Genomic DNA, 144179 nt, shown 5'->3' on the forward strand with positions numbered 1-144179 from the left:
TGAAGAACATGTTTATATGGGGGTTAACGCCTCCAAAATAAAACCTCGAAACATTTAGTCAAATTACGACTTGAGTTTGAAAGAAATTGGGACAGGGATTTGAAAGAATAGACTGTTCCGACTAAATTGGAATGTCTTGTAAACACGCATCAATGATTAGAAAACAAAAATTACAAGGTCAGTTTAGTTTCCCTTGGCAGATAAGGTTTAGCACAGTTCTGAAAAAAGAGGGGAGCGACTGCTCACCCCCACTTCCATTTAATTTCCACCATTGGATGGGGGCCTCGCATTCTAATCTCTTCCAGAGCTTCGCTATATGTTGCTACGCCACTGTTGAGAGAGGATTACTAAATTCAAAAATCCATATTTCGAAGCGTCATGCATGTTTTTTGCAATTGTTTTATACTTATTGTTAGTTTACTTAGTTTATTTGACGTCGCATTTCTACCACTTCTGGCTAATTGCGAGGTTGCAAGTGAATGTCAGAAATGAATGAAGGGTCTTAGCAATAGCAACCAATTTTCGCGACGTGTACCTTCACCCCTCTCTCTTGCCACTACTGTGTGCCGTGTTCTTTGACATTCTGACATTGTCCTCGGTTTTCTTATAGCTTTTCTTTCAATCAAAATATGTGCACAATGACAACGTGACTACTGCTGCATTTGCAAACTGGAAGTAACAAAATGCAAGTCAATGTATACTGCTATAATCTAATTTTGTATTGGTATAATTGTTATTTTCGCTTGTCGATCGCTACTCCTCGCAGACTCGTGTTGGTAAACATGTGAAGAATTAGCAAATTAGAATTCAGATCGAAAAGTTATTGTTCCTGGATATTAAGGTAAAGAGATAATGGATTGTTGCAAGTCTGATTTGTGAACAGATAGACTAATCGGGACTGAATGGGATCCGAACCAATATGCGTGTCTACTAGACATCGAATCCGGGACCCCTTGATTACAAAGCTTGATTGGAAATTGAGGCGTTCTTAGTCAAGCATTAATATATGTATAGAAAAATTTCAATAGTGGGAAATATACAATATAGCAGGATTTAAAAAAAAGAAGTATAAAATCACTGTAAAATTTAAGAGCGAAAAGGAGTTACGAATAATATATATCCTATATTTTCTTAATGTTTTGGGCCTAAAAGCTTAGAAGAATCAGTTAAATTGATTTAAGGTTTTATTATAAATCCACTTTATGTACAAATAGGTTAGTCATGGTGGACCTAGAGTTTAATGTTGAATTATAACACTACGTGTCTCCATCGAACACAGGACCCCTTGCTTACAAGGCACCGAGATTGCCACCATCGGGGTGGCCCTACAGACATACTGTCTGGCTACCTTAGCTGAGACCATGGACGAAAGTGCGCATTGGCAAAATAGGGCCACTTTGTTCAGGAAGCCGGTTTCGTGAAAATCGTCAGCTGTTGAAAAAACAATGAAGTTTCAAACGTAGTAACATCGCCGCCAAAATACGTATAGATGTTTACGAATTATGTAAGGGTACAGAATGAAAGAAATAACCATCCATATACTATATAGCAAACGGAACATATCAGGAAAGTATTCATTACGTCACATTAGTAGATAAACTTGTTTGTAAACATGGAACTTCATTTTCGGTCATTCAATTAAATTGGTATCCTTATTAAATCGTATAATTAGCACAAATGTACACAGCAGTAATCAGAATAGTATCAACAGTATTATTATGCAAACTATTATAAATACAGTAAAGAACATGTAGTAACTGATTGGTTTGTGGCATTGTGTATTATATCAAGGGTGTTTTGTAGAATGTGCAACAGGGACCAATACGTCTTTGTTTTCTTTGTTCCACTTCGAAACGGTTTGTTACGAATTGTAAGAGACATCACAAACACAACACAGAAAGCAGTAATAAACACAGCAAGCGGACCATACAGAGCGACCACAAGGAAAAAAACCATGGACGAAATGTCCCAGCGTTCAGCTCGTGCCATAAGGAAGCCTGGTCCACTCTCCCCCTCCTCTCCTCGCAGGAGTACGGTGCACAGGCTTTGCTGGTCTGAGCAGGTTTTTTTGCTTGTGGTTTTACTATAGCAAGCAAGAGCCACAGGGTGGTGTTCTACCTGCTTCCCTTCTCGCGTTTGGAATTGTACTTTCCAGCTAGTTTCGTTTCCCTTGGCCGGACTGTACCAGTCAAATTATAATTTAGAACTTCAAGTTACTTGGTGACAAAAAAAATACTACACTGATCCCCCAAAAAATACCTTACTTCACAGAATATACTACTTTAACACGGAATTATCATTACCTGCAAACTATATGAGTGTTTCCAAAGATCTGCTGCATATACCCTTTCCCTCATAACAAAGATCAACTAAATTTTTTTTTTTAAAAAAAACGAGCGTTTCTCTATTTGCAGTCCGTCTTTGTTTACGTATAGCGCGAAAGGTTAAAGTTTTAGTGTTTGAAACCCAGAAAAGCATGTTTTTGCACTTGTCCTTTCTTGCATCATGATAAGATGTACAAATGCCTCAGCTCGATATAATTCAACTTCAGAGCTCTTCTGCTGCTTGCAGGAGTGGATGTTATCTGCTTCAGTAATCTACACTCCCTTGTTCCACCTGCCAGGCTGCGATAGTAGTAGTGCTTTCAATTATTTTGACTGGTATGTAATTTTCGCTGCTGGCTGCAAGCAATGTGTAACAAAATTATACCTCATGTGATATAACATGGCGATTATTATTATTATTAAAGATTAATTAGTGAAATAGTTTTCTCTTTCGCTAAAATTAACATAAAGAAGATAGCAAAGAATGAACTATGAATCAACGAAATTAATAACAGCGTTTGCTTTTCTTTGACGATTTAGTTAGGAAACAGACCTGTGATCCAATATTTCGTTATTGTATATTATATTATTCTTCTTTAAATCTTGTATCTACAAGGAAAATCAAACAAAGAAACATAAGGACGTCTTATTTGAAATTCTTAACGCCGTAGCGTGAAACGAAAGGCGGGAGGGACTTCGAAATGCAACAGTTAACTTTCGTACTTGGTTCTTGGAGAGAACGTGCGTAATATTAATTTAGCGAATGGTTTGTCCAATGAATGATTAATAATTGCGACAGGGACGAAAATCCCGTGGATAGAACGAAAGTACTATTTACATTGGGAACCATCAAACGTGATTTAGTTACCTAACAACCGCTGCATACCCAACCCAAATCTCGACAAATTAAAAGTAACAGCGAGCAAATGTAGAAATATTATGCAATAGATATTGGTCCATCATTCCCAGCTGAATTGTATCCTTAAACATCTGTCACAAGTGACTTATCGAAAGTTTCATCTGCACATGATTTTGCCAAACAGTACCTCTCCAATTCTACCTCCCTCTACAGAGGTATACCATGTTAAATATCATTTTAAAACTATAGGTCCTGTCCCATTTAACCGATCTGTGCAAAAAAGTGAACTTAAAACTATACATTAAAAAAACTCCGATCTCCGCACGGACTGCTTAGCACAGTGCTTATGAAGCCAATGGTTACGGTTCGCATCTCCCCCTGGACGTGGGTGTACTTTGTAAGTGTTTCTGCATCAATTTCCTAATTTCATCCTATCATCACTCATCCTCATCGTCGCGATTAGCCAAAGTGGTATAAAAGCGATGCTAAATAACAAAATCAAATCTTTGCAGACACACGCAAACAACATACATAAATAGAAGAAACTGAACAGGAGGAAATGTTTTATCATTTCCTTTCACAAGTGTGTTTGTTTTACATTCAAGGCAACTTAAATAATGCTTTGCGATGGGCCACAAATATGTAGATTCGTCACTGACAGTCATTTGTTTTCTCCTCTCCACATCGCTTTTAGCCGAGTGCCGCCTTGTTGCCAGTTTCCTTCATTGCTACGTTGTCAAAAGCTTCAAAAAAAAAATATTACATCTCTTCTTTCGATGTCTAAGGTTCATGATGATACAAATGCTTAGCACTGAATGAAGGCGATGACCATCTGTTCAAGAATGCTTAACATTTTGACAACGCAGGGGTAGCATGACATTGTAAAGAGCTGCTTGCGTCACCCACGCTCCGACCGCTCCCTTACTGTTGGACTTATGCACGTTGTGGTTCGCATACCACTTTTAATTATAGGTCAGCACCGATTAGCCCATCTTTGCATAAAGTAGACTTAGAACTCAATTCCATTACCGAACATTTCGGTTTCTTGAAGGTAATTTGGGAGCTACGTTAAATAGAGGATAAAGATAACAGAGGCAAAGGGATTCGATGTGCTGACCACGTGTCAACTTATAAGGAAACCACTTAAGAGGCCTTTGTTATTCATGGCAGTTTCGCCACGGAGTTTTTTCATCGTAGCTGTTATGGAGATGATTAATTTTATATAAGATTGGCGAGAAAATATTAACAAAACATGATATTATTGTGTTTCACGCTAATCGGAGGTGAATTCTGTTACTGGGTGATAGATGGGTGTTATGATATGTCAGCTGTAAAGTTAAGAACAGTGGCGTATTTAGAAGGAGTTTTAGAACTAGGTAGTCTTATTTTTGCTCAACTTTCCTTAAAATAAAATAAAAATAAAATTTAGGAAAATATGGCATGATCTAGGAGTGGTAAGAAATATCTGATAACCCCTTATGATTTGATTTCATTTGATTTGTTGTTTGAAGTCCACTTTATGCACAGTAAGGCTAATCGGGACTGGACCTACAGTTTAAAGTGGAATCCGAACCACATGTGCTTCCACCGGGATTTGAACCCGGGACTCCTTTATAACCACCTTATGTTCACATCCCTTTACTGCATTTGTGAGTACGTCACTGAAAGCGTGGGGAATACTGCCCGCAAATAAAATGGAGAGGGTTCCTTAAATAACGATAACAGAAGCGGGGTGTAATGCATGGCTTTCCTGCAAGAGCCTAAATGTCAATCTCTCTTCCACGTCCTGGACTCAGGGAGGAAGGGGGTTGCCATTAGGCTATCCTAGGCTATAACCTAGGGCCAGACAAAAATGAGATGCTGAAGGGGCAGAAGTGAAAACCATGGCAAATTGAAACATGCCAAATCCTTTTACTTGCTTATTTCGTTAACGAAGGACTATCTAGCAATTAAATAAGTTATTTCACCATGGCCTATTTTCAAACGTCACCTAGATCATACAAAGAGTATGTACAACTCTATTGTTCGAATATAAGTAATTGTTCCTCGAAAAAAACTAATGTAAACATTTTGAATGCCAACAAATAAAAGTCAATTGGGGGATATTGGCGACCAAAATCAACATCATTGTTTACCGATTTACCGGTTCGCGTGCAGTGTGGCTACCATAAGGTAGTGTTGATTCGTTTTCCTTTAGTGCGTGTGCGGTATTAGTGTTGTCTGGTGAAATATATATTGAAAGTGGCTGTTTCAAAGGAAAACGAAGTTTAATGAGTAATTTTTAATCAGATGTATCAATGTTTTGAACTTCACAAGTGTTATTAGTACAGAGCATGATGCAGTTAGTGAAAATTAAGTACCATGAGAACAAATTATTAATAAAAATGTCTACAGTGCCCAAAATAAAGGATAGTCCAAATTCTATATATCCCGCTCTGGATGGGCTACATTTTACAGACAATCGGTGCTTTCGCGTCTAGACTCAGATTCAGTCTGTTTGTTGCGTACTGCCCATACATTCTTGTTATTGCCCTCGCATCAATTCCATCCTAATCTTAGCGATTGACCAAAAGAGACAAAAGCGAGAAGTAATATTAGTCGAATTAATCTCTATATAACACCAGCAAATGGCTGTGTCTTCCTCAAATTGAGGATTCCTCTCGCAGATATCCCATATAACATGAAGGTTAGGATGAATGATGAAACAGATTGTTGGAACAAAAATAATTTCATGTCCAGGTTTTCCAGGATGCGAACCTAGGACACCGAGTTTTGTTGCACGCTACGCTAACCATTCAGCCACAGAGCCGACCTGAAATACTTTGTGCTTGCAGGAGTGATTCTCGAGACGCACACGATAAAAGTGGCAAGATGAATAAGACTTGCATTGGCGCCTTCAGGTCTCCGCCGAGCATTCAACCATATCGGTATCAATACCTCAACTTGATGTGGTTTCAAGGTGAATAGTATGTATGCCCCCATACTTCAAGTTGTTGTATTTCTGCCGTCCAACTTACAGATATGTATGTGTAACACAGTGTTAATGACCAGGGACATATGAAAAATGGGATAACCGTTAAAATAAAATAAATTATAATTGCATGATTGTGGATTTAAGGTGTTGCTTTGTTAACTGACTTTCGCAGTTATAACTATCGAAAATTAAATATTTGTGGTTAAACTCGCCTAAAATCAATTGGTAAATTGTTTTACATTTTCACACAAATGTCATGTCAAGTTAATGTACTTGAAGCTAATGTATATTTTAAGTTGGGGACATCACAGAGGGCGAAGGGGTGGTTGTTGAAAGACTGCTGAATTCGCCGCATTGTTGCTTCATGGGAAGGGGGGAAACTCGTTCAAAACGTAAATACTCTCATCTAAAACTAGAAATGCTAGTAGCAACAAAGAAAGAGGGTAGAATTGTTTTCAGCACTCTGTCCTCAATATTTCGCATGCATGTAATATATGAGAAGCAGCAACTTGAACTTTAATAAAGGATAAATGAAAAATCTGCTGCTACCAGGGGCTCTAGTTTCTACACTAACTCCGTGCTATTAATTCGAGGAGACGGTTGTTTTCTCATATTGACTCACATGCTAGTCATTTATGAAAATCCGCGCTTTTGGTAGATCATTCCCAATCAGTAACATGAATAGATATTGATACTTTTTAACATTAAAATTCAAGAAGCAATTTTTTAATGAATAATTTCTTCTTTTGTTGCAAATAATTGCAAAATTATCATCATTAGTAAATAGGGAACGAATTATTTCACGAGTGTTACACACGTCATATTTTATCATTCTCTAAACCTCAAAATAATATGTTAATATTGAATCAATGCTTTTTCTTGTTCACATCACAGCACCTCCAAATTAGCCGCGATTGAGGAATGTGGGAGGCCCTACACATCGTTTTATCTAGTCTAATAGATAGTCTTGTCATTGTTGAGAGACTAAACAAAATGCAGGACTACATTTAGAATATAATCGTTATATTTGCACTTTCAATCACTGCCACAATCACTGAAGGTGCAATGCCTATAAAGTGTTTGCAACACGCTCCGAAACGTTTGCCGTAATCATTGCAATGGGTGTGATTTCGCGCAAACAATTTTCGGGGAAGTTGTTGGCTGAATATCATCCAATGGAAACAGCCGCTAAGGTTCTAATGGTGATCAAACGCCTAACCGCACCATTAAATGTGATACCGTTACCACTACGCCATTGGGGACAATTGCGATAGCAGAAAACATTCACACTTTTTCGCCATCTTTATTTGCAGTTGAAGTTAATAATACAGCGAACTTGAATCATATTGGGATTACTGTATTCCCAACTAATTGCCCCCATGCACACGCCACTGTTCCTTGTGTATATAAGTGTTCACTCACTTACAAGCGAAACCGAAACTCGAGCTCTCAGCGAGACAACTCCAGGCGCCGTGAAACAGATAACGGTTAAGCCACTGACGTTCGTTGGAACATGCATTTCTACTGTCTTGGCCTTTGAGTCACTGCTTTGGTTGCGATGAAGTATTTTGGCAGGTGTCCTATTTCGCTGCAGGATACATGCAAGCCTAAACAGAATAATGTTAATGATATGCATATCATATAAAATGGTTACTATTATTCGGAAATTCATACATGATTTCTCTTCTGTAGAGTGTAAGAATTTTTTCTTCCGATAATGAAATAGTAAAAAAAATATTTAACCAGAAATCAACAAAGTGAATAACAACGTTTGCTTTTATTTACCTTTTGATATATTATCAAAGCAATTACCGACCTTGTTTTTAATACTGCCGATGCTGTGCGTAAATGCAGTCAGTACCCCTCCCCCCAAAATTATATGTTTACTGTCTCTTTAAATACGTATATCTCTGGTTCTAATTGATTATTTATTTGCCACATAGACAGATGAAACTGACATACGAATTCGAACCCAGAATTTAGTGTGCTAATATAATGAGTTGACGGACATTTAACAATCGTGGCGTCCTTTAACTTTTCCAGGCAGTCATAGCCGAGATATATAAAGCAACGTTTCGATTACAATTTTGTTGGTTAATGTTGGATATTTTTTTTTAAGTAACGAAAACGCTTTGCTCATTTCCGAATAGCACCTTTCAGTAAACAAATTGATATATTGATCGAGTTCGTGTTTTAAGTCCATTTTACATACAGTATGGTTAATCGGGACTAGACGTACAGTTTAAACTGGGATACAAACCATTTTATGTCTCAACTGGTTATCGAACACGGGACTCCTTGATTACAAGGCGACGACGTTTACTACTACGCCAACAGGGAGTCCCAGTAACAAATATATATATATATATATATATATATATATATATATACTTTTTCGTCTATGAAACACCCGGTATTAACACACTTTCAAACAACGTCTTGTACATATGAAGCAAATTAAAATTGATATGTGAGGGCATAGGAGTGCGCACGGTGGTTGCCAGTGGTGCATGAACACCTCAAAATGCGTCCTCAAAAAATTAAGAATGTAGAAAGTACCATTATAACAATGAAAATAATGTCTCCTCTGCCGTCTCGAGATTTGAATTTTAATGGTCGGATCTTTCTAAAGTTAAAGACAGAAGAGTGAAACGACTTGCAGCCAAAGCTGGAATCCGCCTAGAAAGATGACCCTTCGTTCGGGATTCACCAGTGATAAGAGGAAATCCTTGATTGCTTAACGAGTGTCAAGCAAACTATTTTGACAAAACAATAATAATACAATGCTAACAATACCCACAATAGTTTGCAAAATGATCTACGTAATCAGTGCGATGTTTGTGGTGGTGCAACAGTCTACGTTAGAGAAAACAGGGTTTGAAGTAGAGTCCGATTGATTTGATTTTTTTGACGTCGCATTTCTTCTACTTTTGGCTAATCACGAAGATGAAGGTGAATGATAATAGGATCGGATGGATGAAGCAGTATTCGAATGAAGGGGTGAACCGGGGAATTTCCCCCCTCTATTTTTCCCATGCTCTGTTCTACATTTATATTTTCATTCCCAACCATGGGAAGAAAATGTCCCCCTCTGAACGTGTACTTTGAATGGAATGACACTGTTTGAGTCATAATTTCGAGCTTGCTCTTCAAGATGTTTTTAAGAAAGATAGTCATTGTACCCTAAATATTTTATGGATGCACTTTATTTTATTTTCAGAAAAAAAATAATAGGATCTGTTCTAGAGTGGTCAAGCAGTAGAAACAACAATGATGGAAATTAGCGAAATGTTTGACATTTGTTGGGTGCCATCAAATCAATCTGTGTGGGTAATAATAAATAATTATCTGGTTCTTGTACATTTCTCTTCGAATAGTGAACTCAGTGCAGCTATCGGTTGAAAAGAAATAGAAAGTGCCAAGGAATGCTGAAGAAAGTACCAACTTAGTTATTTGTAGAATTTTGACTTTCCCCTGTTTTATTAGATTTCCTCAAACAGTTTCCATTGCCTCCACAGAGAAGAAGTGCGCGTCAGGAATTGGCTGTGGCAATAAAATCTCTAACGTCCCGTGTTTTAGCGAAGTACAAACTTTTCAACCTCACAACATTTATAGTATTCATCACAAAGTAGGTAAAATAGATCAATATTCTCATTATTATTATTCCATTTACTAGCCATGGCATACAGTTTTTCTTGCATGTCAGTTGAGTTACTGAATTCTAATTAGATTTATTTATGTGTAAATAACGTAAATATCTTCACAAAAATAAGAAAACGTGTGCTCATGTGAAAACGCATACTCATAAACCATAAGTTAAAATTTCATCTTCACACACCTTATGGTTTCTGTGAAAGGGGAAAATTAACTTGTGACAAATAGGCTAACATTGTCCAGATAGTCAACTGAAACACCCCTTTAGGCACTCCCATATGAATTAGTCTGCACGTGCGCATGTGTAGGGGAGGAGAGAGAAAGGAGAGCGTATATTTGAAAAATTCATTAACCAAATGTATAAGTGACATTTCCAGAAGCTGAATATGTATTCCCCGGCATCATGATGCATGAATGAGACTGCGTATCGTATCGTTATCTAAATAACGACGGAGAAAAGGATGCTCGACCGGTAATGACACACTACTAATTGATTAATTGATTTGATTTTACTTAACTTTTCTTCCACTTTTGGCAAATCGTGAAGATGAAGATGAACTCTAGTTTTATCCCGATATTTTAGTCGAATTAGTCATCACGCACTGTTATTTAAAGGAAACCCTTCTTCCACAACTACATGAGTTTAAATAGAAAATAAAAGCGATAAGAAATGCAGATATCTGCTAGTAAAAGAGCGCGATGTGTGCGGTTTAAAAATGTACGAGAAACTTTTTTTTCCTCCGTGATTAACACAACTCCCAACTTTTTAGTCGCTTGCCGCCATTAGGCTTAGCTTACAAAATGTCACAGGCTCAACTACAGTGATACCCATAAAAACATATGAAGATAAAATATATGGGTTTGAAAGATCGTTTATTGCTTTAAGTGAGGTGAGAGGTTGTATAGAACTTATCCCCTTTATGTTATCACCGAAGTACGCCGTGCAATTTTATATTCTGCCGTTGTCCTAGGTCTCCTTAGCGATTTTCTTTCAATCCTTAAATTTTGTATTGCATATGGCATAGTTATAAACATAGTGAAGGACAACTTGCCTGCAAACTTAAAATAAGAGAATGCAAATAAAAGTATGCTACTACAAGCAGTGGCGTGCCCAGGAGTTTACAAAATGAGGGGTTACGTATACTTTGTCTTGGCAGTCTGCCCTCATTTTGTCATATTTTCCTACCTTTGACATTTTTCTTTTAGGAATGCTGGGCCAAACGGGGGGTTATAACCGCCACTAATCCCCCACCCCCTTGGGCACGCCACTGACTGCAAGTTTAATTTGTGGAAGCAAACGTTATCTTTCTCCTTCCTTGATTCCTACTGTTCGCCGACCCTTCTCCAGACTTCCAGGAGCCATGCACTGACACAGCTTGCAGAAGCATTCTTCCCAAACTTGTTTCTGTCCGACTCAAATGCTAAGGGGAATAAGGCATTGGATCGCATCGTTTCTCAACCTATGGGGCGCGACTCACAGCTCGGACCCGAGGGGGTGTTTGGTGGGTGGCGAAGTCGGACTTGAGAATTTATTTACTGTCTTACAAAACTATCGTTTAAAATACTAATATATATTATTTCAATATTTTAACCCGTGTTGTACGTAGTGTAAGCTATACATTTCGGTTCATCGTAACCTAACCTCTGGAATTCAAGGCGCCTTGCTGTTGGACGCGCTCTTCTTTTCTCAGTTTATTGTTTCCTGCCCTTGCGCACAGTTTCATGATGGAAATGGACAATTCCGTCTTTCATACAATACTGGTAAAATACCTTTAACCCAAATAACGTAGTTCAGAACACCACATTATTTGTTTATTTACCTAGTACCTACAGTACTGTGCGCCCATTTTACACCGATTACAAAAACGAAAACAAAGGAAGTTTGGCACAAAATATTTACACGTAGTTTGTTATTTTACAAACACAGACGAAGCATAAGGTGAGGTCAGGGCTCGAAATGGACCGTAGCCGACCGGAACGGCTTCCGGTTCGTGATTATCTGGAAGCGTTGAGTTCCGTCTCGTCAGTTCAGTTTCTTAGATATTTAGACATGGCTACACTTTAAGCATCGAAAACAATTGATTCACTTTGAAGGACGATAGTTTCGGAGTTAAGGATAACCATGTTCCAAAGCATTTTCTTCTTTCGTGAATAATATGAATAGCCGGTTTGAAGACTCAGGTATATTTTCGCATACAGTCCCATAAAATGCACATACATGGTATTTAGATAATTGTGAAGGTGTGTGAGATGTCAGGCAAACTTTGTAAGCGAAAGGATGTGTGCGTCAATAGTTAAAAATCTTCGCACCTACAAAGAAACTCCACAACACATTGCCACGTCATTCAAAGTTTATGTGAATTATATCAAAATTGTTCCAATATCTACAGCTGAATGTGAACGCTGGTTCAGAGATTATATCTTTCTTGGATCATAGAATAAGCTACATCGCTGTAAGTCAATTTCGATAATGTCCCTTTTTTTTATCAGATATGAGCTCCAAATACGATTTTAAACCATCGTTTTAAAAGTTATTGAAAGACAACAATGGTTATCGGGGATTACTTTAATGGGGGGTTCCCGACATTTCTGCTTTCATTTGTTTATTTTATAAAAATATAGGGGGCTGTAGCCCATTTAGCCCCCCCCCCCCCTTGTGCGTACGCCAGTGGCCTGAAGTGACTACACCAAACAACAGAAAAGCTTAGTCAGACTGCAGCAGATGGTACCTTATCAAACCATCTCTCAAATCGTTAAACCTCTTGCAACGGTTATTCGATTCGGACAAGACGGCGCCACGGAATCACGATGAGTAGCTTCCAGTGTTCTCTGCTCCACCCTTCTTTCTCCCTATTCTATCTGTCCTTATATTTTTCCCCCATGTGTTATATTATAGAATTAATAAATAGATTTGTAATTCCCATACATTTACAGCGTAATTGCCCTTACAATTTTGAGAAATCTTTACGTGATTCTGGGATTAGTCTTTCTGATTAGCCAAATTGGTTTCAAATTCACTTTATTCTCAAATGTCGGATTCAAATCACGGTTCAATCTGTCTCGCCAGGAATCGTACCTGGTACTCATTTTTTACAAGGCGTCCGCTTCCTTCCCGACTGGAATTAAGTTATATTGTAATAATACATAACAACCTTTTTAACAGACCCTCTGTTCGTATCTCTGTCTAGTTGAAAGGATTTGGTAACGTAAAGGTAACTTCCCCGTGCATACTGCACCGTGCCACATTCAGGGGAACTAGGTTAGGGTTCCACACATTCTCGATCTCGGCCATTTTGGAGGTATTGTGATCAGCACCAGCGCCGCCTTTAACCTGTAGGTTTGCCTCCAGGTACACACTGATTTGAAGCTGGATAGCCCCCAGAGCCGCTTAATTCGGTGACAAGGCCGGAAAAAAATCCTAATTTAGATCACCCACACCGGGAATAGAACTCTTGTATCCCGTGTGGCAGTCAGACGCCAAACCGATTAGAGCCAGTAATCGGGGTTAATTGGGACTGGATATAGAGTTGAAAATGGGGTCCGAATCACTGTACCATAGACATTCAGGGCTCAGCATAAATCGTTTAACTTGGATACGATTTCAGATATCATGGACGGAATCATTAGTGACTGGGATGGATGTCACTTCAGTTTACCTTTCTACGTATTTCTTTAGGCCATGTTTGAGGCAACAGCCGACTGGTTCCATCAGCGCTATGAGGTAGAGGTAAGGGACTCGAAAAAGCCTCTGACCAGTGGCGTCGATTAGGGGGTCGAGGGGTGTAGTTGCCCCCACCCACTTTTTCCAACTTTTGTCCCCGCACTATGCTAAATCTTATGTACCAAGGGAAAGTAAATTGTCCTTGCCCCCACCCCCACTTTTTACACCTTGTCCCCAAATTTTGGAACCCAATCGCCGCCACTGCCTCTCGCAGTCGCTTCGGTTGGTTGAGTGGTCGACTCGCGATTTCGAAATTGTAATTTAAATTGATTGATTGATTTAGTTTATTTTACTTCGCGTTTTGTGCCTCTTGGCTAATTTGCGAAGATGGGGATGAGTGATGAAATGATGAAATTGATGATGGACATTCACAAACAACCAAGCCCGACCGGGATTCGAACCCGGGACCCTTGGCGTCGCAGCGCGATGTGCTAACCACTCGGCCACAGGGTCGGGCAAAATTGTAGTTTAAAGGTTCGAGTCTTGATCAGGACATGTTGGTTCATTTGTGAGTGAACTTCATATAAAAATCATGCATCATTATCGATACAATTTCTTTTTAATAGGTAGAAAATAAAAAAAATTAATTAGAAAATAATATTAAATATATAACACAACATTAATAAGGTGAAACCGTTAATTGAATTTGATATTCAAAAGTACGTAATAACCTACTCCTGCTGACGTCACACTTCAAATCGCCGAAACAAGTATAATGGACCACCTGTATATTACTACCTAACGACGCGCTGGATTGAAAACAAAAGAACAGCGAGGGATCCACAAGAACACGGCAACCGAAAAGGGAGTCCAAGTATAGATTGTATTTGCGTTTTTCTATTTTGGCGACACGTGAAAGTACGGAGGATTGAACGGACATTCACAAATATCCATACCCAGGCCGGGATTCAAGCCCGGGTCCCCTGCCGTCGTAGCGCGATGTTCTAACCACTCCGCCACGGGGGAGGTGGGCTGCAACAAAATTAATATTACACGAAAGAAGTTTCAAATGTAAGTTGCAACAGCATATTAAAGAGGAAATATTTTGTAAAGTTTGAAAAATGTACAAAGTATGTTTCTAGTAAGCTAGGAAGAATAAAGGAATATTTGATATATTTTACTGTACACGAGTAACAACTGTCTGTCAGAACAAATACACTCGTATTTTACAATGAGATGCTGACGGGCAGAGATTCCAAAGAAAAATGTCACTGAATCAACACAGAGACGCAGAGGACACAGAAACAACATTGCTGCAATGTCACTACCTCATAACGTCACTCGAAGTTTCATAATCTTGTATATGAAAGGCTGAGAAGAGGTTGGTCTCAACCTTGCCTGCGCGGCCCCGTGGCGGAGTGGTTAGCACATCGCGCTACAACGCCAGGGTTCGCGGGTTCGAATCCTGGCCTGGGCATGGATATTTGTGAGTGTTCATTCATCAATTTCATCATATCATCACTCATCCCCATCTTCGCAAATTAGCCAGAAGTGGCACAAGAAGCGAAGTAAAATAAATCAAATCATTCATTCATTCAACCTTGCCTGCTCCCTGCGGTTGCCTATCGCAAGGATGAAGTGTTTCGAGGCAACAAGGTGGTAACAAGGGTTCTTTATTGTATCCCGCGTTTGAAACAGGGTATCGACATCCACACACGATATTTAAACGTGACTGTATGCTTGCTTTTGGCGCAGGTGGAACTCGTATTTCTCGTGCTTCACTGCAGGGACAAATCCCGAAATAAGAAAGGAGGGGAGTCCGGTAAAAAAAGGCGCAAAAACGAAAGGCTAATTTAATTGTCTATGAACTTGGACGCAAAGAAGCACCAGCAGATTTCTTGGATGACGTGGAAGTAGAGGTCAGGTGACCAACAGTTATCGTGATTGGGTGGTTACAAAGGATGAGATTTAGAAAACGTTTTCTTTTTCGCTCCACTCGCGAAACAAACATTTCTGTAAACTTCACATCAAGTTTATACTCTCTACTTTCATTAGATATTTATTAAATTATGCACTATTCAATTAATATTGAATTTGTTTGAGATGAAAGATTCTATTGAAATTTCCATTAAGAGACACGATTTTATTCTTGTAAATTTACTGTACTGGATCTCTGAGAAATTAACACTATCAAAACGTAAAGTGCTCCCCTGTGCTTAGCACCACGCCATGAAGGCGTATAGGGGGTGTGGGGGTAACGCCCCACACTTTCTTGATTCGGTCGTGAGTGCGGGTGATGTGATCAGCATCATGCCCCTGTCCCCTGTCATTCGACGCTGGATGTGCGCCAGGGCCGCTTCCAACGTTAGAAAATTTCCCGGATTTGAACCGGCCGGGGATCGAACCCGGGATCTTGAGCATGGCAGTCAGACGCGTTACCGACTGAGCCACCGCGGCCTTCTAAAATTAACACTATCGTCATTTTAAAAAGGAATGAAATAAGTGACTTTTTCCTTCGCTCTCTTTGTTGAAATATAGTATATTCGCAAAAGCCACGTGATGCGACCTCCTCCTCCCCCAAGCAAATAATTCCAACAGAGGTAAAATTTTAGTTAAGTGGGGAAGTGGTTATCACATCGCGCTGTGATGCCAAGGGTCCAGGGTTGGAATCCCACTCGGGCTTGGTTGTTTGTGAATGTCCATTCATCAATTTCATCATATCGTCACTCATCTCCATTTTTGCAAATTAGCCAAGAGGCACAAAACGCGTAGTAAAATAAACTAAATCAATCAATCAATCACATCGCGCTACGACGCCGGGGGTCTTGGGTTCTAATCCCGGCCTGGGCATGATGTTTGTGAATGTCCATTCATTAATTTCATCATGTCATCACTCATCTCCATCTTCGCAAAGTAGCCAAAAGTGGTACAAAAAGCGAAGTAAAATAAAGCAAATCAATCAATCAATCTATTGTAGTTGACTGAAGGGTATCCTAAATCTGATCACGCCCAGGGCGCAAGGATCTTAAAAGCTGTATTGTGACTGACATTTCAGAACGTTGAAAAAGGTGAAAACTTAGTTTCAGCAATATTTTTTTAGGGTCGCTTCAGTAGATTATAGTGCACACTGAGTGTGCACAGAAAATATGTAGTGAGTGGCTTTGCAAAAGTTCTGCGGATACTGCCTTTGCGTAAGCATTTTCTTCCTTTCCTTAGGTGAAGACAATACAATAATAGCTTAATGTAGCTTCGAGAGGAAAGAAACACGCGATAAGAGAAGCTGCCTGTGTCGCTTGTCGTTCGCGTATTGCTCGAATTGGGCTTTTATAATCCTGTTGTCTCAGTCCGTTGTTCGCAGTGAATGTTTAGTTTTAGAGAGATTTCACACCTTGTGACAAACGACAGACGACAAGCGACACGAGTCGCTTGGAAACGAACCCCCAGTAATCAAGTGAACCTTTCCAACAGAAGCGACAGAACAAACCGCACGTGCCGCTTGAAGCTTTTGTGTCGCTCAAACTGGCCCGTTTTCTCAATACCGTCCATGGTGTCGCTTGTCGCTTACAGCTTCTGTGTGAATTCTCCATATCGCTTGTCGCCTGTCCAGCTTCTCGCTTTGTAAGGGAAATTTCACACTGAAGCGATAAACGACACGTAACAAGCGACAAGCGATTAACCACTTTTGGTTAATCGCGGCGATGAGTGATGATCACATGAAATTGATGAAAGGGCAGTCACAAAGAATATCCATGCCCACGAGTGACTCGAACTCGGGAACTTTAATGACGGGATCCAAAATCAAACACTTAACGCACTTGACAACATTGGCCATCGAGCTGGCACGAGTTTCTTTGTAATTCATCCACAAAGGGAGGAGGAAGTTAATCTTTTATTGATGGATTACTTTTCCCACGACATTAGATTCTATCCTTTTGCAATGTCTAGAAGACATATTTCAATTTTTCAAAAATAAAATATATCTGAGTTACGGTTTTCTAAACACAAATCACTTCAGGTAGAATATTTCTACAGTTTTCCCATAGTTTGTGGACAGTGAATTACGTGGGAAATGTTGATTTGAACAAAGTGTCCACACTCATCTTGCCTACGGTCCCATCAAATTTATCATTTCATCATTCATTTTTAATGTTGCGGTTACCATAAAGACGTAGAAAGCGACGTCAAATATCAACAGCTGCATCCTACATATACTAGACATATATAAATTATTATGAACACGCCATTATAAATAACGAACATCTGTGGAAATTTGAAGGTATGAAGGATAATAAGTGTTGGTGGCGTAGCGAAATATTTCATACGTAAAATTGCATTTATTTTCCCACAAGCAACTTTAGATTTCAATGTAGCGTGATTACTTTTTGATATTTGATACTTGATGATAGTCATGATTATTTTTGCTTGATTTGTATAACGCAATTTATTGTTATTACGTGCCGTAAACTTCTTCATATTATTGCCTAGGTCTTATTCCTTGCTTTTTGCTTAATACCCTACTGTAAATGGTTGATATGTACGATTAAGACTCGCACGCCTCTTGTTCACGTCAGAGCTTGTAGCTGCTCCTGGCCAATGAGAGACCGCTGTGTATCGGAATGCTCTTTCTATAATACTCTATAATCCTTGGTCACAGTATTCCAGCTCCATCTGGCAAGGCCGCGCCCAAAACTCGTTGTCTTTTGCCGAACTTTCTGTTTAAATGTGTGCATTCAAAGTAAAAATATAAAGAAACAACATACAAATACTTACGCAGGGATATTAGCATTGATACTCGTATATGCGTATAATACATTTTCCTATATACAAGACAACAGAGAGAACAATGAATGTACCTTTGGTAATGGTCCCCACCAGGAAACTTTGGGGAAGGAAAAAACCTTGAGTTGAAGATAGCGATTTCTTTCCTTTATGACAGTGGCATAGCAGCCGCCCCCGCGATGGTGGTCTCTAAGCTCCTGAGATTTTATACAGTGTCGGTTTTTTTTAAAAAAAAATACGAAATAGACAAAATGCACGTCAACAATGACAAAATTTGAACTCGAAATTCACTAATGTGGGCACTAAATACACCCGGTCTATGTTTTTCTTGTCGGTGAACGCCGCTCGGGATCAAGTGATGATAAAATTTGCTTACTGCACCAAACTTAACACTCCTAAGCAACTAGCAGGTATATATTTTTTACAATTATAATTCTAATACTGCCTACGTTGTTAGGTTAGGAGGGCAAGTTTAAGGCTCTTAGGCCTTAGCAGCCAATTTTCGCGACGTGTGCACGTTGCATTACATTATCTTCTCCCATCTCTCTTATCACTACTGTGTGCCTGTTATTTGACATTCTGATATTGTGTTCGGTTTTCTTAGAGCTTTTCTTTCAATCCTCGTTTTTTGTTGCATACAACAATGTGCATAATATTCACAATGATGGACAACTTGCCTACTGCTGCATTTGGAAACTGGAAGTAACAAAATTAAAGTAATTGAATAAATCTAATTTTGTGTTGGTATAATTGTTAGTTATTTTCGCTTGTTCATCCCTAATCTTCGGGGAGTCTTGTCCAGACTTCGAGGTGCCAAGCGTTCTTCTCACGCCTGCTTCCCTCTGAAGCTCAAATGCTATGGAAGAATAAAGCTTTGAATTCAAAGCATTTAGAAGGAAAACTTTTAATGTTAATTTTGCATTTAATTCTAATGATGTTAATACAAATAAATACATTACATAAACGTGTGTAGAATTATTTCAGATCAACAACTTACTGCTCAGGTAAAGAGCTAAAGATTTGTTGCAAGTCCGCTTTTTAAACAGATAAACTAATCGGGACTGGATGGGATCCGGAATATGTGCCTCCACCTGACATCCAATCCGGGACCACTTGCTTACAAAGCTTGATTATATAGTGGCAGCGTTCTTAGTCCACTATTAATATATGTACAGAAAAATGTCAGCACTGGGAAAAATACTATATTACTGGATTGTAAGAACAAGTGTAAAATAATTGTAAAATTTAAGAGAAGAAGAAGTTACGAGAATTTACGAATAATACAGCTGTCCTAAATGTTGTTAATGTTTTGTGCTTAATAGGTTAGATGAATCAGGTGAGTTAAATTGACTTGAGCTTTATTTCAAACCCACTTTATATATAAATAGGCTAGTCATTGTGGACCTACAATTTAAAGTTAAATCATAACACAATGTGTCTCCATCGAACACAGGACACTTGATTACAAGGCAAGGACGTTCCTCCTACACCATCGGGGAGGCCCTACAGATATAACAGCCAAATTATAATTCATAACTCCAAGTTACTTAGGGACAAAAAAAATACTACACTAACACGAAAAAAATACCTAACTTCACAGAATTTAATACTAGCATGTTCCTTTCTTTAACACGGAATTAGCATTAGTCGCAGCCAAAGATCTGCTGCTTATACGCTCTCCTCATAACAAACTTCAATAAAAAATTAAAACAGGAATGTTTCTCTTCGTCAAATACTGGACAGTCTGAAAAACAAAAATGCTAGATCTAGATTTTACTTCTAGTCCGTCTTTGTTTTCGTGTAGAACGCAAGGGTAACGTTTCAGGGTTCGAATCCTAGAAAAGCATGCCTTTGTACTTGTCTTTTGTTGCATCATGACAAGTCACTAACAGTTCTGGGTTGTAACGATTTCATTGACTTTCAGTTGGATAATTACAACCCAGAAGTGCCAGTGACTGTACAAATGGTTTCAACGGCAGAGTTCTTCTACTGCTTGCACAAGTGAGTGTTATCTGCTGCAGTAATCGTCAAGTCGTTCCCCTTCTTCCACTCATCGGGCTGCCAGAGTAGTGCGTAAGAATTATTTTGATCGGTATCTAATTTTCGCTCCAGGCTACAAGCAAGGTCTAACAAAATAATTAGTCATGCGATATAACATGACGATTATTATTAGAGATTATTTATGAATTGCTCTTTTGCAAAGTGAAATAGTTTTCCCTTTCACTAAAGTTAACAACAATGAGATAGCAAAGTAAAGAACTATGAATCAAAACAAAGACAATAGCTACCAGACAGCGTTTGCCTTTCTTTGACGCTTTACTTATGAAACTGGCCTGTGATCGAACATTTCGTTCCCAGTTTTTTTTAAATTTATTATTATTTTACAAATATTTTTTTTAAATCTTGTATTTACAAGGACAAGCAAACAAACAAAAGTAAGAATGTCTTATTTCAAATTGTTGACCGCCCTGAGCCAAAGGTTGAGGGGGTTTGAAATGCAAAAGTTAACTTTCGTACTTGGTTATTGGAGAGAACGTGCATAGTATTAATATAACGAATGGTTTGTCCAATGAATGTATAATACTTGTAATTGTGACAGACAGGCGGAGCAAAGGACGAAAATCCCGTGGATACAACAAAACCAGAACTGCATACCCAGCCCAAAACTTGACAAATTGAAATTAAAAGTGCGCAAATGTAGAAATATTATGAACCAGTTATTGGTCCACCATTTCCAGCTGAATTGTATATTTAAACATCTGTCGTAAGTGACTTATGGAAAGTTTCATCTGCACATTATTTTGCAAAACTCTACCTTTACAATTCTACTTTCCTCTCTATAGGTATATACATACCATGTTCGATATCCGGTAAAGGGACACAGTGGTTCGGATTTTATTTTAAAATTGTAGGTCCAGTCCCGTTTAACCTATCTGTGCATAAAAGTGGACTTAAAAACTTACGTAAAAAAGATCCACAGATATGCCGACCTCCGTACGGAGTGGTTAGGAGAGTTTACGACGCCAATGGTATGTTTTCTTTGTGAGTGTTCCTGCATCAATTTCGTAATTTCATCGTATCATCACTCATCTTCATCGTTGCGATTAGCCAAAAGTGATAGCAAAGCGATGCAAAATAACAAAATCAAATCACACACAAACAACATACATACAGTGAAGAAACTTAGTAGCAGTAAAAGTTTTGCATTTCAGTTCACAATTACGTGTGTTTTACATTGAAGGCACATTAAGTAATGTTTTGCGATGGATCCAAAATATGTCTGTTACTGACAGTCAATTGTTTTTTTCCTCCCTTCCGTACAGCCTTCACCCGAGTATCGAGACGTCGCCAGTTTCCATCAATGTTTCGTCGACAAAGGCTTCAACAACGATAAATATCACATCTCTACTTTCGATGCGTAAGCTTCATGATTATACTGTTTAGTACTGAATAAAGGTGACGACCATCCGTTGAAAAATGCTGAACATTTTGGCAACGCAGAGGCAGGATTACATGGTAAAGAGCTCATTGCGTCAAGCAGGCTCTGGCAACTCCCTTACAGTTGACAATTTTGCAACAGCGCCAGTGAATTTCTCATCTTGCTCAAGCTCTAACATCAAAATCAAAATCATTATATCTACTTCTTTTAGGTGGAATTCGACGTCTAATCATACATCGGATAATTCACTTCCTTTGCTGCTGATACGTTTTTGCCTTTCAAGTAAATGCAGGATTGATTGATTTGGTGTTTTAAGTCCACTTTATGCACATTAAAGCAAATCGGGACTGGACCTAAAGTTTAAACCCGAAATACTGTGTGTCTCCATCCGGTATCGAACTCGGGGCCCCTTGATTACAAGGCGACCACGCTACCATTGCGCCATCGGAGAGGCCCAAGTAAATGCAGGAAAATCAGGCCTTCTGTAAGAAGCTGATTAAAAACGTTTCTGCTCTGTCCCTCGACCTCCTGCAAGATAGCGATAAGAAGTGCTTGCTTCTTTTTTTCTTTTCGCCGAACTACATTGAGTTAAACATGTCAAATGCAGTACAAGAAGACCTGTGACCGGTGGTTGACTGCGGACGGAGTAAATAGTCAAAATGTTACAAATGGAACATTGGACCTATCTTTCTACATTAAACTACATTACTCTTTCAATTAATATACTTTAATTTCTAACTTATCCAATTTATCTTCCAGCCGGACGCTCATTTCTTTCATGGTTCGTTTACTTTCCTCCACATTATGATACAACATGTCAAATTTTTTATTCTAATTTTGCCTATATGGTACCACATAAAAAAAAACAACTACATTCTATTGCTCCCTCATAAGAAAGTTCATTGCCGCATCACTCAAGTATTTTATTCAAGCCTATTTCAGCTGCTTCGTCCTGAGAAGGAGAGATCGACGTTCGAACAATGTTTGTGCCACTGACCTACTTATCGGTAGCTCGCTAATCCCTTAATCCCTTACAGCTGCAACGAAAGAGCCTGTTCACCCGATCAAACTATACAGCTTTTTCTCTTCACTTTCTTACGTCAACACAAATATTTTACACACAAATAATCCTATCTGAACTTATTATTAACATATATTCATATTTTCACTCACTGATTGACGCATAGACGTAACGTAATTTCCTGAGAAATATGGTGCGAAAAGATGAATTCCCCCATTTATAAAAGTTCGACTCTGTTGTTGAGTGCGTTGGGTGATCGTACACTCAAGTCGAGTCCCGTCAGCCTGGACGAGGCTGTTTTGCGAGTCTCTCTTCATCCATTTAACATAATCAAGATTCATCGTCGTGAATTGCCAAAAATTGAAGAAAAGAGACATAAAATAAATAATAAATATCAAATACAAATGACTTCTAAAAAACAGTGGCCTGGCCAACGACAAAGCTTCGTACTGTCCATAACTGCACAAATTAACCTAACAGTCCATAACTCCCCCCCCCCCACGTCCCTTTTGAACAGGGAATCATTTCGTGGGCTTATAACTGAACAAAATATAAGACATAAAAAAAGAACAAAGTAGGTTTCAGAGGTGACCAGTGGCATAGCAGCAGCTCCCTCAATGCAGGGAAGGGGGAAGCTAGGGACCTGTCTATGCAGTAAAGTACAGCTGTTCTCTGTGCATTGCGCCATGACTGAATATCACGGGAGTGTGGACTGTGGAGTTATAGGGCATAATATGATAAGATGACCTGATTACTGCAACAATTCTATGCTGCCTCTCTTCGCCCGAAAAATATACGCAGTGTTAGTGGTATAGGTGACTTCGCACACACCGCACTGCGAAAGAAGGGGACCTAAGCCTCAAGACTACATTCCGAGATCGGAAAGTGAAAGAAAGAAAATAATTATGATGATAAATTGAATTCAAGTTTCTCCGATTTGAAACACAATTTGTTAAATACTTTTTAATTTTGCGTACGTGTTATGTGTACCCATATTTCTATTATTCATTTAAATTATTAAACTAATTAGTATGTTAATATCTGCTATTTATATATCAAGTTAAAACATCATGACACTTTGCTGAATGAGTTGAAAGGCGCTAAGACTTAAAATGTGCTAAGGGGACAGAGAACTAGCGATCGGTTTACAAGCCGTTAACATGTGCTGTTCCCGAACAGCGATATCTCATTATATCTAATCATCACGATCTCTTGCACAAACACTGCGTCATAAATGAAACAATAAAGAAAGATTCCGCCGAACTACCGTCCAATTCAAAATTATGGCTACTCGAGTTTGCTCTCGAATTAAAAATTAGCCAGTTAAGTTATTGAATTGTGAATTAAGCTATAATAACTATTTTTTTCAATTATGCCTTCAATTTCTTATCCTCGTGAGAACCAAATAAAATGCCGCTTTTTTGGTGTTTTCCAAACTACACTCTCTTTGAGATTCTGTAATTAAAAAAACTTGTGGTCCAATCGTGACGAAATTTAAATACGTAGCTCTACTGGTTAATGTTTTGATTGGAGCTCAAACTCGAGTTTCCATAATGTTTAATCCGACTGTAGACAATCATTCCCTTTCAGGTCAATTGCCCTCAAATAGTACCAACACAGAGAAAACAGGAATGGCATAGTCTCCCCCCTTTCCGTACTTTCAAGCGACAACCCTGGAATCAGCCAAAAACGGCGTCACCCACTCCCTCCCCTTCCTTGACGTCCCCTAGCCCACAAGCAAGAAAAAACAGCGTCGGAGATCCAATTGCGTACATGGGTCAATGTTGAGGGTCTCAAACTATTTTAAACGTTTAATTCAAATATAAACGAAAGAAGGCAAGGAGAGGAGATTTAAAATTGTAAACAGATTTAATAAAGGATTCAAAGGTTCCTAGGTAAGCGAAGATATGTGGCCCCCGAGAAAAGTAAGTTTACACTGGATATAAAGCTTACACTGGATATAAAGCAAAGCAAACAGCCCGACTATTTATTAAAGTTCTTGAAAGAAATGGGCCAGAGGAAAAAGGCCATCCCTTTGGCTGGTCGCAAATCCGAGTTAACCAATTTTCAGGACCAAACTTGAAACCAAAGCTGAAGAAATGAAAACAGACAGTTTCTGGATCAGCGCTTCTTTCAAATATTCATTGCCGGTAATTGCGAAGATGAGGGTGAATGGTAATACGATCAGATTGATGAAGTGACAATCACAAACCTATTTGGACGACACAACCCAGGCACCAGACACTCGTTAGTCTGATAAATACAGTTCAGGGTCAGACTCCAAGACACACATTTTGGCGAAGTACAAGATAATTTCGACTGTATATTCTTCTTATTCAATTTATTCGACATAGCATGCAGCTTTTCTTGCATAACAATTGTGTAACTGAATTCTAATTAGATTTCTTTATGTGTAAATATTTAGCGTACTACAAACTGCACGAGAAATTACGCTACTGGTTTTATATATAGCCTCATTAATGAGTTCCTCAGCGAGGGGTGGTGGCGGGGGGGGGGGGTTGCAAAACTGATATAGCAGTCACCGTAATCAAGATGTCTCGGACTCGATTTTCAGTGGCGGCACATATAAATAGTATAAATACCGTCACAATAATAGCAATAATAACCTGTGCTAAGGTGATTATGCATACCCATAAACCACAAGGTAAAATGGTTTCTGTGAAAGGGGGAAATGAACGTATGACAATTAAGGTAACATTGTCCAGATAGGCTACTGAAACACTCCTTAACACTCCCAAATAAATTAGTCTGCGCTTGCATATGTGTGTGAGGGGAAGGGATAGGGGAGCGTATAGTTTTGAATTCTATCACCCACGTGTTTAAGTGACATTTCAGAAGCTGAATATCTTTTCCCCGGCACCATTAAACATGACCTTGAGACTGCGTATCGTATCGTTAACTAAATAACGAAGAAAAGGATGGTAATTGGACATTATTGATTTTTTGGTGTAGTTCACTTTTCTTTTCTGTCACTTTTGACTAATCGCGAATATGAGGATGAGCTCTGCATTTCTCCCTATATTTAAGTCGCAATTAGTCATCATGCACAGTTTTTTGCTCCACAACTACGTAAGTTTGAATAGAAAAGAATAGTTACAAGGAACACAGACATTTTCTAGTAAAAAAGCATGATCTCGGCGCTTTACAAAAGTAGGAAAAACATTTTTTCTTTGTAATTAACAAATCACCCAACTTTTAACCGCTACGGCCACTAGGCCTAACCATAACAAAGCGTATCAGGTTCAACTACAGTTTCTGCCTCGATCAATACTCTCATCACGGGAATTTTAACGTCCTTTCTACAACAATCCTTTCTCAAAAACCACGATAGTGCAGTTATGCAACGTGCGTGTATAAATTTTAGCCACAGAAGATCCTGCATGCGTAGGGGTTCGAGGAATAAAGAGTGCCTGACACATGGCAACCGTTACGGAGTAAGGGGGACGGGATGGATAAGGCCGCATTTACACCGAATGTTCCCTGCAAACGTTATGAACTCTTTGTTACCAACACGGTTAACAACAGATGTTGTCAAAATGTTGGTAGTGATAACACTACTTTCACTTTACTTTTGTTAATAACTTTTGTTAACATTTTGGCTGCCAGATGCCGACCGTGGAGGACGTTGTTCTCTCTGTGGCAGCATGTGTCATTTTGTCGAAACAGATAAGACCGAAGATTCTGGGTGAGACCTTCACTGCGGACAGGAGCTAATTGTAGGGGAAGTGCCCTTTGATCTGTAGCGACTTCTAGTGGATAACAACATTTCTGTTTCCAACACGGGAAATCTGTTGAAAACATGAGATGTTGATAAGAAATTCACAAGCGTTCTTCGAAATATTAACGACATTTGCTGGTAACATGTGTGAGCAACCCCGGTGTAAACGCGGCTTAAGAGCATGGATAAATCCTGGAAAGTTTCGATACAAAGTTTGTTTTCCAACAGTTTTGTTATCCTGAATTGGTATTGAACTACAGCTAGGATCGTAGCAGTTAGTTAACACACTATTCTGTTCATCTTTTGAAACTTTTCAGGTACTACAAATCGACAATAACACCCGAAATAGACGATTACGTTACATTTACATGTAAATGTAATGTAATTGTTTGAGCAATGTTAATTTGTTCGAGCAATAAAATATAAATAAGAATTTAAGAACTAAGAATATGATTTACATTTATTGATTTTACAGTATATTGATTGATTTGGTGTTTTAAAGTCTGTTTTATGCACAGTAAAGCCAATCGAGACTCGACCTACAGTTCAAAGTGGTATCCCAACAACTATGTGCCTCCACCTGGTATCGAACCCGTCGAACCTGGGACCCCTAATTTACAAAGCAACGACGCACAATATATTTCTTTCTGTACTGAAAACTTCCGTTTCACTTTACGGAAAGAATATAGAAACTTAGGAAAATATACTGGCTCTAAATTAAGAATCATAACATTGTGTAAGATGACATGAACTTTCGCTTGCTATTCATAAGTAAATATTGAACAGTATTTATTGATTTCATTAAACAAGGGAACAAATGAAAAAGTGTGAGCAAAATAATTAGTTGCAAGTCTAGATTCAATGGTGACAGTTGTTGCTTGATATGTTGAAAATCTCGCCGTAACTGCCGACCTGAAGGCACCATGCAGTGCATATCAGCTCCCTCTCTCACTCTGTGTGGGAGTATGTAAATAGGAGTCCTAAACCAGCCTCAAATATGGTGTTAGAGATTTCAGAAACTGGAAAAATTCGATTGAAAATGTAAAGTTCATGGAAAACTTAAACTAATTTTACCTCGGAAAATAATAGTTGTCTCAATAATCAAATCGACTGAGGAGAATGTATTTTATATTTTAAACTTTTTGGATGTTATTGTTAGTTCATTCAAAATATCTTGCTCATGATAACCTGTACTCAGAAGAAAATTGCTACTACGAAAGAAAATTTCGTAGAACGTTTAAAAGACAGAAGGTAAAATTTTCCAAAATATTGAATTCAATAATTGTCTCTTCATTCCGTTTCCAGTCTCATAACTCTTATTTTGATCAAATATTGCTTATTTGATATATTAAAAATGTTTATGTGCAGATCTACCTGCTAATTTTATAAATCAGCGTTTAAAATGTTTTACATTATTAATGACTAGGCTATATATCTTGCAATTTCTTGCGCAACTCACACTGTTTCACATGCAAAATTATTTTTCACTTTCAACCCCTCTAGTGCATTCCAATTTAATAATTTGATTCCACCCCCCAAATAATTTGAAGCTACAGAAAGCAGTGATAATTCCTAATACTTTTGCCTTACGAATTTGAAAAAAGTGGTACAGCAGCATGCCTGTGCTTTCATTTGAGGTGGGGGGCTAAACCTAGAGCCTATTGAACGTAGAGGCAACTTTAGTAAATAAGGCACAAACGGGTTTTCCTCTCTCCTTATGTATGTGTTTGTATGTGTTACCCCAGAAAACCAGAGAAGACGTAGAGTGAGGTACCGACAGATTTTTTCTTAGTGTTTAGAACTAAGTTACAATATTTAGAAATAAATTATAATATTTAGAACTAAATCAACCTTTTTATTTGCGTATTTTATTCATTATTCATAAATTAATATTCATATATTTATAAGACACAAATTATTCATAAACCAAAAGAGTTGATATAGTTTCAAATATTACAAATTAGTTCTAAATATTATAATTTAGTTCTGAATTTTGTAACTTTCTTCTAAACACTAAAAATGAAACTGCTGGTATTTCATTCTCATTCTACCTCTACTAACGAGGTAGTACATAACAGCGGTGTTGAGAAGCACTGGTCTGGAGAAAAGATTAAAAAATTGCTTCAATGTAAGAGAGGTGGTCAGAATTGCAACAGCGTGTTTGTGTTCTTTAATTTACATATGTTTTCAGCCACTATTGGTGACGACAAAGGTGAATTATGAGTTACAGTTACAAAGGTACACTCATACCCAGGCCAGAACTTGAACATACTTGATTGATTTATTTAAATTATGGACACGTCAGCACATTGGCCATTACATTTAGCACTCACTTGGGTTTCCAACCGAGTTCTCACTGCTTTATTTGAAAATGTTGATTTTTCTCAAAATTTCGGAGTGGTTCTAGTCCCTTCAAGCCTCCCCCTCTTCTGCCTACGCCAGTGATTATAATCGAGACAAATACTAGAACTGCCGTGGTCCGCAGGGCAAACATGTCAACACAAAGCAAAGGATTATGCTGCCTGTGTGTCTGGGCTCCAGAGCCTCGTAATTCTGCAGAATGCGGCCCAGGCCTTTGGCACGTGGAATTTCTACCCTTCACGAAAGTCACACCTTACACCAGCCACAGGGAATCGAACCCGGATCCCTCGCTACGTAGGTTACCAGTACACCACTCAACACGCTCGACCACCGAGATATCTACCTGTACATATGACCCAATAAAAAGCACAGAAGAATGCTGCACGCTAGGTTGATGGAAATCAGATAGCCTAATTATTAAAGAATACTTTTCACTGCAAGGTGGAAGTTTAACGACTAACTGATAGAAATCATACTATACAAAAAATATTTTAGTTTGTGTATTTTTTACTTCAGAAGATGTATACTTTCTTAAATATTCCCTCAAAATATTCTAAAGTTCATGAAATACTGTTGTTTTGTTAAACAAACTTTACTTCTTTCCCACCTGTGTATCTCAGATGACGTCATACGCCAGAAGGGCGAGTTTTCAGGACCGCGTTGCATTCACCTTGTGCTCTTTCCACAATGGGAGAGCGCCAGCTCTAACCCCTATACATTTGTTCGTTCGTGGATTTCCCCTATAACACGTGTCCCTTGCAATTGTTGATATTGCATGATGTACGTAACACTCCGTGGTGATGTGGTTAGCACAGCTAGCTACGGCGCCAGGTGTCTCGGGTTTAAATCCTGGTCTAGACATTGGTGTCATTTGTTATTTCATATCATCCTCATCTTCGCGATTAGCCAAAGGTGGCAGAAAAGGGAATTAAAATAAACCAAATCAATCAATCAATTATGGAGATATTTTAGAATGAGTAATCTTGAATTTCAGTCTGGCCATTATTTGTTTTGGTCAGTTTATAAATACTGTGAATCCTTCTTACAACATCGCAAGTGTCATTAATGTTTTGGATTTTGCTCAAGCAAGACTCCCAAGTTGTTGTTTTTAAGTCGTCTCTCTTAACGAGGGCCCGACCCTGTGGCCGAGTGGTTAGCACATCGCGCTGCGATGCCAGAGGTCCCGGGTTCGAATCCCGGTCGGGCTTGGTTGTTTGTGAATGTCCATTCATCAAATTCATCATTTCATCACTCATCCCCATCTTCGCAAATTAGCCAAGAGGCACAAAACGCGAAGTAAAATAAACTAAATCAATCAATCAATCAATCTCTTAACGAGGAACGCTAGTGGTAACCCTGCCACGCCCCTGCTAGTTATGTCAGAGCAAGCGTTTGCTGTGTTGGGTTGCATACGTACAGGATAAGCGCTTTCGAGGTAAACTTTATAGGGAAAAGTTACTTGTTTTTATGATATCTACCAGCTCCCAAGCGTTGTTGAAAGAGTTTTGCGACACCCTGTATAGTAAACGTTCATGCAACTTCCCACTCTTTAAAATTATGCACTTTTTGCTGATGGCCCGCCATCATAAATTAGTAGGTAGGAAAAGAAACGGATGACACGCTCACTCAACAACAGGCCTTGCATCAGTGGTGCTTTCAAATCTGGGCCGATTAACAATTACAAAAGTCGTAACGAGTTTACGCCATAGATTGAGCTGATGCACTCGTATCCGGACTGAGATTTTCTGTCTTCTACAGATGACTGCAGGCATAGCAGCTTCGTCGACGGACAATATTTTCCAAATAACTGCCTTAAATCAAGAAATGTTCCAAAATAGTGGGACATTAAGTGAGATATAATATGTGGCTTCTTACAACTACATCCATGCAACGCTGTAATGTACTTTACTTTACCCTTGCATGTTTCACATTCATATTATTTATTAGTATTTTTTGTGTTAAGCACTCTACACCTTTCCAACGACATTGAAATCTAAAGTCTTAAAATACCACCATAAAATAGAGATTGTTCATTTTGTGATCGTAGGCTTATTGCACTTCGTCGCTGTGTATTAGTAGCGACATGTTTTGTGCTGCTATTGGTTGGAAATGTTCCGTGTATACGTCGAACCAAACTGTTTCTTTCAAGGTTAGTTGGTAAAACGACACACAATAATAAAACTAGACCGTATGATCGCAATAATCGAGACAGTTAGCTTCTTGTGCTTTTGTAGTCAGGTCAGTTCGTTCTGCCAAGACGACACCATATACTTTTTATAAGTAGTGAATTGAAAACATTTCTTGTGACTAAGAAATGTCTCCCTCTCTTGCTAATATCGGACTCTTGAGATAACAGTGCAGAATAATGGTTTGTTCTCCTCCACCTCAGTTTGGTGAAGTCACTTGTTTTATTGCGACATGTTATGAGAGTTTCTTAGTCGACATACCAACAAAATGTGACGCAACATCAGTTTAGGGTTGTACAGTCACGGACACTTCTGGGTAGTAATGATTCCATTGAAAGTCAATAGTGTTGCTACAACACAGAAGTGTGCGTGACTACAATATGATTATTTACCATAATATACTTCTCCCAACTCGGCCTCGAGAACATTGGTTCATTTCTTTTTCTTAATCGTGTTTTTTTTATCCTGCGTTTGAGACTGGGTAACGACATGAAGACATACGATATTTAAACTTCTTGACTGTATGCTTGCTTTTGGTGCAAGTGGAACTAGTTTGTTTGAGTTGGTGCTTTAAGTCCGCTTTATTCACAGTAAGGATAATCGGGACTGGACCTACAGTTTAAAGTGGAATCCAAACCACGAAATTCCTCCACCGAGTATCGAACCCGGGACCCCCTGATTACAAGGCGACGAAGCAACCTTTACGTCATTTTTTAAGGAATACCCCTAACCAGAAGTATCCCCCGTTTTTCAGTATATTCTCAAGATTTTCATTTCTCGGTTATTCTCAATTTTAAGTTTTTCTCATTTGAACAAACACAAATACCCGTGCCTTACCCGGGACTCGAACCCGGAACCCCTGGCGTCGTAGCGCGCCGTGCTAACCAGTCCGCCACGGAGGTCGACATGGCCATCGGGGAGGCCTTAGGTGGAACTCGTACCCCTCCTACTTGACTGCGAGAAGAACTACCGAAGTAAGAAAGGACCGGGCGTCCGGTAAAAAAGGCGCGAAAACGAAATGCTTGTGCTAGGACGCAAAGATACACCAGCAAACTTCATGGGTGACGTGGAAGTAGAGGTCAGGTGATCAACAGTTACTGTGATTGGGTGGTTGCAAGGAATGAGATTTATAAAACGTTTTATTGTTCGCTCCATTCGCGAAACAAATATTTCTGTACGCTTCACATCAAGTTTATACGTCAATCATTCATTACGAGTATTACAATTATGCCCTATCTCAGAGGATCCCAAACTTTGTAATTTTAAAATTTTTCCGCGGCGCCCAAGTCAGAATGTAGGCATAGGCCTATCTAAAACTTGCAACGCTAAGTTAGTGTTGTTAGGTTGCTTGCCTTAAGTTAAAAAATAAGCACATATTTCAAATTCAGAAACATTGTTTATGTAAAAAGGACTAAATAAGCTAATGTTTGGAACAATCATATCTAAAACCATCTGTAGACTAACAAGTAAGTGACATTTCAGTGAAAATATCGCACCCCTGGGCGCCGCGGAGCACACTTTGGGAATCACTGCCCTATTCAATTTTGAATCAGTTTGTGAAGAAAGGTTTAATTAAAATGTCGATTAAGACTCGCACCATTATATACTTGGATAGTTTTACTGTACTGGACTTCTGGTAAATTAACACTTAATTCATTTTACAAAGAAATGAAATAAGTGACTTTTTCCTTTGCTCGTTTTGTTCAAATGTACAGTCTACATGGAACAGCCATCTGAAGCACCACTCTCCTCCACAAACTTAATAACTCCAACAGAAGTAATTTTTTGTCGACTATAGTCTCCAAATTCTGTTCTCAGGCAGAGAGACAAAATCGTAACAATTCTATTGCGAGTGACCCTTCACAACGATGAAGAAAGTGAGATCCTAGTTCCAGCAAATAAATTGTTAGGGCCGCTTCGGTAGATTATAGTGCACGCTGAGTGTGCACAGAAAATAGAGTTTCAAATATAATGAGTGGCTTCGCAAATGATCTGCGGAGACTGTATTTGTATAAGCATTCTCTTCCTTCCCTGAGGAGAATTGAATAAAACAATAGCTTGGTGTAGCTTTCAGAGGCGAGCGGCACGTGACACGCTTAACTTGCAAACCAGCATTCAGAAAACGACAGGACAATTTGCATGTGTCACTCTGATTAGGCAATTTTCTCAATACCGTGCTCTTGTTAGCTCATGCGCGGTGAATGTTTGAATTTAAACTAACTGTGCTAGTATCGCTTGCCGCTTGTAGCTTCTGTGTGAATTCTCCGTGTCGCTTGTCGCCTGTCACTTGTCGTCTGTCGTTTGCAGCTTTTTTGCTTTGTAAGGGAGATTTCACACGAAAGCGACAACCAACACCTGTCCCTTGGAAGTGAACCAGCAGTAATGAATTGAACATTTCGAACAGAAGCGACACGACAAGATGCAGGTGTCGCTTGTAGCTTGCGTGTCGCTCTGATTTGCCAGTTTTGTTAATACTGTGCATCATGTCGCTTCGTACTTTTGTTCTCGTATGCGCGGTGAATGTTTTGCCTTATATTGAATTTTCTAATCTCGCTTGTTGCTTTGGTATAAAATCTCCATGTCGCCAGTCTCCTGCCGTTTAAGCAGATTCCATACCGAAGCGTAACGCGACAAGCGACAAGCCTCGGTAATCAATGCTACGTTTCGAACTGATACAGCACGGTAAGCTGCAAATATTGCATGTCGCTTTTTTATCAATGTTGTGCATCGTGACGCCTCCACTTGTTGTCGTGCACGGGCGGTGAATGTTTTAGTCTACAAGCCAAAAGGGACCCGTGTCTCTTATCGATGTGGAAGCACACTGTCGCTTGTCGCCTGCGTCAGAATTCTTCCCCTGACCCCTTCAAGGAGACTTCAGATCGAAGCGACAAGTGGCAGGCGACAACCGACAGGCAACACTGGCATGGACGTCAGCAGGTTTTTTTTTCCAGGGAGGGGCAAGGATGGTATTTTTCAAGGGGGGGCAAATAAGCCACATTTTCCCCAATGTTCCCTCAAAAAACATTGTTTCCATTTGAATTTATCATGTTCGTGCATTAAAAAACACTTATTATTGTGGCTGAAATGAAATTATATGTGTGAAATATATTATTTGTTTGACTTTTCCAGGGATGGCACGGCCCTTGCCCCCCTTCCGGACACCCACGAACACTGGCGACTTCAATCTAAAGCAAGAAATTTACCGCTCATGCTCGAAAAACCTAATGCATCGACCCGCAAGCGACATGTGTATCTTGCCCAGTCGCATCAATGCGAAAGGTCGAATTGATTACAGAGGGTTCAATTCCAAGCGGTACGTATCTCTTGTCGCTTGTTACATATTGCGTTTCGCTTGGTAGCGTTCCAATAAAGAGCTTCGTTTCACACAGTTGCCATGATAGGCCGCACAAGCCTGCTTTGATTTCTGAAATCTTCAAACAACACAAAAAAGTATGCAAAGTAAAAATTAGATTCAGCGATTAGGGTAAATGTAATTACTTTCTCAATTCCACAGTGGGGCAAAAACTCCTTAAGTACGCCACTGACTGCGCCGCAGTTAATCCCTTCCTTACTCCGCCGCGAGAGGAACTCTTCTTTTTTTTCCCCCTCCCCTTCCGAATGCTCTGCGCCGACGAGACAGATACATGCAAGCTACGCGCTCTCAATTGACGCCGTAAAGCGCGTTTCACAACTATTGCCCAATTCGGTATGGCACGTAGCTGCTTACACACAGGAAGAAATCATGTGACCTACAAGAATTGTGATTGGTTGGACGGGTCTTGCAATATTGAATGGTACCCACAACGGATGCAATTGTATTAAAATTACAACACGTAAATTAGACAGGTGATATTGGTACCAGGTTCCAACAAGAATAGTAACCATTTTTTCGTCAGGAAAACTGCATAAATGATAATTTTCAAAAACCACGGTGGTATTTGTAATCACATGCATGGTCTCGACATTTTAAAATGAATTTGATTATGCTAATTTATCAAATTATAGTGGTTCCAACAACATATGTACACTCACTCGGGCCTTATAAGACCACGTTTACACGTATGTGTGTGTGTGTGTGTGTGTGTGTGTTAATACGTTTGCGTAGTTTTAGGTGTGGTCAAAAAAAAATATGAAAAGGGGCATATTTTTGACAAATTTATGGACAACAATCTCACAGAAGTGCCTTTTATAAGTGTAGGCAAATCAATCTGAGGGGGGTCATCATTTCTCGGGAACTTCCCGGGGGCATTTTCACAAAAATCTTGGATTAGACGGGGTTCCACACTTGAGCAAAAAGCTCATATGGGCATGTTGAGCCTGTTTTAAGTGTAGCCAAATCTGCCTGAGAGGGGCTCATCATTTCCTGTGCTGGTTATAGCATCAATTACACTACTCACACATGATTTTGCTTATATTAAAGTTCACCTTTTCGCATAAACGGGGAATTGACATGTTGTCCTAAATCACATGCATATATCTGCATTTACAGAAGAAAATAAACCTTGGCCGGCTCTTCCACTAAGGATTTCGGTTTTGTATATCTAATTACAGTACTTTCAGTACTTGAAGAGCGTCATTATATACAGCTAGTTATACAACTAGTTTTCAACTCAGTATTTTCTTTTTAAATACAACGCCCCGTAGATGTCTGAGAAAATACCAAATATATGGCTTTGAATTGATCTTGGATATGGTACACATCTACCACAAGTTGTTTAACGATATATTTGTATGTTGCTACGGGACTTTAACATTAAAATGAACTAAACTGAATTGATATATTAAATATTAAAAAATGTGGTCTCTACTATATACAGTGAATGGGCGATGAGTATTCCTCGTGCGGATGGCTCAAGATAGAGCAAGGGTGTCCAGTCCTCCTCACCCCCTTTAATCTCACCCTGCATGAAAATAATTGATTTATTTTTGTTTCCAATTTTCACAAATCGAACTCATGATTTTTCGTTCCGTTATATTCAAAATGAGCCCTAAACAAGATCCAGAGCTTTATAAGTTTCGGAATTGTTATCTGCTCTTAAAATCGGTTTTAAAAATAACCATAAATTCTAAGAAAATCAAAGAAACAAAAATTATTTATGCAAATTTTGCATTAAATAACATCAAATTTGTGTGTTCTAATATGGAATATTTCCCATACCTTTACATTATAGCTAGGTATAATGTGAAGTGAAGTAGTGTGTATGTATGTGAGTGTGTGTGTGTGTATGGGAGGCTGAAGTTTGTACCCACCAAGTGAAAAACGTTCCTGCGCCACTGTTTGTAAGTAATTCTCAGTTACACGGATTGTTTTCTCATAATCTTGATATAAGTATAACTCAGTTCTAGCTGTATAATAACTAGACCTCGGGTTTTAGGTATTCAACCTATTTTTTCCTTTGAAGGTGAATAAGAAATAACAAGTTATATGAGATTTTCATTAAAAAACGAAACAACTGACGAAGTTTTATAGTGCCTAAAGTAACCTATTTTGCTTATGTGAACCTATTTTTGGTTTATGTGCCTAAATAAAACCTTTTTTTTTAGGTTTTCATATTTTTTTATAGAATTTACAGAATTTTTATATCTCACAGAGGCATTTACTATGTTTGGTGGCTATATAATGCCACGACTGGCATGTCTGAAACATGTTTCCTGACGATTTCCCTCCATCCAAGTATATGATATTTATCGAAGCTCTGACGCACTGTTACCTGCACACAGTTGCGGCGAAAGTGGACAGTTCCCCCCCCCCTACTTTTTACCCCCGCACTACAAACTTTTAATGCTAACCCTTGCCTACTAAGATAAAGTAAACTGTCCTTACCCACCCCCTCCTCCCCATTCTCAGTTTTGGCACACAATCGTCTCTACTGCCTGCACAGTCACAAGTGCACACTTCTTATCTGTGCAGCCTTGCTAACTCTCGTGTCAGTTTGGTCCTTTTTGGCATTCAAGGCTTGCGAAGTAATGTTTCAGCATTCAAATTTGCTTTAATTTATTGATTGAATAGGTGTTTTCATTCCACTTTATGCACAGTAAGGCTAATCGAGACTAGACTTACAGTTTAAAGTGGGATCCGAACCAATAGCCTCCACCGGGTATCGAACTCGGAACCTGTTGATTACAATCGCACTAGTGACTATGATTCTGTTGAAAGATAATTTTCAGCATCCTATTTTAGGAACCTAAAAGCACATTTTTTAGAACCTAAAAATCCGAGGTCTACTTATAACACATGTCAACAAAATGTCAACTACTCGGCATTCTGTCCCTTTGCAGTATTGTTAAGTTCCATGGCCGTCCCAGAGCAAAGATTTTTCATATCCCCAAATTTAATGTGCATAGGACGAAGAAATACATTTTTAGGATCGACTAAAGGCCAAATTTTTACATGATACATTATATAGCCCTGAGGTGAAGAAAAGAAGAATGTTTAGTGAATTCACTCTGCATTCCAAGTAGAAGATCAATTACTTTATGTATCCCCAAATATGAATATTGAGATTTATGCAAAAATAAGATTTCTTGTAAATTTGAAGAAGGTTCTAGTTCTGCTCTATTTTCTTCTTTGCTGTTACCATAAACAGCATATTATGATTGCGTAAAGTAATAAATATTGTTTTCAAAAGCTTGCTTCGTTACTACAGACTGTGCTACAGGTATGGAGGAAAATGTATTGTCATTGTGTATCAAAACAGCCTTTCGACTCATTTTAGAAGCATCAATAAATACATGCCACTCTTCAGTATTATATGGGAAACCTAACTTTGACTTCAGCAAATTTACATCACTGCATGCACAAATTGCATAATCTGTGACTGTAAATATGGCAACTAACCGTTATTTCTGTTTCTGAGTACTGAAACATGAAGAAACAATAAATTAGGTGAGGAGGTGGTAGGGACAATGCATGGAAACGTAAGACTGTGGTAAATTTATCTGAATAGTTATTAATGAAATGTAAGATCGTTAAAGTGCTCATAAACTATATGTGAGAGACGAAGTCTGATTACATATTCGTAATAAACATAAAAATATTAGCAAAAATCATCATTCCGTTTGTATGTACCAAACACCAAGTTGACATGTGTAATCATTCACCTTCGTTGTCCTAAGTAGCACAAATTAGCAGAATGTGACGTTAAAAAAGCACCAAGCTGATTACCATGTGACTATATTTTCTAGAGATAATGCGGTAACGATTTCCTCCTGCAGAGAAGTAACCTTGCTAATTTTCAACTCAAAGGACATTATACTAAACGTACCTCTCGCAAATGTGAAGGCCGCTGCAGGTTATGTATCTCAACTGGTCAAAGGATGTTGTCTCCAAGAACTCTTGCAGGTGCTTCTGAGCAAAATCAACGCATTTAAAACTCTTTTCTTTAGTAGAGTTTGTGTTTTGAGTATCTCTAGAACCGATCATTTTGACTCAACTTAGACACTATGCGTCTGACATATGAACGAGAACAAAGCACCAAGATCGATTACACTTCCAAATCGTCCATTCAATTTTCTGCTTGCACGCAAGGTGCACATAATGCATTCTGCAGTACGTATTACGTTAATGTTGCGAAATGCACTTTCTTATATTTGAATTTGTTATATAATTGATTGCTTTGTTGTACCAAAGGTAATAGGAAATCCTTGGTTGTGCTTGGAAATGTTTACATTATAATTTTCCATCCTTTGATTACTTAACAATAGAACTTACACACGATGGATCATTGCACCCATAAAAATTGCTGGAGATAAGTGACTTACGCTGACATTTACTTCGTAGGAAAATTTGTAATTGTATTTCATGATATGAAAAACTCAATATGCTGACCAAGGCAGAAATTTATTTTATTATAAAACATAAACGAAACGTAACTTTTCAACCTTCTAGCAAGGTCTTCTTCAGACTCTGTTCCAAGTACAACATCTAGTCATATTAAGGAAACATTAGAGGGCAAAGTATAAAATTTAATGATGCAGTATGACTTTTACATGACTTTCAATGCCTCTGCAATTAATGCAAGTTCTAGTTGAGAGTTTAGATAATGTTTTCCAATACATTTAATACATAATGATAATAATTTGAAATTAAATGAAGAAAAAAAGGGATATTAACCGCAAACTGAGTTTTGCAATATATCAGAAAAGGCTTGTTTTCAACCTGCGTGGCAGTGGTTAACACAGTGTGCTACAACACCAGAGGTCTCTGGTTCGAATCTCTGCCTTGGACACGAGTGCTTCTTTTGAATGTTTGTTCCTCTATTTCATAATATAGTGACTCATTCACATCTTCGCAATTTACTAAAAATTGGCAAAAAAAAGCCAAGTAAAATATGACAATATGAAAAAAAAACAATATTGTCAAAAGAGAAAAAAGTAAGAGCAAAGAAACAACATTATGCATTTCTTTAAACTTATGTCGTTTTCCTTGGGAGTGAAGTTAGGAAATTATCTTCATAAATCGTAAAATTTGAATGTATATATATATATATATATATATATATATATATATATATATAACAAATCATTGAACCGTTTCACAAGTACAAAGATAAAAGTTGATAATCTTTGTTACATAAAAATAATTTTGTCAATTGGCGTTAACCAAAAGGGATATCTATTCAAGCGCACGTCTTCATCCAACCAGAACGATTCTTGCACGTTTGATTAAAAGGCTCATTTGCAAGTGATGGAGTAGAAAGTTTACACATGATATTAGCCGGCCGTAACTTCGCAAACTCTACATATCGTAGCATTTTCTGCCGTCTTATGGCTACCGTAGTGATGACGTCACACCTAGGACGACGCGGCCTTGACGCGGCTGTGCGCGTTGTCCTCGGCTCGCACGTGTGAGCATAAGACTAGCCTACGTTACAGATTATTTTATTTACAGATATTTTTTCGTAAAACAGACAAATGACGAATACAATTAATGAAAGTGCTAATCTTAGCGTGTGCCTCTTATATTTCGTACCGTAAAGATGAAAAGGGAGCTACAAATTAATGCAGAGATGAATGCATGCAGTTGAGTTGAAGACAACACCAAGTTACCCGTTGCATATATACAGGGTGTCATTTTAATGGCACCCACGGACCACGGAAACGTATAGAGGATATCAAAACAAACAACATATCTCCGTAACATTTTTCTCGTTGGTGCATCGTTTCGGCGCTACAGTCGTTCAAGAAAGCCCGTTTTACCGCCTGAATGCTGGCAACCACACACAACATTTTATTGCATTGGTGACGTATTATCCCGTAGAGAAGCGATGCGTTCAAGGGTTTTCAGAAACACACATATTCTGTGAAAAATGACATAGCTTCATTCAGCCACATTATGTACCGTAAAACAAAACGAGAAAACACGTTCTGAAACCTAACAGGAAGTAAACATACGAATAATGGTAGAAAGAAAATAGAATTCAAGTAGAAGTTGTCAATCGAATTTTGTCTCAGCTTACATGTCATATATTTGCAAATCTAGTTACCAAGTTGGCATCTACAATTAAGTCTATAAACTTCGTCCTTCTGATACTAGTTGTCTGTGACACACTGAACACATGACAAAATAGACATGAAAGAATTCAAAATTCCAAAGGTAAGCAACACGATAATGTATATTCAGGTCTTTATAAGCCAAGTGGCAAAAATGGTTGAAAATACAGGGATATAAGTAGTAATATTAAAACAAACTCTCCAACTACTGTGTTTATCTACACACAGGATACACATGTAAAAGTTTGCAACTGTGAACAGACTAGTATATTCGCTACTGATTCATCATTAGATTGTTACTGTCATCGTATGTGTTGTACCAGTGATGTAACAACGTGAACCTCAGATACTTTCGTTATCAGCACAAAAGTACCACAAGGCATCTGGACACAAACCTGTAGATATCAATCTTGCAACAAGATTTGCAAATACAGTATAATTGAAATGTAGCTGGTCGTAAACAGCCACATGTAAGCTGTAAGTCCAATAAAATTTATTATTGTTGATATTTGACATGTAGGCTGAGACAAATACGAATATTGACACTTCATTTTGAATACGTTTTGTACCATTTCTCATATCGTTGGTTCACTTCCCCCTTCAACTGAGATGACTGCTGATCTTCTGGCTGGTAGGCTATGATGTTCGGTCTTCTGGACGCGTTTCTCGATTCGTTTTACAGCTAATAATATGATTGGTAGTGTGTCATTTTTCACAAAATTTGTGTTTTCCTTGCAACATTGCGGTGCGCTTTTTCGCGGCTGGAAATGACGTCACAGATACGATCAAATGTTGTTTTGGGGTGCCAGCATCCAGGCTGCAAAACGCTCTTCTTTGAACGGCTGTAGCGTCGAATCGACGCACCAACGAGAAAAATGTTACTGAGAAAAGTTGTTTCTTTTGATGTCCTCAATACGAATCTGTGGTCCATGGGCGCCATTAAAATGACACCCTCTATAATGTGCACAAATTTTTTTCTCTGAATGGAAGAAATTATAAGAACGTCTTTGGGCATTTAGATATTGCAGAGTTTTCACACATGTAGCATACACTTCCAATATATATATATATATATATATATATATATATATATATATATATATAGCCCACATTCCACCACTCACTGACATAAATGTTCTCCATGAAGAAAGCCCTGGAGGCGAAAATGCCTGATTATGACCCCCGCCCCCATGAAATCGTCCCAAAAGGTAGAGAAAATTTAAAAATCGCTCAATTGGGCCTTCCTTAAGGGAATTATGCTAGACTTTTAGAATTTCAAAACATGAGCATCATAATTTATTACAGACGAGAGCTAGGGATTCTATGGGAATGACGGAAAACAATTATTTTTCAATTACGTTTAAAAATGCGAAAATGACAAGAGACGTAAAATATTGCATATCCGATTTAGTGTCGCTATTGAATTGTTTTATACAAAACATCCTACTAACTATCTTGAAAAGGATTTTACTTACTTAGTTTATTATTAAGAAAATGGACTATATTTGTAACATATTAGAGCCCAAAAACACATAACGTTACGTTGAAAACTTTTCAAATAAGCGAACCACCACGTCGGCAAGAGCAAAGGTTCCTTGGGCGAGAGAACGAGACGCTGGCTTAGCCTTTTTCAAAGGGTGCAAATGCTCGTTTCATACTCCCTACAGAGGTCTGTTTCCGTCCAGGGGCTACAAATCGGCCACTTTTCCCTCATGGCTTTTACAACTTCTACACACAATAATTAAATTTGAAATTGACATACCTTATTTAAATATTTTTCTAATTGCAAACGAATTTGGAAAATAGTTAATCTTTATATTTAAAAGAACAGTAAATCTCCTGCATATGTTTCGATTTTTATGAATCGCACTGATTAAAGTAAGCGCAGATGTTGCAATGCAAGATTAAAATATACACGGTCATATTCGACTGAGGCGACACATGGTGCCAAGAAAATAATAACAATTAAAATAACTTTCACTTTGTTATCTTTGAAAGCTTCTTTTATTATCCTCGAGATAATCACCATCACATATGATTAAATTTCTAGCTTACCGGAACGTTGAAACGTTTATACAGAAAGGTTGAAACGTATTGTCACGAATAGTCGAACGTGTTGTGAATGGCAAAATAAAAATAAAAAATCTCAAATTCAAATTCGGTTAAACAAGACAGAACAAGATAAAAGTGGAATCTTCGGGCTCGCGTTTTTTTTTTTTAACCGACCTACTCCTGGAAGTACTATATAAAATTTTTCAAGAATTGTATTGGACGAAGATGATGATATCCATTTGAGTGATCGATATTGCTGAAATTTATCTGGTGTTCTCTAGATGATCATGAAAAAAACTATATTTACAAAATTACAGGGAGAAAAAGTGATAATCTAGAAGTTGCGAATGTAATAACAGGAGAGATGGAAGCAATTCTGGACGAAAAACGACAAGAAGAAGAAGAAACGTAAGGAGACTAATCGACGCGAGCATGACAAAAGATGATCTGATGTAATAATACTACAGCATTTTTTAAGTGCCATGCATTTCTTCTTCGTTCGTAATGAAATCAACAAGTTATTCGAATTACGGAACTTGTAATTTTGACCTCCCTAGCGAAGCATGTTCTAAAAAAAAAAAAAAAAAAATCATCGGAAGTTTTCATTTCGCAAGCCACGATGAACTTAGGAGGCACAGGCTTGTATGCATTCCGTCTTTCGTTCGGATGGACAACGTAACCAACCATTCAATGATGGAGCCTCCCCCATGGCGCAGTGGTAGCGTCGTTGCCTTGTAATCAAGAGGTCCAGGGTTCGATACCCAGTGGAGGCACAAGTGGTTCGGATCCCACTTTAAACTGTAGGTCCAGGCTCGATTAGCCATACTGTGTATAAAGTGGAATTAAAACACAAACTCAACAACAACAACATTCAATGATGATAATGTTTATGAATTTGTTAGGATTGAGAAGGTAAAAATTATCATGGAAGAGCCACCTTCCTTTGAATATCCCCTTTCCTCTGTTCATACTTTCCTTCCTTGATTTCTATTATGTTTCCCGCTCGTCAGTCAAGCTTTTTTTTCACAGATGTTCGTTTCCATTTTTCTCTCAACGTACAAATTCATGTTATCACGTCATGGAAATTCTTCTTCTTTTTTGCATTGCATAATTGAAGATTTGAAATAACACACATGATGATGAAAATGCTATTGGCAAAATTTGCGAGGGGAATAAAATTGTAAGAATCCCCTTGTCAATATGAATATCATATTACTAACTTTGTTTTTTTGTTTAATACGTGAAACCATATTACATTGAATATTAACTAATTAATTAATTCTCTACCCTTCTTGAACCCGAAAGTTCATGCTTTCAATTCGATTTGTCTTTATCCTGAGCAAGATCTATTTATATATTTTTTAATTTTTTTTAGTTCCTTAGATATGAAACGGGGAGACAGAGAAAAGTAACACGAATTAAGCCTTCTTTTCATTTCCTCTTTAATATCATTTTCATTTGTTAGTTTTACTCCCAAGTATTTTGGATTTGGAAAAACTGGTTCAAACAAGTTGTTATCACTTGGTTTCGGCCTGTAAGCACATATCTTTAGATTTCACATTGCTAACTTCTAAAACCTATCTCTCTTTAGCTGCTTTGAAAAAAATATTTTAGCATTATTCTTAATTTGTATTTACATCATTCCCCAGTAAGTCTACATCATCTGCATATGCTAAAACTACTTCGTTAGTTTCTTTTAGCTTCCTAGAAGCATATTCCAAGGCAAAATTAAAAGAGCAATGGAGATAATGCATCTTCTTTTTTTTAAGCCATCATGAATTGTACATTTTTTGTCAAACATATTAACAAGTTTCTTCTCGACTAATTTATCTCTTTGGCATCTTTGACTTCAATCAAGTTAGATTCTGCTGTGCGTACTTAATTTATTTCTGATTTATCTCCTACATGAACTTTTAAAACGTCATTAAAGTAGTTCTTCCATCTATTTAAAATAGTCAGCCATTTCATATCAAGTTTACTTTTGGTTGCCACCTCTTTCTCAAATTCATTTGCACCTCTACTACTTTTATTTCAATTTCGTTAATTTTACTTTTCAAGTAATCTTCTAAAACATGCTGTTGTTCTTTAACCGCCTAAGTCTTTTTTTCTATTAGTGAATCTCAGATGACGCAGTAGTAGCGTCGTCGCCTTGTAATCAAGGTATTCCGGGTTCGATAGCTGGTGGAGGCACGTAGTGCTTGGGATCCCACTTTAAACTGCAGGTCCAGGCCCGATTAGCCTTACTGTGCATAAAGTGGACTTAAATCAATCAATCTATTTCTATTAGGTTATGCGAACCATGGCTTACATTTTCTTGATTTATACTTTATTTAACTGCTGATTCTATTGCATTACGTACGTGTTCCCAATTCTTATTTACGTCTGTTTCATTTAAATCCTGCAAAATTAAAAAAAAATATATACAATTGTATAGGTTGAAGTTCATTATATGGAAATAAATTTCATTTTTTTAAATTCATTTTTTGCCAGGGATTGTATTTTTTTTATAGTGGCATGTGCTTTCATAACTAACTAACTAACTCTCTAGCCTTCTCAAACCCAAAAGGTTCATGGCTGCATCAACACAGGCCTTCCATCTGTCGCTATCTTGAGAAAGATCTATATACGCTTTTTCCATCCCTACCAAAAATTTTCCGTTAGGTCCATCCCAATATTTGTCCTTCCATCTTCGTCTTAGTTTTCCTACATGTCCCTTACCATCAGGTCTCCCAACAAGAATCCTGTAAACTCCTTTTTTTAACTCTCCCATTCGTGCCACATGGTCTGCCCACCTAAGTCTTCTTGATTTAATTAATCTAATAATATCTGGACATGAATATAAATGTATGTAGTTCTAAATTATGTAACCTTCTCCACTCACCTATCTTCTCACCCCTTTTAGATCCAAATATTTTCCTAACGATCTTATTTTCAAATACTCTCAATTTTATGTTCCTCTTTCAATATGACAGACCAAGTTTCACATCCATATAATACAAATGGCAAAATTACTGTTTTGTATATTTTAACTATAAGTTTCTTAGAGAGAAGTAACATACATTTCCTAAATTTTAAGCCTACTTTTTTATTTTATATCCTCTTTAATATAATTTTCATTTGTTAATATTACTCCTAAGTATTTGAATTTTTAAACTGGTTCAAATAAGTTATCATGTGCTAACCACTGAGCCGGAAATCAACAGCGTTGAGGCAGGGGTCCCAGGTTCAAATCCTGGCCTGGGCATGGGTGTTATTTGTGGTGTCCCTTCATTAATTTCATCATCATCACATACTCATTTCGCGTTTAGCCAAAAGTGGCGGGAAAAAAGTAAAATAAACGAAATCAATTAATTGGTGCTAACCACTACGTCACGAGGTCGACTGGTACAGAAAGGCTAATCGGGACTACAATTTAAAGTAGGATCCGAACAACTAAGTGCGTCCACCGGGTATCGAACCCCAGGACCCTTTGATTACAAGGCAATCGGGGATGCCCTCTCATGCACGGTGTTGAATCATGGACAATAAAGCCATCAGACCAAAAATCGGTGCCTTCGAAAGGTGGTGCTGGTTGCGAATGCTACGAATCTATTAGACGTTTGAAAAACTAACGAACGATTTGAAATAAATTGTGTATTCAAGAAAAGTTCTAGACAGTTTGCTGTCATCAGATTTTACAATACTTTGAGCATGTAGCACGTCGTTTTGAAACTGGTCCTGGGAATCCATTCTCCAAGGAATAAAATAAGAATAAATATCCAGAGGTTATTTACCAATTAGATGGATGGATCAAATTGAACATTTTATATGGACTCACATTTCCTTACGAGATGCATACAGAAATTTAATTTTGAGAAATAAAGAGGACGAATTGAACGTAATTTAGTTGTACAGAATGTTTACGAGAGATTGAATATATTTCCGCAGATGCAACGACAATCTGGATACAGCAATCCGCGACCATTATTAAGAGCTGTTGTTGGATGACTTAACAATCACATCACTGCAGAAACAGATGGAACTGGTGAATAATAAGCAGTTGTTTTGATGCAGCCATATCACTGCAAGAATCCTATATCCTTTCTTCCGCGTTACAGCATTATTGCTTCTAAGAGTAGAACTTCATTCACAGCCGCATATAAAAGCCATCATCGCAGAAACGCCTCACGATATAGAAACATGGACGGCACATGTTTTTAGAAAGTTACATTACTGGAGCATGCATACTTGAAAGTACGTTTTTTGACACTCACCTTTCAGAGCCTTTTTTTCCGCTCTTTCAGTTCGTCACTGCAATAAAACACAACCGCGAAACGTAAAAAGAAAGTTAGTATTAGGTCGTAGTAGATTACACTGAGGGCCCATTGACAGACAATCTCTGCCTTACAGGAAAACATCGTAAGAGAAGACAGCCTTATAGGAAAATGTCGTAGGTCATTTCAAAAGTAGGTCAAAGAGCTTCGCCAAAACGAAGCATCCCACCTGTCGGGTTTAGTGTGTCGGTCGAGTCTCGGTGTCCTCTGTCCTCCCATACCAAAATAAACATAGATCGTAATGGAACCAATTTTTTTTCATCAATCGAAAATTTTCTAAGTCCACAGTGTAAAAAAATCTTAAATTGCAAATATCTCGAAAATAGTAAGAGTTATGTAAAAAAATATATCGAAAAACACCCCCATCCGGTATCGTTAGATACCCCCCTGTCGATTTTGGAGGTGTAGAATACGTGTACCAAGTTTTGGTGGTCCTGTGGTCAAGGGGTAAGAAGTTAACCCACCCACCCCAAAACTTTGATCACTCGTAACTTTTGAACAGATAGTCGTAGAAAGGTCGGGTTTAGTGCGTTGGTCGAGTCTCGGTGTCCTCTGTCCTCCCATACCAAAATGAACATAAGTCGTCATGGAACCAAAAATTTTTCCGATTTTTTTTTCCAAGTCCTGCGTTAAATTGCAAATATCTCGAATTTTTGACAAACAGAGGTGTCCCATAGGACCTTTGACAAAAAAAAACACGTGAAACTCTACAGAGGTGTGGTTATCTAACCGCAGCCGTTAGAACCTTTTTTGGTTGGGCACCACGCATACCCTGGCGGGGTTATAGGGACCAGGGATCCTAAAAAAAATATATATATATCTTATTTGTTTTTTTTTGTTTGCGTCACAATACAGAAATAATGAGAGGCACGCACGCGTGTGTGTGTGTGTGTGGCAGAGAGATCACATCGTTCCGAGAGGTTTACAAAAGTCAAGATATATAAACATTGCCGGACTTAGAAAATTACGATAAGGTGCATTCGTACTTGAAGTACTAGAAAGTGTATTTTCTCGGACCGAATTTTCTGCGCTGTGAAACATCGTCAGCGCAATAAATGAGGCGCGGAACATGGAGAGAAAGTGAGTTTTTGAGTTTTTGGTGGTCCTGGGGTCAAAAAATCAGGGTTGTCGTAGAAGGCATATTTACAGTACTACTGATGACCGTGTTGTGTTTCCTCACCTCCACCTGCGAGAACAGGTGAGGCACGAAGTTGTCCAAAACTTTCAAATTTGCTGCTGCGGGGAACGCGTCTCCGCTTTCTTTCTTCACCACGAATTGAAGGTAAAGGTCCGCTCTGTGAGGATGAACGAAACCATCGCCTACGTCCACGTCGTATTCGATTTCTCTGATCGCTTCGTTCAAATTTGCGAACGTGCGACGGTTGGGAGGGAAAGATTGCAATTCGTAACTTTCGATTTGTTCCATGATGTATGGTTATTTATTATACGTTGATCTCCAGGACGGCCGTCGTAGTGGCACCTGCAAAATCCACCACGTCTCCTTTCTCGTTCGTCACCACCAACTCTATGTTGTCTATGCGGTTGCGACATACTGGAAAATAGATCGGCGAAGAGGGTGTGTAGATGATCGGTTCCATGAATTCGGAACTGGGTTTGAACGTGGCTATGATTCCCGTCTGCTTGTGACTTCCCAATAACCCTTGAGATTTCGTGATCATGCCTTCGGCCACGTTGCAGTGAACGTTCAAAGTTTCGATGGCTAGAAATTTTGGAATGTTTGCTCCCGTGTGCTTGATGCCAGCTTCGAGTTTGGTGTTGTTCTCGAAACCTAAAAGTTCTCCTATGGTGCCCAGGTCCACGATCTCCGTTGCGGACACGATTTCGACTCTGTGCGTGACTGAATTTTGAGAAAGGTATGTGCCTTTAGGTAATTGAGCTTGCAAAGTAGAAAGATTGTATTGACCTGGCGTGACGACGATATGTTCGCTTCCGACGTTGTTGTTGTGCTGCGTGACGTTAGGAATGAGGTACATGCTGTAGAATGCACGTAAAGCTATGGATTTAGGATAGACGATGTCGTCATCCAGCGTGAGTTTCAAGATCGAAGATTCCCTCGTGAGATGGAACACGCCCATTATGATGCTTTACGTTCCACAATGCTTTCTGGGAATCTTCCACCGATGGCTTATTTATTTTAGAGAGAAACGTGAGCATGGAGAGACAGAGATGACCGCAGTTCACGTCTCCGAAATTTTGAATGCGTTCGTCGTTGTAGTATAGGTTGTTCGTTTTCAGATAATGAACTAAATTTGTAGGTGGAACACAGTAGTGTAATTGATGCTATTATAAACCCGAGAAAGTATGAGCCCCCCTCAGGCAGATTTGGCTACACTTAAAACTAACTCAAGATGTGCATATGAGCTTATTGCTCAAGTGTGTTACTCTGTCTAATCCAAGATTTTTGTAAAAATTCCCTCGGGACTTTCCCTTGAAAGTATGACCCCCCTCAGATTGATTTGCCGACACTTACAAAAGCCACATCTGTGAGATTGTTGTCAATAAGCTTGTTAAAAATATGCCCCTCTTGATATTTTTTTTGGCTACACCTAAAACTAAGCCAAAAAGCCACCCACCCACACCCACACATATTTACTTCCGGTTTAAGTTTAATTGGACACCAGGCTCAACTTGCATATCTAGTACTAAGACAATGTAATATGCAGAGATTTTCTAGAATTGCTCTGTGACTCTTTCATTTCTTACATCATAAACATATGATTTTTCACCTATAAGAATAACACTACATATGGTGTCATCAGGGAGTGTATCGTGGAATTCACAGATAATTTTAATGTTTGTCCAATCATTAACCACAACTTGTTTCCTCTTTGAGGTGTTGATGATAAACATGGGTCTCTGTGCTTTGAATTCATCTGGTGTGTAATACATGTCAGTATTGCCAGTAGTGACCCTTTTGTATGTTGTAAATATTTCATATAATTTGAGAAAATCATCCTTGGACATGTCTAAATTATAATTTTCTCTAGGAAACACCTCATTTCTGCCATTATTAAGATATATGTTCTAGATGTTGCAGTTATCAAATTTACTTGAATTTTTTTCCTGATTATTTTGTCTTCCAGTCTGAAACAGTACCACCACAAAATCTGGCATGTCATATTGTATACTGGAGAATGAGTTTGTAGCATCAAATTCATAATAGGTACCAGTGGCAGGCTTCTGCACACATTGATATGTATAAAATTGTAAAGGAATTTGTGGATTTTTTAGGATATCTGCTTTGTATTTAAGAGCATAACTGGCCTCATATTCAACAACCGGGATTCTTAGCTCCATAGTCTGAATAATGCATTTGCAATCATCAGGTAGAGTATTAGGCAGAGCTTCCCCTGTAGAGTTTAATGTACTGTACCTCATCAAAGCATTATTATCATTGGCAGCTCTTCTAAATGTAATTCTTAAACCACCCTTCCACATAATATATTTGTAATCTGAGAAGAATCCTGGCAACAGGCGCATAGGAAACAATACTGTGTGGCTTTTAGATATAATTTTATCACCAGCCTCAAATCCACCTATTTTGTAGTAAGAAACCTCGGTTTTGGATAATTTTAGTGTGGCCAAAGCTATAGAGGTAATGCCGGGGTAATCCACTCTGTTTATAACAACACCATGTTTTCTGATCTCAATTTCAGAGAACATATGTGGCACAAAATTGTCTACCAATCTTATATTTGAATTTGCCGGATAATCTGTACCATCGAGCTTTACAACATCAAATTTGATGTATAGATCTGCTCTGTGGGTGTGTATAAAGCCATCCCCTACATCAAGATCAACCGCAATCTCTGTGTTGGTTTGATTTAAATTTGCAAATGTCCTCCTGTTTGGGGGGAATGATTGTAGCTCATAACTCTCAATATTATCCATTTTTTACTATGTATTTTTATTTAAATATTAATCTCTATGATAGCAGTTGTTGTGGCTCCAGCAAAATCAACTAATTCTTCTTTTTCATTAGTGACCATCAACTCAATGTAATCTATTCTATTATGGCACACAGGAAAATATAATGTTGGTGATGGAGTGTAGATGATGGGCTCCATAAATTCAGAGTTAGGTTTGAATGTTGCAATGATGCCAGTTTGTTTGGGAGTGCCTATGCAATTTGATTTGGTGATCATACCCTCGGCCACATTAAAGTGAATATTCAGAGTCTCTATGGCTAAGAACTTGGGTATATTAATAGCAGTGTGTTTGATGGCTGGTTCAAGTTTTGTGTTGTTCTCAAAGCCTAACAGCTCTCCTATAGTAAACAGATCCACTGTTTCTGTAGCAGATATAATCTCTACTCTGTGAGTGACAGAATTTTGAGTTAACACTATACCTGTGGGTAACTGAGCATTTAGAGTAGATAGATTATATTGCCCTGGAGTGATGACAATTTTTTGATCACCAACTGCAATTGTGTTGTTGTGGTGTGTAATATTAGGGATCAAGTACATGCCATAAAATGCTCTGAGAGCTATTGTTTTGGGATACACTATATCATCATGTAATTTGAGTTTCAATATTGAATTTTGGCTGGTGAGATGGAATACCCCCATGATGTTTCAGATACCACAGAGCTTTTTGAAAATCTTCAATTGATGGTTTATTTATTTGAGACAGATATCTAAGAACAGATAAACACAGATGTCCACAATCAACATCTTTGAAATTTTGAACACGGGAGTAGTGTAATTGATGCTACAACCAGCACAACAAATGATGAGCCCCCCTCAGGCAGAATTGGCCACACTTAAAACAAGCTCAACATGCCCATATGAGCTTTTTGCTCAAGTGTAGCACCCCGTCTAATCCAAGATTTTTGTAAAAATGCCCTCGGGAATTTCCCGAAGCTACAGTGTACAAATGATGAGCCCCCTCAGATTGATTTGCCCATACTTACAAAAGTTGCATCAGCCAGATTTTTGTCCATAAGCTTGTTAAAAATAAGACCTTCTTGATATTGTTTTGGATACACTTGAAATTAAGCCAAAATGCTCATAAAACACACACACACCCATACATATACACATACACGCAACACCCACCCACACACATACATGCTTACTTCTGGTTTATTTCTATTGCATCATGCTGTGCAACAAATTATTATCCAATATTATGCATGTGTTGTTTTCTGATTGGTTAATTATGACATAATGTGATGATGTGTTATATTCTGATTGCTTTATTGTTTCAGATGTTTTAATCCGTGCCTAGGGTATATATTGAGATTTTGCATTACATATCAGTCAGTATTGTGAGAGTGGCTGAGGAGTACAGATGTGTTGTTACAGTGCTTTTCATACTTACAGGCCTGTTTGGTTTAATTTCTTATTATTCATATTAAATATATTTCTGCTATATTGAACAAAAAGGGCTTATATTTTGTATAAAAAATCTGATATTTGTTGCATCCAGCTTGTTTGTTGTAATCCACTCTTATTTAGAGTCAGGCTTATATCTGTCCCAGCCTGTTATACAAAAATCAATACATAACACAGTGCTAGGTCATTGCCTTTCTAGGACATGCATGTCTGTGCAGGCATTTGCGGAAGGTCAGTGTAGATCAATATTTATTCTCTTTTTCCACTTGTAGGCTATTAGCTTTACAACCTGTCATAATAAGCATAGAGTTTTGATTTGAACCCCAAGAATTTTTTTATAAATACCAAAGCCAAAAATATTCACACACATACACACACACATATACACTAAATATACAAAACACACTGCTGAACCCAACTGATATTTTTTTATTAAGCATAGAATTTTGATTTGAACCCCAAGAAATTTTATATAATAAACATAACAAAATTCTAATATTTATTTTTGTTTAACAGGTACAAGTTTTGAGCACATAAGCAGTTTCTGAGGAATACAAGGCAGCAGCAGCAGCAAGCAATTAACTTATGGAAGGCAGTGTGTATCATATCTAATTGCATGGATAATCTTGACACAGGATTTTTTGAGAGAAGATGTATTTCAAAATACATAAAATCTAAGTCACTTGTTGATGATTTAAAGCTTAGATTCTTTGGCCTGTCCGAGTATGACCTGTTTGCTGTGCAGAATGAAACTGAAATGCAGTGGGTGCTTGCCAGTGACAGGCCATTCCAATGCTTGTATCTCAACTTTATCAGTGAGTTTGAAAGGCTTGTATACAACAAGTACAAGAGAATTGTTGGATTGTTTGTTAATTTTTATACAGACAGGTGCCATTATAATTTAAGTTTGAAATTGTTTGACAATTATTGGTTCAACAATTGCTATGAGCATTGTTTTGAGTATAGGATGCCCATGATTGCATCTCAGAGTTTAAATTGGAGACATTATAAATATTCAAATAAAATTATTAACAAGATATCTAAATATAAGAAGATTGAATTTGTTACAACTGATAATGGGAATTTGTACAGTGGTGAAGATTTCAATCCAGAGTTTGTATCAAATTCCAACTATATATATTTGAATGAGCTTGTCATGTATTTTATAAGGCAAAAATTTAGAGATTGCACTTATGATTGTATTGTTGAGGCACTGGGGCAGAATAATTTGCATGGCATATGCAACTGTGGGAGAGTTTTGTCCAGCCTCTCAGTGTGATTTTAGGCACAGGAATTTGGCAGTTGGGAATCAACAAGCAGCAGGCAGCCCTGATTATTTCAGCAGAGACAGCAATCAAGGTAAATAAATATTTGCTGCAAGTGTAATTTAATTCTCTTCTCATCAGTGTAACACATTTCCTGTCTTATGCAGTTCCAAATCCCTGCCCCATCAGTGCTGTAGAAATATCAGCTAGGCTCGGGTCTGTATGCAGGAAGAGGCAAGACATTTGTTTGAAATCTGTTTTGAAGCCTGTACCTAATCACAGCACAGCTCTGTCGGAGATAGGGACAATGAGTAATATCTGTAATTAATAATTCAGTAATCATTTCTAACAAGTTTAATTTTCAATAGCTCTTCTCATCAGTGTAACACATTTCCTGTCTTATGCAGTTCCAAATCCCTGCCCCATCAGTGCTGTAGAAATATCAGCTAGGCTCGGGTCTGTATGCAGGAAGAGGCAAGACATTTGTTTGAAATCTGTTTTGAAGCCTGTACCACATCACAGCATAGCTCTGTCAGAGGATAGGGACATTGAGTATAAAATCTGTAATCAATAAGTCAGTAATCAATTCTAACAAGTTTAATTTTTAATAGGCTCTTCCTGTCTTGTTTCACATGCAGTTCCAAATCCCTGCCCCATCAGTGCTGTAGAAATAAGAGCTAGGCTCGGGTCTGTATGTAGGAAGAGGCAAGACATTTGTTTGAAATCTGCTTGGGTATAATTTTCTGAAGCCTGTACCTAATCACAGCACAGCTCTGTCAGAGATAGGGACATTGAGTATAAAATCTGTAATCAATAAAGTCAGTAATCAATTCTAACAAGTTTAATTCTCTTCTCATCAGTGTAACAAATTTCCTGTCTTGTTTCACATGCAAATCCCTGCTCATCAGTGCTGCAGCCAGGCTTGGGTCTGTATGAAATCTGCTTGGGTATAATTTTCTGAAGCCCGTACCCATCACAGCATAGCTCTGTCATTGAATAATAATTAATAATTATTCTTGTCAGTAATCAATTCTAGCAAGTTTAATTTTTAATAGGTTCTTCTCATCAGTGTAACAAATTTCCTGTCTCATGCAGTTCCAAATCCCTGCCCATCAGTGCTGTAGAAATATCAGCCAGGCTCGGGTCTGTATGTAAGAAGAGGCAAGATATTTGTTTGAAATCTGCTTGGGTATAATTTTCTGAAGCCTGTACCTAATCACAGCACAGCTCTGTCAGAGTGTAACAAATTTCCTGTCTTGTTTCACATGCAGTTCCAAATCCCTGCCCAGCAGTGCTGCAGCCAGGCTCGGGTCTGTATGCAGGAACAGGCATGATATTTGTGAAATCTGCTTGGGTATAATTTTCTGAATCCTGTACCCATCACAGCACAGTTCTGTCAGAGATAGGGATATTGAGTAATATCTGTAATCAATAATTAATAATTATTCTTGTCAGTAATCAATTCTAACAAGTTTAATTTTTAATAAGCTCTTCTCCTGTCTTGTTTCACATGCAGTTCCAAATCCCTGCCCATCAGTGCTGTAGAAATATCTTCCTGGCTCAGGTCTGTGTGTAGGAACAGGCAAGATATCTGCTTGGGCATAATTTTTTGAAGCCTGTACCCATCACAACATAGCTCTGTCAGAAATAGGGACATTGAGTATGTATTATTACTGCACCTGCCCCATCTAACATGTTGCTGTATTTCTTCAATACATTAATCATAATCAATAAAATATTCAGAACAAACCTCTATAAGATATGACAACCTGCAATAATTTGGATGTATGAGATGTTTTATTTTCTGTATTTTTCAGGCTCTCTTGTTACAATCTTGTTTCTCTCTCCAACATTGCCATCACTATAATTCCACATGTTCTATGCTAACAACTTCAAACCTGAAAACATATCTGTAATCAATAATTAATAATTATTCTTGTCAGTAATCGATTCTCATATTTAATTTTTAATAGGTTCTTCAAATCAGTGTCCTGTCTTGTTTCACATGCAGTTCCAAATCCCTGCCCATCAGTGCTGCAACCAATTTGTAATTGAAATCTGCTTGGGTATAATTTTGTGAAACCTGTACCTCATCACAACATAGCTCTGTCAGAAATAGGGACATTGAATATAAAATTATTACTGCACTATATTTTAAAACCTGCTCCATCTAACATTGCTGTGTTTCTTCATAATCAATAAAATATTCAGAACAAACCTCTATAAGATATGACAACCTGCAATAATCTGGATGTATGAGATGTCTTATTTTCTGTATTTTTCAGGCTCTCTTGTTACAATCTTGTTTCTCTCTCCAACATTGCCATCACTACAATAATATCTGCCACATGTTCTATGCTAACAACTTCATAATCGATGCAAAAAAAAAATAAACCTGAAAACATATCTGTAATCTAATCAATTCTAACATTTAATTTTCAATAGGCTCTTCTCCTGTCTTGTTTTACATACAGTTCTATCCCTGCTCATCAGTGCTGTAGAAATATCAGCCAGGCTCGGGTCTGTGTGCAGGAAGAGGCACGATATTTGTTTGAAATCAGCTTGGGCATAATTTTTTGAAACCTGTACCTGATCACAACATTGCTCTATCAGAGGATAGGGACATTGTATTATTACTGCAAAACCTACCCCATCTAACATGTTGCTGTGCTTCTTCATAAATCAATAAAATATTCAGAACAAACCTCTATAAAATATGACAACCTGCAACAATCTGGATGTATGAGATGTTTTATTGAATTTTATGTTTCTATATTTTTCAGGCTCTCTTGTTACAATCTTGTTTCTCTCTGAAACATTGCCATCACTATTCAAACCTGAAAACATATCTGTAATCAATAATAATTATTCCTGTCAGTAATCAATTCTAATAAAACAAATTTCCTGTCTTGTTTCACATGCACATGTTCCAAATCCCTGCTGATCAGTGCTGCAGCCAGGCTCGGGTCTGTATGTAGGAAGATGCAAGATATTTTTTTGAAATCTGCTTGGGTATAATTTTTTGAAGCCTGTACCTCATCATAGCATTGCTCTGTCAGAAATAAGGATATTGAATAATCAACAATTAATAATTATTCTTGTCAGTAATCAATTCTAACAAATTTAATTCTTCTCATCAGTGTAAAAAATTTCCTGTCTTATGCAATTCCAAATCCCTGCCCATCAGTGCTCAGCCAGGCTCGGGTCTATATGTAAGAAGAGGCAAAATATCTGCTTGGGTATTATTTTCTGAAACCTGTACCTCATCACAGCACAGCTCTGTCAGAAATAGGGACATCTGTCTTGTTTTATATGCAATTCCGAATCCCTGCCCATCCGTGCTGTAGAAATATCAGAGCTATGCTGTGATGCTCTTATTAAGTACAGGCTTCAAAAATTAAACCCAAGCAAATATCTTACCTGTTCCTGCATACAGACCAGAGCCTGGCTGATCAGAAATAGGGACATTGTATTATTACTGCAAAACCTGTCCCATCTAACATGTTGCTGTGTTTCAATCTGGATGTATGAAATGTTTTATTGTTCTGTATTTTTCAGGCTCTCTTGTTACAATCTTGTTTCTCTCTGCAACATTGCCCTGCTACATGTTCTATGATTATATGCTCTAACAACTTTATATGAAAACATATCTATAATCAAGTAATCAATTCTAACAAATTTAATTCTTAATAGGCTCTTCTCATGCAAATCCAATTTTTAAAAATTGCATGTTGAATTTTTACATATGTTATGTCTGGAAATGCAAGTGATACTGATTACAACCTGTCTATTTATTGCTTGACCAAATTTAAACATGACTACTGTACTTATATGTTTTCAAGAAACATAAGATTTTGTATCTCCGAAACGTTTCAACGTTGTTTTCGCAGCACAGCAACATGTTAGATGGGGTAGGTTTTGCAGTAATAATACAATGTCCCTATCCTCTGATAGAGCAATGTTGTGATGAGGTACAGGTTTCAAAAAATTATACCCAAGCTGATTTCAAACAAATATCTTGCCTCTTCCTGCACACAGATCCGAGCCTGGCTGATATTTCTACAGCACTGATGGGCATTTGGAATTGTATGTAAAATAAGACAGGAAGAGCTTATTAAAAATTAAATTTGTTAGAATTGATTATTGACAGGAATAATTATTAATTGTTGATTACAGATATTATTCAATGTTCTTATCTCTGACAGAGCTATGCTGTGATTCTGTTATTAGGTACAGGCTTCAGAAAATTATACCCAAGCAGATTTCAAACAAATATCTTGCCTGTTCCTACACAGAGACCCCCGAGCCTGGCTGATATTTCTACAGCACTGATGAGCAGGGATAGAACTGTATGTAAAACAAAACAGGAGAAGAGCCTATTGAAAATTAAATGTTAGAATTGATTAGATTACAGATATGTTTTCAGGTTTATTTTTTTTGCATCGATTATGAAGTTGTTAGCATAGAACATGTGGCAGATATTATTGTAGTGATGGCAATGTTGGAGAGAGAAACAAGATTGTAACAAGAGAGCCTGAAAAATACAGAAAATAAAACATCTCATACATCCAGATTATTGCAGGTTGTCATATCTTATAGAGGTTTGTTCTGAATATTTTATTGATTATGCAGAAACACAGCAATGTTAGATGGAGCAGGTTTTAAAATATAGTGCAGTAATAATTTTATATTCAATGTCCCTATTTCTGACAGAGCTATGTTGTGATGAGGTACAGGTTTCAAAAAATTATACCCAAGCAGATTTCAATTACAAATTGGTTGCAGCACTGATGGGCAGGGATTTGGAACTGCATGTGAAACAAGACAGGACACTGATTTGAAGAACCTATTAAAAATTAAATATTAGAATCGATTACTGACAAGAATAATTATTAATTATTGATTACAGATATGTTTTCAGGTTTGAAGTTGTTAGCATAGAACATGTGGAATTATAGTGATGGCAATGTTGGAGAGAGAAACAAGATTGTAACAAGAGAGCCTGAAAAATACAGAAAATAAAACATCTCATACATCCAAATTATTGCAGGTTGTCATATCTTATAGAGGTTTGTTCTGAATATTTTATTGATTATGATTAATGTATTGAAGAAATACAGCAACATGTTAGATGGGGCAGGTGCAGTAATAATACATACTCAATGTCCCTATTTCTGACAGAACTATGTTGTGATGGGTACAGGCTTCAAAAAATTATGCCCAAGCAGATATCTTGCCTGTTCCTACACACAGACCTGAGCCAGGAAGATATTTCTACAGCACTCATGGGCAGGGATTTGGAACTGCATGTGAAACAAGACAGGAGAAGAGCTTATTAAAAGTTAAACTTGTTAGAATTGATTTCTGACAAGAATAATTATTAATTATTGATTACAGATATTACTCAATATCCCTATCTCTGACAGAACTGTGCTGTGATGGGTACAGGCTTCAGAAAATTATACCCAAGCAGATTTCACAAATATCATGCCTGTTCCTGCATACAGACCCGAGCCTGGCTGCAGCACTGCTGGGCAGGGATTTGGAACTGCATGTGAAACAAGACAGGAAATTTGTTACACTCTGACAGAGCTGTGCTGTGATTAGGTACAGGCTTCAGAAAATTATACCCAAGCAGATTTCAAACAAATATCTTGCCTCTTCTTACATACAGACCCGAGCCTGGCTGATATTTCTACAGCACTGATGGGCAGGGATTTGGAACTGCATGAGACAGGAAATTTGTTACACTGATGAGAAGAACCTATTAAAAATTAAACTTGCTAGAATTGATTACTGACAAGAATAATTATTAATTATTATTCAATGACAGAGCTATGCTGTGATGGGTACAGGCTTCAGAAAATTATACCCAAGCAGATTTCATACAGACCCAAGCCTGGCTGCAGCACTGATGAGCAGGGATTTGCATGTGAAACAAGACAAGAAATTTGTTACACTGATGAGAAGAGAATTAAACTTGTTAGAATTGATTACTGACAATATTCATTACAGATTTTATACTCAATGTCCCTATCTCTGACAGAGCTGTGCTGTGATTAGGTACAGGCTTCAGAAAATTATACCCAAGCAGATTTCAAACAAATGTCTTGCCTCTTCCTGCATACAGACCCGAGCCTAGCTCTTATTTCTACAGCACTGATGGGGCAGGGATTTGGAACTGCATGTGAAACAAGACAGGAAGAGCCTATTAAAAATTAAACTTGTTAGAATTGATTACTGACTTATTGATTACAGATTTTATACTCAATGTCCCTATCCTCTGACAGAGCTATGCTGTGATGTGGTACAGGCTTCAAAACAGATTTCAAACAAATGTCTTGCCTCTTCCTGCATACAGACCCGAGCCTAGCTGATATTTCTACAGCACTGATGGGGCAGGGATTTGGAACTGCATAAGACAGGAAATGTGTTACACTGATGAGAAGAGCCTATTGAAAATTAAACTTGTTAGAAATGATTACTGAATTATTAATTACAGATATTACTCATTGTCCCTATCTCTGACAGAGCTGTGCTGTGATTAGGTACAGGCTTCAAAACAGATTTCAAACAAATGTCTTGCCTCTTCCTGCATACAGACCCGAGCCTAGCTGATATTTCTACAGCACTGATGGGGCAGGGATTTGGAACTGCATAAGACAGGAAATGTGTTACACTGATGAGAAGAGAATTAAATTACACTTGCAGCAAATATTTATTTACCTTGATTGCTGTCTCTGCTGAAATAATCAGGGCTGCCTGCTGCTTGTTGATTCCCAACTGCCAAATTCCTGTGCCTAAAATCACACTGAGAGGCTGGACAAAACTCTCCCACAGTTGCATATGCCATGCAAATTATTCTGCCCCAGTGCCTCAACAATACAATCATAAGTGCAATCTCTAAATTTTTGCCTTATAAAATACATGACAAGCTCATTCAAATATATATAGTTGGAATTTGATACAAACTCTGGATTGAAATCTTCACCACTGTACAAATTCCCATTATCAGTTGTAACAAATTCAATCTTCTTATATTTAGATATCTTGTTAATAATTTTATTTGAATATTTATAATGTCTCCAATTTAAACTCTGAGATGCAATCATGGGCATCCTATACTCAAAACAATGCTCATAGCAATTGTTGAACCAATAATTGTCAAACAATTTCAAACTTAAATTATAATGGCACCTGTCTGTATAAAAATTAACAAACAATCCAACAATTCTCTTGTACTTGTTGTATACAAGCCTTTCAAACTCACTGATAAAGTTGAGATACAAGCATTGGAATGGCCTGTCACTGGCAAGCACCCACTGCATTTCAGTTTCATTCTGCACAGCAAACAGGTCATACTCGGACAGGCCAAAGAATCTAAGCTTTAAATCATCAACAAGTGACTTAGATTTTATGTATTTTGAAATACATCTTCTCTCAAAAAATCCTGTGTCAAGATTATCCATGCAATTAGATATGATACACACTGCCTTCCATAAGTTAATTGCTTGCTGCTGCTGCTGCCTTGTATTCCTCAGAAACTGCTTATGTGCTCAAAACTTGTACCTGTTAAACAAAAATAAATATTAGAATTTTGTTATGTTTATTATATAAAATTTCTTGGGGTTCAAATCAAAATTCTATGCTTAATAAAAAAATATCAGTTGGGTTCAGCAGTGTGTTTTGTATATTTAGTGTATATGTGTGTGTGTATGTGTGTGAATATTTTTGGCTTTGGTATTTATAAAAAAATTCTTGGGGTTCAAATCAAAACTCTATGCTTATTATGACAGGTTGTAAAGCTAATAGCCTACAAGTGGAAAAAGAGAATAAATATTGATCTACACTGACCTTCCGCAAATGCCTGCACAGACATGCATGTCCTAGAAAGGCAATGACCTAGCACTGTGTTATGTATTGATTTTTGTATAACAGGCTGGGACAGATATAAGCCTGACTCTAAATAAGAGTGGATTACAACAAACAAGCTGGATGCAACAAATATCAGATTTTTTATACAAAATATAAGCCCTTTTTGTTCAATATAGCAGAAATATATTTAATATGAATAATAAGAAAGTAAACCAAACAGGCCTGTAAGTATGAAAAGCACTGTAACAACACATCTGTACTCCTCAGCCACTCTCACAATACTGACTGATATGTAATGCAAAATCTCTTTATATACCCTAGGCACGGATTAAAACATCTGAAACAATAAAGCAATCAGAATATAACAAATCATCACATTATGTCATAATTAACCAATCAGAAAACAACACATGCATAATATTGGATAATAATTTGTTGCACAGCATGATGCAATAGAAATAAACCAGAAGTAAGCATGTATGTGTGTGGGTAGGTGTTGCGTGTATGTGTATATGTATGGGTGTGTGTGTGTTTTATGAGCATTTTGGCTTAATTTCAAGTGTATCCAAAACAATATCAAGAAGGTCTTATTTTTAACAAGCTTATGGACAAAAATCTGGCTGATGCAACTTTTGTAAGTATGGGCAAATCAATCTGAGGGGGCTCATCATTTGTACACTGTAGCTTCGGGAAATTCCCGAGGGCATTTTTACAAAAATCTTGGATTAGACAGGGTTCCACACTTGAGCAAAAAACTCATATGGTCATGTTGAGCTTGTTTTAAGTGTGGCCAATTCTGCCTGAGGGGGGCTCATCATTTGTTGTGCTTGTTGTAGCATCAATTACACTACTCACGGGCATTATTAGTTGATTTTAGATATTTTACTAAATTTTGAGGTGGAATACCTCCAAATGAATCAAACACAAATGCCTCATCTTTTAAATATTTAAGATAACAGATCCAGTGAGTGCCCTGATTTTTGTACTTATCCAAATTAACTACGCCACACTCTCTGTTAAGTGGTTGTTCCGGTAAAGAATTAGACATGTACACACCTCTAAAATTTTTGATGCCCAGTGGCTTGAATAAAGCTTCCATATCTTGGTTTGTAAGCGGCTCTTGTTTTTTTAAACTTATTCATAACTCTCTTAAGACCTTTGCCTTGTTTCTCCATGGCCAGATTATGGCGCTTCAATTCATCTAATTCTGCCTTATTCTTCTTGGCATCTATTACTGTTTTTGCTATAACAGCTGATCCCCCAGCCAAGCTCCCAACAGCCCCCAAAGCTGCTAAGATGGCCGGGATAGTAAATATGAAGCCACCTGTATGCAATTTTTTTCTAGATTGCTGTAATTTTTTTAATTGGGGGGTACTAAGTAATAATTTCATACCATGGCCCTTGGCAAGACAAGAATTTTTTTCTTGCGCTGCTTTTTGGTTAAAAGACTATCAATAGTTTTAAGAGATTTAAGACCTGCATAAGTTATCTGATACATAACACCCTTGGCCTTCATTGTAGGTTTATTATATACTTATTCACAACCCCCACCCCAGTTTTTGTTTGGTGTTCATAGCTATGGTGGTCCCCAATGCTGCTGTTCTTTCACTTAAAGAAGCATTTTTGCTTACAAATCTACCAAATGCAGCCTCTTCTAATTTCTTGTCTGCAACATGTCTCTTGTCAAGATCAGAATGTGTGTTGTATGCTATGTCATGGTCTCTACAAGCAGCATCTAGAGGATTAACACCAGGGTCACCTCTGTTTAATCTATGGTCCAATTTTGTACCGGGACCACAATACTGATAACCTGGAATATGTAATTCAAATGGCAGCTTGTTTATAATGTCATTAACCAACCCCCGACCCTCAGAGATATTCCAAAATTTAGGTGGTAGAGTATTAATAATTTTTATAAGATATCCAATCCCCTTAGTGTCATTCACTATAAAATTAGACAATTTAGTGCTTATCATGTCCATAATTCCAACCTTTTCATTGTAAAAATTGTGGTTGCCAGGATTTTCCTCCCCAGCTATCACCAGCAAGCTATCTACAAGTTTCCTGACATCATCAACCCACACAAATTCTTTAGGCAGGGTGTTGTATTGTTTGATTCCACTGCCAGTCTTGACCTGTGACCATATGGGCTTGATTAAGTTGTTGTATTTTGCTCCACTGCTAGACTTGACTCTTTTTTGTGTGGGATCATTGTTCTGGTATAGAGCATCTCATTTTATTAATATTTCTTTGCAATGCTCATAATCTTGGTCTGTATAGCTGCCAGGTCTCTTCCTACTCATCAGTTCCCACAATCCAGGTGTGCCAGGATACTTAACAAAAGCACCTCTTTCTCCAAGATGAGATTCTGAATATACAATTATATCATCTCCCATAAATGTTACTCTGAAATTGCCAATTCCATGTATGATGCTACCATCAAGTTCTGTGTCAGCATATAGGCCAAAAACCTCATCTTTGTTGTCTTTAGGTTTGCTTAAATATTTTTGAGCAAGAAGACCCAATTCAATAGGATCCTGAGTAGCTTCAATTCTTCGAGGAGCAACAGGACTAGGTGTATGAAATACTAGAAAGTGGGGTGATTGGATAATCTAATATGTTCCTTGCAGCTACAGGTACAAGCTCTGTGATCAAATTTTGATTTTGCTCTGTAACAGTTTTGATATTTTTACCTAATTCACTAATAGCATCAATAATAGGCTGTTCTGTTTGCTTGTGTTGTTCATAGATTCCTCGGTTCTCTGATTTCCATCCCTTAAATTTTTTTACAAGATAATCTCTTAATTTAAGATCATCAATGATTGGCCTTTTCATGGTTATTTATATATGTTTCAATGTCTAGAAAATTGTTAATTTTATTTCTGTATTTGCCACTATTGGGTTTTCTTGTCATATCAATTGTGACAAACCCATAGCTGTCCTGGTTCCAGCACCTACTGCAAAACTTGGAAAAATCATTGTAGCTCAAGTCCCCACCTACATATTCATCATGTATGTGTTTGAGGTTGGTATGATCTTGATAAAACACACATATAAAATTGCTGTTGTCTCGGATCAGCTGCTTCGGAATTTTAGAAAAAGTCTGTGCCAGGTAGAAACAATCTATGTTTTTGTGTCGGCCCTGTGTAAAGAAATTTCTAACCTTGTTTTGATTATCCAGTATAATGTCATCAAACACAACAACAGAGTTATCAAGACATTCATGGAGTGGCTTAACATCTGATTCAAAAGTGGCTATATCCAGTCCATCATATAGCTTCATCAGCTGCTGATATTTTAATTGTTCTAAGCTCTTAGAGAAGACATACAAATGCCTGTTTTTCCAGTCTAACCAGTTGGGTGCCAATAAAAAATTATCAATCATTAGTGTAGTTTTACCATAACCCGATGGCCCAACAATAAGTCATCTAATATTATCAGGCAGCAGCATTCCATTTCTCTTATTCTGCTGTTCAGGTTCTGGCAGCCTTTTTATATCATCCTAGGTGTTCATAGTATCACTTTGTCAGCCTCGATCCAGCTGTGTTCTGGGATTCCTAGCCATTTGACAAGTAACTTGTTGCCTTTTCTGCGGATAATTTTTTCTATGATATATGTGTCAGGCTGCTTAGTTTTGCTGAGTTCTTCTTCATAAAACCTGCCTTTGAGAATTTCTCCTCGGTGATCTTTTATTATATATGTGTATCGGGTCCCAGGTTTAACTTGAACCACTGTAAATAATTCAGTGCTCCAGTTTCTGGTAAAGCCTCTTTTGAATAAGTGCTTATATTTGCTGATTCTTACTTGATCAACTACCTTGTATTTGGCTTTTCTTGTTGTTGGCTGGTTTCTAGGATAATAAACAGTGCTGATCAATTTTTGCTCATCAGATGAAGTTACCTCCGAGGGGTTCATGTTGATTGTTGAATGGACCGAGTTGTTATATTTATGTAGAAGTTCTGGAAGAATATTAAGCCATTTATAATTACCATGAAGGGTGAATTGTTTATACATATGATTTTTTAGGGTTTTGTTGAATCTCTCTACAATAGAGGCCTTGAGATCACTGTAACTCGAGTAATGTTGTATTGACTGGCTTTTAATAAATTGTTGGAATACAGAATTTTAGAATTCTTTGCCATTATCTGTTTGTAAATAGCGCGGTGATCTTCCACTCTGATTGATGATTGTCCTGAAGACTTCTGTAACACATTTTCCAGTCTTGGATTTGAGTGGCACAGCCCAGGCAAATTTTGAAAATGTATCTATGACAGTGAGTAGATACTTGTAGCCCTTGTTGATCTTGTCTAAGTTTTTCAGCTGTCCACTTGCCATCTCAACCAAGTCACACTGCCATAAATCATCTATGCCTTTTGTGACCACTGGCAGTCTCTTATAATTATGTCTGGCTTGTCTGTGTAATTCATCAACAATAATTTGTCTAGACATAGTATGTAAACAAGAATATTGCAACTATGGGGTGTTCAGCAGCTGATATTACAGGATTTTATAAATACAGTTTGTCTACTATTTGTATATTAAATTCCAGAGAGCCATCGTCTTCAGCATAAGATGTTTCTAATGTATTGGGTTCGTTAAAATCCTCTAACTCTACACTGGTGATTTTTGCTTTGTTATCAGCATTTGTTATTGATAAGGTAGGGTAGTGGTGTGCGTGTGGTTGAAGCCAATATTTGATCTTGATTGGTCTAAGTGAGCCCCCAACAAAAAATTGGTAATAAAATTGTGCAGGGGACAGCATAAATATTTTGCCGCCTGGTGTAAATGGTGAATCATATTCTTTGTTGGGGATACTGTACAATTCAAGAATTACTGTATGTTTAGGATTCTCAATTAGGCCAGTTATTTCTTTTTCTGCTGTAAGCAATCTACTTGTTACAGATTCAAGATGCTCATTGATAGTCCTAACAACATCATCATGGCCTGGCTTGATCTTTAAGTCCACATCAAGTTTTTTTGTATTGTTGCACAATCTCTTGTAGCTGGGTGGCAAAAACAGACAAAGCATTTGCTTGATTGGATTCCATGGTCCCTAGCTGTTGCTTGATATTAGCTACAATTTGCTGGAAATTTTCAACAACTGCCAATTTTGAATTTTGAGCTGTAAGATCATGGACTTGTCTTCTGATATCCTCAAACAGGGCATGCAGTTCATTAATATGTTGATTAGTTTGTAGAGTGGCCACTGTCTGAGTAAGTTGTTTGATCTCTGTCTGGATATTCTTGATATGTTCTGATTTCAATATGCGATTCACAGCTCTCTTAATATTTTTAAGTTCCTGTGATGTAGGCAGATATAATACAGTATTCTGCAAAGATTCAAGTGCCAATTTCACATCATTTAATTCAGAAGCATCAACCACACCACGCATAGCATCTTGGAGCAGGGTTATGTCTGCCTGAGTGGGTGTTGATTGATGTAAAATTTCAAGCTTTGTTTGGATATCATCGATCAAGTGATGAAAATGAGATAGCTCAGATTCAGTGTTGAGGTTTTCAAGTTTTGTGATCTGTTGCTGGACACTGACAAGGGTGTCTACAATACCAAGCAAGCGGGATTCTAGAGATTCTTGTACATTTGTCAGATCACTTTGCACTGCTGCTATTGTACCTTCAAGATTTGTTATGGTACTTTGAATTTTTGCAAAATCTTCATATGTTTCAAGTTGCAGCTTGATGTTGGCAACACTCCGAGTTATAGCACTCAAAGCATCAGAAGATGGCAAGTTGTTCATAAAATTTTCAAGTGTCTCAATTTTTTCTTTAACCTCGGATATGGCATTGTTTAGAAGGCCCAGATTAGGAATCTCCAGTGATTGAATCTGTTCCTTTAGAGTGAAAATCACTAGATCAAAATCTTCTTGTGATTTTATGCTTTTGACAATTGTTTGGAGCTGTGCCTGGACATTATTTATCTGCTCTTCCAATTGTTGTTTCAATTGCTCAGAGTTGGTGGCCTGGGTCTTAAATTTGGCTTGAAGAGCTGCTACAGCCTCCTCTAAACTTTGAAAATTATCCAATGTAGCCAAATCAGTATATTTCTGAAGCAGCATTTTGAGTTCTGAGTCAATTTTAAGAAGAGGGTCCATTCATTGTGATTGTAAATTTGTAATTTCAAGTTGAAGACTGGCATTGAGTGTGGTTTGTAAAGCTTGTAAATCACTTCTTAATTTTTTGACTCTGACATCAAGCATCAGAATCTCATCACTGTGATCTTCATGTCTTGTTTGGCCAAATATATCATTAGGAATTTTGATTTAGTGGTTATTTATTATTGAATATCTAATTCTTAATTCTATAAAAAAATTTATAAGCTTGTCATAGGATCCCGGGACCTCAATATATAAGCAGTCACAAGCAGAAACAGTATATACAGTGCCAGAAATCATGTTTGAGTGCTTAATTCTATAAATATTTCTCCCTACTGAAATCTTGACATTACCCTCAGGGGTTGTAATAAATTGTAATTGACCACCTAGAGGTAATTGGTAATGATTTAAATTATTGTTAAATATGTACAATGTTTTACCTGTTTTATCATCAACATCTGTAAGTATGCTGTTCAGATGAATAATTAACAAAGCACTTAGTTTAGATATTATATCAGAAGAGGGTGCTGGTGTTGGCAGGTCTATAATAGCCTGTTTTTTGAACCCAAATAAGTTCATAGGCATGTTTATTTATTTCAAATCATGCTCTGTAATTGGGCATTGATTACCACTTCTCAAATCACAATGACCCCATCGTAGAGTATGTATGCCACATGACAAAATGCATCTCTTATCATCATGTGGGTCCAGAGCCACTTTTCTTACAACATTTGTAGTCAACAAGTGATCCACACTCTGAATTCTGCATTCTGATGTTCTAATTAAACTCTGGGATTTGAGACAATTTTTGTAATCTTTAAATTGAAGCTCTTTGTCTACAGTTACTCTGCCAATGCCCTTGGCTTTTTTTGCAACAGCGCCACTACATGTTTCAAAGCTATACATCTTGGCCCTTAACCCAGCAAATGCCACAATAACATCACCAAGTGTCTCATCTTTTAACTTGCCAGGCACCATTTTGTTGTGGGGTTGAATCTTTGTATGTTCACTGGTATCAAAATATTCAAGAAATGCAGGCTGTGACATATCTTGATAAACATCTTCTGGCTAAATATCAAGAATAAAACTATCTGTGTCCATGTACATCAGTTTTACACAATCACCATAAAAGGGCTACAGCACATTATAATAGAGCTTTAACATGTGTAATTTGGCCAATTCCCAATATCACAGCCCCTACATAACTAGGCTTATCAAACTTAATCTTTGTTTTTTTCATGTTGAAGAGTGCCATATGCTCATCATACATTCTTCTGTAGTTGAAATTAGGCTTTGGGATCAATTTTTTGATCCGGCTGGGGTCAGTAATTAATTTAACATCAGTATGTTTTCTGACATTTTCTATGGTTTTGCCATACACTGAATTTACCATCAATTTAAACAAGGTCTTATCAAATTGGCTCAATGCAGATGTTCGAAGCTCTGTGTTTGTATCAATGTATGGCTTCAACCATCTTGAGTGCCTGAACCTCAAAACTTTGCCAATTTTGGTCACTTGAACACCATGATTCATTAGGAACTGGAGGTTTTTGTAATATATGACATAATCCTGTTTCGGCTCTAGAGTCATCATCAATTTCTTCTGTTTAGAGCCAGTTGAGCACTCAACCTCAGGAATTGGGGGCAGATCAGAAAATTTGTTGTGTAAATCATCAGGAATTGTCAGATCAACCTCTAAGAACAGGCCATAGTTACTGTCATCAAAATCCTTAAGATCTTCAATATTGAAATCTTCAACCCACACAAGCCCTGCATATGGCAATTTATCCATCATAGCATAACCATACAGGCTGTTGGCATCTACATACAGTATATAATTTGATAGCAGTGCTATATCATAATCATGAATATATTTGTTATTTGCTCTGGCATATCTCTGACAACATTGCACCATGCCCCCTCTTATACATTGCTCCATAAACAGATACATGTCCTGATCCTGGATCAGATCCAATTGCATTTTAGTGTTTAAAAACATTGCAGACCATGCTAGGCCTGGCGCACTGTAAAAATACATTGGATCCAGCTTTAAATTTTGCATGGAAGATTTTCTAAATTTCTGAAGTATATCAGCTAAGAGGGTCACATCAAGTTTTAAATATGCCTTGTGATAATCACCAAATGTCTGGCATTTTAAATTGTTCCACATCAACTGAGCATGGTGATAATCATCATCAGTAATTCCAGATGCCCTGATTTTGCTGTAGAACTCTTGTTGTGGTGGCAGAGAACACTCATCAAATTTAGAAAAATCTGTAACATAGTCATATGGATATATACCTTTCCGCCTAATAAATTTCAGGTCCTGATTTGGAAACAAAGCACAGTTGATTTTGAATTGATCATCAGATAATTGAATGGCCAGTGTAGCCAGGCTAGCAGACAGAATTCTGTAGGAATCAAGAAATCTTAAGTGAATGGGAACACCATTAACTTTAATTATCTTGCTAATGGCTATATATTTTTCATCATTTTCTGCTAAAATATTTAAATTCTGCTTGTCAAACCCCTCGTACCTGATCAGATGATGAAAATCATAATTAGATGCACCATGGCAAAATATAGGAACAAATTTTGGTCTCTGGATGATCTTAATATTACAGCAATTACACAGGGCCTGTTTATATCGACCATCTGTATGAGAATGGTGTTTCACCTTGATATTTATATCTGAAAATTCAGAATCACATACCGGGCATTTTTCTGCATTGTTGAAATCTTCAATCTGATCCCGTGTTAAAGGCAACATAGGTTTTGATTTTAATAAGACATTAGATGCTATGTCATGGCTCTCATTTTCTATTCTATGTGCAAATTTTTTGATGGCATCTGGTCCCATGTATAAATATTCTTTATTAACCACACCATCCTGTACAACAACATAATAAAAACTAGAAGGTTCATGTAACTGGTATGATGTAATTGAAGATTCATCAGGATCTGGGCTGCAGAATGCAAGGGATTTGAGGTTTGATTCAAAATCACAGACTATATATGCTGGGTGTTCCAACAAGGATTGAAATTTTTTGAATTTGGCATTTTCATTTGGGTTAGGCATAAGCATATGAACAGGTTTAAGGTTGCCACAGTATTTTAAATGTTAAATTAACTTGTTTTTAGCAATTTCTGCATTTTTTCTCGAACCCCATTTACCATTTTTTTACCATCAAATACAGTTAAACATCTTCGGCACAACTTAAATATTCTATTAAATTTGTCTAGTTCTTTTCTTACTAAAACTTCAAGATTATGTATCAAAGTGTAATGGTATGTGTCATCCCCTTCAATTAAGAGCAGATCAATCGGAACAGCAGAATCATCATCAAGTGTACTGATTCTGAGAGGATCTATCAAGCAATTGTCACGGCCAGTGGAACAAATAAGTACATTAATAGATAATTGTTTGCCATTGATGTGCCTGGCCTTTTTTTCAAATTTATCAATATTCTGAACAGACATTGGATATTCTAAGCTCTCCATTGCATCATCAAAATCATGTTCATGTTGTTTATAATAAGTTATTCTCTCAGGATGCCTTAAAACTGGATACAAAAAAGCTAAAATACACCACAAAAAGCATTTCTCATCATTATTTTCTATGTTAACTACGGCTCTTTTGTTTTTAATATTGGCAGGTAATGGCAGATATGTAGATCCTGGTAGTGGGCTGAGTTCAGAAATATTAACATAGAGCTTGTGTGGAGATCCGCATACGCTCCATTTGATTCTTTTCCAGCAAATTCAGAGTGTTTAATATTCAATTGATCTATCAAACTGCTTATTATTTTGTCTGAATTTGTATTTGAATAATCAGCTACAGTTTCTGTTATGTGGGGCTGTGTAAATTTTGTGCCATTTGGCTTCTTATATTGTGTAAACAATTTGAGGGACAGCTTATAAGAGCCATTTTGTGCATTTAGAATTGCCTGCACATCAGGATTTATACTGTTCAAAAAATTCTTAATGTCACATCTTGCCTCTGATACAAAACGGTGATCCCTAAGTTGGCCAGCAAAACTGCTATGGATAGTTGGTGCATAGCGTGGCTGCTTTGCTGCTCTAGCATTAACAGGTGTTTCATGCTTCCTTTTCAGACCAGATGTAGATGGTTGTGGGGGCAATGTTGATGACTGTGCAGAACAAGTAACCTTATGTTTATATGTGAAATATTCCATGCTATATTTTCTATGGCATTTTGGGCATATTTTTGTGGGAGTTCTGCATTTTTCTGGATTACAATTCTTTTGGTGCTTAGCCCAATTGGGGCTGGATATATTCTTATTGCATTGATTACAATATTATTGATTTGGAATTTTTGTTGTTGGTTTATTATATAAAATTTCTTGGGGTTCAAATCAAAACTTTATACTTAATAAAAATATCAGTTGGGTTCAGCAGTGTGCTTTGTATATTTAGTGTGTGTGTGTGTGTGTATGTGTGTGTGTGTAAATATGTTTGGCTTTGGGATTTTTGTTATTGGTTTATTATATACAATTTCTTGGGGTTCAAATCAAAATTCTATGCTTAATAAAAAATATCAGTTGGGTTCAGCAGTGTGCTTTGTATACTTTGTGTATGTGGGTGGGGTGGGTGTATGTGGGTGGGCGTGGGTGTATGTGGGTGTATGTGGCTGGGCGTGGCTGTATGTGGGTGTATGTGGGTGGGTGTGGGTGGGTGTGGGTGGGTGTGGGTGTATGTGGGTGGGTGTGGGTGGGTGTGGGTGTATGTGGGTGGGCGTGGGTGTGGGTGGCCTTTTGGCTTAGTTTTAGGTGTAGCCAAAAAAATATCTAGATGGGGCATATTTTTAACAGGCTTATGGACAACAATATCACAGATGTGGCTTTTGTAAGTGTCGGCAAATCAATCTGAGGGGGTCATACTTTCACGAGAAATTCCCGAGGGCATTTTTACAAAAATCTTGGATTAGACAGAGTACCACACTTGAGCAATAAGCTCATGTGCACATCTTGAGTTAGTTTTAAGTGTAGCCAAATCTGCCTGAGGGGGGCTCATACTTTCTCGGGTTTATAATAGCATCAATTACACTACTGAACACCTACGAAAGAATCGAAAACGAATGCTTTATTGTTATTTGCATTTTTGTGGTAACATATCCAATGCGTGCTTGGATTTTCTTGACTGTCCAAGTTGACTACTCCACATTCTCTATTTTTAAGGGTTGAAGGAAAGGAATCGGACATGAAAACACCTCCGAAGTGTTTGATTTGTAATGGTTTGATTAAAGATTCAATGTCTCGGTTGGTGAGTGCTTCTTCTTTTCTATATACTTGCTCGCGACCCCCTTCCCTTTCTTCTCCATGGCCAGATTGTGACGTTTCTGTTCTTCCAATTCCGCTTTGTTCTTCTTCGAGTCGATGACGGTTTTCGCGATGGCGGCGCTACCCCCAGCCAAACTTCCAACGGCCCCCAATGCTGACAGGATGGCCGGGATGCTGAATATGAACCCCCCTGTCATTTGCTGTTTCCGCGAACGCTGCAACCGTCTCAATTGTGGAGTGCTGAGCAGCAATTTCATTCCATGTCCTTTGGACAAGCAAGAACGTTTCTTCTCGCGTTGTTTCTTGGTGAGTAACCCATCCAGGGCACCCAGCGTTTTCAGATTCGAATATAGTATCTGGTACACGACACCCTTGGGCTTCATGTTGATGCTCTATATGTTATTTTCACGGTATGTTATTTATATATATATATATGTTCTGAGATTTTCTTTTGTTTCCCTCTCGTGTAATTTTTTTTCAAGGTATGTTATTTTACATACTCCGCAGCCGTTACACAAATTCTATTACGTGCTTTGTTTTCTTACCAAGAAGTTCCTTTGTCCCCTTGTACACGATTCGAGTTCTGTTCTCGATTAAAATAGATAGCTTCTCGTCGGATAACATGTTAGCGTTTCGATCTGGTAAAAATAGACTGTATTGTCCGTTGAGCAACATACGTACTTTGGGACCATACTGGGTAGAAACAATTGAACCGGAAGTTATCGAGTAAGGTTTGTCGACTTCCAATTCCTGAATTTTTATATACTCAACTGACAAATTTAGCATTTGTTTTAATGCTTGGAGGTCACTTATTTTTTCAGTCATATCGAAGAAATTCAGGGAGTGTTAGAGAATTTTAATTTTTCACAATGTGTTATTTATATACCGAAGAATTCTTTTTTGATCTCGTAGATTTTTTCACGATGTGTGTTATTTATATATCAAGTTTTTTTTACTTGTACATTTTTTTGGCGCGTACATATTTTTTTTGTCATGTACATTTTTTTTGACACGTATATTTTTTTTGACACGTATATTTTTTGACACGTACATTTTTTTTGTGGCGTATACTTATTTAACGTACATTTTTACATACATTTTTTTGTCATATTTTTTGACGTACATTTTTTTGACACGTATATTTTTTACACCTACATTTTTTTCACATTTTTTTTGACAGGTACATTTTTTTTGACACGTACTTTTTTGGTTGCACATTTTTTTGGTTGCACATTTTTTGACAACTTTTTTTTGACGAGACAAAATTTTTTTGGCGATAAAATTTTTTTACGATAAGGCAACTTTTTTCTGACGATGTCCACGTCAACTTTTTTTGACGAGACAATTTTTTTTGACGATAAAATTTTTTACTTTAAGGCAACTTTATTTCTGACGATGAAAATTTTTTCACGTCAACTTTTTTTGACGAGACAACTTTTTTGACGAGACAAATTTTTTTGACGATAAAATTTTTTTACTATAAGGCAACTTTTTTCTGACGATGTCCACGTCAACTTTTTTTGACGAGACAATTTTTTTTTGACGATAAAAATTCTTACCATAAGGCAACTTTTTTGCTGACGATGTCCACGTCAACTTTTTTTTGTGTCGAGACATTTTTTAACGATAAAAATTTTTTACGATAAGGCAACTTTTTTCTGACGCCATGGCAATTTTTTTTGACATGTACATTTCTTTTTGACGTATATTTTTTTTGTCTCATATTTTTTTTGACACGTACATTTTTTTTGACATGTATATTATTATTTTTTTCACAGTGTGTTAGAGGAAGAAATTTCGTGCTTTGGAAAACGCGATGATGTGTGTGATGATATCTTCGGTCTCCTGTTTAGACTTGAACCAATCATCCGTGTATCGTCTTCTCCCCTGCCTCTCCTCGTGAAGATGGTCCATCCTATCGTTTAATTTTTCACCTGTAGCTGAAAGAAGAGTGTCGAGATCACCGCACCTCATTCCACTGATCTCCCGAAGATAATCCTTGACAACCATTTCACAAGGGATACGAAATTCCGGTCTTGTTCTTGCTATGTTTAAAAGTTTCAGTACATCCCCGCAATCTCCGTTTAAAGCGTGTTTGAATAAATGCATAGCAGTTCGGGCGGTAAGTCGGTTATAAAAGACATGTTGTTATTATTATTTAGTGTATGTTATTTATTTATATACCCCGCCCAAATTTTTGTTTCGTGTTCATGGCGATGGTGGTGCCCGATGCTGCAACTTTTTCACCCAACGATGCGTCTCTGCTCAAGACCCTCCCGAAACTTGCATGCTCCAATTTCTTGTATGCTTCGTGACGTGCATTCAAATTCGTGTGCGTGTTGTAAGCAATATCGTGATCTTTGCATGCAGCGTCCAACGGATTCACACCCTTGTCTCCTCTCTCCAATCTTTTCTCGAGTTCGGTACCCGGACCGCAGTACTGGTAGCCAGGTAAATGATTCTCGAAAGGTAACTTGTTGATGATGTCGTTCACGAGTCCCTTTCCTTCGGCCACCTTCCAGAATCTCGGAGGCAGCGTGTTGATAATTTTGATCAAGTAACCTATGCCCTTGTCGTCGTTCACGATGAAGTTGGAAAGTTTCGTGCTGATCATGTCCACGATGCAAACCTTCTCGTTGTAAAAATTACGATTGCCTGCATTCTCTTCACCGGCTATTACTAACAATCTGTCGATGAGTTTTCTCACGTCGTCCACCCAAACGAATTCTTTGGGTAACGTGTTGTAGCGTTATGACGCCGCTTCCACTTTTCACCTCGTTCCATATCGGTTTGATGAGATTCCTGTACTTCTCACCGCTGCTCGATTTCACCCTATTCTGCGAGGCATCGTTGATCTGGTACATGGCATCCGTCATGATTAGAATTTCACTGTAACTCTGATAATCTTCGTCGGTGTAATCTTTCGGATATTTTTTGGCAACGAGTTCCCACAGTCCCCCTGGATACCTGGTTCAACTATTTTTATCGCCTAAATTAACTTTAATGTCGTTGCCTTCGAAGGTGACTTTCGATTTCCCAATCTTCCACACCACGCCTTCGTTGGTTTCCATGCTCGGATACAATCCAAACACTTCATCCTTGTCGAATTTCCCCGTGCTCAGGTAGTCTCGTGCCAACGTTCCCAACTCGATTTTATCCGAAGACGTGCTGCCTATGGTTTGACGTCGTGGTACGTCCTTCAGTTCGAACGGCGTCGAAGGAATGCTTGAAATGGGCGTGGGTACAATGTAACTATTAGCTAAAAGTAGTACGAGTTCGTTGATCAAATTTTTATTTTGTTCCGTGACACCTTTAATTTCTTTACCTAGATCGCTGATGGCATCGATCACAGGTTTATCTTGACGTTTCTTCTCTTCGTAGAATCCGCGATTCTCGGATTTCCAACCTTTGAAGCGTTTCGCGAGGTAATCGCGAAGCTTAAGATTTTCGTCTTCGATTTTTCGTTTCGTCATAACGTTATTTATACACGTCGTTTCTCACAACGTTGCAACGTTTAGAAAGTCGTTGATTTTGTTTCTGTATTTTCCGTCGTTAGGTTTCCTCGTCATGTCGATTGTCGCGAATCCGAAATCGTCACTGTTCCAGCAAGAAGAGCAGCGTTCCGAAAATTGATTGTAGTTCATGTCTCCGCCGACGTAGTCATCGTACGCGTGCTTGAGGTTGGTGTGATCTTGACGAAACAAAAATATGGAGTTAGCGTTGTCGCGTAGTAACTGTTTTGGAATTTTGGAAAACGTTTGAGCTAGGTAAAAACAATCCATTCCTTTGTGACGACCTTGCGTGAAAAAGTTGCGAATTTCATTTTGATTTTCCAGGATGACATCGTCGAACACATCGACTGAATTTTCACGACAATCGTCGAGTGGTTTTATTTCCGAAGCGAACGTTGCAATGTCCAGACCATCGTACAGTTTCATCAGTTGCTGGTATTTGGATTGCTCCAAACTTTTCGAGAACACGTACAGGTGCCTGTTCTTCCAATCTAACCAATTCGGTGCGAGGAGAAAATTGTCCACGAGCATTGTCGTTTTCCCACACCCTGAAGGACCTACGATTAAACAGCGGATCCTGTCGGGAAGCAACTCGCCGTTCTTTTTTTTCGTTTGACTTTCCGAATAGTGTAGACGCTTCACCACGTTCCACGTACTCACAAGATCACTTCGTTCGCATCGATCCAACTCTTTTCCGGAAGTCCCAGCCATTTGACAAACAGTTTGTCACCTTTCCTACGCAATACTTTCTCGATGAGGTACGTGTCGGGGTGTTTTGTTTTAGAGAGTTCCTCTTCGTAAAATCTTCCTTTCAAAATCTCGCAGCTACTATCCTTTATTATATACGTGTGTCGGTTTCCGGGTACTTTGGACAGTAGACTGTAGAAATTAAACGCTGCTCGTCAGATTTCGTAACGTCAGCTGGCTTCACGCTTATCGTTCTGTGGACCGTATCATTATAGGTGTCGACGAGTTCCAGCAGGATGTCGACCCATTTGTAATTTCCCGAAGCGTGAATCGTTTCCACATGTGTTTTCAAGGTTCGATTAAATCTTTCCACGATGCTGGCTTTGATGTGACTGGAAGTCAAATAATCTCGAATGTCATGTTTTTTAATAAACTTTTGGAATACGGCGTTGTAAAATTCCTTACCGTTGTCTGTTTGCAAAAAAAGTGGTCGTCTGTCGCTTTTGCGAAAAATAGTCCTGAATGCTTCCGTGACGCATGTTCCCGTTTTCGCTTTCAAAGGTAGAGCCCATGCGAATTTCGAAAATGTGTCTATGACGGTGAGGAGGTACTTGTTGCCCTTGTTCAATCTATGTACATTTTTCAAATTGCCGCTGCTCATCTCGACGAGGTCACTTTGCCAGAGGTCATCGATGCCCTTGGTTACCACAGGTAAACGTTCGTAGTTGCGGCGTGCAGGTTTATTCTTATTATTATTATTCTTCGATGATGGCTTGCCTAGACATTGAGATTACGTTTGAAGAGAAGCACGAGTGTGATGGGATTCAAATAGAGTGGCACCTCGCTCGTGTTTTGAATGATCAGCTTATCGCCGGCACTCACGTCGAAAACAGTAAGATCTTCGTCTTCGTGTATTTCATACATGTTGTGCGTTTCGTTCCAACGTGCCAAAGGAATGTTTCCTGCTTTCTGGACACCACGATTCGATATCAACGTCATGGTGGGAACGCTAGCTTTTCTGCCGTGAGACCAGTACGAAAATTCGTTTATCTGAATCGTGCCATCGTTGAGAAACTTGTAATACGGATGATAAGGATGTAACATGTACAATTTGGTACCTTCGACGAACGTGGAGATTCTCTGTTGATTGGGTACGCTGTTGATTTCGATGGCTTGTAAGGTGAACAATTTAGCGAATTTAGTGTCGACGGTGACGAGATTACTGCGAACGTGTCGAAGTTTATTTTCAATGGGCAACAAATGCTCGACTATGGTATCCGTTATGGCAGAAAATGACGGTTTGATTTTCACTTCCACGTTCAACTGCTTGTAGTTTTCGTCTAGTTCTTGCAACTTGGCACCGAAAGAGGCCAGCGTCGATTCCTGCGTGGATTCAAGCACTCCAACTTGATCTCTGATGTTGACGACAATGTTCTGAAGGTTCTCAACTGATTCAATTTCGAACTTTTCTCGGTAAGATCGTTCACGATGCTTCGCATCTCTGTAAACTGCGTGTGAAGATCCGTGACGCTCTGCGAAGTGGGCAACGTCGACAACAGCGAAGTAATTTCATCTCGAATCTCTTCCACGTTTGCCGTTTCCGTTTCTAGTCGTTTCAGCATTCGAGATATGTTCCTTTTCAAGGCGTGTAATTCTTTGGAGGTGGGGAGATTGGCTACCGTACTTTCGAGATCGCTCAATGAACTTTTGATGTCACTCGAATCGGATAATGCCGTCACTGCCGTTTTCAATTTTTCCAAATCTTCCTTCGAAGGCACACTCGTCTGTAACGATTCCAAGTCACCCTGTATGTTGTCGAGTACGTGATGAAAACGAGCAAGGTTCGATTCGACGTTCAAATTTTCTAAATATTCGATCTTCTGCTGAACCATGCTTAACGTGTCTTGAATACTTGTCAACGCGCTTGCTTGAGCGTGAATATTTTTAATTTCTTCGTTGATCAACTCCAAAGACGCCTGAAGCGTAGCGATGGTGGTTTGAATGTGTTCGAAATCTTGATAAACCTCCAATTGAATTTTTATGTTCGCAACGCTTTTACTGATGACTTGCAGTTCGTCTGACGATGGTAGGTTTGTCATGGTACCTTCCAAAGTCTGTAACTTGGATTTAATTTCTTCCAACCTGGTGTTGAATTCTTCTTGTAATTTAGAAACGACACATGCAAGCGTTCTACATCGATACCATTCACAACGGTTTGAAGTTCAGAGAAATTCTTTTCAATTGCGAAGTTCGTTCTTCGATTTCGAGTTTCAATTTTTCCAAATCTTTCGATTGAAATTTGCTGTAATTTGCCCAAATCATTTTGAAGCGAATCCACGTTCAACTGTATATTTTGAACGTTGTCTTAAGAAGGTACATCAACATAATTTTTTATGAGTGTTTTCAGTTCGGAATCGATTTTCAGAATAGGGTCAAGACATTGCGTTTGGAGCGTAGCGATTTCCGATTGTAAACTATTGTTTAAGGTCTGCTGCAAAGCAATCAAATCGCTCCTCAACTTTTTAACTCGAACGTCGAGCATAAGAATCTCTTCTGCGTGGTCTACACGCTTGGTGTGGCCGAAAATGTCGTTAGGCATTATGGTTATTTATAATAGGATAGGTGATTCCTAATTCTGCGAAGAGAGGAATGAGTTTGTCGTAATCTCCGAGGAGTTGAACGTAAAGATAATCTCCTGCAGAAACATCGTATGCCATGTTAGAAAGCATCTTGTCGTGCTTCATTCGAAAAATGTTCTTGCCGGTAGAAATTTTGATTTCGCCTGCGTTCTCCGGATTCACGGTGATCCGAAGTTTCCCATCGATCGGAATTTCGTAAAAATGTAAATTATTGTTGAAGACGTAAAAGGTTTTACCCACGTCCTCGTCCAATTTTGTCCAAATGCTGTTGAGGTGAATGATCAACTGGCCGTTGAGTTTAGATAACACGGAAGGTAGAAATTCATGATCTGTCGTGCGGTGTACAGTCTCCATTGTTTGCTTTCGGAAACCAAAGAGATTCATTGTCCTTGCTAGTTATTTATTGTGTATGTGATAATTTGAGACAGTTAAAGTTGTTTTTTTTATTTTAGTTATAGTTATTTAAGTTTATTTTTTTTCATTTGCATTGCCTACAATTTTTACTAATTTCTAAACGATAGTGTCCCCAAGGCAACGTGTGGATTCCACAAAACAAAATACATCTTTTATCGTCATGCGGATCTAATGCTACTTTCCTAATTTTGTTTGTGGTAAGCACGTGGTCTACGCTTTGTATCCTTGTCTCCAAACGTAGAATCCTCGACTGTGAATAGAGGCAATTGATGTAATCCTCGAACACAAGCTTGTTTTTCACGGTATTGTTACCAACACCTTTGGCTTTTTTGGTGATGCTGGTTTCTGATTTCACCACATACAATTTGGAACGTAAGCCGGCAAACTCCAGAATGATTTCTCCGTTGCATTCATCCTTCATTTTACCAAGTACCTTTTATTGCGAGAAGGGAGATCAAATCTGTTTGGTTGAGGGAAGGAAGATGTGTCGAAATGATCAATCATTTTCGGTTGTTTCAAATTGTTGTAGAGGTCAGATGTCTGTACGGAATAAATAAAACTGTCAGTGTCTGTGTACAAAAGTGTTATATTTTCATAATAGAAGGGTTTCATGACATTATAATGAAATTCAAACATATGCAGTTTAGATAAATCGAAAACCGTCGCCCCCACGTAGATTGGTTTGTTGAACTTGATTATTTTTTTATCCATCACAAACAGGGCCAGGTTTTCATCATATATATTTTGTGATTTGAATGTCAACGATGGTATCAATTTTCTACATTTATTTGAATCGGGAACCAATTTCACGTCCACGTGCTTCCTGACATTCTCCATTGTTTTTCCGTAAACAGCATTATTCATGAGTTTAAAAAAATCTTTATATAAATCTGACGTGGCGCGTGTTCTATGATACGTATTTTTTTTAATGTAAGGTTTTAACCACTCGGAATGTTTGAATTTCATTATTCTTCTCACATTTATTACTTGAACTCCCTTCTCAAATAAGAATTGAAGATTTTTGTAATGGAGAACGTATATCTCTTTCCTATCCAATGTTAACAGAAGCTTACGTTGATTTGAATCCGGCGAACATTTTAGTTCAGGTGCAGGAGGTAGATCTTTGAAGTAATCGTGTAGATGGTCGGGGAATTCGAGGTCCACCTCTATAAACAAGCCAAATTCACAGTCGTTGAAATTATTAATGTTAATGGAAGTGGTTTCCACCCATTCGAACCCGCCGTAAGGAAGTTTTTGTATCATAGCATGTCCGTATAAATTATTTGCATCCACATAAAATATGTATTTCGATTGTTCATTAGGATCGTATTCTTCTGTCATGTGAACGTTATTTGCTTTTGCATGTCTCTGTACGCATTGCACCATTCCACCTCGTATCCCCCTCTCGATAAAATATAACATGTCCACGTCCGGTATCAATTCGAGTTTTATTTTTGTCTGTAATAACATTGCAGACCACGCTAAGCCCGAGAGACCGTAAAAATATGCAGGATCTAATTTGTAAATATTCTCAGACGTTATCGTGATAATCGCCGAGTGTCCTACATCCTAATTTGTCCCACATCCGTTGCGCGTGTTCGTATTCATCATCCGTGATTCCTTTCTCTCTGAGTCGACGGTAAAATTATTTTTGAGGTGGAAGAGTGTCGTCGTTAAATTTAAAATTATCACTAACATATTCATATGGATAAATACCTTTACGTCTAATCATTTCTATGTCTACGGTGGGAAAATTAGCTCTCGTTATTCTAAATTGTTCAGCCGAAAGTTTGCTTGCAAGAGCGTTCAAGCTGGCAGATAAAAATCTGTAAGAATCTAAAAATCTCATCTCCACAGTTTCGTTTGTTCCCGGAATCAATACTCGCTTGCTGACACTGATGTACCTTTCTTCATTCTCTGCTAGAATATTTACTTTTTGTCTATCATATCCAAGATTCCGAATTAAGAGATGGAAGTCGTAACCGCTGCTATTATAAAGGTATATGGAGACAAACGTAGGTTTTTGGATCTTTAGATTACACGTGTTACAGATTCCACCGATGTAGTTTCCGGTAAAGTGATTATGGTGAAATACTTTCCGGTTCTGGTCGGTGAAACGTTGATCGCACACCGGACACGTTTCAATGTTATTGTGAGATTGAAGTTCATCGCTGGATAATGGAAGCATTGGTTTCGATTCGCGTAAGAGGCTGCCAATGGTCTCAACATCTTCAACCATCTTTTCAAAAAAAAATGTTTGATTACGTCTGGTCCTCGGTAAACATACGGTTCATCTATCCTATCCTGTCGCACAACAACATATCCGAAACTCGAGGCTTCGTGCAACTGATAAGGTGTTGTGGAAGAAAGTTCGGGGTCTGGTTCGTAGTACGACAACGGTTTGAGAAAAGACTCAAAATCAGCAATGATGATTGCGGGATGTTCCAACAATGCCTTATGCATCCTAAATTCTTCGACCTCTTTTGATTTCGGCATCAACATGCGAGTCGGTCTGTTGTCACCGCAATAAATTTTATGTTCGGCACGTTTATCGATAGCAATCTGACGTCCGGTGTAATTTTGATAATCGACTTGTTTTTTATCGTTGAGTGTGGTTAGGCATTTCGGGCAAACTTCGATGTTGTTTGCATACTTGGTAGTTTGACTTCTGACCAAACGTGATAGAGAACGAATTAGCGTGTAGTGATGAACATCCTCGTTGGAAATAAGAAGAAGATTAATCACACGAGCATCATCATCGTCGACATCGCTTATCCTGACGGGATGCACGACATGTTTATCCAACGTATAGGAATACACGTTGATGATTATGCGTTTTCCTTCTGAATGTCGTGCTCCTGTTTCGAATTTTGATATATCAGAAATGGTCATCGGGTATTCGATGCCAGCCATTGCATTCTCCAGTTCAGGTTCATGCTGTTTGTAATGATAAACCCGTTCTGGTGATTTGACCAATGAATCGGGTGAAGTTCCGCCAACACACACCAAAGAAAACATTTATCATCTATATTTTGAATGTTCAGCACGGCTTTTTTATTTTTAATATCCACTGGAAGAGGAACGTAGCTGGCTGCACGAAGAGGCGAGAATTGGTTCACGTAAACAGTTAACGTGTGAGGACTTCCACACAGAGACCATCCCGACCCTTTAGCCTCGAAATCGTCGTGTTTCTTAACCAGTTCATTTGAAAGATCAGAATAAAATTCGTCCAAATTATCGACGTCCGCCAAATAAAGAGCCTGTTTTTTTGTTCGATGATAAAAGACTCTTGTTGTAGCATCGACTTTTTCGTATTCGGAAAATAGATCAACCTATACTTTTATGGAATTATTTTCCAATTTATTTTTTAGAATATTTATCACGGATGTTTTCGTTTCACGCAAGAAACTAAGAATGTCGCAGCCTGGTTCCGAAGTAAAAGAGAAATCCTGAATAGGACGGTTAAATGCAGATCTAATTGGTTTTCGTTCATTGGATAATTTAACTTGTTTGGAAGTAGAAGCTTCCGTTTCTGAATTATCGATTTTCCTTTTCAATGTTCCTTGTTCGATCGATGGTTTGCAAATTTTCAGGTGTTTACTTAAATTTGTAATGCTAATCATCTTTCCGCATCGAGCACAAGACTTAGAAGGTAACGAACGATTAATTCTCGAACCTGTTTCACTACATCTTGCCCTGTGTACCGATAAATTGTTCCTTGAGATTAGCTTCCCACAAGTAACACATTCAGTTTTATAATTTTACGATTGAAACTGGTGGTGGATGCCATTGCTTTCTCCAAAATCACAGAAATCAAAAAGTCTAGTATATAGCGATAAAATTTTCAGGTATGTTATTTATATAGAATTTCTTGGGTGTGAATACCAAAACGCACGATCAACCCAAAATTCAATGAGATTCTATTTACTAGGAAAAGTACTTAAAATACTTTCAAACTTAAGATAATTGATAGAATATAGCTTGAAAATATGTTAAAGGTCAATAGTTGTAATTACGATAGAATTTTCAGCTATGTTATGTATATAGAATTTTACGGGGCGAAATAGAAAACGCACGATCACGTCAAAATTCAATCTGGTCGAAATTACTATGAAAAACCACGTGAAACACCTTTAAACTTGAAATAATAGATGGTATGTGGCTTCAAAGAAAGTTAAATACCTATTATTTTTTTTTACAAAAACGAGGAGCGCTGCGACAGGACGTCCGTACTCTTCGGCTGCTCTCACGAGACTGACTGATCTCCAGTGTATGCCGTCTTATATAATAAAAGCGCGGACCGTATTGAAAACACCTGTAATATTTAACCAATCAGAAGACGCCACATTAGATATGACTCATCACATTACGTCATAAGTTGTTGCAACATGTTGTGTAATAGTTTACTCCCTTATAGTTAATACAACGAAGGGCATTAGATATGAGTCATCACAATGTTACGTAATAACTTGTTGCAAAAACGTTGTGCAATAGTATACCCTTATAAGTAATACAATTAAGGGGTGCTTAATATGAGTCATCACAATGTTACATAATAACTTGTGTTGTAGGCTCCACGTCATCGCCATGTTACGCTCGCCATTGTTTTTTTTCTTTCTAATTTTCCAAGTCCATTAATTTGTTAGGTTAAGTTGTGTCACGTAAGATTGTGAGCCTCATTTATTAATTGTTAGGTTAAGTTGTGTCACGTAAGATCGTGAGCCTCGCCATAGTAAATCGAAGGGCTCATACTTTTCTGTTTAGAAACGCTCCAATTACCTTTCTACTCTAAAGTAGGTCAAAGCACGCAGAGGCTCTCGTGTAGTTTAGCACGTAATAAACAAAATGCAAAATACCCCGACAACGTTTCAGCTACTAGGACCTCATTACCATGAGCCTAATCCTAGAAAGCTACATACACACCTGTTCTTCGTATCGTATATGCTAGTAAGTCAGATGACATACTGGGAGAATCATATTTCCACCAATGATCCCACCACAACAAATGTCGCACATGCTATAAGAAAGACTATCAGGATATTTTATGCTAAATTACGGCTGCCTGTATGCATTTATAGGAAAATCATCAAAAGAGCGCTCTAATATACAATGATTTCTCCTACCATGTACCCTAACATACAATTTAACATAACAAGTAAAATTTCGATTCGTCTATATATATCCAACAAAACTCAGAAACTGTCATACGCGAGAGCTATATTTTGCAACAACTATAATTACCCAACACTAGCAACAAGAACAAAAAGAAATATATCAATTACTTGTATACTATTAATTAGTAACTTTAGAATATATTAATTATTAGTTTTCAGTTGTAATTAATTTTAAAAAACAATTAATAACATGTTAGGTGATGATAACCAAGTGCAAAAAGTATTGCATTTTTTTACACACAAAAAAAGCACCACTTAGTTCACAAAACATCTAACAGATGGTAGATAGTTACATGGTTCTATCACCGAGTTCAGATGTTTACTCATTGATGACTCCGTCGTTGTCGTCTATAAAAAACCTAAGTACATTGGAAACAGTGAGAGTTATCGAAAAATCTCCCCTTTGTCGATTTTTTTTGGTGACGTAGAGTACGCGTAGAGAGGTCGGGTTTAGTGTGTCGGTCTAGTCTCGGTGTCCTCTGTCCTCCCATACCAAAATAAACATAGGTCGTCATGGAACCAATTTTTCATCAATCGAAACTTTTCTAAGTCCAGCGTTAAAAAAATCTTAAATTGCACATATCTCGAAAATGGTAAGAGTTATCGAAAAAATATATCGCAAAACACCCCCATCCGGTATCTTTAAATACCCCCTGTCGATTTTGGAGGTGTAGAATACGTATACCAAGTTTTGGTGGTCCTGGGGTCAAGGGGTAAGAAGTTAACCCCCCCAAAAAAAACTTTGATCACTCGTAACTTTTGAACGAATAGCCGTAGAAAGGTCTGGTTTAGTGCGTTGGTCGAGTCTCGGTGTCCTCTGTCCACCCATACCAAAATGAACATAGATCGTCATGGAACCAAAAATTTTCCGAACATTTTTTCCAAGTCCTGCGTTAAATTGCAAATATCTCGAATTTTTGAGAAACAGAGGTCGACATGACCAAAGATGATTATCTAAAACTTTACGAAGCTTACACCGCTTACAAGAGGGTAACTGAGGGAAACGTCGACATGTACTACACACCCAGCGAATTCAAAATCCACAGACCCATGTTCGTCATCAACACGACGAAGCGGAAGCAGGTGGTGGTCAACGATCGAACCAACATCAAAATCGTTTGCGAGTTCAACAGTCCATCGCCCGAGGATACCGTGTGCAGCGTCATCCTGGTCGCAGAGAAGTCCTCGCGTACGACGTGAAGAACGAGAGGGTGACGGAACAGTTTTAAAAAAATCGTAAAAAAAAATTGGCACATACTAAAAAAAAACAACACATTTTTAGGTTATATAAAATATGTGAAAAAACTTTAAATTACTGAAATATTAAAACAAACGGAGTCCAATGTAAGTTAGTTCGGTACGTAAAAGATCGCAAATAAAAAAAAAATGATAGGTTAAGTTATATCACTGAAGGTCGTAAGAAAATCGTAAGATAGGTTAAGTTATATCACGTAAGATCGTGATATACCTACAAGTACGAGGTGGGAAAAAAAGAAAATTGTACTGAAACATCGCTAAACGCTAAAGCATTGACAAAAAATTGTCAAAATATGTCAAAAACTGATATTCAAGTGAAAAAAAAGGTTAAAAAAAGAATACCTACTAAGCACGGCGTAGAAACAATAAACTTACACTACTCATGCATCAGACAATGTTTAAAACTTATTCGGTGCACAAAATGATATTCTAATAATATACCGTAGAAAATTATGGGCTGAATCTGTCAGATGAAGAAAAAATATTTCCTTCATTTTCTTCTTGAAAAAAGAAATACACATTGATGGATTAGATATAAATAGATTTACCTTCACCGTAAGTTAGGTTTCAAGATTTGAGTAGTATATATTTAGTGTATTATCTTAAAAATGAGTACTAGGGAACTTAAAGAAGGTTTATTTTAACCCTTGAAACTACTCTTAGTGAATTATACACCACTTTTCGGTTTTCAAAATATCAGCATCAGAATTTATTGCAGAGTTGAGGTGGGAATTTAAGGAGAATGACGGAAAACAATTTATTTCCATTTACGTTCAAAAATGTGAAAATGACAAGAGACGTAAAATATTGCTTTTCCGATTTGGAGCGAATTGGCATACCGGAAGCATCTCCGATTTTGTTAATATTTTGCATACACACTAAATGAGACCTTGTAATCACGAATATGATGTTATAATTAAAGGTTCATGTCTGGAAATTGCGAAATAAATGAAATATAGCTCTCCCTGATCCGAACACAAACTCTCCATTTTTCTACGAAAACAATGCTTAACGCAATATTTTACGTTTCAGAACGAAAAATATATGTTCTTCACGACATAACCTAGCCTAAACGAACCTAACCTTTCCGTGAATTTGCTAATTTGCTACCATAACATTGAAAAATGTTAATTTAGTAGTACTATGTCTTCAAGGAAGAGGCCATTTTCCTATCAAATTTGTATACTCGATGCAATGTTGCCAAACCTACTTTTAATCAAAGATTTAAGAATATCGAATCGATCCATCTTAAAATATGTTTTTTACATCGTTTTAAAGTTTATGAATCAAGGATTCCATAAACGTAAAATTTAAGGTAAGGATAGAATCGGAATTGGAAAAATGTAGCTTTAATTACCCCCTGGGGTAATTGACTTACCGCCCCTACCGCTGCCGCGGCTAGCCTTTTTCTATATAGTCTCTTTTAATGAAAACATTGAAAAACACGAATGAGAACGTATTTTAAAAAAGTTGAATTCTATTTGAAATTCGCATATATATTTATGTTGAATCATAATTAGTCATCATCCATCTTCCTTCACAATCCATTTCACGATCTGTGATACATTGACAACTTTCTTACTCTTATCTTACGCGATCCTGCACGATCCATTATTTCGAAGTTTCAAGTCAACAGTCTTGCAACACTGTAGATAGCGTAACCGATTGCGATCGTCAATTGTTTATATCAACAAATATGGTTTATATACTTCTATACGGAGAATGAATGCCAAAATGAGGAAGCTTATTATACAACTCCTACAGCTCAATAATTAATTTCTTGACTTCACCCCAACATATGAACATCAGATAAATCACCGCGAATAATTATTTCGTGATTATAAGAAGTAGGATACAAATTATAAAGGCCTCCGGTATTGTCAATTCTAGCCTCCGAGTTAGTGTCGCTATTTAATTCGTGTATGCAAAACATCTATCTAACTATCTTTAAGTGGATATTGGTAACACAGTTTATTATTAAGAAAACAGACCAGTGACGTGCACTGAGGAGTAGCTAGTCTAGCAGAGATAGACAAATCAATCTCACATCTCAAATTATATTCAAATCACAATATTTATTGTCTTGTTAAAGCAACCACACCTCATATGCAACACCTTTTCCACGCGCTTCTCGTCCATCGGTGTTCTCCGCGGGCAAAGCTGGCTGGATACCCTAGCTCGCTCTTCTTCAGCCACACCAGTTTCCAGCTAGAAACGGCCGCCCCAAAGAAAAGAAAGATTTCTACCTCTACCTCCCTTGTCCCCTCGTCCCCCGCTGCAATGGTTGAAAGCCCAGGCTTTCAGGTACCCCAGTCTATCTCCTGTAGGACAGATAGTTGGTTTCTCATAATTTTTTTTAAATCCTCTAAAGAACACATTGTAAAATTTTCAGCAGTACTTACGTTCTCTGTATTTACACAACCTTTTACACGTTTTACAATATCTATGTATAATATGGGATGTAGTTTTATTATTTATAAAATGGGAACGTGGTACGTGTAGACAATAATTTTATGCTTTGTTTATTTTTTTATTTTATTTTATTTTATTTTCAAATATGGAATATATAATGATTAAATTACAAATATTTGCTCAGGCTCTCTCTCGCTCTCGTTTAAGTAGTGTTTTTTTTTAAAAAAATATACTAATCTCTTGGCCTCCAACAGATGTATTTATTTAGGCAAGAGAACGCACATTCATATTGTTGTTGGTTTGGTTTATTTTACTTCGCTTTTCTGCCAACATTTAGTTATCACGAAAATGAGTATGATGTGATGAAATTAATGAAGGGACCTCAAACAATCCAGGCCGGGATTCGAACCCGAGATGAGCATGCATTCTTGTTCCTGTGTTGTACTCTGCAGTGAATAATGAAATAATTTGAAATGAAAAATGTATCTCAGAACTCAAGAAACTACAAAAAAGTGTGTTTTGTTATCTGTTGTTTTGTTTCTGTGCATAAAGTGGACTTAAAACACCAAATCAACCAACCGTGGGGGAGTGGTTATCACAGCACGCTACGACACCAGGAGTTCCGGGTTCGAACCCCGACCTGGGCATGGGTGTTCTTTGTGTTTGTCCCTTCATTAATTTGTCGCATCATCTTCGCAATTAACCAAATGTGAGAAAAAAGCGACGCTAAGTAACGAAAATGAAGTCAAATCATTGATTGATTGCTTGATTTCATTTATTTTACTTCGCTTTTCCGCCACTTTTGGCTAATCGCGAAGATGATACAATATAATTGATGAAGGGACACACTCAAAGAATACCCATGGCCAAGCCGAGATTCGAACCCAGGATCTCTCGTCAAATCAAATCTTTTTTATTTTCAAATGGGGGTGGGGGTTACATGTACTTTTATTAGTACTCATTCATCATTTTGAAATCTTTTCCTGTTATTGACGTTCTGTTTTTAGGAATACTGTGTCCTAAAGGGGGGAGGGGTATGAGCCACACCAATTCCCCTTGAGCACGCCACTGATTGCTAAACCAAGTGTCGACGTCACCGCACGTCACTAAAACAGACAATACTATTTTCAATGTTAGTACCATATTAGAGCCCGTGCACACATTACGTTATGTTCAAAACTTTCCAAATCTACGAACCACATCGGCGAGCGCACGAAATGAAGGAAAAAAATAAATGTTAAAATGACAACTAATGCATATACTGCTATTCAAATATAGTGTAGCTAATCAATTCATTTATATGAAATATACTGTTATGAAACGGGCATTATTTACCCTGATTATTATTATGAAAACAGACAATAATATGTTGAATATTTGTACGTACAATATGAGAGCACGTACACACATAAAGTTACTTTCTAAGCTTTTCAAATAAGCGAAATAATACGCATGTTCCCCTTCATCCAATACAACATGCAGACTTTTCAAAGTGATTAAGATCTATGAAAAACCCCATCTATAATATAATTACGCCCACAACATGGCCGAAGGTCACGTCGAAAGTAAGCGAGTATTTTATATATGAGTTCATTTCTTTCTCCTTTTGGTCTCTTAAGTTTTTTTAAAATTTTTCAAATATTTCATTGAAACCCCGAAGTAGCAATTTCACTTATCGCAAGGATTGTTAGCTTCAGTTCGTGTCCTTCTATTCTCAATATTTCAATAGAAGCGAATCAGCATGGACATTGCAAAATATGTTATCTTTATTTTCGATCAAAATCAGTTCTTTTTTTCTGAGAGTAAGTTGAGGAGATCATTGTGACATAAATATCGAGTTGGTGTATACTCTGAAAAAAAAATTGACCATTCTGGAAAATTCAAAGAAATATTAGGGTTGAGAACAGAATGGAATATGTTTTTTTCAAAATTGATTATTACGTTTTATAACTTAAGGGATAAGTTCATCCCTGACAGGTATGAACATTTACTTCGTTGCTCGAGTCTGTTTGTGACAAAACCGCAGCTACTGAGGGGGGACTGAAAGGCAGTCGCACCGAGCGCAAGTAACAAGTTTATGGTGTTTTTGAAAATAGTTTTTGTGCATAATTATTTATAATAATGTTTTATATAAGACACTAAGAAAAGACTAATGATAACATGTGTAGAAGAGTTTGAAAATTTCGGAAAAGTTATATGAAGTATTAAGAGACATAAGTATTTTCTCAGCGTTAATGTTAAATAATAATGTTATTATATAATCCGATATTTCGTAGTGCGTTTTATTTCAAGCACACGGCCGACCTTCGTGGGGAAGTGGTAATCGCGACGCCAGAGGTCCCGGGTTTGAATCAAGCCTGGGAGAGGGTGTTTTCTGTGAGTGTCCCTTCACCAATTTCATCATCTTCGCGATTAGCCAAAAGTGGCAGAAAAGCGAAGTAAAATAAGCAAATGAGTCAATTAAAAGAACATTCCTGGGAGTATTAATATTTCCTACTCCGTTTTGATTAACACACGTATTTTTTAAAAATATTTTCTTTAGAAATATCATTCACTGTATTATCTAACCCATAACAATTGCCCTCAATAGACTACATACAGAAACACATTGTAAATTACCCATAGGTAAATGAAAGAAATAATGACAACTGCACATGTGGTTTGTAAGGGATCAAAGAGATCCGTTGTTGCAGTAGGAGCTTTGTAGTTTAATCCACGAGAATGACATTTGTATCAAGCACGGAAAGCGCCAAAGTCTATTTCTAAGGGTCAGACTGAGCCAATGCCTGTCACCCAAACTAATTTACCCCCTCACATGAACTGCAAAAATCATCAGTATTTTCTGTCATTCAGCACCTCTGCATATAAAATGAAAATCATTCTTACGTACACAGTGATATGTAGAGCATTGTTATTTAGTACAAAATATTAACTTTTAAATATACTAGTTCTTTTTAAATGCACATTTGATTTTAGAATACCTTAGGATGCGAAATGTAATCATTACATTCACATGCAAGGGTATTGACAAGGGTTAGGTAGTAGAACAGACCTAGTCTGAAATTCGCCCGCTTAATAAAAACAATTCATTATTATTTCCCTTCATATTGCTATCATAAATTATTTACACTAGAATGAACACTACAAAGAAAAAATGTTTAAAAGAAGAACCTCCTTTAATGAATGTTGACCATACTATGACGAAATAATATAAATGTTAATTATTACGCTAAGGGAAGCATAGAGACTATTAACCAATGCGCCTATGTGACCACCCACGCTTATTAACAAGATGTTGCTTTTCAACCCTATTCTGCCTTGCACGTCAGCATAAAAATTCTGATGAAATAGTATCCAAGGAGCACGTTGTTCTTCTCGTTCTTTCAGACGGAATGGCGCCATGTCGTATTCAGCCAATAGCGGCAATGGAATGAGGAGACTTGCGCTTCACTATGTAGAGTTTGCGAAGTTGCTAGCTGGCCTAATGAACTGGGGATGGTATGCAGAAGGAAATGCGTATGAAAAAAATATTGACAAACTTGTCAAAGCAAATTTTTGCTCTCCAGAGACTTTTTTGCAGGTGATTTGCTGCGGTTGCAATGAGTGAAAATCTATTTTTTATCATGCATCAGTCCCTGTGATGTACTGATCAATATCTTTTTATTTATTTATTTATTTATTTATTTACGACTTTGTTTACATGGCGAAGTTAAGGCATTAATGCTCCACTTAACCGTTAATTACAGGGATCATTTTTCCTTTACAGTTAATTGTATACAATTACAAAATTTAAAAAGATAAATGAAAAATGAAATAATAAAAGAAAAATAAAGTAATGAAAGTAAAATGAAAATAAAAATGAAAGCAATACAGTTTGAATACGAGCAGTCAAGCCTCGGATTAGCCATTAATTACGTACACTGCTCATTATTTTTACTAACACAATGAAACAAAATATCTTAGAAGAAATTAAAAATAAAAGCAATACAGTTTTTACATGCCCACACACACACACACACTCACACACATACACACGCGCACACATTCACACACAAGTACCTACATAGAAAGCATAGTTCGTGGGCTAAATGTATAACGTATTTCTTTCTGGAAATTTAATCTAGGTCCAATTGTTTACCATGTATAATTTTAATTGTCTTTTGAATGTTACAACTGAGGAGGAGGCTTGGATTTCGGGGCGGAATCTGCTTCAGTGTCCTGCAGAGGTAACGGTAAATGAATTGGCGTAGAAGTTAGATCTGTGGATAGGGAGGGATAACAGAGATTTTTCACGTGATCTGGTGTTGCGGGAGTGGAAGTCCGAAAGATATTGAAAGCGCCCGGAAAGGTATTTTGGATCTTTTATTTCTAGGGCTTCGTACAGTAGGACAAGGTTGTGGTAAATCCGTTTATCACTTAATTTCAGCCACTCGACCTTCGCATAATACGGTGTCAAATGTTCGGAATATTTTATGCCGAAAACGAAGCGGACGCAGGCGTCCTGGATTCGCTGAAGGCGTTTAGCTTGCTCGTGATTAACGTCCGAGTAAACAGTGTCACAGTAATCAATAATAGGAAATACAAGAGATTGGACAAGTTTGTTTTTTATACTTTCGGGGAGGAAGTTTTTAAGGCGGTAAAGAGAGTGTAGTGCACCGAAAGCTCTTTTACACACAGAGTTTACGTGTTCTCTCCAGGTAATATTATTGTTTAGCTAATTCCCAGATTTTTAACCGTGGTAGAGAGAGGCAAGTGTTTATCGTTGACCGTAAGCTTAGGGAGATTTAATTCGTCAATTCTGTTCAGAATCCTTGGGGAGCCTACGAGCATACATTGGGTTTTGGTCGGGTTGACGTGCAAGCCGTGGTCTACAGACCACTTGTTGATTTTTATCAGGTCGTTGTTTACACGTTCGGTTGCATTCAATATTTCTTGAGGAGGGAAAGAAAAGTATAATTGAAAGTCGTCGGCATAGATGTGATACATACAGTGATTAAGCACCGACGGTAGGTCGTTAATATACAGTGTAAACAGGAAGGGGTCCAGTACGGTGCCTTGAGGGACGCCACAGGGGATGCTTTTCCAGGATGATCTTCGATGTGGGTCGACGACACATTGTTGACTTCCGTGCAGGTAGGAACGGAACCAGTTAACCGTAGAGTTCGAGAAGCTGAATAGGGATGACAGTTTAGTGAGTAAAATTTCGTGATCAATGGTTTGGAAAGCTTTGGTAAAATCGAGAAGAACAAGGATTGTAAGTTGTCGATTGTCCATAGCTAACCTAATGTCGTCGGTTACGTTGACGAGAGCCGTGCATGTGCTGTGGTTGCTACGGAACCCACATTGAAAGTGGTTTATTAGGTTATTTCGTGCTAGGAAGTCACGGGTTTTACCACTAATAAGATGTTCTAGAGCCTTAGACAGAGCTGGGAGGATGCTGATTGGTCTGAAATTGTTTAAATTGATTTCGTTGCTTGTTTTAGGTATAGGGCGTACCTGGGCGAGTTTCCAAAGCGACGGGAATGTGTCAGAAAGCAAGGAGAAATTGAATATGTCCGTAATGGGAATAAGGACATGGTGGAGGATTTTTGTTGATTATGAGAATGGAAATTTCATCTACTCCTACGACCGACGATTTTATCTTAAGTAAAGATTTTCTAACGTGTTCCGGTGACATCCAGGAAAAGCAAAATTTTGAAGCATTTGTGGAGTGCGTTGCGATGTTCCAAATAATAACATTATTTTCAATAGTCGGGAGGTCACAAAAATGATTATTCAGTACATCTGGTGCAAACTTAGGAATGTAGTCCTCCATTTTCTGTTTGCCAACACCTAGAATTTTCAACTTTTTCCATAGAACGTCCGGTTTATTTTGGTGGTTGAGCGATTCGTATGCGAATCGGCGCTTGGCTTTTCTTACCTCCTGATTGCAGCGGTTCCTCAGGGTTTTATAATTTTCGAAGCTGTATGTGCTAGGGTCACCTTTTTTTACGTCATTTCTGTATTTGGTGTAAGCTCTGGCCTTCATGACCATAAGTCGACGTACGCCGTCCGTCAGCCAGGGGGCGGGGGGACGTGAGACCCGTTTCTTTCTGACGGGACCATGTTTACTGAACAGTTCAAGAATAAATGTATTTAACAGGTGAACGTGCTCGTCCACTGTTGGTAACGTGCTAATTACGTGCCACGGAACGAGTGCAGCGTCTTCGTTCAAACGGGTTTCGTCAACGTTCTTTATGTCCCTGTAAGATACTTGTTTAGGCTTAAATTTTGGAACTGGGATGTTATATGATACGTGAATGAAATCATGATAGGAAATCCCAGGTACCGGAATTTGGCCATGGCTCGTTACGCGATTTTCGTCCGAGACCAGAATGACGTCAAGCCAGGAGTCTGAAGTGGCCGTGTGGTGTGTTGGTTGGATGTAGGTGGCAGATTGTAAGACTGAAGGCTGAGAAAATATCGCGGAATTGCATAGCCTCCCCTTTGGTGGTACGCAGAGCGACATCATGTCTCCCAAAACAATTCCATGAGAATATTTTGGTAGAAATCGTTTTCGAAATTTTCGAGGTGAGTGGTAGGTGGTCGATAGACTACGGCAAGGAGAAGTTTCTGTTGACAGACGGTAGTTTCGATAATTACATATTCGGACGATCGGTCGTAGTCGCCGGGTGATTCCGAAAGGATTTTGGCAGAAATATCTTCGCGTAGATAAATTCCCACTCCTCCATGGAAATATATGATGAAACAATGACTTGGAGCATAGTGAGTCAGATGATGATACTGACAAAAAGGTTGAAATGAGATGGTTTCCTAAATAATGAGAACTTCTATAATTGCCGTAACTGTAAACTTTGAAGGAAATGAGTGTATTCATTTACAATAAAATGATTCTCATAATTCAATGGACACCGCTTAATCTTTACAGCAAGTGCGCTCCTTAAATAAATAAAAGAAAAAAACATTTCGGAAATTACGGGTAATGTCATTGCTCCTTTACCATTAGACCTAGAGAAGAATTTTAAAAATAACTTTGTCGCTTTATAATTATTTACGCAAAACGTACTTAAGAAATATTAATACGGGTATTTAATACATGGACAGTATTTAATTTCTAGGTCCACCAAGTTGGATTTCAGCCGTCTTTACCCCTATTTTTTTACCATAATTAAAAACTTGTTTCTTGGGGTAAGGAAACACAACATGATGGAATTTTTTGTTCAAAGTATTATACCCTATGTGATCAAAAGTATCCGGACACACCGCGAAACGTGTGTTTATCATAGAGGGCGACACCGTACTGCCATCTACCGCGTGGAACACATAGTCAGAGAACTCAGTACTCTGCAGACAGTGTGAGACAGCAGTATATGTGATGATCTGAGGAACTCACAGACTTTCAACTTGGTCAGTTGGTTGGGTGCCACTTGTGTAGGAAGTCTGTGTGTGAGATTTCCACCCTCCTAAACATCCCTCTGTCCACTAGTTCCAATGTTATAGTGAAGGGATGTGTACAACCCAAAAGCATGCAGGCCAACCTCCCATGTTGACCTCCAGAGACCTTCGAGTGTTGAAGAGGGTCGTACAGCATTATCGTCAATCATCCATAGCCACCATCACACAGGAATTCCGAACTGCATCAGGATCTACTCCAGGCACCACTACTGTTTGGCGCAAGATGTAGCAACTTGGTTTCCATGGCCGAGCACCTGACCATAAGTCAAACATCACACAGACAAATGCCAAACGCCGCCTCGTGTGGTGCAAGGAGCATCGAAACTGGACCATAGAACAGTGGAAAACCGTTGTGTGGAGTGATGAATCACAGTACACAATGTGGCGATCCGATGATAGGGTGTGGATGTTGCGAATGCCAGATGAACGACATCTACCAGCCTGTAGAGTGCCGACAGTGAAATTCGGAGGTGGCGGGGTTACAGTGTGATCATATTTCTCCTGGAGGGGGCTTGGCCCCCTTGTTGCTTTACATGGCAATGTCATGGCACAAGCTTACGTTAACATTTTAACAGCTTTCATTCTGCCTATCGTTGAAGACCAGTTCGCGGATGACCATTGTGTCTTTCAACACGACCGATCACCCGTCCATACTGCAGGGCTTGTGAGGGAGTGGTTTGACGACAACAACGTCCCACTAATGAACTGGCCTGCGCAGAGTCCTGATTTCAAACCCTGGGATGTTTTGGAATGCCGCCTTCGTGCTAGACCACTCCGATCCACATCAATACCTCTTCTCATTTTGGCGCTCTGCGAGGAATGGGCTGCCATTCCTCAGGAAACCTTCCGGCACTTGATTGAAAGTATGCCTGGGAGAGTGAACGCTGTCATCAAGGCTAAGGGTGGGACAACACTGTATATACTGCCAGTGTTCCAGATGGAGGGTTGCCCAAAATTGTATTTTATTTTCAGGCGGGTGTCCGGATACTTCTGATCACACAGAGTATTTCATGAAATACAAGACGTGCACTTTTGTGTACAACAGGTCTCAATGGTAATTCTTTGTAGTAGTATTCTGAGTTGGTATTATATGCCATGCCCATGCAATGTAGTTTATATTTTTGGGAATAATCTCCATCACTATGTGACCCATCCAGCTCGACTTCATCGTAATTTACCAATTCGCTGTCTTTCAATATACTTCGTTTGTAAGTTAAATTTAACCCACATTAGTATCCAAATATTATATGTAATATATTATATTTATAAGTTATTTTATCTGCAGTTGAAAAATGTGGTGGTCTAGTCTGTAGTTCGTCTGCCACATGGGAGACCCGGGTTGGTTGATCTAAGGTTGGAATTTATCTGGCTTTGTTCCCGCATAAGTGGGTTTGGGTTAACCCAGTCTCAAATGAATGGGTACCTGTGGCAACCCTGGGGAATTAAGGCAAACGGAGCATGGTACTGATCACATCAAAATGGCCGAGATAGAGAATGTGTTGGGCCCTACCTCCACATCCTCTAAATGTGTCTTGTAACGCCTGTTTAGGGCCGATGTCGATTTACCCAGAATTACTAATTGACACAAAGGAAGCGCGAAAAAGGATACCCATATCGACACCTATTACCCGCGCAAGCGATACAAAACCAAAATAACGCGACGTCCTTGCTACGCGCGAGTTCTAACAACTACTCCGCTAACAAGGAGGTCGCATTAGGTTCTAATTATTATTAGAATCCCGAAGAACGGGGCTAAACCAAAGGATTCCGTTCTAGTTTAATCCTGTAAAGGAACAAGGTTAATTATTTTTGAGAGATTTCAGATTACGTCACCACTTTACGCAATTATCTTCCCATACCAAAATAGAAAAATCATTCACATACATGTATGCGCGCTAATGTTATACCAACTATCATCTGAAGGATACTTACAAGTACACAAAATGCACCAACGCTAAGCGCAACAGCCTTGTTATTCTCATTTAATTTTCGTGGCGCAAATTTTCTTACTTGTCTTTTATAAACAGATTAAAAAAAGGGACTATTCTTACTTGGCATTCAACGACATTCGCTAGAGGGACATCCTAAGGAATCAATTAATTAATTATAATCCAATTCTATAACTTTAACAATTTCCTTTTCTTTATTACGGTATATAACACGTAATCAATTTTAACACAATTTTAACAACTATGCGGCCAACGACATCCTTCCAAACAAAAGTACCACTGTACCCTTCTCAGTTACATTGGCCCAAAGTTGCACAGCAAACGTTTTCATATTCAATCATAGACACAATAATTCCCCTTTAAAAAAGAACGCCGTTCTTGAAACAGTCGTACCATTCATAAACTCTGATCCAACATTAACATTAAATATAACTTTACAACGGGTTCCCTATAGGAATCAATTATCAATCAAAAAGAAGGAAAATACACTAACAGCATAAATAATTCAATCTCTTTTAATAGCGGTGTTGATTGGTTATATTAGGTCCTATTTAACACATTAAACCTTCGTGCACAGGATTGATGCTACTGATAGGTATAGGTATACTAAGGTCATTTTTCCCCATTTTTATCGAATTTCTGCAAGGCAAAGGGACTAAAAATTCAAATCAAGAAGTACGATAAGTCAGGTATATGAGGATAAACTCCTCACGCTTTCTTGAGCAAGCGATTCGAAAAAGGACAACCCAAATGGATTAAATTGTGCAGCGCATAATTATCAAGTTTCAGTTCTTATTTTCGCTCGTACGAATCAATTAGGTCCAATACTTATTTGCTGTGTTGGGTTAAGTCAAATTTCACTGACACAAAAAAGTCGAATGCAGCCAGTCGATTATACGCACAAAGTCTCGCCAATTCTCGGACATTAAAGTCGACTTCGTAACAGATCCTCTCGTAGAACGAACAGCGGGATATAGTATGTAGTCTCCAATTTACCTTAAGCTCCTGGTCGCCTATTTTAATGTTCCTCTTTTAACCGCACGGGTACCCAACATCTGCGGTTAACTGGTTGCACATGGAAGCAGAGGACTCGGCGACGAGGGAAGGCTCCCGTCTTCACTGGCTGGCGAGGCGTGTAAAAAGGACTGCTGTGCTGGAAGGAACTTCTGAGCTGTCTGTACCGGCGACGGCTTGCGAACTGCTATTTGCTTCCGATCGTGATAGTCGGGAAAAAGGGGGAGGGAGAGGTGGAAGTAAGTTTGAATTAGTTCCGCTAGAGGGCAACAATGTCCTGGCACAATGCTGCTGCCGTCTAAGAGCGGATACGAGAACTTAATTAAAAACAAATAAGTTCTAATTCCGTACGAACGCGTACGTGTAAAAATTACAAAGGTCCAAAAGCTTGTAATGTTACAAATTCCCGGAGCATGGAAAAAATCCAAAACCCCACTTAACAAAACAAAAAAAATGGAGATGAGTCAAAAGGAAGGCCAAAACGGCTGAGTAGCATCAAAAACGTCACGTTACATATGATCATTAACATTTGAAACGAAGAAGAATGCCAGTAGCAAAACATCTGGAATTATAATTTCCCTTATATATACATTCCTAAAATTAACAAGTTTGAATCACAGCATTAATCTGATGCCATAATATAACACAAAATTCCCACACAGGCACCATAGAGAAAACTATTTAAATGCAAAAGTTACAAAGTTAATAAATTAATTCGCAAAAATTTGCGTAAACCCTTGATGAAAAATTCCAGATATAATTACACCTTATACATATAGGTATCCATTTAAAATTTGTGAATACACAGAAGTACACAAAGGAGTTATAGACTTCCACGCAGTAAGAATTTCATAATGCAATAGTTAATTTTTATGTCCAACATGTGAACAATCCCAATTTACAAAATAATATCTGATAATATATCCCTTCTTCTGGGTTTGTATTGTGTAAACGTGACTATATTCCTTTGAATCGAAAATGTCAAACACAAAATCCAATCAAATTAGTGTTTACTAGGTTTTACTAGCACCCGAAAATATAAGAAACAAGAACAAATCAAGTTATTCTTTACTCTATTTACAAGCAAACAGGACATCTCTAAAGACCTGATGTGCACAATTGTGTACGTCAACAAATACAGTGTAAGTACACATTGAAACTGAAAATTATGTAAAGATTTTTAAAAAAATATAAACAAATATAGGAATTAGAATATACACACATTATATTGCATAAATACATTATTTTCATAATACTAAATAAGGACTTACCGGCAGTAGCACCAGCCATGCGTGCAACCTCTCACAATATATATTATCTAACTTCAAAGATGAGGTGGCGGCACCTGCCAGGTTCCAAACAAGTTCTAAACACTGCTTCAGAAGTCATCATTCAACTGCCGCCATTGTAGTTGTAAGAGGGCGGCAGCAAAAAACAAAAACAAATGATTTCAATGACGTACACATATGTAAACGTCACGGCCGAAAGGGTTAACATTTGCCGTACCGTGTGAAACCGTGGGGGAAGGAAGTTGTTTTTCAAAGAACCATGGCAAGAAATACTAATATGCTATTTCTCTCTTGATGGAGTCCATAAACTACTTCACGCAGACAGTATAATAGTAGACAAGTTATTTATTTCTGTGTTGGTTATTTTCGTCACCATTCTGCCTCTTGCGTTAATCACGACAATAAAGATGGAGGATTCCCAAGATCTTTGACTTCCGTTGAGCACTCCGCCATGGCGGCCGACAGAGAATTTATCTCTATTATTTTCATTCTCTTTATTTTACATTCTTTGCGTTTCTGAAGCAAGGAAACGTGCAGAAACATGATAATGGTCAATTTGCCTGTTATAACGTTCTAGCTCTCAATAAAGATGCATGTTTTTATTGAGGTTGTTAGAAGAAACACGAAATTTGAAACTTTTAAAGAAATATGTTTTTATTGTTCTGAGGTCGAGGCTCTAAATCGGAAGCAGCTATGATATGCAACAAATGCGTCCTCTATCGGGTACCTAATTCTGAATTGAAGTATCCTAATTGAATCGCCATATGCACAAAGTTGTTACATGACATTTGTTTTTTTTTTTAAAAAAAGAGATAATTGGACGGGTTAAAGTTACAGTGGTGTAAGTTACTTTAAAAAAAACCCACTTAGAGACCAGATCGAATTAACATAGAATGTGAACTAAATCGGAGATTCCTTCAACTGTCAAGAGATGAGAGTAATAAAAGAAACAGTTGTTGCGTTGATCAGCAAAGTGCTGTGAGTCAGACTCTTTTTCTCTTTATAACAAAGTGACTTACACCACTGTAACTTTAACCCGTCCAGCTACAGGATTGAACTCAATTGGGGTAGATACACAATCTGTAACGTGGTACAGTTATTTCTGGGTGAGAGAGATTCCATGGTGGATACAAAAAACAAAGTCCAGCACATATCTCCTTTATGCACAGTTTACAGGTTGGTAGCCATGATGTCACGTGGTGTTTTTTGGCGGTTCCTTACCAGTACGTGGCTGTGAAGCGGTGAAGGTGGTTCATGGTTAATGCTGTGCACACCATGCCGTCTAGTGAAGAAGAAGCTACAGTGTGCTGCAAGAAGCGTAAACGTAACGCTGAAAACTACTAACGAAATGTCATTAAGAAGTGTAAGAACGCGTGAATTGGAGTGGAAAAGTTGTACCTGCCCGAAAAACTAGAGATGATTGCAAATGTAAGTTTCAGTCTTTTGCTAAGTTTGATGATTGTGATTTCATAGGCATAATTACGCAATTCAATCAATTGGACAACAAAGACATGCAGAATGTGTGTTTACAATATCTGATCGATTCAGGTGATATTGTTCGCAAGATAAAGCAGCAAGGCACTTTGCAGTAAAAGAAAGTATCAGTGCCGGCTCTACAAATCTGCCCCTCCCTGCAAAATATTACCAAAGGTACCCCTCAACCTACCTACCATTACACGCACACACACACACACACACACGAAGTCGCAAATGAATGACAGAAAACATTAATATTCACTTATCCATGTAACCCAAAACTTTCAACTTAAATTCTGTGATGTTTCTTTCAAAGAAGAATAACGTTTGATCAAAATTATTGCGCACGCATAGTCCTTTCAATAAAACAAAGTATAAAGCTGTGACTCGTTGAAATACTTTTCGTTGCATCCGTTAGCAGAAAAAGGAAAAAAAAAGCTTTGATCACACAGGAAATCGAACCAAGGATTTCGCTTTCGAAATTGGCCTTTCACTGGCATGGACACAAGCTATTAGCGTGATCACTCCTGCATATTGCACTATTACCTGTTCGCTTCCAATCTTGCAATGCCCGTTCTATGTAATTACATTAATTTGAAAGCAATACCCTTCATGGTATAGTGTCTCTAAGCTGTGCACGCATCGCTGTTAGACTATAAGTTAATGTTGTGTGTGTTTATTAATGAAGACGATCGAAGACGTGTTTTTGTCAAAGGTTAGTGTTTCCAACCCCTAATAATCTAAGTGCTCTAACTTCTGTTAACATAGCAGATTCTGCTATGTGGCTACAAATCGTATAAGTCAATGGCACGTACGTACATCATTATATTTTTAAACTGACTACCGTATTTAACGAAAAAGAGTGATTTTTCAGGAATATATGAAGACATTCATCCAGCCTGTACTGATTTTGGCAGATTTATTGCCTTACTTTTGCGTTCAAATTACAAGCTAGAAAAGCAGTTTGCATACGTAGAAATTAATTAAAGTGATCCTGAAGTCACATCATTTGGGCAGTGGTAGATATACTTATTGCTTTGAATTGTTTACATTCTCCCGTCTGAATCTTGAATGTCAATTTGACTTTTTTTTTGTTAGCTTCGCTTTTCTTCCACATTTAGTTAATCGCGACGAAGAAGATCAATGATGAATTAGGAAAATTGATGAAGGGACACTCGCAAAGAACACCCATTCTCATGTCGGAATTCGAACCCGGATCCTTTGGTGAACGTCGACGTTGGTGTTATATTAAGCTAGGGAAAGATGTAATGCAACGACCATCAACGCCCCTCTTCTTTCAAATGAATATGAGGCTTTTCTCATGCGCAGGGATTGAGACAGGTTTTTTGGATTAGTTATGGGATGCAGAGTATCTTGAACATATTTCCATAAATTCTTTCCCACCATTCTCTTGTCAAATTAGACACTGCACTGAATTAATAATTAAAATGCAAGGCTTTCTGTAACCGTTTCTTTTTGCTCGGCAAGTCAGAAAATTCCCTGCATCTTCTGAAAAACTCTAGTGCTAAGAAAACTGCAGAGTGCTGTTTTCCAGAACCTTTACTTTGGCTGTTACCACGCTTGATCGGCTCCGAAGCTGATATTTAACTCAAAGGAGTGTGCCAGTTTCTATGAACAGATGTGATGTGATTATGGTACATTAAAATATTGTATTTAATGATAAAATATTGTTTGTAGTACTTGTTATTGATGTAGTTCAACACACAGAATCTTTTTAATTTAAAAAAAGGTGATATGTGTCCATAATTTCTTATTATTTTTCTGCCAATGTAGAGGGAAACTGCATATTCCAACCAATTACTATTTTCAAGAAGGCTCATTTAGAAGAGAAGTATACAAGCGGGGATTCGAACAGAGGTCCCTGGAATCATCATACCTTTTTCTAACCACCCCACCACAGTCGTCATCGAAATATTCGTGGGGTATAAGATATGCTTACCAATGTATGGTAGTATCGCAGCTCCAGCTAATCGTGCAATTGTAGATTGGCAATGTTATGGAGTCAAAAGCAACGGGAAAAAGTCAAGTAGGCGATAGCTATCCCACCTCCCCCCCGACACGACATTCAGCGACAACATTTCTTACGGACAAAATCTGCCACACAGCGTACAGAGTGTTTACTTTCGATTCTCAGAAGTATTCGATTAGTACGTATTCTGCAAAGTAACATTGATTTCAAATTTCCTTTAATTAATTTGTAATACAGCACCATTAAACATTAAAACTCTATATTAGAAGCTATTCTATTTATTTCTTATATGATACGTATTAGAAATTATTATTATGGTAAAGAACATATATAAATATGAGTTAGCCAATAAACCGAAACAATTTTGCTTAAGGAATGCAGTTCGAAAAACGTCAGTGCAAGGATTTAAAAATGGACTCTCCGAACTAATTTGGGACGTCTGGTAGCCTTGCATCAGTAATTATAAAATAAAGAAATTGAAGACAAAAGTTGGTAAACGCTGTAAGTGACACAAAAATTCAAACACCGGAATTGCATTTAGCACTTGATTCCTTTCCCAAAATATTCACGGCTTTTATCTGCAAATGTTAAATTTCACAAAATTAATTCAGGGCTGTAGCTCCATCAGCCTCTCTCTGCTTTCGGTATAGCGTCGTGTCATGTCGGATCCGGTTTGTGGTTGGCCTTGTCCAAAAAAAAAAAGTATTCTGCAAAACGGTTTCCTGGAATGAAATACGGGTATATTGACAAAATATCGGTAATTAATATAACTCTTTTTAAGAAATCAAACTATTATTTGAAATGTTTCTATTCATTTCCTGAAGTAAGTCGTGGTTCAACAGAATCATGAAAGGAGATTCAAATTCAAATTCAAATTTTCTTTATTAAAGGGCGAGGTTCAGCCTGTGGCTGTTCTCCCACCTAACCCCGTTTGACATTTACCTAGTGTACATAAACAAATTCATAAAAAAGAGAAGAAAATACAATAAAAAATGGTTACAAGGAAAGAGCAAAGATGAGATTTAAAAAAAATCAAGACAACAGGTAAAAAATAAAGAGAGAAAAAAAACACATTCACGCACACACACACACACACATTAAAACACACATACTAAACATTTCTGAGCAGGACATTCACGCACGGATGTTGAGATTGATGTACATGATTATGGTAGTTTTGTGAGATACGATAGAACAACGCATACGTAAATATTACAATATAGTTGTAGATTTGTCAAGGATTGGATTGGATTGGCGAGGCTCGTATGTAATCTAAACTGTTTTGTAGTTGTGTATTTCCCTTCTGGTTTTTGGTTTCTCGAATAAATTTTCGGGAATTTTTTTTATGCAAAAGATTCTTTATAAAGCAACAGAAATGAAGTCTGCGACGTCTGTTCATGTTTAGCATTTTGTTTTCGTTCAGGGTTGGAAGAATATGATCGAATTTTTTAATGTTATATACGAAGCGTAAACACGAATATTGAACTTTTTGAATTTTGATTTTATTTCGAACAGACAAGTTTGCACCGTATACTATATCACAGTAGTAGTGTGTTTTGTGGTATTATAAACTCGAGAAATGATGAACCCCCCTCAGGCAGATTTGGCTACACTTAAAACTTGCTCAACATGCCCATATGAGCTTTTTGCTCAAGTGTGGTACTCCGTCTAATCCAAGATTTTTGTAAAAATGCCCTCGGGAAGTTCCTGTGAAATGATGAGCCCCCTCAGATTGATTTGTCCACACTTACAAAAGGCACTTCTGTCAGATTGTTGTCCATAAGCTTGTTAAAAATATGCCCCTTTTGATATTTTTTTTGCCCACACCTAAAACTAAGCCAAGATACACCCACACCCACACCCACCCATACCCACCCACACACACACCCACCCACATACAACCACACCCACACATATTTACTTCCGGTCCACTTCTGGTTTAAGTTCAATTGGACACTAGCCTCACCTCTTATATCTAGTACTAAGACAATGTAATATGCAAAAATCTTCTAGATTTGCTCTGTGACTCTTTCATTTCTTACATCATAAACATATGATTTTTCACCTATGAGAATAACACTACATATGGTGTCATCAGGGAGTGTATCGTGGAATTCACAGATAATTTTAATGTTTGTCCTGTCATTAACCACAACTTGTTTCCTTTTTGAAGTGTTGATGACAAACATGGGTCTCTGTGCTTTGAATTCATCTGGTGTGTAATACATGTCAGTATTGCCAGTAGTGACCCTTTTGTATGCTGTAAATGCTTCATATAATTTAAGGAAATCATCCTTGGACATGTCTAAATTATAATTTTCTCTAGGAAATACCTCATTTCTGCCATTTTTAAGATATATGTTCTTGATGTTGCAGTTATCAAATCTACTTGAATTTTTTTCCTGATTTTTGTGTCTTCCAGTCTGAAACAGTACCACCACAAAATCCGGCATGTCATATTGTATACTGGAGAATGAATTTGTAGCATCAAACTCATAATAAGTACCAGCGGCAGGCTTCTGTACACATTGATATGTATAAAATTGTAAAGGTACTTGTGGATTTTTTATTATATCAGCTTTGTATTTAAGAGCATAACTGGCCTCATATTCAACAACCGGGATTCTTAGCTCCATAGTCTGAATAAGGCACTTGCCTTCATCAGGTAGGGTATTAGTCAGAGCTTCCCCTGTAGAGTTTAATGTGCTGTACCTCATCAAAGCATTATTATCATTGGCAGCTCTTCTAAATGTGATTCTTAAACCACCCTTCCACATAATATCTTTGTAATCTGAGAAGAATCCTGTCAACAGGCGCATTGGGAACAGCACTGTGTGGCTCTTAGTTATAATTTTATCACCAGCCTCAAATCCACCTATTTTGTAGTAAGAAGCCTCGATTTTGGATAATTTTAGTGTGGCCAAAGCTGTGGAGGTAATGCCGGGATAATCCACTCTGTTTATAACAACACCATGCTTTCTGATCTCAATTTCAGAGAACAGATGCGGCCCAAAATTATCTACCAATCTTATATTTGAATTTGCCGGATAATCTGTACCATCGAGCTTTACAACATCAAATTTGATGTATAGATCTGCTCTGTGGGGGTGTATAAAGCCATCCCCTACATCAAGATCAACCTCAATTTCTGTGTTGGGTTGATTTAAATTTGCAAATGTCCTCCTGTTTGGGGGGAATGATTGTAGCTCATAACTCTCAATATTTTCCATTTTTTTTGTATGTATTTTTATTTAAATATTAATCTATATGATAGCAGTTGTTGTGGCTCCAGCAAAATCAACTAATTCTTCTTTTTCATTAGTGACCATCAATTCAATGTTATCTATTCTATTATGGCACACAGGAAAATATAATGTTGGGGATGGAGTGTAGATGATTGGCTCTATAAATTCAGAGTTAGGTTTGAATGTTGCAATGATGCCAGTTTGTTTGTGAGTGCCTATGCCATTTGATTTTGTGATCATACCCTCGGCCACATTACAGTGAATATTCAGAGTCTCTATGGCTAAGAATTTAGGTATATCAATAGCAGTGTGTTTGATGGCCGGTTCAAGTTTTGTGTTGTTCTCAAAGCCTAACAGATCTCCTATAGTACCCAGATCCACTGTTTCTGTAGCAGATACAATCTCTACTCTGTGAGTGACAGAATTTTGAGTTAATACTATACCTCTGTGTAATTGAGCATTTAGAGTGGACAGATTATATTGCCCTGGAGTGATGACAATTTTTTCATCAACTACTGCAATTTTGTTGTTGTGGTGTGTAATATTAGGGATCAAGTACATGCCATAAAATGCTCTGAGAGCTATTGTTTTGGGATACACTATATCATCATGTAATTTGAGTTTCAATATTGAATTTTGGCTGGTGAGATGGAATACCCCCATGATGTTTCAGATACCACAAGGCTTTTTGAAAATTTTCAATTGATGGTTTTTTTATTTGAGACATATATCTAAGAACAGATAAACACAAATGTCCACAATTAACATCTTTGAAGTTTTGAACACGGGCATTATTGTAATAAAGATTAGTTGATTTTAGATATTTTATTAAATTTTCAGGTGGAACACCTCCAAATGAATCAAACACAAATGCCTCATTGTTTAAATATTTAAGATAACAAATCCAGTGAGTGCCCTGATTTTTATACTTATCCAAAATAACAATGCCACACTATTTGTTGAGTGGTTGCTCTGGCAAAGAATCAGACATGTACAAACCTCTAAAATTTTTGATGCCCAGTGGCTTAATTAAAGCTTGGTTTGTAAGCGGCTCTTGTTTTTTAAAAACCTATTCATGGCTCTCTTAACACCTTTGCCTTGTTTCTCCATGGCCAGGTTATGGCGCTTCAATTCATCTAATTCTGCCCTATTTTTCTTGGCATCTATTACTGTTTTTGCTATGGCAGCTGATCCCCCAGCCAAGCTCGCAACAGCCCCAAGTGCTGCTAAGATGGCCAGGATAGTAAATATGAAACCCCCCACATGTGATTTTTTTCTGGATTGTTGTAATTTTTTTTAATTGGGGGGTACTAAGCAACAATTTCATACCATGGCAAGACAAGAGTTTTTTTCTTGCGCTGCTTTTTGGTTAAAAGACTATCAATAGTTTTAAGAGATTTAAGACCTGCATAAGGTATTTGATACATAACACCTTTTGGCCTTCATTCTAGGTTTATTATATACATATTCACATCCCCCACCCCAGTTTTTGTTTGGTGTTCATAGCTATGGTGGTCCCCAATGCTGCTATTTTTCACTTAAAGAAGCATCTTTGCTTACAAATCTACCAAATGCAGCCTCTTCTAATTTCTTGTCTGCAACATGTCTCTTGTCAAGATCAGAATGTGTGTTGTATGCTATGTCATGGTCTCTACAAGCAGCATCTAGGGGATTAACATCAGGGTCCCCTCTGTTTAATCTATGGTCCAATTTTGTACCGGGACCACAATACTGATAGCCTGGAATGTGTAGTTCAAATGGCAGCTTGTTTATAATGTCATTAACCAACCCCCGACCTTCAGAAATATTCCAAAATTTAGGTGGTAGAGTATCAATAATTTTTATAAGATATCCAATCCCCTTAGTGTCATTCACTATAAAATTAGACAATTTTGTGCTTATCATGTCCATAATTCCAACCTTTTCATTGTAAAAATTGTGGTTGCCAGCATTTTCCTCCCCAGCTATCACCAATAACCTATCTACAAGTTTCCTGACATCATCAACCCAGACAAATTCTTTAGGCAGGGTGTTGTATTGTTTGATTCCACTGCCAGTCTTGATCTGTGACCATATGGGCTTGATTAAGTTGTTATATTTTGCTCCACTGCTAGACTTGACTCTTTTTTGTGTGGGATCATTGTTCTGGTATAGAGCATCTGATTTTATTAATATTTCTTTGTAATGCTCATAATCTTGATCTGTATAGCTGCCAAACATTTCCCTAGTCATCAGTTCCCACAATCCAGGTGTGCCAAGATACTTAACAAAAGCACCTCTTTCTCCAAGATGAGATTCTGAATATACAATTATATCATCTCCCATAAATTTTACTCTGAAATTGCCAATTCTATGTATGATGCTACCATCACGCTCTGTGTCAGCATATAAGCCAAAGACCTCATCTTTGTTGTCTTTAGGTGTGCTTAAATATTTTTGAGCAAGAAGACCCAATTCAATAGGATCCAGAGTAGCTTCAATTCTTCGAGGAGCAACAGGACTAGGTGTATGAATACTGGAAAGTGGGGTGATTGGATAATCTAATATGTTCCTTGCAGCTACAGGTACAAGCTCTGTGATCAAATTTTGATTTTGCTCTGTAACAGTTTTGATATTTTTACCTAATTCACTAATAGCATCAACAATAAGCTGTTCTGTTTGTTTGTGTTGTTCATAAATTCTTCGGTTTTCTGATTTCCATACCTTAAATCTTTTTACAAGATAATCTCTTAACTAAAGTCATCAATGATTGGCCTTTTCATGGTTATTTATATATGTTTCAATGTCTAGAAAATTGCCAAATTTATTTCTATATTTACCACTATTGGGTTTTCTTGTCATATCAATTGTGACAAACCCATAACTGTTTTGGTTGCAGCACCTACTGCAAAACTTGGAAAAATCATTGTAGCTCAAGTCCCCACCTACATATTCATCATGTATGTGTTTGAGGTTGGTATGATCTTGATAAAACACACATATAAAATTGCCGTTGTCTCGGATCAGCTGCTTCGGTATTTTTGAAAAAGTCTGTGCCAGGTAGAAGCAATCAATGTTTTTGTGTCGGCCCTGCGTAAAGAAATTTCTAACCTTGTTTGATTATCCAGTATAATGTTATCAAACACAACAACAGAATTATCGAGACATTCATGAAGTGGCATAACATCTGGTTCAAAAGTGGCTATATCCAATCCATCATATAGCTTCATCAGCTGCTGATATTTTAATTGTTCCAAGCTCTTAGAGAAGACATACAAGTGCCTGTTTTTCCAGTCTAACCAGTTGTGTGCCAATAAAAAATTATCAATCATTAGTGTAGTTTTACCACAAGCCGATGGCCCAACAATAAGACATCTAATATTTTCAGGCAGCAACTTGCCATTTCTCTTAATCTGCTGTTCAGGTTCTGGCAGTCTTTTTATAACATCCCAGGTGCTCATATTATCACTTTGTCTGCATCGATCCAGCTGTGTTCTGGAAGTCCTAGCCATTTGACAAATACCTTGTTGCCTTTTCTGCGGATGATTTTTTCTATGAGATATGTGTCAGGCTGTTTAGTTTTGTTGAGTTCTTCTTCATAGAACCGGCCTTTGAGAATTTCTCCTCGGTGATCTTTTATTATATATGTGTTAAGGGTCCCAGGTTTAACTTGAACCACTGTAAATAATTCAGTGCTCCAGTTTCTTGTAAAGCCTCTTTTGAATAAGTGCTTATATTTGCTGATTCTTACTTGATCACCCACCTTGTATTTGGCCTTTCTTGTTGTTGGCTGTCTAGGATAATAAACAGTCCTGATCAATTTTTGCTCATCAGATGAAGTTACTTCAGAGGGTTTCATGTTGATTGTGGAATGGACCGAGTTGTTATATTTATGTAGAAGTTCTGGAAGAATATTAAGCCATTTATAATTACCTTGAAGTGTAAATTGTTTATACATAAGATTTTTTTAGGGTTTTGTTGAATCTCTCTACAATTGAGGCTTTGAGATCACTGTAACTCGAATAATGTTGTATTGACTGGCTTTTAATAAATTGTTGGAACACAGAATTATAAAATTCTTTGCCATTATCTGTTTGCAAATAGCGCGGTGATCTTCCACTCCGATTGATGATTGTCCTGATGGCTTCTATAACACATCTTCCAGTCTTGGATTTGAGTGGCACAGCCCAGGCAAATTTTGAAAATGTGTCTATTACAGTGAGTAGATACTCGTAGCCCTTGTTGATTTTGTCTAAGTTTTTCAGCTGTCCACTTGCCATCTCAATCAAGTCGCTCTGCCATAAATCATCTATGCCTTTTGTGACTACTGGCAGTCTCTTATAATTATGTCTGGCTTGTCTGTGTAATTCATCAACAATAAATTGTCTAGACATAATATGAAAACAAGAATATTGCAACTATGGGGTGTTCAGCAGCTGATACTACAGGATTTTCTAAATATAATTTGTCTCCTATTTGTATATGAAATTCCAGAGAGCCATCATCTTCAGCAAAAGATGTTTCTAATGTATCGGGATCTGTAAAAATCTTCTAACTCTACACTGGTGATTTTTGGTTTGTTGTCAGCATTTGTTATTGATAAGGTGGGGTAGTGGTGTGCCTGTGGTTGAAGCCAATATTTGATCTTGATTGGTCTCAGTGTGCCCCCAACAAAAAATTGGTAATAAAATTGTGCAGGGGACAGCATATATATTTTGCCACCTGGTGTAAATGGTGAATCATATTCTTTGTTGGGGATGCTGTAGAATTCAAGAATTACTGTATGTTTAGGATTCTCGATTATGCCTGTTATTTCTTTTTCTGCTGTAAGCAATCTGCTTGTTACAGATTCAAGGTGCTCATTGATGGTCCTAACAACATCATCATGGCCTGGCTTGATTTTTATGTCCACAACAAGTTTCTTGTATTGTTGCACAATCTCTTGAAGCTGTGTGGCAAAAACAGACAGAGCATTTGCTTGATTGGATTCCATGGTCCCTAGCTGTTGCTTGATATTAGCTACAATTTGCTGCAAATTTTCAACAACTGCCAATTTTGAATTTTGAGCAGTAAGATCATGGACCTGTCTTCTGATATCCTCAAACAGGGCATGCAGTTCATTAATATGTTGATTAGTTGGTAGAGTGGCCACTGACTGAGTGAGTTGTTTGATCTCTGTCTGGATATTCTTGATATCTTCTGATTTCAATCTGCGATTCACAGCTCTCTTTATATTTTTAAACTCCTGTGATGTAGGCAGATTTGATACAGTATTTTGCAAAGATTCAAGTGCCAATTTCACATCATTTAATTCAGAAGCATCAGCCACATTTTGCATAGCGTCTTGGAGCAGGGTTATATCTGCCTGAGTGGGTGTTGATTGTTGTAAAATTTCAAGTTTTGTTTGGATATCATCGATCAAGTGATGAAAATAAGATAGCTCAGATTCAGTGTTGAGGTTTTCAAGCTTTGTGATCTGTTGCTGGACACTGACAAGTGTGTCTACAATACCAGGCAGGCGGGATTCTAGAGATTCTTGTACATTTGTCAAATCACTTTGCACTGCTGCTATTGTACCCTCAAGATGGGTTATGGTACTTTGAATTTTTCCAAAATCTTCATATGTTTCAAGTTGCAGCTTAATGTTGGCAACACTCCGAGTTATTGCACTCAAAGCATCAGAAGATGGCAAGTTGTTCATAAAATTTTCAAGTGTCTCAATTTTTTCTTTAACCTCGGCTATGGCATTGTTGAGATAGCTCAGATTCAGTGTTGAGGTTTTCAAGCTTTGTGATCTGTTGCTGGACACTGACAAGTGTGTCTACAATACCAGGCAGGTGGGATTCTTGTACTTTTGTCAAATCACTTTGCACTGCTGCTATTGTACCCTCAAGATGGGTTATGGTACTTTGAATTTTTCCAAAATCTTCATATGTTTCAAGTTGCAGCTTAATGTTGGCAACACTCCGAGTTATTGCACTCAAAGCATCAGAAGATGGCAAGTTGATCATAAAATTTTCAAGTGTCTCAATTTTTTCTTTAACCTCGGCTATGGCATTGTCGAGATAGCTCAGATTCAGTGTTGAGGTTTTCAAGCTTTGTGATCTGTTGCTGGACACTGACAAGTGTGTCTACAATACCAGGCAGGCGGGATTCTTGTACATTTGTCAAATCACTTTGCACTGCTGCTATTGTACCCTCAAGATGGGTTATGGTACTTTGAATTTTTCCAAAATCTTCATATGTTTCAAGTTGCAGCTTAATGTTGGCAACACTCCGAGTTATTGCACTGAAAGCATCAGAAGATGGCAAGTTGTTCATAAAATTTTCAAGTGTCTCAATTTTTTCTTTAACCTCGGCTATGGCATTGTTCAAGGGGTCTAGATTAGGTATTTGGAGTGATTGAATCTGTTCTTTTAGAGTGGAAATCACTAGATCAAAGTCTTCTTGTGATTTTATGCTTTTGACAATTGTTTGGAGCTGTGTCTGGACATTATTTATCTGCTCTTCCAATTGTTGTTTCAATTGCTCAGAGTTGGTGGCCTGGGTCTTAAATTTGGCTTGAAGAGCTGCTACAGCTTCTTCTAAACTTTGAGAATTATCCAATGTTGCCAAATCAGTATATTTCTGAAGCAGCACTTTGAGTTCTGAGTCAATTTTAAGAAGAGGGTAAATGCATTGTGATTGTAAATTTGTAATTTCTAGTTGAAGACTGCATTGAGTGTGGTTTGTAAAGCTTGTAAATCACTTCTTAATTTCTTGACTCTGACATCAAGCATCAGAATCTCATCACTGTGATCTTCATGTCTTGTATGGGCAAATATATCATTAGGCATTTTGTTTTAGTGGTTATTTATTGTTGAATATCTTATTCTTAATTCTATAAAAAAGGGTATAAGCTAGTCATATGATCCAGGGACCTCAATATATAAGCAGTCACCAGCAGAAACAGTATATACAGTGCCAGAAATCATGTTTGAGTGCTTAATTCTATAAATATTTCTCCCTACTGAAATCTTGACATTACCCTCAGGGGTTGTAATAAATTGCAATTGACCACCTACAGGTAATTGGTAATGATTTAAATTATTGTTAAATATGTACAATGTTTTACCTGTTTCATCATCAACATCTGTAAGTATGCTGTTCAGATGAATAATTAACAAAGCACTTAGTTTAGATATTATATCAGAAGATGGTCGTGGTGTTGACAGGTCCATAATAGCCTGTTTTTTGAACCCAAATAAGTTCATAGGCATGTTTATTTATTTCAAATCATGCTCTGTAATTGGGCATTGTTTGCCACTTTTCAAATCACAATGACCCCATGGTAAAGTATGTATGCCACATGATAAAATGCATCTCTTATCATCATGTGGGTCCAGAGCCACTTTTCTTACAACATTTGTAGTCAACAAGTGATCCACACTCTGAATTCTGCATTCTGATGTTCTAATTAAACTCTGGGATTTGAGACAATTTTTGTAGTCTTTAAATTCAAGCTCTTTGTCTACAGTTACTCTGCCAATGCCCTTGCCTTTTTTGGCAACAGCGCCACTACATGTTTCAAAACTGTACATCTTGGCCCTTAACCCAGCAAATGCCACAATAACATCACCAAGTGTCTCATCTTTTAACTTGCCAGGCACCTTTTTTGTTGTGGTGTTGAATCTCTGTATGTTCACTGGTATCAAAATATTTAAACAATTCAGGCTGTGTTATATCTTGATAAACATCTTCTGTTTGAATATCAAGAACAAAACTATCTGTGTCCATGTACATCAGTTTTACACGATCCTTATAAAAAGTCTTCAACACATCATAATACAATTTTAACATGTGTAATTTGGCCAATTCCAATATCACAGCCCCTACATAAATAGGCTTATCAAACTTAATCTTTGTTTTTTGCATGTTGAAAAGTGCCATATTTTCATCATAAATTCTTCTATAATTGAAATTAAGCTTTGCAATCAATTTTTTGCTCCGGCTGCGGTCAGTTATTATTTTAACATCAATATGTTTTCTGACATTTTCAATTGTTTTGCCATACACTGAATTGACCATCAATTTAAACAAGGTCTTATCAAATTGGCTCAATGCAGATGTTCGAAGCTCTGTGTTTGTATCAATATATGGCTTCAACCATTTTGAGTGCCTGAACCTCAAAATTTTTCCAAGTTTGGTCACTTGAACACCATGATTCATCAGGAACTGGAGGTTTTTGTAATATATGACATAATCCCGTTTTGGCTCCAGAGTCATCATCAATTTCTTCTGTTTAGAGCCAGGTGAACACTCAACCTCGGGAATTGGGGGCAGATCAGAAAATGTGTTGTGTAAATCATCAGGAATTGTCAGATCAACCTCTAAGAACAGGCCATAGTTACTGTCATCAAAATTTTTAAGATCTTCAATATTAAAATCTTCAACCCACTCAAGCCCTGCATATGGCAGTTTTTTCATCATAGCATAACGTAGAGGCTATTGGCATCTACATTCAGTATATAATTTGATGGCAGTGCTGGATCATAATCAGGAATAAATTTGTTATTTGCTCTGGCATATCTCTGACAACGTTGCACCATGCCTCCTCTTATACATTGTTCCATAAACAGATACATATCTTGATCCTGGATCAGATCCAACTGCATTTTAGTGTTTAAAAACATTGCAGACCATGCTAGGTCCGGAGCACTGTAAAAATACATTGGATCCAGCTTATAATTTTGCATGGAAGATTTTCTAAATGCCTGCAGTATATCAGCTAAGAGAGTGACATCAAGTTTTAAATAAGCCCTGTGATAATCACCAAATGTCTGGCATTTTAAATTGTTCCACATCAACTGAGCATGGTGATAATCTTCATCAGTGATTCCAGATCCTCTGATTTTGCTGTAAAACTCTTGTTGTGGTGGCAGAGAACACTCATCAAATTTAGAAAAATCTGTAACATAATCATATGAATATACACCCTTCCGCCTAATTAATTTCAGCTCCTGATTTGGAAACAAAGCACATGTGATTTTGAATTGATCATCAGATAATTGAGTGGCCAGTGTAGCCAGGCTAGCAGACAGAATTCTGTATGAATCAAGAAATCTTAAGTGAATATGAACACCATTAACTTTAATTATTTTGCTAATGGCAATATATTTCTCATTATTTTCAGCTAAAATATTTAAATTCTGCTTGTCAAACCCCTCGTACCTGATCAAATGATGAAAATCATAATTGGATGCTCCATGGCAAAATATAGGGACAAATTTTGGTCTCTGGATCTTAATATTACAGCTATTACACAGGGGCATTTTGAATTTACCATATGTATGAGAATGGTGTTTCACCTTGATATTTGTATCTGAAAATTCAGAATCACATACCGGGCATTTTTCTGCATTGTTGAAATCTTCAATCTGATCCTTTGTTAAAGGCAACATAGGTTTTGATTTTAATAAGACATTAAATGCTATGCAACTGCACTCATTTTCTATTCTATCTGCAAATTCTTTAATGGCATCTGCTCCCATGTATAAATCTTCTTTACTAACAACCCCATCCTGTACAACCACATAATAAAAACTAGAAGGTTCATGTAGCTGGTATGATGTAATTGAAAATTCCTCAGGATCTGGGCTACAGAATGCAAGAGGTTTGAGATTTGATTCAAAATCACAGACTATATATGCTGGGTGTTCCAACAAGGCTTCAAATTTTTTGAATTTGGCATTTTCATTTGGGTTAGGCATAAGCATATGAACAGGTTTATGGTTGCCAGAGTATTTCAGATGATCAATTAACTTGTTTTTAGCAATTTCTGCATTCTCTTCACAAACACCATTCACCATTTTCTACCATCAAATACAATTAAACATCTTCTGCACAACTTGAATATTGTATTGGATTTGTCTAGTTGTGTTCTAACTAAAGCTTCAAGATTATGTATCAGAGTATAATGTTGTGTATCATCCCCTTCAATTAAGAGCAGATCAATCGGAACAGCAGAATCATCATCAAATGTACTGATTCTGAGAGGATCTATCAAGCCATTGCCACGGCCAGTAGAACAAATAAATACATTAATAGATAATTGTTTGCCATTGATATCCCTGGCCTTTTTTTCAAATTTATCAATATTCTGAACTGACATTGGATATTTTAAGCCCTCCATTGCTTCATCAAAATCATTTTCATGATGTTTATAATAACTTATTTTCTGAGGATTCCTTAAATATGGATACAAAGCAGCTAAAATACACCACAGAAAGCATTTCTGGTCGGTATTTTCTATGTTAACCACGGCTCTTTTGTTTTTAATATTGGCAGGTAAAGGCACATATGTGGAACCTTGTAATGGGCTGAATTCAGAAATATTAACATAGAGCTTGTGTGGAGATCCGCATAGGCTCCATCCTGACTCTTTTGCTGCAAATTCAGAGTGTTTAATGTTCAATTGATCTATCAAACTGCTTATTATTTTGTCTGAATTTGCATTTGATATACCGATACAGTTTCTGTTATGTGGGGCTGTGTAAATTTTGTGCCATTTGGCTTCTTATATTGTGTAAACAATTTGAGGGACAGCTTATAAGAGCCATTTTGTGATTTTAGAATTGCCTGCACATCAGAATTTATACTGTTCAAAAAATTCTTAATGTCACATCTTGGCTCTGATACAAATCCCTTAATTGGCCGTTAAAACTGCTATGGATGGGTTCATAGCGTGGCTGCTTTGCTGCTCTAGCATTAACAGGTGCTTCATGCTTCCTTTTCAGACCAGATGTAGATGGTTGAGGGGGCAATGTTGATGACTGTGCAGAGCAAGTACCTTTATGTTTATAAGTGAAGTATTCCATGCTATATTTTCTATGGCATTTAGAGCATATTTTTGTGGGAGTTCTGCATTTGTCTGGATTACAATTCCTTTGATGCCTGGCCCAATTGGGGCTGGTTATATTCTTATTGCATTGATTACAATATTTTTGATTTGGCATTTTTGTTGTTGTTTATTATATAAGATTTCCTAGTGTCCAAATCAAAATTCTATGCTTCAAAAAAATATCAGTTGGGTTCAGCAGTGTGTTTTGTATACCTAGTGTGTGTATATGTGTGTGTATGTGTGTGTGTGTGTGTGTGTGTGTTAATATTTTTGGCTTTGGTATTTATATAAAATTTCTCGGTGTTCAAATCAAAACTCTATACTTAATAAACCTATGGCAGGTTGTCAAAAATTCTGTATATTAAATCAAATAGATTTGTAATTCAATTTATACAAATCTGCATTACTTTTGTGTTTAAAAATATGAGCAACACTGCAACAACACACCCTTACTCTTCAACAACTCTCACAATACTGGCTGATATGCAATGCAAAATCTCTTTATATAGCCTAAGCACAGACCGCATTGAAAACATCTGAAAAAATAAGCCAATCAGAATATAACACATATGTCATAACCAACCAATCAGAAAACAACACATGTCTAATAATTTGTTGCACAACATGATGCAATAGAAATAAACCAGAAGTAGGTCACAAGTGGGCCGGAAGTGGACCAGAAGTAGGCAAACCGGAAGTGGACCGGAAGTGAACCGGAAGTGGACCGGAAGTAAATATGTGTGTATGTGGGTGGGTGTGGGTGAGGGGGGCTTAGTTTTAGGTGTGGGCAAAAAAAATATCAAGAGGGGCATATTTTTAACAAGCTTATGGACAACAATCTGACAGAAGTGCCTTTTGTAAGTGTGGACAAATCAATCTGAGGGGGCTCATCATTTCTCAGGAACTTCCCGAGGGCATTTTTACAAAAATCTTGGATTAGACGGAGTGCCACACTTGAGCAAAAAGCTCATATGGGCATGTTGAGCAAGTTTTAAGTGTAGCCAATTCTGCCTGAGGGGGGTTCATCATTTCTCGAGTTTATAATACCACAAAACACACTACTCACAGTAGTCTAGAAGAGGGAGAATCAGTGTTTGCACAAGTTTCGTTTTAATATTTGTATTTAAGTATTGATTAAATTTATAGAGGGATCTTAGTGCTGCGTAGGCTTTCTTAGTTTGCTCTTGAACATGAATGTCCCAGTTCAAGTGTTCGTCTAACATAACTCCTAAATTCTTTATACTTTTTGAATGTGGAATTTCGGATGTCTCTATTTTGACGCGTGGATTATTCGGGTTTATCATTGCGAGGCTATTCTTGGATCCCATGACGGTGAAAACAGACTTTTGAGGATTTATTTTCAGACCATTTGCATTACACCAGGTATTGATGGCTGCCAAATCTTTGTTAAATAATGCTATTGCAAATCTGGTGATTTTGGTGGAAATGGGATTTGAATTTGGGTGTCATCTGCATAAAAGTGTACGGTACTATGCTCTATGTTGGTTTGTAAATCTGCTGTGAAGATTGTATATAGGAGAGGAGCTAGAATTGATCCTTGCGGAACGCCAGTTTCTAGCGGAAGCGTGTTCGAGATAGAGGGCGTGGCAGTTTTTAGGAACACGTTCTGTTGCCTTTTTGTCAAGTACGATCTGAACCATTTGTGTGCGGGGTGTGAAAAATTATAATATTTCAACTTGCTTAAGAGTAGGTCCTGATGAACCTTGTCAAAGCCTTTGTCAGATCCAGTGAAACCAGAGCAACTGTCATACCCTTGTCCATTGAGCGAAATATATCATCCGTGACTTTTAGCAACGCCGTCGCCGTGCTGTGAGCAGGGCGGAAGCCCGATTGGCATTTCGGAAGGAGATTGAGGCTGTTCACATGATTTCTGACTTGATTGTAAACATTTTTGTCGGTGATCTTGGAAAGGGTGGGTAGTAGACTTATAGGACGAAGATCGTTTAAGGACGATGTTACTTTTTTCTTAGGTAGAGGGATCACCCGCGCTGTTTTCCAGCTGATTGGATATTGTCCGGTCCGAAAGGAGAAATTTATTATATGTGTCAGGTGACTTAAGATAAACGGAAGTGATAGTTTGAGCATTTTTATTGTTATTCCATCATTGCCAGAGGCATTCGATCGTATATTATTTACTGCTTTAATTGTGTCATATTCACTGATTTCTTTAATATGAAATTGTTGTGTACTTGAGGTAACAAACATAGTTTACGTTTTGTAGAAGGTGATGTCAGCACAATTCATTATCCAAAGTTGCTACGACTATAAATGAACTCCCTTTTTATGAAAACTGGCAGGGCATTAATTTAAGGTAACGATCCCCGCATCCGTTTGATGATATCCGGAAAAAATTCAGGACAATGGATTCCAAAATCAATCAATAAAGTTGTCGATTGAGAGATGCTCATTACATGGTTGCGACATCCTGTAAATTCCGACGACTACTATCATTATTGATCGATCGATTGACTAGCTTTATTTTACTTCGGATTTTGTGCTACCTTTGATGGGGACGAGTGATGACGTCATGAAATTGATGAATGGACAGTAACAAACATCCATGCCCAGGCCGGGATTAGAACCTGGGACGTCTGCCGCCGTAGAGCGATGTGCCAACAATTCCGCCACGGGGGCCGGCTTCTTATCAATTTGCAATTATTATTTCGACATTTTTTCTAAAAAAATTAATAAGGTATTGACTAGATACCCTTCTCCTTTCTTAAGTACTACATACTTGCAATATGCTACTTAAATAATGCTATGGAACCTTCAAGTTATCATAATCATTTTACAGTTTGTATTTGAAATGCCGGTTTCTTCCTTACCGTACACTTCTAAAGACTATGCGCAAGCAGGGGCGGCTCAACATAAAATATTCCGCCAGGCGAAGGGGGTTTTCGCGGCCCCTACTTCCACCCAGAAACCCCGACCCAGCTGCAAAAATCTTTCTACCCTGGTCCTCCAACTTTTCACCGTCCTCCAATAAAGAACGTTTCCATTTATATATTTACTGTTTTCATGACGAACATTAATAGCATTATTTCTGAAATACTTTAAGTGTTACCGTTAACAAACGCGCTTATTATATGTATATTTACGTTGAATGCCTGCATAAACACTACAAAGAAACATTTGCTACGCTCTTACACGCCCCAGTTTGTCGCCCGCAAAGACGGCGTCACGGGCATTTATTCGGGATATGCAAGAAATGAACGATCGATAGAAATCCCGGCTCTTCGCGTGCGCACGCTTTTCTATCGACCGGTCGCCATATAATCGTTAATGTGAATCAAATGCATGCGACGGAGGTACCAACAAACAATGCGTTACAACGTGGTTCAGCCGGAGGTACAGGAAGTACCAACCCACTTTAGAATGCCTCTTAGAATTTCGACAATCTATTCATGTGTTGACGCCTTCAAATCTATTGTTGCAGTGGAAATACGTACGTCGCCCAACTTGTTGATAATCTCAGAGGGGAGTTGTATTTTTGAAACTGGCAGGTGCATCATCGCATGAATGATTGTCTCGAAAGCTGTAAAATTTGTTCGGAAGTGCTGCGGCATCATTTCGCACTTTATGTTTATTTCATTTGAATGGGCAATGGCAAAAAGTGTTGTAACCAGCTGAAAGAACACGGGGATTTCCATCCTCTCTTCATTTCCGTTGCAGTTTCGCGACTCCCTCCATAGATGGCAGCACACCGATCAGTTGCCTGCGTCACTGGGCCCTTAAATTGCCTATGTGTAAGTCCACGAGGGAACATAAAATAATAGGTTTATTCACCAGTGCTATATCTGTAACAGACCGTTAGCGGCAGGATAAGAGAAATGGCACCGCATTGTTGGTGTTTCCGGGGGCACTGAGACGAGAGGGTACACAGGGATCTTGCCCGGTGTCCTTATGGGCCTATCTGGTCCTGTATACTAAACAATTATTCTAGTCCTGCTCTTACTTTTGAGAGGTGCTTTCCTCCCGTACAGCACGGTCACTTTAACGCATAATCATGTGGGATAGATGGAATTCTGGCATATATTTCTCTATTTCTTTAAGAAAGTGTTTTCTCAAGGAGCTGTTGTGGCATGGAATTTAATTTGATCTACTAATTGTAGCTCCTTAGAGGACTTTTATCAGTTTCTATCCGAGGTTGGTTCCTCTCAGACCACTTTTACAGTTTTTTCAAAGGATTTCGATCCCGTCAAATGAGCATTTGCATATATTCTTATGTTCGCATATAACATAACATTATCTTGCTCATTTTGCTATGCAGTTGTTTCTATATAACTTCAATCGTTTATTTTGTGTATATCCAGTGCTTTAAGAAACCTGCACTCCCATTGGTCAGTTCATATCGGGTGCGGTGCCTAGTTGCCGCCATCTTTGCGCTGTAGCTTCCTTTCACCAGTGTTCGTGCAGAAGTCACTCCGGCAGCAGCCGAAAGTCACCGCGTTGCGAATATTCATCAAAACGCCTAAGCCTAACGTGGCTACGTTTCATTCGGCATATCAGTGAAGTGCAGTGATATGTAGTTCAGTATCACAGGAACATTACAGTGCTGATATCATTCAGTGAAGAACTAGTGACGTGTTATTGTAAAACCAGCTTCCACCTTTATATACACAGTTTCCTGAGGCAGGAGTGCAGTACAGTGCAATTACGTGTTATGTGTACATATTTATTATAATATAACATTATAGTTTTTAGTAAGTGCATGTATTTTCTTTACACCTCAAGAAGATCGCGGTGAACCTAGCTCTATGGTGGTACAATCCATTCCAGAGAGACAATCAGTGTCCTATCGGGCAGCAAACGCTTTCAAAATCAGAGGTCTCAGGTTTGGCCCCTAATCAGGAATGGTTGCCGTATTGCTATTCATTCAGATTATCATTCATCCTCATCATCGCAGTTGCCCAAGAAGAAGGAAAAGCGACATAAAATAATCAAATTAGAAAATGCATCCTAAAGTTGCAGGAGTTGAGTTCAACACGCAGGTTTAAATTCAGCTCCCACGAATAGATAAATTACAATAGAAAATGGTAATCTCATGATTACATTATGTAACTATTATTCGCTACATATATTGTAAATAGTAAAGTGAAGTAAAATGCTCCCCTGTGTTTTGCACCACGCCATAAAGGCGTATAAGAGTTGAGGAATTAAGGCTCCACATCATCTTGATCAAGGCCGAATGTTGGACTGAAGTGATCAGCACCACGCTCTTGACTGCTTTAAACCCTCCCACTGAGTTTCCTCCGGGTACCCATTTTATACAACGCTGGATTGTATTACACGCTCTAACGACTGAGCTACCGCGGGTCTCGTTATTTAAATTGACATTAATTATATTTGTATGTCTTTGAAACTTTACATCTAAGCAGCTGCTGCATTTGCTGGTGGAAGCGAAGAAAAATAACAGAAAATCAGAACGATAGATGGAACCTAACATTCCTAGGGCATGGAGACTAATGAAATACGTACTACATACCCCGTCTTCTTCCTTTAGTGAGGGGTAACTCATTATTCACTACGACACCTGTTTTAGCGGCAACCTCCTCCGCCTTTGAAAGTATAGCTTATACCTTCTATCACACGCAACATAGTGGCTGATACAGAAAATTTTCGGGGGAGGGGCTCAAGATAATAAAATGCTCTCAGCAGTGTATGCATTAATAATATTACATTAAGAGCTCTCGAACTTTGAAGTGAAACAAAACAAATTGTGTAACTGATATATGGACGGGTTAAAGTTACAATGGTGTAAGTCACATTATGCTTGTTTTCCAGAAAATAACAAAACGCAAAAGGTACTGTAATAACTTCGGGATCAAAAATGTTCTAATTTTATCATTTTAGGGGTGTCACCTGGATCCAAATTTAACATAGAGGCTTGAATTTAATGGAATTTGTGCAATGGTTGCAATGTTACTGCTGACGAAAATGACTTACACCACTGTGTATGAATGAAGCCAATGACTTAAACCACTGTGTATGACTTACACCAGTGTATTTGTCAACAAAATGGATATAAAGTGAACTTTGTTAACCTCAAACAGAGAATTTATTTTTTATTAAAAATAAGTAATTGTTGGCTCAGTCGGTCAGTTCCTTGGTGGACACCGTTGGTGTTGGATATCGTTCTCTGGTAGTGCGTTCCCCGAGTGCAGCTAGTGAGTGAACTACGTCTGAAAAATTGGACTTGTAAAATAAGAGACAATTCGATAAACCAGTAAGTACTATAGTGGCAAGTAAGAATAACGAAATGAATAGGTTAAATACGATAAAGATAAGCTTTCCAGTGAATGCTCCTAAACCAAGGGCAACGGACATACATGAATTTATTCACGGTCAATTCCGTCTGCATGTTGACGTATTGATGGGAATACAACTCCCGACAATTTTGCGTTGTGTGTATATTAAATTTGTGAGAGAAAACTATTAGAACAACATGGGCCTCACATGGAGTTTCGTTACGCCGATGGCAATAGCGTGAAAGTGTCATTAGAAGATGCGGGAAGGGAAGTGAAATTTGTGCGTGTCTTTAATCTCCCATTGGAAATGGACGATGATAGCGTGAAAGAAAAACTGCGAGAATGGAGTGCGAGTGGCTAAAATGGAAGTCACAAATCCAATACTTTCGTGTCTAGTAATACGCTCGTTTCAGTGTCACGTTATCTATGATGGACAGCAACGGACGTGCCAGATTTGTCACCAGCTTGGTCACGAACGTAAGATGTGCGACCTTCGTCAAACCACTGTCCTGAGAGTTCAGCTCAGGCACGGACGAAACTACAATCAAGTGGTGCAACAACGAGAAGGACCATACCAAGAAGTTCCATCCAGTGAAACACCTTCTACTAGCCTTGAGAATCCGCTGGAATCAACTGAAATACATACAGAAAGACACCCTAACCCCCAGAAGGACGAAACACCTACCAACCCCGTAGAAGACACCACGAAAAAAGCAGAAGTGGCAGTGGTGGCTTCGAAGATCGCAGAGGAAGATGGTACAACATGTTTGGTAACTAAGGAAGAAAACTCCAAACAGGAAGTAGAGAAGTAGTCCTAGAGGATAGTGTGGTATGCACCAATGACATTAAGGATCAGAAGACAGAAAGACAGGAAGAACAACAAAACGCAATGGGAGACGATATGGATAGTGAGTTGATTACTGATGAAGATAGTGAGAGTAGTAGTGTAAATATGAAAATGGTAGTGGAAAATGTAACTGGTACAAAAAAACGGACTAAAAGTGCGGCGAAAGTGAGAGACAGGAACTTAGCGAAAAGAAGATGTTGGCGCAGGGTAGGTGATTTAAGTAAATTAAAGCAATTTAACAAATAGTGTGACCTTGATAATTGGTGTGAAATATTGCATATATAGCCAGAATAAGATTAAGGTAAAATGAACTGGAAAAGAATATTTTCATATAATTATATATATACTTTGTATTTATATATATATCTACATGTAATCCTTAGTTTTTCATTATACATTAATAATATGTTGACCTATACAGTAGCTACTATTAATTATAATAAGTCGTGTAGTAATATTAAGCAGGAAGCTTTACTAGACTTCCTTTAAAAAAAGCATATGTGGATATAGCCTTTTTGCAAGAAATTGGAACTTCATATTTAGAAGACGGTAACATATATGATGTGTATAATAATTTTACTCCACAAAATCATGGTTCAGCTCTCTATTTTCGTAAAGGAATACCGATACAACACGTACAATGTTACTACTCAGGAAGAATAATAACAGCAATATTAAATGGAATAAAACTTTGTAATATTTACGCAACTTCTGGTTCAGAAAACAGAACACAGGGGAACCACTTCTTTCTAGAAGATGCTAGAATGCCTCGTGCATTGATATAATTTATGTACATAATAGTATTAAACACCATGTTTCTAATGTGCAAACTTTCCCAATTTGCTTTACAGACCATTTTGCATATATCGTTAGGATCAAAATAGATTCAGATAATATTTGTAGAGACCAGGTTTCTGGCATTTAAATAATGCATTGATTCAAGACAAGGAATTCATAGTACGTTTTAAGAAAAATGGAAGACATGCTCAACAAAAACTACTTATAAGACGAATCTTGTGGAGTGGTGCAACTAGCTCTTCTCTTCAGTCCCTTCTGTTCTTCTTTTCTCCTTCTCCTTTTTCTCTCCCCTCCTTCTGCTCTGCTTTTATCTCATATAGCCTTCCCTACTTTTCTCGCATCTTATCTCCATCCCACTCATCTCCACTCCTCGTATTTCCTTTCCTGTCTTAGATTTCCGACTCCACGCACTTTTCTCCTCTTCTTTTCGTTCTTCTCTTTTTCTCTCCTTTACTCTCCTCTCCACTCACCTCTCATCTCGTTTTCCTTCTCTTTTCTCTTCTTTGCTGCATTTTCCTCATCTCTCCTAGAATATTTTTCCATTCTCCTCACTACATCTCTTCTCCTCGTCTATCCTCTCTTTCTTCTCTCCTCTACATTTCCTCTTCTCCTCTCGCTTTCTCTTTCTCCTGTCATTTGTCACCTCTCGTTTTCTCTCACCTCTTCTCCTTTCTGTAGACTCATCAGCGATGAAATGCTAGAAAACCTATTGTTTTTCTTTCAGAAAGAATTTTGTCACTTACGATGTAATATTGATATTTTTAATACTTTTTACACACTTGTTTTTATTTCTTTCGCGTATTTTATAAATATTTATTGTGCATGTGGCAACCCTGAAATTGAGCCTAACTCTACACGCAACACACCAATACCTTGTGTAAATTGGGTTGCCTAGTTTAAAATGTCGTTGTCCTAAAACGTTTGAGAGACACTGTACAGAAACGCTTCTGTGTATAATGATTCAATTGAAAGTCAATAGTGTTGCTACAACACAGAAGTGTCCGTGACTACAATATGATTATTTACCATAATATACTTCTCCCAACTCGGCCTCGAGAACATTGGTTCACTTATTTTTCTTAATCGTGTTTTTTTTTTTTATCCTGCGTTTGAGACTGGGTAACGACATGAAGACATACGATATTTAAACTTCTTGACTGTATGCTTGCTTTTGGTGCAAGTGGAACTCGTTTGTTTGAGTTGGTGTTTTAAGTCCGCTTTATGCACAGTAAGGCTAATCGGTACTGGACCTACAGTTTAAAGTGGAATCCAAACCACGAAATGCCTCCACTGAGTATCGAACCCGGGACCCCTTGATTACAAGGCGACGAAGCAACCACTGCGCCATTTTTTTTAAAAGGAATAACCCTCACCGGAAGTATCCCCCGTTTTTCACTATATTCTCAAGATTTTCATTTCTCGGTTATTCTCAATTTTCAGTTTTTCTCATTTGGCCAAACACAAATACCCGTGCCTTACCCGGGACTCGAGCCCGGAACTCCTGGCGTCGTAGCGCGGCGTGCTAACCAGTACGCCACGGAGGTCGACAGGGCCATCGGGGAGGCCTTAGGTGGAACTCGTAGCCCTTCTACTTGACTGCGAGAACAACTACCGAAGTAAGAAAGGACCGGGCGTCCGGTGATAGGACGCAAAGATACACCAGCAAACTTCATTGGTGACGTGGAAGTAGAGGTCAGGTGATCAACAGTTACTGTGATTGGGTGGTTGCAAGGAATGAGATTTATAAAACGTTTTATTGTTCGCTCCATTCGCGAAACAAACATTTCTGTACGCTTCACATAAAGTTTATACGTCAATCATTCATTATTACAATTATGCTCTATCTCAGGGGATCCCAAACTTTGTACTTTTAAAATTTTTCCGCGGCGCCCAAGTCAGAATGTAGGCATAGGCATATCTAAAACTTGCAACGCTAAGTTAGTGTTGTTAGGTTGCTTGCCTTAAGTTAAAAAATAAGTACATATTTCAAATTCAGAAACATTTTTTATGTAAAAAGGACTAAATAAGCAAATGTTTGGAACAATCATATCTAAAACCATCTGTAGACTAACAAGTAAGTGACATTTCAGTGAAAATATCGCACCCCGGGGCGCCGCGGAGCACACTTTGGGAATCACTGCCCTATTCAATTTTGAATCAGTTTGTGAAGAAAGGTTTGATTAAAATGTCGATTAAGACTCACACCATTATATACTTGGATAGTTTTCTGTACTGGACTTCTGGTAAATTAACACATAATTCATTTTACAAAGAAATGAAATAAGTGACTTTTTCCTTTGGTCGTTTTGTTCAAATGTACAGTCTACATGGAACAGCTATCTGAAGCACCACCCTCCGCCCCCAATCTAATAACTCCAACAGAAGAAGTAAATTTTTTGTGGACTATAGTCTCCAAATTCTGTTCTCACCCAGAGAGATAAAATCGTAACAATTCTATTGCGAGTGACCCTTCACAACGATGAGGAAAGTAAATAATTTGTTAGGGCCGCTTCGGTAGATTATAGTGCACGCTGAGTGTGCACAGAAAATAGAGTTTCAAATATAATGAGTGGCTTCGCAAATGAACTGCGGAGACTGTATTTCTATAAGCATTCTCTTCCTTCCCTGAGGAGAATTTAATAAAACAATGGCTTGGTGTAGCTTTCAGAGGCGAGCGGCACGTGACACGCTTAACTTGCAAACCAACATTCAGAAAACGACAGGACAATTTGCATGTGTCACTCTGATTAGGCAATTTTCTCAATACCGTGCTCTTGTTAGCTCATGCGCGGTGAATGTTTGAATTTAAACTAACTGTGCGAGTGTCGCTTGCCTCTTGTAGCTTCTGTGTGAATTCTCCGTGTCGCTTGTCGCCTGTCACTTGTCGTCTGTCGTTTGCAGCTTTTTTGCTTTTTAAGAGAGAGTTCACACGAAAGCGACAACCAACACCTGTCCCTTGGAAGCGAACCAGCAGTAGTGAATTGAACTTTTCGAACAGAAGCGACACGACAACATGCAGGTGTCGCTTGTAGCTTGCGTGTCGCTCTGATTTGCCAGTTATGTTAATACTGTGCATCATGTCGCTTCGTACTTAAGTTCTCGCATGCGCGGTGAATGTTTAGCCTTATATTGAATTTTCTAATGTCGCTTGTTGCTTTGGTATAAAATTTCCATGTCGCCAGTCGCCTGCCGTTTAAGCAGATTCCAGACCGAAGCGTAACGCGACAAGCGACAAGCCTCGGTAATCAATGCTACGTTTCGAACTGATACAGCACGGTAAGCTGCAAATATTCCATGTCGCTTGGTTGTGTCACTCAAACTTGCTATTTTATCAATGTTGTGCATCGTGACGCCTCCACTTGTTGTCGTGCACGGGCGGTGAATGTTTTAGTCTACAAGACAAAAGGGACCCGTGTCTCTTGTCGATGTGGAAGCACACTGTCGCTTGTCGCCTCCGTCGTCAGAATACTTCCCCTGACCCCTTCAAGGATACTTCAGATCGAAGCGACAAGTGGCAGGCGACAACCGACAGGCAACACTGGCATGGACGTCAGCAGGTTTTTTTCCAGGGAGGGGCAAGGAAGGTATTTTTTCCAGGGGGCAAATAAGCCACATTTTCTCCAATGTTCCCTCAAAAAACATTGCTTACATTTGAATTTATCATGTTCATCCATTAATAAACACTTATTATTGTGGCTTAAATGAAATTATATATGTGAAGTATACAATTTGTTTGACTTTCATTTTCCAGGGGGGGGGGCACGGCCGCCCTTGCCCCCTTGCGGACACCCACGAACACTGGCGACTTCAATCTAAAGCAAGAAATTTACCGCTCATGCTCGAAAAACCTAATGCATCGACCCGCAAGCAACATGTGTATCTTGCCCAGTCGCATCAATGCGAAAGGTCGAATTGATTACTGAGGGTTCAATTCCAAGCGATACGTATCTCTTGTCGCTTGTTACCTATTGTGTTTCGCTTGGTAGCGTTCCAATAAAGAGCTTCGTTTCACTCCGTTGCCGCATGATAGGCTGCACAAGCCTTCTTTGATTTCTGAAATCATCAAACAACACATAAAAGTATGCAAAGTAAAAATTAAGATTCAGCGATTAGGATAAATGTGATTATTTTCTCAATTCCACAGTGGGGCAAAAACTCCTTAAGTACGCCACTGACTGCGCCGCAGTTAATCCCATCCTAACTCCGCCGAGAGAGGAACTCTGCTTTCTTCCCTCCCCCTTTCTAATGCACTGCGACGAGACACATACGTGCAAGCTACGCGCTCTCAATTGACGCCGTAAAGCGCGTTTCACAACTATTGCCCAATTCGGTATGGTACGTAGCTGCTTACACACAGGAAGAAATCATGTGACCTACAAGAATTGTGATTGGTTGGACGGGTTTTGCAATATTGATTGGTACCCACAACGGATGCAATTGTATTAAAATTACAACACGTAAATTAGACAGGTGATATTGGTACCGGGTTCCAACAAGAATAGTAAGCATTTTTTCGTCAGGAAAACTGCATAATTGATAATTTTCAAAAACCACGGTGGTATTTGTAATCACATGCATGGTCTCGACATTTTAATTGAATTTGATTATGCTAATTTATCAAATTATAGTGGTTCCAACAACATATGTACACTCACTCGGGAGTAGTGTATACTTGTTGTTTCTACGCAATACTTGGTACGAGCCCTTTTTTATCCTCTTTTTTTATCAATTGAATATCAGTTTTTGACATATTTTGACAATTTTTTGTCGATGTTTTAGCGTTTAGCGATGTTTTAGTAAAATTTCCCTTTTTTCGCACTCATACTTGGTACGAATGCCACGATCTTACGTGATATAACTTAACCTATTCATTTTATTACGTGCTAAACTACACGAGAGTCTCTACGTGCTTTGACCTACTTTAAGTAGTAGTATGAATGCTTCGTTCTGGATACGTCCTTTGACCTACTTTTTATTTTACGACGTTTTACGGACTAAACTAACCTGCAATGAGAGAAAAGTGGACAGAAAAAGCTCTGGCATCACTTTTTAAGCTATTTTTTACCTCCTGCAAATTTTGCTCTTATGCTAACTCGTCCTTTGACCTACTTTTGAAATGACTTACGACATTTTCCTATAAGTCTGCTGTCTCCTCTTACTGTAAGGTCCCTCAGTGTAATCTACTATGACCTGCTAATATAGGCTTCTGCTCTCAGCGTAATCCGTTTTACAGACTTAACTAATATACAATGAGAGAAAAATGGACAGAAGAGAAGCTCTGGCATCACTTTTTTAGCTATTTTTACCTCTTGCAATTTTGCTCTTATGCTAACCTCGTCCTTTGACCTACTTTTGAAATGACTTACGACATTTTCCTATAAGTCTGCTGTCTCCTTTTACTGTAAGGTCCCTCAGTGTAATCTACTACGACCTTGCTCTCAGCGTAATCTGACACGACCTAAAATACGATGTTTTTTAAAACTCATTTGTGATCTTCTACAATGTGTGTGGCCCCCCCTGCTACGACCTAACGGGACCTCTCTCTCCTACGACGTTTTTAGTCCCTTCCCCCTGCTATGATGTTTTTCTCCTCATGATGCAAAAAAAAGTATGGTATTGTAGGGGTATTTGAAATCGACTGTACAGTGCGAGAAGGGGAAAAAATCTTTTTCATGTTCACTGAACAAATAGGAGAGCTGGAAGAGTACTTCCTGGCTTTTCATCGAAAACGAGGGAAGATGTTAAGTTCAGACAATTGGAATTGGGGGACTAAATTTTCGGATGTGGATTACGCCACATCGCATCCCTTATAATCCGAAGCTCTCTGCCGTGGAAACTCTTCCATATCATCTAGAGCGACTGTTCTGTACGCGATATTTAAAACTGCTCTGTGACCCTCTCGTTCTTCACGTCAGGGATGAAGGACTTCTCTGCGACCAGGATGACGCTACACACGGTGGAACTCGCAGACGACCTTGATGTTGGTGCGATCGTTCACCACGACCTGCTTCCGTTTCGTGGTATTGATGACGAACATGGGTCAGTGGGTTTTGAATTCGCTGGGTGTGTAGTACATGTCCACGCTTCCCTCGGTCACGCGCTTGTAAGCAGAGAACGCTTCGTAAAGTTTGAGGTAATCATCTTTGGTCATGTCGAGGTTGTAATTTTCGTGCGGGAACACTTCTTTCCTACCATTCTTCAGATAAACGTTCTTGATCTTGCAGTCGTCGAATTTGCTGGAATCTTTTTCCTGATTCTTGTCCCTCCCGGTCTGAAAGAGCAACATGGTGAAATCTGGCATGTCGAACTGTATGTTGTTGAACTGCTTCGTCACGTCGAATTCCATGTGACTTCCCGACGCTAATTTTTGTATGCACTTGTAACCGTGAAAGTGAATGGCCACCTGTGGACTCTTCAAGATCTCCGCTTTGTACTTGAGGGCGTAGTATGTCTCGTATTCCACCACCGGCATTCTCAACTTCATGCTCCGGATGACGCATTTGGCTGCTTCGGGTAAAGTGTTGGGCAGCGGCGTGGTGCCGTCCGGACCCAAAGTAGCGTATCGCATCAGTGCGTCGTTGTCGTTGGCCGCTCTTCGAAACGTGATTCTCTGTCCTCCCTTCCACATGATCTCCTTGTAGTTTGAGAAGAATCCCGGAAGCAGACGCATGGGAAAGAGCACCGTGTGACTTCTCGTCGATATTTTCGTCCCCGCTTCGAAACCTCCCGCCTGATAGTATGCTGCGTCCGTTTTGGATAATTTCAATGTTCCCACTGCCGTCGACGTGATGCCTGGATAATCTATTCTGTCGATGACGGTGTTGTGTTTCCTCACCTCCACCTGCGACAACAGGTGAGTCACGAAGTTGTCCACGAGTATCAAATTTGCTGCTGCGGGGAACGCTTCTCCGCTTTCTTTCTTCACCACGTCGAATTGAAAGTAAAGATCCGCTCTGTGAGGATGAACGAACCCGTCGCCCACATCCACGTCGTATTCGATCTCCCTGTTCGCTTCGTTCAAATTGGCGAACGTGCGACGGTTGGGGTTAAAAGATTGCAATTCGTAACTTTCGATTTGCTCCATTTTTTTTACTATGTGTTATTTATTATACGTTGATCTCCACGACGGCAGTCGTCGTTGCACCTGCGAAATCCACCACCTCTCCCTTCTCGTTCGTCACCACCAACTCTATGTTGTCTATGCGGTTGCGACATACTGGAAAATAGATCGGCGAAGAGAGTGTGTAGATGATCGGTTCCATGAATTCGGAACTGGGTTTGAACGTGGCTATGATTCCCGACTGCTTGTGACTTCCTAACAATCCGTCGGATTTCGTGATCATGCCTTCCGCCACGTTACAGTGAACGTTCAAAGTTTTGATGGCCAAGAATTTAGGAATATTGGTTGCTACGTGTTTGATGCCAGCTTCGAGTTTTGGGGTGTTGTTCTCGAAACCTAAAAGTTCTCCTATGGTGCCGAGGTCCACGGTCTCCGTCGCCGATACGATTTCCACTGTGTGTGACCGAATTTTGAGAAAGGTACGTCCCTTTGGGTAATTGAGCTTGCAAAGTAGAAAGATTGTATTGACCTGGCGTGACGACGATATGTTCGCTTCCGACGCTAATTTTGTTGTTGTGCTGCGTGACGTTAGGTATGAGGTACATGCTGTAGAATGCACGCACAGCTATGGATTTAGGATAGACGATGTCGTCGTGGAGCGTGAGTTTCAAGATCGAAGATTCGCTCGTGAGATGGAACAAGCCCATCGTGATGCTGTTTCAGGTTCCACAATGCTTTCTGGAAATCTTCCACCTGTGGCTTATTTATTTTAGAGAGAAACGCGAGCATGAAGAGGCAGAGATGACCGCAGTTCACGTCTCCGGAATTTTGAATGCGTTCGTCGTTGTAGTATATAGGATTGTTCGTTTTCAGATAACGAACTAAATTTGTAGGTGGAACACCTCCGAAAGAATTGAAAACGAATGCTTTATCATTTTTGTGGTAACATATCCAATACGTGCCTGGATTTTCTTGACTGTCCAAGTTGAATGCTCCACATTCTCTATTTTTAACGGTTGAAGGTAACGAATCGGACATGAAAACTCCTCTGAAGTGTTTGATTTGTAATGGTTTGATCAGAGATTCAATGTCTCGGTTGGTGAGTGCTGTTTCTTTTTTTAAACTTTTTCATGACGCCCTTCCCCTTCTTCTCCATGGCCAAGTTGTGACGTTTCTGTTCTTCCAATTCCGCTTTGTTCTTCTTCGAGTCGATGGCGGCGCTACCCCCAGCCAAACTTCCAACGGCCCCCAACGCTGCCAGGATGGCCGGGATGCTGAATATGAAACCTCCGATCTTTTGCTGTTTCCGCGAACGCTGCAATCTTTTCAATTGAGGTGTGCTGAGAAGTAATTTGATTCCATGTCCTTTCGTCAAACAAGAACGTTTCTTCTCGCGTTGTTTCTTGGTGAGTAACCCATCCAGGGCACCTAGATTTTTTAGATTCGAGTATGGTATCTGGTACACGACACCCTTGTGCTTCATGTTGTTGTTTTCACGGTATGTTATTTATATATATGTTCTGAGATTTTTTTTGTTTCGTGTAATTTTTTTCACGGTATGTTATTTATATATAAATGTTCTGAGATTTTTTTTTGTTTCGTGTAATTTTTTTTCAAGGTATGTTATTTTATATACTCCGCGCAGCCCGTTACACAAATTCTATTAGGTGCTTCGTTTTCTTACCAAGAAGTTCCTTTGTCCCCTTGAACACGATTTGAGTTTTGTTCTCGATTAAAATAGCTAGCTTCTCGTCGGATAACATGATAGCGTATCGATCTGGTAAAAATAGACTGTATTGTCCGTTGAGCAACATACGTACCTTGGGACCATACTGGGTAGAAACAATTGAACCGGAAGTTATCGTGTAAGGTTTGTCCACTTCCAATTCCTGAATTTTTACATACTGGACTGATGAATTTAGCATTTGTTTTAATGCTTGGAGATCAGTCATATCGAAGAGAAATTTCAGTGTGTTATAGAAATTTAATTTTTTTCACATTGTGTGTGTTATTTATATACCGAAGATTTTTTTTCAAGATGTGTGTTATTTATATATCAAGTTTTGACACGTATATATTATTATTTTTTTTCACAGAGGAAGAAAGTTCGTGCTTCGGAAAACGCGATGATGTGCATGATTATATCTTCAGTCTCCTGTTTAGACTTGAGCCAATTATCTGTGTATCGTCTTCTCCCCTGCCTCTCCTCGTGCAGTTCATCCATCCTCTCGTTTAATTTTTCCCCTGCAGCCGAAAGAAGAGTGTCGAGATCACCGCACCTCATGCCACTGATCTCCCGAAGATAATCCTTGACAACCATTTCACAAGGGATACGAAATTCCGGCGTTGTTCTTGCTATGATTAAAAGTTTCCCTACATCTCCGTTTACTGCGTGTTTGAATATTTTACATAGCAGTTCGTGCGGTAAATCGGTTATACAAGACATGTTGTTATTATTTTTTTCCTGTATGTTATTTATTTACACACCCCATCCAAATTTTTGTTTCGTGTTCATGGCGATGGTGGTGCCCAGTGCTGCAACTCTCTCACCCAACGATGCATCTCTGCTGACGAATCTTTCGAAAGCGGCATGCTCCAATTTCTTGTCTGCTTCGTGACGTGCATCCAGATCGGTGCGAGTGTTGTTGTAAGCGATGTCTTGATCTTTGCATGCGGCGTCCAACGGATTCACACCCTTGTCTCCTCTCTCCAATCTTTTCTCAAGTTTGGTACTCCGTCCGCAGTACTGGTAGCCAGGTAAATGCATCTCGAAAGGTAACTTGTTGATGATGTCGATCACGAGTCCCTTTCCTTCGGCCACGTTCCAGAATCTCGGAGGCAGCGTGTTGATAATTTTGATCAGGTAACCTATGCCCTTGTCGTCGTTCACGATGAAGTTGGAAAGTTTCGTGCTGATCATGTCCACGATGCCAACCTTCTCGTTGTAGAAATTACGATTGCCTGCATTCTCTTCGCCGGCTATCACTAACAATCGGTCCACGAGCTTCCTCACGTCGTCCACCCAAACGAATTCTTTGGGTAACGTGTTGTAGCGTTTGACGCCGCTTCCACTTTTCACCTCGTTCCATATCGGTTTGATGAGATTCCTGTACTTCTCACCGCTGCTCGATTTCACCCTATTCTGCGAGGCATCGTTGTTCTGGTACATGGCATCCGTCATGATTAGAATTTCCCTGTAACTCTGGTAATCTTCGTCGGTGTAATCTTTCGGCTGCTTTTTGGCAACGAGTTCCCACAGTCCCACCGTACCCGGATACCTGGTCCAACTGTTCTTCTCGCTTAAATTAACTTTAACGTCGTTGCCTTCGAAGGTGACTTTCGATTTCCCAATCTTCCACACGACACCCTCGTTGGTTTCCATGCTCGGATACAATCCGAACACTTCATCCTTGTCGAATTTCCCCGTGCTCAGGTAGTCTCGTGCCAGAGGTCCCAACTCGATTTTATCCGAAGACGACGACGTGCTACCTATGGCTTGACGTCGTGGTACTTCCTTCAGTTCGAACGGCGTCGAAGGAATGCTCGAAATGGGCGTGGGTACAGTGTAACTTTTAGACCGCTGATGGCGTCGATCACAGGTTGACCCTGACGTTTTTTCTCTTCGTAGGATCCGCGATTCTCGGATTTCCAACCTTTGAAGAGTTTCCGAGGTAATCACGAAGCTTGAGATTTTCGTCTTCTTGAAATTGACATTTTGACATTTTTCTATATACGTCGGAACGTTTCTGAAACGTCGAATTCTCAGCCTATACGTTCGGTTCTCGTAGTTTTCTTGCCGTCACCCACTTGAGACTATCCACTTTTCTAACACTCACTTTTTGTTTGTAATGGTTATTTTATATATGCTTGTCAGACGTTTGAAAAAAAAGAACGTTTTTTTTTTCAAATTTTATTTTTTAGGTTCTCGACTGTTGATTTTTTTTTTTTTTTTTCTCGTTGCAAATCTGAAATTTTCCTCTTGTTAGCCTCTGAGACGTCTAGATAAACGTTTATTTTATTCCTATATTTTCCATGGTTTGTTTTCGAGTCATGTCAATGGTCACGAATCCGAAATCACCTTGGTTCCAACAGTGGGAGCAGAATTTAGAAAATAGATTGTAATTCATTTCAGCCCCTACGTAATCATCATGTGCGTGTTTTAAATTGGTGTGGTCTTGTCGAAACAAGCAAATTAAATTAGCATTATCGCGTAGCAGTTGTTTCGGAACATTGGAAAAAGTTTGTGCCAGGTAGAAACAATCTAATCCTTTGTGACGACCTCGAGTGAAAAAATTACGAATCTCGTTTTGATTTTCCAGGATCATGTCGTCGAACACCACAACGGAATTCTCGAGACAATCGTCCAGTGGAATGATTTCAGATGCGAAAGTTGCAATGCCCAGTCCCTCGTACAGTTTCATAAGTTGCTGGTATTTCTCTTGTTCGAGACTTTTCGAAAATACGTAGAGGTGCCTGTTTTCCCAGTCTAACCAATTGGTTGCGAGGATAAAATTATCAATGAGCAGTGTCGTCTTTCCGCATCCCGAAGGTCCTACGATCAGACACCGTATGCTATCGGGGAGCAATTCGTCGTTCCTTTTTTTCGTTTGACTTTCCGAATCAGGTAAACGTTTCACAACATTCCACGTACTCATAGAATCACTTCGTTTGAATCGATCCAACTTGTTCAAGGAAGTCCCAGCCATTTCACCAAAAGTTTGTCACCTCTCTTACGCAAAACTTTTTCGATAAGGTACGTGACGGGGTATTTAGTTTTAGAGAGTTCCTCCTCGTAGAAGCGCCCCAATAAAATTTCACCGCCACTGTTCTTTATTATATACGTGTGGCGGTTCCCGGGTAAAACTCGAACCACGGTAAAAAGTTCCGTGCTCCAGTTTCGTGTGAAAACCTTGTCGAACGTTCGCTTTAATTTACTGATCCTCACCTGGTCTCCAATTTTGTATGTAGCTTTTTTGTCGTGGGTGTGTACTTTGGACAGTAAACGGTAGAAATTAAACGCTGCTCGTCGGACTTCGTAACGTGAGCTGGCTTCATGCCTCTCGTTCTGTGCCGTGTGTGATTATAGTCGTTAACGAGTTCCGGAAGAATGGTGACCCACTTGTAGCTTCCCTGAAGCGTGAAGCTTGACCACGTGCGTTATTTCAGAGTCCGATTGAATCTTCCCACGATGCTGGCTTTGACGTCACTGAAGGTCAAGTAATGTCGAACGTCGTGTTACCGAATAAACTGCCTGAACGTGGCATTGTAGAATTCCTTCCCCTTGTCCGTGTGCAGAAACCGAGGTCGTCTGCCGCTTTCGCGAAAAATTAATTTGAATGCTTCCGTGACGCACGATCCCGTTTTCGCCTTCAAAGGTAGAGCCCATGCGAATTTCGAAAATGTGTCTATGACGGTGAGAAGGTACTTGTTGCCCTTGTTCAATTTATGTACTTTTTTTAACTTGCCGCTACTCATCTCCACGAGGTCACTTTCCCAGAGGTCATCGATGCCCTTGGTTACCTCCGCTAAACGTTCGTAGTTGCGGCGTGCTGGTTTATGCAATTCTTCGACGATGGCTTGCCAAGACATTTTTTTTAGAGATTACGTTTGAAGAGAAACACGAGCGTGATGGGATTCAAAGAGGGTGGCACCTCGCTCGTGTTTTGAATGATCAGCTTATCGCCGGCACTCACGTCGAAAACGGTAAGATCTTCGTCTTCGTGTATTTCATATATGTTGTGCGTTTCGTTCCAACGTGCCAGAGGAATGTTTCCTGCTTTCTGGACACCACGATTCGATATGAAGGTCATGGTGAGAACGCTAGCTTTTCTGCCGTGAGACCAGTACGAAAATTCGTTTATCTGAATCGTGCCATCGAGGAGAAACTTGTAGTACGGATGATAAGGATGTAACATGTACAGTTTGTTACCTTCGACGAACGTGGAGATTCTCTGTTGATTGGGTACGCTGTTGATTTCGATGGCTTGCAAGGTGAACAATTTGGCGATTTTAGTATCGACGCTGAGCAGATTACTGTGAACGTGTCCAAGTTTATTTTCAATGGGCAACAAATGCTCGACTATGGTATCCGTTACGGCAGAAAATGACGGTTTGATTTTCACTTCCACGTTCAACTGCTTGTAGTTTTCGTTGAGTTCTTGTAACTTGGCACCGAAAGAGGCCAGCGTCGATTCCTGCGTGGATTCTAGCACTCCAAATTCATCTCTAATGTTGACGACAATGTTCTGAAGGTTCTCAACTTGATTCAATTTCGAACTTTTCTCGGTAAGATCGTTCACGATGCTTCGCATCTCTGTAAACTGCGTGTGAAGGTCCGCGACGCTCTGCGAAGTGGCAAGGTCGACAGCAGCGAACTAATTTCATCTCGAATCTGTTCCACGTTTGCCGTTTCCGTTTCTAGTCGTTTCAGCATTCGAGATATGTTCCTTTTAAAAGCGTGTAATTCTTTGAAGGTGGGGAGGTGGGCCACCGTACTTTCGAGATCGCTCAATGAACTTTTGATGTCACTCGAATCGGATAATGCCTTCACCGCAGTTTTCAATTTTTCCAAATCTTCCTTCGAAGGCACGCTCGTCCGTAACGATTCGAAGTCACCCTGTATGTTGTCGAGTACGTGATGAAAATGAGCAAGGTTCGATTCCACGTTCAAATTTTCTAAATATTCGATCTTCTGCTGAACCGTGCTTAACGTGTCTTGAATACTCGTCAACGCACTTGCTTGAACGTGAATATTTTTAATTTCTTTGTTGATCAACTCCAAGGACGCCTGAAGCGTAGCGATGGTGGTTTGAATGTGTTCGAAATCTTGATAAGCCTCCAATTGAATTTTTATGTTCGTAACGCTTTTACCGATGACCTGCAGTTCGTCTGACGATGGTAGGTTCGTCATGGTATCTTCCAAAGTCTGTAACTTGGATTTAATTTCTTCCAACGTGCTGGTGAATTCTTCTTGTAATTTGGAAACGGCGACATGCAAGCGTTCTACATCGATATCGTTCACGACGGTTTGAAGTTCAGAGAAATTCTTTTCAATTGCAAAAGTTCGTTCTTCGATTTCGAGTTTCAATTTTTCCAAATCTTTCGAGTGAAATTGCTGTAATTTGGCCAAATCATTTTGAAGCGAATCCACGCTCAACTGTATATTTTGAACGTTGTCGTAAGAAGGTACGTCAACATAATTTTTTATGAGCGTTTTCAGTTCAGAATCGATTTTCAGAATAGGATCGAGACATTGCGTTTGGAGCGTAGCGATCTCCGACTCTAAACTTTTGTTTAAGGTCTCCTGCAAAGCGATCAAATCGCTCCTCAACTTTTTAACTCGAATGTCCAACATGAGAATCTCTTCTGCGTGGTCTACACGCTTGGTGTGGCCGAAAATGTCGTTAGGCATTTTGTTAACGGTTATTTATAATAGGATAGGTGATTCGTAATTCTACGAAGAGAGGAATGAGTTTGTCGTAATCTCCGAGGAGTTCCACGTAAAGACAATCGCCTGCAGAAACATCGTACGCAATGTTAGAAAGCACCTTGTCGTGCTTCATTCGAAAAATGTTCTTGCCGCTAGAAACTTTGATTTTTCGTCTTTCGTTCTAAGGATTCACGGTGATCCGAAGTTTCCCGTCGATCGGAATTTCGTAGAAATGTAAATTGTTATTGAAGACGTAAAAGGTTTTACCCACGTCCTCGTCCAATTTCGTCCAAATGCTGTTGAGATGAACGATCAACAGGCCGTTGAGTTTAGATAACACGGAAGGTAGATCTGTTGTCGTGCGGTGTACAGTCTCCATGATGATCTGTTTTCGGAAGCCAAAAAGATTAATTGTCCTTGCTATTTATTTATTGTGTATGTGAGACAGTTAAAGTTTCATTTTTTCATTTGAATTGCCTACAATTTTTACTAATTTCTAAACGATAGTGCCCCCAAGGCAACGTGTGGATTCCACAAGACAAAATACATCTTTTATCGTCATGCGGATCTAATGCTATTTTCCTAACTTTCTTGTAATCACGTGCTCTGCACTTTGGATTCTTTGTTCTATACTTAGTATCGTCGATTGTGAGTAAAGGCAATCGATGTAATCGTGGAAGGTGAGTTTGTTCTCCACCGTATTCTTGCACACACCTTTTGCTTTCTTCGTGACGCTACTTTCTGTTCTCATGGCATACATTTTCGAACGCAAACCCGGGAACTCGACAATAATATCACCGTTACATTCATCTTTCAGTTTACCTAGGACTTTTTTGTTGATGGAAGGAATCCCAAATCTGTTGGGTTGAGGATATGCAGAAGTATCGAAATACTCAAGCATGGAAGGATTTTTTATTTCTTCATAGAGGTTAGGTGTTTGTATGCTGTAAATGAAGCTGTCGGTGTCCGTGTACAAAAGTGACATCTTATCATTGAAGAAGGGTTTCATCACGTCGTAATGAAATTCGAACATATAAAGTTTCGACAAGTCGAGAACCGTTGCGCCAACGTAAATTGGTTTTCTGAATTTCATCAATTTTATATCTAGATTGAAAAGTTCCAAATTCTCATTGTAAATTTTTCTCGACTTGAATCTAGGATCGGCCACCCACTTCATGCATTTATTTTTATCTGAAACCAATTTCACGTCTACATGATTCCGCACGTTTTCCATCGTCTTGCCATACACCGCGTTATTCATCAATTTAAAAAAATCTTTGTCTAAATCGGAAGTGGCAACGGTCCTATGTTGCGTGTTTGTTTCAATGTACGGTTTGAGAAATTCGAAATGTTTAAACCTGAGGACTATTCTAATATTCGCTACCTTAGCACCCTTCCCGATCAAGAATCGGAGATTCTAGTAATGAACAACGTACCTCTTTTCCCCTCTAGAGTCAATAAAAGCTTGCATTGATTAGAATGAGGAGAAGATTTGAACTCGGATGCCGGTGGTAAATCGCTGAACAGATCGTGTAAATGGTCGGGGAATTCGATATCCACCTCTGCGAAGAAGCCATACTCACTATCATCGAAGTTTTCTATATCTATTGATGCCCATTCGAATCCCCCGTAAGGAAGTTTCTGTACCATGGCATGTCCGTAGAGATTATTAACGTCGGCGTAGAAGATGTAATTCGATGCTCGATTTGAATCATAATCTTCTTTCATGTGCACGTTGTTGGCTTTTGCATATCTCTGTACACATTGTACCATCCCGCCCCGAATCCCCCTCTCGATGAAAAGTAACATGTCCACGTCCGATATCAGTTCCAACTTGACCTTTGTCTGGAATAACTTTGTAGAACACGCTAATCCCGGTAGGCTGTAGAAATACGCTGGATCTAATTTTTAAATATTCGTTGCCGTTTCCTGAACGCTTGAAAAACATCCGCGAGTATCGTCACGTCTAATTTTAAGTATGCGTCGTGGTAGTCTCCGAGTGTCCTACATTCTAATTTCTCCCACATGAGTTGCGCGTGTTGGTATTCTTCGTCCGTGATTCCTTTCTCTATGAGTCTGCTGTAAAATTCTCTTGGAAGTGGGAGAGCGTCGTCGTTAAATTTAGAATTATCACTAACATATTCGTAAGGATAAATCCCTTTACGTCTAACGAGTTCTATGTCTATGTTTGGAAAACTAGCTTTTGTAATTTTGAATTGTTCGTCTAAACGTTTGCTGGCAAGAGCGTCCAGGCTGGCAGAGAGAAATCTGTATGAATCCAGAAACCTCATCTCGATGGTATTTTTAGTCTCGGGAATCATAACTTTCTCACTTATAGAGATGTATCGTTCTTCGTTTTGAGCAAGAATATCTATTTTTTGAGTGTCGTATCCGAGTTTCCTAATTAAGGGATGAAAGTCGTAATTAGAACCATTGTGAAAGAATATGGGGACGAATTTTGGTTTTTGGATTTTGAGGTTGCATGCATTACAGATTCCGCTTATGATGCGACCGTCCGTATGCGAATGGTGAAACACTTTACGATTGTCGTCTGTGAAGTCGTTATCACACACAGGACACTTGACGGTGTCATAGAAATTTTGAAGTTCGATAGCAGATAACGGAAGCATCGGTTTCGATGTTCGCAGCATGCATCCAATTTTCCCAACCTCCTCGACCATCTTTTCGAAGAAGCGTTCGATTGCATCGGGTCCTCGGTATACGTACGGTTCATCTATTTTATCCTGTCGCACGACAACGTAACCGAAACTGTTTGGTTCGTGAAGCTGGTAAGGTGTGGTGGAAGAAACTTCGGGATCCGGATCGCAGTATGAGAGTGGTTTGAGGAACGCCTCTAAATCAGCAACGATGATTGCGGGATGTTCCAACAATGCCTTGTGCATCCTAAATTCTTCTACTTCGTTCTTTTCGGGCATCAACATTCGAACCGGTCTGTTGTTGCCGCAATATATTTTATGTTCGGCAAGTTTATCGATAGCAATCTGACGTCCGGTGTATTTTCGGTAATCGACTTGTTTTATATCGTTGAACGTGGTTAGGCAGCTCGGGCAAACTTCGATGTTGTTTGCATGCTTGGTAGTTTGACTTCTGACCAAACGTGATAGTGAACGAATGAGACAGTAATGGTGAACACAGTCGTTTGAAATTAGAAGAAGATTAATCACACGAGCATCATCATCGTCGACATCGCTTATCCTGACGGGATGCACGACATGTTTATCCAACGGTACACGTTGATGATTAAGCGTTTTCCTTCTGCATCTCGTACTCGTGTTTCGAATTTTGATATATCAGAAATGGTCACCGGGTATTCGATGCCAGTCATTGCATTTTCCAGTTCAGGTTCATGCTGCTTGTAATGATAAACCTGTTCTGGATGATTTAACCAATGAATCGGGTGAAGTTCCGCCAAAACACACCAAAGAAAACACTTCGTATCGCTGTTCTGTATATTTAACACAGCCCTCTTGTGTTGAATGTTCGGTGGAAGAGGAACGTAGCTGGATGCGCGAAGAGGCGAGAATTGGTTCACGTAAACGGTTAAGGTGTGAGGACTTCCACACAGAGACCATCCCGACCCTTTAGCCTCGAAATCGTCATGTTTCTTAACCAGCTCATTGGTA

The sequence above is a fragment of the Lepisma saccharinum genome, chromosome 18 (assembly GCF_977018435.1).
Source record: "Lepisma saccharinum chromosome 18, izLepSacc3.1, whole genome shotgun sequence".
NCBI classification, from domain to species: Eukaryota; Metazoa; Arthropoda; class Insecta; order Zygentoma; family Lepismatidae; genus Lepisma; species Lepisma saccharinum.